We start from the raw sequence: 144,179 nt of genomic DNA, 5'->3' as shown, positions 1-144,179 counted from the left end.
ACTTTTAGGAAGTGCCAAAAGGATCAGTGGTGGGATTCAATTTTTTTTGCTAGCGGTTCTATGGGCATGGCTTGGTGAGTGTGGCGTGGCTTGGTGGGCGTGGCAGGTGAAGAATACTGCAAAATCTCCATCCCTCCCCACTCCTGGGGGAAAGTTACTGCAAAATCCCCATTCCCTCCCCACCCCACTAACCTGCTTTCCAGCTCCGTTCCCCTGTGCAGGACAACAAAAGAAAACCCAGCCAATCAGCTGGGACTCAGGAGACAGAGAATAGATGTGAGCGGGGCCAGTCAGAGGTGGTATTTGCCGGTTCTCCAAACTATTCAAAATTTTTGCTACTGGTTCTCCAGAACTGGTCAGAACCTTTGCTTAATACCACTTCTGAAAAGGATCAAACCGTAATTAAAGTTGAACTGGTAATGTGGGGAAAAGCTTGTTCTTCAAAGGAAGTGCTATTTTTAGCATTTTCCCAATTCTGTGAACACCTAGTTGGGGAAGGCTACATTGTTAAATTTCTATCCCATTTAGGCGATACTAATCATTTTGGTCAAGAACTCAAAATAATAACACAAACACTTATTTCTCTTCATTCTTTAAAAACATGAAAATCATATCTTCATTTGTTTATATTTGTTTTAAAAGCAAGATAAAGTCCACTATGAATCTGTCTATGCCTAACCATACTTTTTTTTACCAATTTCGTACTATGTGCATATGTAAGAAAGTACTATTGAAAAACAACATACATAGTTATACTCTGTCCATTCCTTACTTATTTAACTGTAGGACTTTACATCTATTCACATTAATTCCATTAGGAAGGTAAACAATTTTTGGAAAATTATAGCCAATCAGGCAATTGGCTCATTTTAAAAATATTCTATATATTTTAATTGTAGTTATTGGTTTTATTCTTTAAATGCACTGTATTAACACTATAAAGAGAGAATAGATCTTCAAAGGCTGATGTAATGTAATGTACAGCATTACTTGGGGCATTTCCTAATGCTAGGGAGATTTTATTTGTTTAATAAGTACTAATAAATATGCAAATTGGCATCAGTGCAGCACCTCAATACTGTCATAATTAATGAGTTGCAAATTAATGTGACAATGAAAGGAAATTCTATTTAGCAACAGAACTACAATGTTTTATACAAAATGCAGGGATGCTGGTGGTTCCAACCCTAAGAAATACTTGGATATTGTGTACTTCCTTCCTTCCTCATCACCAGGGATTGAGTTCAACTAGAAGGCACCTTTAACTTACTATTCCCATTCAGCAGTCTATGAAGATAATTCTATCTAATATTTCCTTAATTGCTGGCCTGTGTAACAGGAAAAAAATACTCTTGGCCAATTTTATTTTGTTGTAGCTACCAATCTTCACAATAGCCTAAAGCAGGAGTGGGATTCTACTGGTTCGGACCAGTTCTATAGAAATGGTGAAATTTTAAATGAAAAAGGTGAACTCAAATCTAAACAAGAACTAGAGGAGCAAGAAATTAAGATGAATTGGTATACATATATGCAAATACATTCTAGGTATGACAAAGATTGTAAAACAGAGGGATTTTATAATGAACTTACAGAACTGGATGAAATTTTAACAGGTACTGATGAGAAAATCATTTAAAAAATTTATGGTTACTTACTTGGAATTAAATTGGAGGAAGAACAAGTTAAAGAAACAATGATTGCCTGGGGGAGGAATTTTGGACATGGGATAGATTTAGATAAATGGCAAAAACTATGGTCTCGAAATTATAAATTAACAATGTCAGTAGCGTATAAAGAGAATTTGTATATGATGTTTTACAGGTGGCATTTACCCCCAGCATGAAGAGCGAGGATGTTCAAGAATAAATCAGAGATATTGGAAGTGTCATCAGATACATGGATCCAGGGGTGGGTTTCTACCAGTTCGCACCTATTCACTAGAACTGGTTGTTAACATTCTGAGCAGTTTGGAGAACCAGTTGTTAGAATAAATTATTGGCCTAATCCTGTAAGGAAGGCAGGAAGGAAACATTCTGGTGTTGCTTACAGAAACTGCCTCTCCGTTAAACCTTATTACATTCTTGGCAGGACTAGACTTCCTGTCTCAGGAACTTCTCTGGAGTTTTTTTTCCCTCCTTTGCTGGTACTTTGCTTGTGTGGAGTGACCACTCAAAGTTACAATGGCACTGAAAAAAGTGACTTATGACCATTTTTCACACTTACAACTGTTGCAGTATCCCCACAGTCGTGAGAGGCCAGGCGAAGAGATGCGTGCCTCGATGTGAGTGATATTGAGTTGGCCAATAACATGACCACCAAGCCACACCCACCAACTAAGCCACAGAACTGGTTGTTAAAAAAATTTGAATCCCACCCCTCCCTGGATCATATTATCATATGTTGTGGACATGTGTGGAAGCTAAGAGATACTGGACTAAGATTCATACATGGCTTGAAAAAATCATAAAACAGACTTGAAACCAGACATATTTTTATTGGGTATCTTAACCTGAAGGATAAAGTAGAGAATTGATATATTTGATTATAAATGTGTTAACGGCAGCTAGAATTGTATTTGCGAGAAATTGGAAGAGCGAAAAAAATCCAATAGAGGAAGAGGTGATTAAGAAAATGATGGAATGTGCAGAAATGAGTAAATTGACATTAGCAATCAGAGAGCAAGAAGATAAAGAATATTATAAAATTTGGGATTTATTTTATCAATGGCTAAATAAGAAAATAGAGAAGTAAACTATGTTATGGAAAGGAATAATATAATATGTAAGATAATATGATGTAATTATGTTATATAATTGAATATAAGGAAATGAATTGTATGATCCCAGGTTTGTTAAAATAGAGATTTGCCCGATAAGAAATATATACATTTTTAATTGGGTCTAACAATGATATAATAATAACACAATATAACATAATATAATATGTATAGTTGACTTATGTAATATGAATGTATGTTTGGAAGGGAAGACCGTTGATATTGTGACATTGCACGAAAGAAATGTACCAACCAACACACTGTATTTTGGAAGATGGTTTTATGTTGATGTTTTATGTTTGTGTTTGTTAGTGTTTGTCTTTTTTAAAAAATTAAAAACTTTAGGGAAAACAAAAGAACCGGTTGTTACAATTCTGCCCAGTTTGGAGAATTGGCAAATCATGCCACTGGCTGGCCCCACCCCTCTCTGCCCACCCATACCCTCCACTCCCCACCAAGTCAGTCCTTACCATGCATGTGGGAAATTGCACGCATCGCTGACTGCATTCTCCCCGTCCACCCCGGCCCACCCAGTCACTCCTTATGGTATTTCTTTTTTTTCCTACCAACGAGCAGCTGTTCTGATGAACAGCTATGCCAGATCCCCCTCATTGTCTTACTGCTGCACAGTCCCACCCCCCACGCTCCATTTTTTTGCCTTCCTGAGCCTCAGGGAAGCTTCCTGGGAGTAAAAACACCCCCCAGGAGGCTTCCCTGAGGCCCGGGAGGCCAAAAAATGGAGCAGGGGGGGGTGCTTCAAAAAAGAAGAAGCCACACCCACTCAGTCACATGGCCATGCTTACCTAGCCACACCCACAGAAACAGGAAACATATTTGCATCCCACCCCTGGCCTGAAGTAACACTGATTTCATCTAGATTAATCTTGATCCTGATGTACTCTCCTACTTCAAACCTAAAGTGAATTGTTGTTTGCAAGGCCTATATAAAATTAATCCTCTTGTTAAAATATGCCTTGGTATTGAGTTAGATGAGCATTTTGCAGGCTGATTTCTATAATCTTTGGATTGATTTAGAGCTACAATATATGGATTAGAAATAAAACATACTGCTGAAAAACAAGAAAGAGATAAAGAAAATCTACTGCTGCCTAATGATGATTCCATGTTTTTGCATCTTATGCTTGGTATACTAATATAGACAATGGTGGCAGCATTTAAAAGCCAAAGTTACAATACTTAAATATTTTTAATTTAGAAGAGGGAGGAAATAAGGGCAAATGGAGTAGACATTTATAGGATTATAAGCACAACATAAGTTGAGGCTCCAGTACCACTAGCAAGAATAGCTTTTAAACATAAATTTCACTGACAGTGGCAAATAATCCAAACAACTTCAATGCTGCCTCCACCTAGTAATACTAGTTGCTGAAGAATGAAACTTGGGAATAATTTTGCCTTCATGACCTGACCGTATGATTTCCTTTTGGTTAATATGAATTGCTTCTGGAACAAGAAAATTGGGTTAGACAGGCATATAAGGTAATCCAGCAATATCTCTATGTTCTAAAACAGGGGTGAGGAACGATGGCCCCTTCATGATTTGTGGACTTTAACTCCCAGAATTCCAGAGCCAGCCATGCCATGAGTTAAAGCTCACAAGCCATGAAGGGGCCATAGTTCCCCATCTCTATTCAAAATCTCCCAGCCTTCAAGCTCCCAGGGTGCCAGGACCTTGCAGCCCAGTCCAGCCCTGCTTCCCCAGCCTCAAGGCTGCTGTTGCTGTGCTCACTCTCCTTGGTTGACAATTGTCAAGTCTGGCACTCTATTAATATTATCAAATTTATTTGCTGCCCATCTCGTGGTTCAAGGCAATTCTATAGATGTAGGATCTGAGCAATGGTGATTATAACAAAGAGACCCCCTTTATTTCACTGGATACCCAGAGTTCTGAGAAAAGGGTGTTGAGACAAGCCTGGTTGTTGCATTAAGAAAAATGAGTCACATTCTGGGCTAGAAATCAGGACAAAGGGAGGACCTGAAAGGAAACCCTTTCTAGGTTAGGTGCCCCTTGAATACAGTGCAGCCCCTCCCTTGAGAGGGGGGGCTGCATGGAGGTCCCCACACCAGTCCTGATCCAATGCTGGACTCTTGCCCATCCCTGGCCTTAGGAGCTGGGCACACAGCCAAGGGACATGAGTCAGCAGAAAGCAAAGGGCATGGCAGTGGTGGGATTCAAATTTTTCCACTACTGGTTCTGTGGGTGTGGCTGTCAACTTTGGAAGCCATATTGAAATTTTTTTTTTTTTTATAAATTTTTATTATTTTTTTAACATAAAAAACACAACAACAAAACATAAAAGTATCAGCTCCCCCATATTTTTGTACACACCGTAAGTCGGTTGGTCCATCGGTTTTGTGCATTCACCTCATAGTCACAATTACAGTTACTTTATATAATACTCTTATCAATACAAATTTATAAATCCTAGTATCTCTATTAAAGAAAAAAAAAAAATTTGACTAAACTTTTATTCGGTCATGCCTTTATGAGATAACTATATTTTAAATATTTTATTCTAAAACAAATCTTATAATCATACCAATTCTATCCCAAATATGAAAAAGAAAGAAACAAAGAAAACTATTATATAAATATAGTATCAAAAACCAATAAAAGGAAAGGGAAAATAAAGTCATTATTATTCCTTATTATCTAACTTTTATATTTTAATATTTCATCATTCAACCATTGATAGAAAAGATCCCAAACTAAATAAAATTGTTTATCTTCTTGCTCTCTAATTTCAAAAGTCAATCTACTCATCTCAGCACATTCCAAAATTTTCTTTACAACTTCTTCTTGCAATGGAATTTTCTCATTTTTCCAATTTTTTGCAAATACAATCCTAGCAGCAGTCAATACATTTACAATCAAATATTTCAACTCTTTACTATAAGTATCTGGTAGTATTCCCAATAGAAAAACTCCGGTTTCAAGTCTATATGCTTCTTTGTCATTTTTCCAGCCACATGTGGATTTTAGTCCAATATTTTCTAGCATCCTCACAAGTCCACCACATGTGATAGTATGAACCAGGTTTCTGATGACATTTCCAGCATTTTTCGGATTTGTTCTTAAACATTCTTGCTATCCTTGTCGGGGGAAAATGCCACCTGTAAAACATCTTATACAAGTTTTCTTTATAGGCTGTAGACATTGTCATTTTATAATTTTGCGACCATAATTTCTGCCATTTCTCTAAATCAATCCCATATCCAAAATTCCTCCCCACGCAATCATAGTTTCTTTAACTTGTTCTTCCTCAAGCTTAATTTGCAATAAATAACCATACAATTTTTTAATCACCTTTTCATCAGTACCCATCAAAATCTTATCCAAGTCAGTTTGCTTATCATAAAATCCCTCTGCTTTGGAATCCTCATAGTACTTTGAATGTATTTGCAAATATGAAAACCAATTCATCCGTATACCTTGTTCTTCCAATTTTTGCATCGATTTAAGTTCACCCTTTTCATCTAATAATTCCCCATAGTTAACTGTTTGTTCCTTTTTATAAATTATAGGATAAGAAAACGCTTCTATCGTCGATAACCAAACTGGAATTTTCAAATAACACTGTTTTTTTATCTTCTCCCAATTCAACCACAGAGACTCCCGTATATAATGCCTTCTAAAATACCCCTGTGTTTTAGTTCCCTTGTACCATAAAAAAGCATGCCAGCCCAACAACAAATCATGACCTTCTAATGTCAACAATCTGGTTTTCCTTAATGTTATCCATTCTTTAACCCACGTCAAGTTTGCAGCTTGGTAGTACAACTCCCAATTAGGCAGTCCAAACCCTCCTCTAAATCTAGCATCCTGTAAAAGCTTTAACTTTATTCTTGCTTTCTTACCTTGCCATATATACTTCAAAACAATTTTATTTAAATCCTCAAAATATTCTTTTCCAAGCCTAATTGGTATTGTTTGAAACAAAAATAAGACTCTGGGTAAAATGTTCATCTTAATTGTTGAAATCCTTCCTATTAATGACAATTGTAAGTTCTCCCATTTTTTCAAGTCTTGAGCTATCTGTTGTTTAAGTTTAATATAATTATTCTCCTTCAATGTACTACATCTTGATGTCAAATATATCCCCAGATACTTAACCTTGTTTGTAACTTGAATTTTTAACAGTTCTGCCAACTCTTCCCTTTGTTTCAGCAACATATTCTTTGACAAAATCTTTGTTTTATCTCTATTTATTTTCAAACCAGCCACCTCCCCATAGACCTCTATCTTTTCCAACAGTTTCGAGGCTGTTTCTATAGGGTCTTCCAAGATAAAGACTAGGTCATCTGCAAAGGCTTGTAGTTTAAATTCTTCCTTTTTAATTTTCATTCCTTTTATAGTTTTATCTTCTCTGATATTTCTATTCAACACTTCCAAAGTCAATACAAATATCAAGGGAGAAAGAGGACAACCTTGTCTTGTGCCTTTTCTTATATTAATAGGATCTGTAAATTCTCCTCCATCATTACCTTAGCTGTTTGTTCATTATAAATTGCTTCTATTGCCTGAATAAATCTTCTAGCAAAGCCCATCTGTTCCATTAAAAGTAACATAAATCTCCAATTCACGTTATCAAATGCCTTTTGAGCATCTAAAAATATCAAAGCCATTTGCTTTTCAGGATGTGCCTCATAGTATTCCAGGGTGTCCAGAATTACTCTCATATTGTCTCTGATTTGTCGCTTTGGCAAAAACCCATTTTGGTCTGGGTGGATAAAGTTATTCAAGTACTTTTTAAGTCTTTCTGCTAATATTGAAGCAAAAATTTTATAATCTGCATTTAGTAAAGAAATCGGTCTATAATTCTTGATTTGCAGTAGGTCCGCCTCCTCTTTTGGAATAAGTGTAATGTAAGCCTCTGACCATGTTTTAGGTATCATCTTTTTTAACATAACTTCATTCATAACTTCTAACAGTGGAATACACAGTGATTCTTGAAAGATTTTATAAAATTCTACAGGAAACCCGTCTGGACCTGGTGCCTTTCCATTATTTTGTTTCTTAAGTGCTTGACTTAACTCCATCATTGTTATATTACTTTCTAGCATTTCTTCAATCTCTTTAGGTATCTTAGGTAGATTTGCATTCTGTAGGTATTGTTTAACTTTCTCCTCATCAATGTCTTCTTTCTTATACAAATGCTTATAAAAATCATAAATAATCTCTTTTTTTTCTTTGCTGCCATAACAAATTTTACCTTGGTCGTCTATTAACTGCGGTATTTTCCTCGACTCTTTCTCCTTTCTCAATTTGTATGCTAGCCATCTACCTGGCTTATTTGCATCCTCAAAATAATTCTGTTTAGCATTCCTAATTTTCTGTGCCAGTTCTTCTTTCTCTATTAAATCCATTTTATGTTTAGTTATATCCAGTTTCATTTTAACATCTTTTCTGTGTGGCATTTTCTGTAATTCTTTTTCAAGTCCCTTATATTCATCATCCAAGGCTTTAAGAGTTCGCCTTTTCCTGTTGTTCTTTTTTCTTGTATAGTCTATTATCAAGCCTCTAACATAGGCCTTCATTGTGTCCCAAACATTCTGTATTGAGGTGTCTTCTTTTCTGTTCTCTTTAAAGAAGAAGGCCAATTCTTTCTCCATCCATTGTATAAATTCCTTATCCTTTAAAATAGAATTATTTAATGTCCATCTCGATCTTTTCCTTTGTCCCTTCCATTCAATTGTCAATGGGTTATGGTCAGCCCAAGTACTTGTTTCAATATTTACTTCTTGAATACTAGACATTAAATCTGTTGAGATCCAAATCATATCCAGTCTGGACCATGATAGATGCCTATTTGAATAGAACGTAAATTGCTTAGATTTATCATTTCTTTCTCTCCATATGTCTTTTAAAGTTAATTCATCTATCATTTTAAAAAGGATTTAGGAAGAGTTTTCCTGTTATGCTTTACTGTTGTTGCAATATAGTCAAGTCTATTATCCACAATTCCATTAAAGTCTCCCATCATAATTACATTAGCATAGTCAAGTTCGGCAGTCTTAGTATGTAATTTTCTATAGAATTCTTCCTGTTTATCATTCGTGCATAAATTGCAATCAAAAGTATCTTTCTATTATTGTCCATTATTTCTACCATTAATATTCTCCCATCATCATCTGTATAAATCATTTTTGCTGGAATGGCCTCTTTAATATATAAAACCACCCCTCTTTTCTTGGATTGTGTCAAAGAGGTAAACAATTTCCTAATTTTGGTTGTAATAACAATTGTTCATGTTGCTTTTTAATATGAACTTCTTGTAAACAAATTATGTCGAACCTTAATTTCATTAATTTATGGAAAATCTTCCTTCTCTTAGCAGCTGAGTTCAGTCCATTTATATTCATTGTAATCAATTTTTTTTCTTCCATAATTATGTTTTATATTTAGATTTAACCACTCTCGTGGGTCTTGCCTCACGTTGATCTTTAATATCCACTTGTCCACCTACTGCACCTTCTTCTTTTCCAACCTCCATTTGTTCCTCTTGAGATTCAATTGATGGGACCTCCTTTCCTGCTCCTCCTTCTCTGCCTCCAAAAACCTCTGCGCAAAACAGTTCTGCTTTCTCAATTGAATCAATTCTATGTCTCTGTTCCTGCCACGTAAACATCAATCCTTCTGGAATCAACCACCTGTAAGACACCTCTTTTTCCAATAACCTTTAGTCAGGAATCGGTATTCTCTTCTCATCTCTCTCACTCTTCTAGGTATTTGTTTTAAAACCAAAATTTCTTTACTTTTGTATTTCAGTGGCTTCTCTCTTGCTACTTGCAATATTTGTGTCTTCAAAGATTTTTTAATAAATCTAATATGAACTTCTCTGGGTAGGTTATTTCTCATCGCATATCTTGTAAAAACTCGATATATCTCATCAATTCCATCCATCATCTTCTCTTCTGTTATCTCGAGCGCCTCCGCCAAGATTCCTACCATTATCGCAACCAAATCTTGTCCTTTTTCTTCTTCTATATTTTGGAATCTAAGATAAAATTCTGATCTATCCAACTCCCACTTCAACATCTCACTTTTTTCTTGTTCAATCGCTGTTAATCTATTGTCGATATTTCCAATTTTCTCCTCTCTTTGTTTGCCTCCTCTTCAACATTTTGGAGTCTCTCTTCATATTTTTCCATCATCTGTTCCATCCTACCTGTTCTTTGTTCAATAGTATCCATTTTTACCTTAAGATCTTGAATTCCTTGCATAATCATCTGGAAGGATACTCTTTCTTGTTCTTTTTCTTTCTCTTTATCTTGCTTTAACAATGTCTGAATTGAACGCTGTCCAGATGGTGGGGAGGCAGAAGCAGACATAGAGGCACCAAGATATAAATTTCTTACTCATTTTAAGTGGTTCCAACTCTTCAAGTTTTTTCAAATTTTAATCCACAAAAAAGAGAAAAAAATATGAAATTTTAATCCAAGGTAAAAAGGCCAACAATAAAAAAGCCAAAAGTGAGAGAAAAAAAGAAAAAAAAAAAAAATTCTTCAAATTCTTCCTGACCTTAGTCCAATAAAAAAAGAAAAAAAAAAAACCATAAAAAAAAGTAACAGTAAAAATAAAAACCCAATAATAATAATAAACAAGACAAAGCCAAAAAGGAAGAAGGGAAGAAGAAAAAGAGAAAAAACAAAAAACAAAACAAAAACCAAGAAAAATAAGTTTCTTCAGATTCCACACCTTAGTCCAGCCAGAAAAAAAAAAAAAAGAAAAAAGAAAAAACCTCAATTAAAAAAAAGGAAAAAGAAATAGTCCGCTAATGTACATTAAAAAAAAAAAAAAGGAAAAAAGAGAAAACAGGATCCAAATAGGCAAAAGAAAAAATAAAATCAGTTAAATCAAAATAAAATATAAGTAGAAAAAAGAAATTCAGAGGCTTCCCTTTGCAAATAAATCAAGCTTAAAAGTCAGGACCTTGATGTTAGTGAAGGGGTTGGCAGAACTCAAAAAAACCAACAACACTGCACTCTATTTAATTATCCAAGGCTCTAATTATAACTCCCTTCTCTTTCCCACAAGCTTCAAAGCTGAGCCATGTATATCCAGAAAGACACCTGTAATAATATTCCACAAAGTGCTTTCCTCTATCTTATCAGGGGATGTCCTTGAGAAGAAGAGTCTATTTTTCTTTTTTTAAATATTTCCGAGCCTCTAGGTGGCAGTGTTACAAAGTATCATAGTTCTCACTTTCCCCTCCTCTCTTAAGGGAAAGCCGGCTTGCAATACACAAAACAAAAACCGAAAAATCAAACAAAATCAAGAGAAGCCTCTAGCCCAGAAAAAAAAATAAAAAGTCCAGAAGAAGAATAAAACATATGAATATATAGAAAAAGAAAACAGTCCAGTTATCCAATAAGTAACAATAGAGTCCGAAGCAAAGAAAAGAAAAAAATGGATTCTCTCTTTGACGCTTTCCCTAAAAAACGCCGCTAAATCAATTTTGTCAAAAACAAAACAAAAATCACACAGGTTTCTTCAGATAATTAGAGTAAACTTTCCAAATTCAAAAATTAAATAAAAAAAGAAGTTCTCACCCAACCGACAAACTCTTTCTCAAACTCTTTCCGTCTGAGTCGCCCGGCCTCAGCAGCATGGGGCTGCCTCTCCGCCGCTGGCAAGAAGAGCTTCACCCGGGCTCTCCAGGGATTTTGCGGTATCCCCGGAATCCTCAGGATATGCTCTTCACGATGGCTGTCCCTACGGGACAGCGTAGGTCCGTTGGACCGGCCAGTGGCGGAGATATCGGCTGCAATCGAGGAGCTCGATTGCAGACCGTATCGCCACGGCGCAAGCTCCTCCCATCTCCGGAAGCCATATTGAAATTTGATGCTCCCACACTGCCACAAGTCTGAGAAAGTGGGAGGGGGGATTCAATTGAGTATCTGTAAGTAGACAAAATAAAATTATTTTGTTAGTTCAAGGTCACTGAGTATGGCGCAGAATGAAATAAGAATCTTACTTTAGGATGGATCATGACTGGGCCATGTGATGTGATGACAGCCAAGTGGGGAATGGATTTGTAGTTTTGAATATTGCAAGGAAGCCCAAAACTTTCAGATTCAGGATTCCACAGATGGAATCTTACTTATTACTATCTAAATAAAGCAATCTTTGAGAGATGTCTGTCTCGAAGTTATTGGCTGGAAAGGAGGGTTGCTGCAACACTGATATTATCCTCAATCTCTAAATGAACTCTAGCACCCCCAAAAAGGGAGCTGTTAGGGGTGCTGAGCGCTAGCACTGATTCCAAAAATGGAGCAATGCGAAGACTCAGTGAAGATGAAAGAAAGTGAAGACGCTACAGAAGCTATGGGGCCGGAGATCAGAGAACTAATTAAGGCCCCCTGACCCCCTTCTGAAGAATTTTTGCAAGCAATAGAAGCTGCACAGGAGAGACGAAGCCTAAGGAGGTGGATTCAGGCAACCGGCCTCAGGAGATGGATTCATGGAGAAGCTGCCAGATAGAGCTGAATCCAGGGATGAGACTGGAGGAGAAGCTGCCTGAACGCCTTTCTTTCTCCAGCCCTCTGAGGATGGCCCACGAAACAGAGTGGAGGAGTGGGGGGATGTTGAGATCAGACACCTCCCAAGACTGCAACCTGTTGCCTCTATCCCAAAGCCAGTCGTTGGTAGGAATCCCAGAACAATTCCAGCAATATAAGGTGGAAAGTTATGTCTCACAGCCACAACCTCTCCAGATGAGCTGGGCCCTAACACAGCCCATATTTACTTTCCCTAGTCTGAGAATTGACAGGGGAATCAGTGTTGCATTGGTTGGGGGTGGCCTGTGAATCTGCCCAGCTCAGCAGGCCAAAGAAGCAAGGGAGAAACAGTAGATACAGCTGACATTGGATATGTTATAAACTCCAAGTCCTCCCCCCCACAACCAGAAAGGAGATTACCCCCTGCAGAGAGTATTCCTCCAGGGTGGGGATTTTATCCTGATCAGGGGTGGGTCCAATCCCAGTGGTTACCAGCAACCATTGCACTACCGGGTTTGGGAGCACCCTGGGCCCAAAGAGAAGCAGCGATCCCTTCTTAGCAAAGGGAGCTGCGCAGGCAGCAGACTGCAGCCACCCGCCCACCTCTCTTCCCATCACGGAGAAGAATGCAACAGATGGCCTCTGCTCAGCAGGTGCCAATTCAGCCACCTCTTGGAGCAACCCTGCAGGGGCCCTTCTTCCAGAGTGTCCAAACCTGCCAGCAGATCCCAACACAGCCACCCCTTGAAGTATCCCAAAGGGTCCCTACATGCCCCGGCTGGCTCAATACATTCCAGCTCAGCCCACAGTTGCTATGGCGGTCTCACCCACCCCCTCAGACCAGACCAAATGGTTTTTAAAGCAACATTTGACGAACTACACAAACATTTTGCTTACTTTCTTATTCAGATCTGGTCCCACATAGATCAATTTGAAAACCAATATGCAACAGATCGCAACCTGGTTTCTGCAATCACAGATGGGATGAATGAGGAGAATGCTTCTGATTGGGTAGCTCAGTTGCACTATGAGGAAGCACCAGAACTGCAGGATGTCAATGCCTTTATCAAACTCTTTAGGTTTAGGTTCGAGAATCCTGATAGATTCGGGGAAAGTGAAGACAAAATAATGGAAATGAAACAAGGCAAGCGACACTTAAAAGACTTTGTATGGGACTTTAGAAGGGTCGCAAGTAACCTCATGAACTGGCCTGAAAGAATACTTCTACACTATTTCAAGAACGCTATTGACCCAGAAGTTTAAAAAGCATGCCACATTAGAGGAATATCAGAGACTCTACAGGATTGGTATGCAAAGTCCCTCAGGCTGGACAGGGAAATCAACCCACAAAGAAAACCCCCTTCTGAGGGCCCTCCTAGGAGAACTGTGGCAAGACAGCCTCTGACCAGACCTGCTGAAGCTGCTCCTACCAAACCCACAAGGATTCTAAAGTGCTATCGATGTGGCCAAGCTGGCCATAGAACAGCCAACTGTCTGGTTCCTGCTTCTGTTCCACAAGTTCCACAACCGAAGCCTAGTATAGCTACCAGAGGTCGAAGAAATCCACGGAAGCCTCCAGACACTAGCCAGTTTGGTAGACACACTGTAGAGGGCCCCCTCCAAACAGAAGGGAGCAAGAAATTTCCAACCCAAGAAATTCTTCCCAGAGAAGCCGATGAAGAAGATGACCCCATGGTGAGTGCTGCCATTCTCCCTTTTACAATTAAAGTGAAGTTGGTGGTGCCTGACATGGGGGAGGCAGGGGAGATAGAAGCCATAATAGATACTGGGAGTTCCAGATGCCTTATTGGCCTCACCATCGTTGAACAATTAGGAATAAAGACTAAAGCCCTGAAACACCCAATCAGGTTTGAACAAGTAGATTTTAATTGGAGGAGTCCTGGCTACCTAAATGACAGAGTTAATCAAACTAGAGATGGGCAGACACCGTGAACTCATACATTTTGTAATAGCTCCAAAAATGTCAGGATCGGACTTCCAGTGATGTCGCGGCATGGCGAGGTAGGAGAATTCCGCTCCGCTCTCCTACATCAGAGTTTTTGTTTGTGGGAGACTGTTTGAGGTGGTGTTAGATCCTGGTGGGATCACCCAAGTGAGGAAGAACTCTTGGAACCTAACCAGGGAATTGCAATCCTGGAGGTAAAGACGGGAGCCTGAAGCTCAGGGCAAAAGAAGTGAGCCTGCTGGCCCGAAGATGCAATGGAACCAATTCAAGAAGGAAGCGGAGAGAAGAGATCGAATTTGAGTCCGGGAAAGATATTGGAGGCAAAAATTGGTGTTGGATTATAACTACTGGATAGTTTGGAAAAGTAATTGGTGTGTGTCTGAAACTCTGATGCGAAAGGGGGGAAAGCCGAAAGTGGCAGCAGGATTGAGTAGTTTACCCCCAGTTCTGGATAAAGTGAAACTCATTCCCAAATATGAAAGTGAAAAGGAGAAGAGCAATTATTGTTGGTGAAAACAATCTTTATTTCTAGCCATATGAACAAATTGTGGAGAGTACTTTATAGATGGACAAGAACTTTGAAACTTTGAAATCGAGTGGAGGAGTGACAGTACAACTTGCAGTGGTGGCCATTGAGACTGGCAATTCTGGGAGAGTGGAGGAAGGCAGCTGAAGTGACTGTTAGAACTGAGAACTATATGAACAATTGTTGATACAGCCAAAATTAGGGAAAATATTTACTTCCTTGACACAATGTAAGAAAAGAGGAGTGGTTTTATATATTAAAGAGACCATCCCAGCAAAATTGATTTATACCGATGATGATGGAAGAATACTAATGGTGGAAATAACGGACAATAATACAAAAACACTCCTGATTGAAATCTATGCTCTGAATGACAAACAAGAAGAATTCTACAAAAAATTACATATGAAAATAATTGAACTGGACTATGCTAATATAGTTATGATAGGAGATTTTAATGGAATTGTAGATAATAAATTGGGCTATACAGCACAGAAAACAATAAAGCAAAACAGAAAGACTCTCCCTAAATCTTTTTTTTAAATGGTAGATGAAATAAACTTAAAAGATACATGGAGAGAAAGAAATGCTAAAACTAAACAATACAGCTTCTATTCAAATAGACACTTATCATGGTCCAGGATAGATATGATATGGATGTCAACAGAATTAATAACTAACATTCAAGAAATAAATATTGAAACAAGTACTTGGGCAGATCACAATCCAATGACAATTAAATGGAAAGGACAAAAAAGAAGATCTAGATGGACATTGAATAATACTATTTTAAAGGAAAAAGACTTCACACAGTTGATGGAGAAAGAATTGCCTTTTTTCTTTAGAGAAAACAAAAAAGAAGATACATCAATTCAGAATGTATGGGATACAATGAAGGCATATGTTAGAGGCTTGATAATAGACTATACAAGGAAAAGGAATACTATGAAAAGATTAGCCTCTAAGGCCTTAGAGGATGAGTATAAAAGACTTGAAAAAGAGCTACAGAAAATGCCACAGAAAAAGGACATCAAGCTAAAAATGGATATAGTTAAACATAAAATGGATCAAATAGAAAAAGAAGAATTAGCACAGAAAATTAGAGGTGATAAACAGAACTACTTTGAAGATGCAAACAAACCAAGTAGATGGTTAGCATATAAATTGAGAAAGGAGAAAGAATCAAGGAAAATATTGCAATTAATAGATGACCAAAGCCAAGTTTTCTATGATAGTAAAGAGAAGAAGGAAATCATTCGAGACTTCTATGGGAAATTATATATGCAAGAGAATATTGATGAGGAAAGAGTTAAACAGTACTTACAGAATGCTAATTTACCTCAGATACCTAAAGAGATTGAAACAATGTTAGAAAGCAATATAACGATGATGGAGTTAACTGAAGCACTCAAGAAGCAAAATAATGGAAAGGCACCAGGTCCAGATGGACTTCTGGCAGAATTTTATAAAACATTACAAGAATCGTTGAATCTTCCATTGCTAGAAGTTATGAATGAAGTTATGTTAAAGAAGAAGATACCTAAATCATGATCAGAAGCCTATATTACACTTATTCCAAAAGAGGAGGCCGACCCATTACAAATTAAGAACTATAGACCCGTTTCTCTACTAAATGCAGATTATAAAATCTTTGCTTCAATATTGGCAGAAAGACGTAAAAAATATCTAAATAATTTTATTCATCCTGATCAAAATGGATTTCTGCCAAAGAGACAAATTAAAGATGATAGGAGAATAAGCTTGGACACCTTGGAATACTACAAGGCACATTCTGAAAAACAAATGGCTCTGATATTTCTAGATGCACAGAAGGCATTTTGTTAAGTCTGGGCGGTGGGTCCCAAGGAGAGACGAGACTCGAAATAGTGACAACAGCTCTTTATTAGGAAACCAGATACTGAGACAAGACTCCCAGCCAAGGCAGCTCCTTTTATAGAGCTGGCTGCGGCTAGGCAGCCTATGACATGCATTTGAGCTTGCCGCGCTTGGTTTTACTCAATCGCGGCAGCCAAATAAGAACCAATCAGAATGCTTAGTTTTGTCCAATCACGGCCCGGCTTTTCCGGACCAGTAGGAATGCAGGCCTACAAGCCTGCTAGTATGGAACACCCCTCCCCTTTTGTTCCATCCAAGGGGTGGGGTAATGTAATCATGCAAGTAGGCGGGTCTTCTACCTGCCTACTAGACTTGCGCAGTTCACAGTGTCTCTGTTCACCATCGGGTTCGGACAGGCTCTGCGTCGCTCTCAAGCTGCAAGATGGAACTGCCTGGAAGGGTGAGCCGGTTCTCTGGCGGCGACTCCCGCCTGGTGATTCTGGGTCGGTTGAGTCATTTGCTCTGCTGCTCCCGCCTGGGCTCTCTGGGCTGGTGGAGCTTGTCCGGCCGCTGCTTCCAGGTGAAGTGCCCATCTGCCACGACTCCCTTCTGGCTGGTAAGTATTGTTGGTTTTTGTTTAATGTCTGTGGGGGGTGTTCTACTTGTACAGATGTTCGTTCATTTTCTGAACTTGAGGTTTCCCCCCCCCCCCATCTGATTTCTTGGTTAGAGTCTATGAGGGGGGAAGCAGCCAGCCTGGATCTTAGCTGGTCAATATGACGTTTCCACGCCCTCCCATCGGTGGTCTCAAGCCGGTAGGAGCGGGGGCCTGTGACTTGGGTGACTTTTGCAGGGATACACAGTGGGTCCCCTGTAAAGTTTTTGGCAAATGCAGTGTCTCCTACCTTGAAGGCGCAGTGCTTGCTGCTGGAACCAAGGGGTTTTTCTGGAGTGTAAGCAGGGTGCAGGTGGTCTAGAGGTGACCTGAGTCTTCTGCCCATTAATAGCTCTGCTGGGCTCTTGTTGGTGGTGGTATTTGGTGTGATATGTTGTAGAAGAAGCATCCTGGTGATCTTCTCATGGATGTTGCCATGTTCCATTTTGTGCAGAGTTTTTTTTGTAAATTGAACCATGCGTTCAGCTCTACCATTCGCTGCCGGGTGAGCTGGCGATGTCAATGCGTGTCGGATACCGCGGTCTGCCAAGTATTGTTCAAAAGCTAAGGTGGTAAATTGTGGCCCATTGTCAGAAACGATAACATCTGGCAGACCATGCGTTGCAAAAAGTCTATTTAATTTCTTGATGACAGCTTCTGTGGTGGTTGTCTTCATTGTACTCACCTCGAGCCAATTTGAATAGGCGTCAACAGTGATTAAGAAGGTGTGCCCCTTGGTTGGCCCTGCGAAGTCAATATGGATGCACGACCAAGGGCCTCTGGGTGTTTCCCATTCTAATGGTGGGGCCTTAGGGGAAGCCGAGCAAGTCTCTTGGCATCTGTTACAAGCGGCGACACAGGTTTCAATTTGCTTGTCCATGCCTGGCCACCAAGCGTAGCTCCTGGCCAGGGCTTTCATGCGCACAATACCAGGGTGCTCGTCATGCAGCAAAACGTTTTTCTGTAGTGTCTCTGGTATTACTACCCAGTCTCCCCACAACACGCAACCTTTTTGCAAAAAGAGTTCAGTTTGCCGGTTTTTAAACAGTTTAAAAAGTTCGTTTGGCTCGGTTTCTGGCCATCCCCTCTCTACCCAGCTGAGAACTCACGCCAAGCGTCTGTCCTTCCTAGTTTCGTGGGTGATGTCTTGCGCGGTTACTGGTGGCATGGGGATCGTTTCAATTTGCAAGACTGGTAATGTGGGTGCTGGGTCTTGCAAGTCTGGGAAGGGGGAGCGGCTTAAGGCATCGGTGTGCGAGATTTTCTTGCCAGGGCAATGTATCAATTTGTAACTATAAGTGGCAAGAAATTCAGACCATCTTGTCATTCTAGGTGACAAAATGTGTGGAGTGGGTTTGTCACCCGTCAATATGCCAAGTAGGGGCTTATGGTCTGTAATAATGGAAAATGTCCTACCATAAATGTATTCGTGGAATCTCTTTACTGCTGAAACGATGGCGAAGGCTTCCTCTCAGGCTTGGACAATGTTCTGGAAAAGAATGCAACGGGAGCTTCCGTTCCATTTGGTAAAACATGGCTCAGGATGGCGCCAACCCCGAAAGGCAATGTGTCGCAAGTAACAGTCAGAGGTAGCGTTTCATTGTATTGCATGAGGACTGCGTCTGAAGTCAAAAGGTTTTTTATCTGGTGAAAAGCGTGCTCTTCTCGCCATCCCCATATCCAGGAAGCCTTTTTATCAAGGAGTCTATGCAGAGGTTCTCCGACAGTTGCTTTCTGGGGTAGAAAAATGTTATAGAAATTAATGAGTCCGAGGAAGGCTTGGAGGTCTGTTTTGTTCTTTGGTCTGGGGGCATTTTTGATGGCTTTCAATTTTTTATCTGTGGGGTGAATTCCTTGTTTGTCAAGGAGGTAGCCAAGAAATTCAACCCTTTCAGTGCATAATTGGCACTTTTCCTTTTTCACTTTGAGGCCAGCATCTTTGAATTTCTGTAGGACCACCTTCAGTCGTTTTTCCAATTGTTTTTTGGTAGGGGCTGCTACCAGGACGTCGTCGAAATAGGGCACGACTCCTTTAATTCCCTGCAACAATCTCTCCGTTAGACTTTGAAAAATGCCCGGTGCAACGCTGACCCCAAACTGGAGCCGGTTACATTTGAACGCCCCTCTATGTGTCACTAATGTTTGGGCTTCGGCGGTTTCAGCATCGACTGGCAGTTGTTGATAAGCTTGGGCCAGGTCGAGCTTTGCAAAGAACTTGCCACCCCCTAGTGAGTGCAGGAGATGTTGGACTACTGGCACCGGGTAGGCGCTCTGCTGCAATGCATGGTTGAGGGTGGCCTTGTAGTCACCACAAATTCTCAGGGAGCCATCGGGTTTGATGGGGGTGACAATTGGGGTCTCCCAATGGGCATAGTCAATGGGTTCTAACACGCCTTGTGCTATTAGTTTGTCTAATTGTTCGTCTATTTTAGGCTTGAGTGCAAAAGGCACTCGGCACGGCTTGAGACGGATGGGAGCAATGTCAGGGCTGAGATTAAAGGAGATAGGGGACCCCTTGTACTTGCCTAGATGTTCACTGAAGACTTCTTGGAAGTCCTGGATGAGCGTTGTTTCCCAGTTTCCATCTTCTGTGTGGTTGATGCCTGCCATCTCGATCCCCAATGGTGCGAACCACTGCAACCCGAGTAGGCTGGGTCTGTCTTTATCGATGATTGTGAGTGGTAGGATGGTGGTGTGGTTTCTGAACGAGACTTGAAAATGTCCAGTGCCAACGACCGGAATGCGATTACCTTGATAGTCTCTTAATATTAGCTTCTGGTCGCTAAGCTCTTGGTGGCGGATGCTGGGAATTAGTCTTTTGATGGTCCTCCAGGAGACCATAGAGAGGGAGGAATCAGAGTCTACCTCCATGGTGCAAGGCTGATTTTCAATGTTGACCTCTACACGTATCTTTCGTGCATCTATTGATGAAGCGTGGCCGATGGTGACTGTTTGGTGCATTTCTTCTCTTCTGGGTGCCTCGATGAACTTCCTGGGTCGGCTGTACCAGTTCCATTGGCTGTCATTATGGCGGTCCCGGTTTATGGTGGGGGTGCCATCTCTCTTCTTGGGCTGTTTCCCCGTCGTCGGGGGCTGAAATTTCGTTTGTTACGGCATACTTTGGCAATATGCCCTCATTTTTTGCAAAAACGGCAAACAGCATCCAGGAACTTGCATTCGGAACGGGGTTGATTTCCTCCGCAGCCAGCACATTGGTAACTCGACTGACGACTGCGCCAGTCTCGTCGCTCGCGTTCCAACTGAAGTCTGTGAATTTCTTCCTCTTCGCTGTCAGAGGGGGATTCGATGTCACTGTGGTGGGTGGATGCTGCGTGTTTGTCTGCTGTGGTTGCCGTCTCGCTGGTGGGTTGGCGGCCATTTCCGTTTGAACGCCGCATTCGTGCCGCTGACTTACGGGTGGCCTCGGCTGCGGTGGCTTCGGCTATGGCGTCGGCAAGGGAGATGTCTCCTTTAGCCATCAGTCTGCTCTGGAGAGTTGGGTCTTTCAGGCCGAGGATGACTCGGTCACGCATGGCCTCATCTAGATTGGCAAATCCACACAAGCCTCCTAGGTCCCTCAGGTTGGCTACGAACTCTCAAACGCTCTCGCCCTCGCGCTGATCCCTCTGGTAAAAGTCATGCTGATGGATGAGAATCAGCACCGTCGGGGCATAGTGGTTCCGGAGGATGGGACCTAGGGTATCCCAATCCATGGTCTTGACATCTGTTGGCTTCACGAGCGCCTTGGCCATTTTAAAAACGGCAGGTCCACAGTGTGTTAGAAAAACCGCTCGCTTCTTGCTGCCGGTGGCATCCTTCAGGTTGTTTGATTCCAAGAACATTTGGAAACGATCAATGTAGGACTCCCAGTCCTCGCTGGCTGGATTGAATGGTGCGGGTGGCCCGGCGCTGCTGGCCATCTTGCAGGTCGTCTATGCCCTCTCTGCCATGTGCTAGTCAGCTCTGTTGTCTCAGTATCCCATCCTCGTCGCCAGTGTTAAGTTGGGCAGTGGGTCCCAAGGAGAGACGAGACTCGAAATAGTGACAACAGCTCTTTATTAGGAAACCAGATACTGAGACAAGACTCCCAGCCGAGGCAGCTCCTTTTATAGAGCTGGCTGCGGCTAGGCAGCCTACGACATGCATTTGAGCTTGCCGCGCTTGGTTTTACCCAAGCGCGGCAGCCGAATAAGAACCAATCAGAACGCTTAGTTTTGTCCAATCACGGCCCAGCTTTTCTGGACCAATAGGAGTGCAGGCCTACAAGCCTGCTAGTATGGAACATATTTGATAATGTGAATTGGCGATTCATGTTATTATTGTTGGAACAGATGGGTTTTGCTAGAAAATTTATTCAAGCAATAGAAGCTATATACTATAAGCAAATGGCAAAGGTAATGATAGAGGGAGAACTGACAGACTCTATCAATATAAGAAAAGGAACAAGACAAGGGTGCCCACTATCACCTTTGTTGTTTGTGTTAACTTTGGAAGTGCTGAACAGAAATATCAGAGATGAAAAGAATATAAAAGGTATGAAAATCAAAAAGGAAGAATTTAAGCTGCAAGCATTAGTAGATGATCTGGTTTTTGTCTTAGAAGACCCTCTAGAAACAGCACCAAAATTGATAGAAAAGATAGAGACATATGGAAAAGTGGCTGGTTTGAAAATAAAAAAAGATAAGACAAAAAGGAACAAACAGATATGGTGAAATATTGAATGAAAAGGGTGAACTCAAATCTATACAAAAACTAGAGGAACAAGGTATAAAGATGAATTGGTTTTCAAATGAGCAAATACATTCTAAAATGGAAGGTTTCTATGATAAACAGACTGATTTAGATAAGATTTTGACAGGTACTGATGAAAAAGTGATTAAAAAATTGTATGGATATTTATTAGAAATTAAATTAGAAGAAGAACAAGTTAAAGAAACTATGATTGCTTGGGGGAAGAATTTTGGATACGGGATCGATTTAGAGAAATGGCAAAAATTGTGGTCTCAAAACTATAAAATGACAATGTCAACAGCATATAAAGAAAATTTGTATAAGAAGTTTTACAGGTGGCATTTCCCCCTGACAAGAATAGCAAGAATGCTCAAGAATAAATCCAAAAAATGTTGGAAATGTCGTCAGACACCCGGCTCATATTACCATATATGGTGGACTTGTGCGGATGCTAAAAAATACTGGACTAAAATCCACATGTGGTTGGAAAAAATGACAAAAAAACATATAGACTTGAAACCAGAGATATTTTTATTGGGAATTTTACCTGAAATATATAGTAAAGACTTGAAATACCTGATTGTAAATGTATTTACAGCGGCTAGGATTGTATTTGTTAAAAACTGGAAAAATGAGAAAATACCATCACAGGAGGAAATCATTAAGAAAATATTGGAATGTGCTGAAATGAGTAGATTGACATTTGAAATTAGAGAACAAGAGGATAAACAATTTTATAAAATTTGGGATCTATTCTATCAATGGTTAGACAATAAAATACAGTAATGAAATATGTAGACTTTTAGAAAATAATAAATATATAAAGATGTACTTCTTTCTTATTATATCTACAAAATGATTTTAGGATAGATTTTGGATGATAATATGAACTGTTATAAAACAAACTAAGTAAATTATTATTATCTTGTAAAACATGAATGAATAAAAGTCTAGTCAAATGATTAATAATGATACTAAGGTACTTAATTTTTGATTGAAAATACGAGATTATATGCAATGTAATTGTAATTGAAGACTATAAAATGGAAGCACAAAACAATTTGTAAACCAACCGGCACACTGTATGTACACATATGGAAAATGGCTTGATGTTTTTATGTTTTGTTTATTTATGTTTGTTTTTAAAAACCAATAAAATTTTTAATTAAAAAAAAAAGAACTGAGAACTGAGACCTTAATTTATTATTGGATATAACCGAAATACCAAGTCAACGACAGGAAAGTAGGAGACTGTAAATCCTCTTCTTGCCCAGTCCTTTTTCCTTTCTTTCTTTTTCCTTTTTTCTCTTTCTTTTCCCTCTTAGAATTGATTGGAGTGGTATAGCTTTGCTTTATATTTATTTATGGTATATATTTAAGTAATAAGAAAATAAGATTGATTGGTTATTTTGAAATAGGATTTAACCTAAGTAAGTGATATTTAATTCCTTTGGATTATATTCTATATCTCCTTTTTCTTCTCCCCTTTACATATATTTCACTGAATATAGATTAATGAACTTAATATACTGATTAATATAATGATAAGTTAATTGATTGTTTCCTCCCTCTCTTTCTCATATCCCTCTTATATTGGATATTGTTATTTACTGGAATATAAAAAGTATTAATTTGAATTTTGAACTTTTATTTATCTAGGGAAATATTAGCTGAAATACAGTAATCAATTTAAAGAAGTGATTGGAGCTATAATATTGTTATATATCTAAGCACAGCTGAGTGATTTTTGTATTTGTTAAACAACTTAAGAACTGATGAGTTATTGAATTTATTAAGATTAGGCATTGTATTAATATAAGGTGTGGGGAACATTTAGAGTAATAATAATTAAGGTGGTCTTGGAAGTCTGAATACAGAATTATTAATTGATTATAATTGCCTTAACCTAATGGTGTTAGGAAATTAGATTAAGCAGACAAACAGTAGCATAATATATTAGACAACCGAGGAAATTAAATTGTGAAATACAGATAGGGTTGATGGTAGTTGGCAATACGATCTGGGAAAATATATTTAGGATAGTGGAGGAACAACAAAGAATTATCAAAGATATGACTAGTACAACTAACACCATTACAAAAACAGGAAGAAAATTGGTACCAATAGGACCACCATCTACTCCCACAGTAACATTGACTCAAAAAAACAATTGAAGGGATGTTGGCGCCAGAAAAGTCTACGGCCCAAACTAACATGCAATCGGTTCAAACTAAATTACTAACAATTCAAAGTACAATGCTGGCAATGCAGGAGTCAATGCCTAAAAATCATATGGAAAGTAAAGAAGAAAGAGAAACAATGAAAGAAGAATTAAAAAATGAGTTAGGAGAAATGAGGAGCGAAGTTAAGAATTTGGATGGAAAGATAGGCCAGATACAGGAATTGATTAAAATAAATGAAGAGAAGATTAAAGAGATTGAAAAATTAGCTGATCAAACAGAAAAGAAGTTGGAAGGCATGGAACAAAAAATTATGGAACAGAATAAAGAGACAAATGAGACCCTGACTCATCTCACTATGGATAAGTCCTCCTGTTATCTCAGATTCCAGAACGTGGAGGAAGAGAGGGGAGAGAACTTACCGTTGGTGAAGGCGGAGATATTGGCAGAGCTTTTGAATAGAGATAAGAATGAATTAGCGTTAGTTAAACATGAAATGAATATTTTAGACCAAGAGGAATTAATTAAAAAATTGCTATATACAAAACAAAGTTATTTTGAACATGCAAATAAATCCGGTAGGTGGCTGGCATATAAATTAAGAAAAGAAAATCAGAAAACAACGATATATCAATTAGAGGATAAAAATGGAATAATAGAGATGGATCTGGAGAAAAAAAAGGAAATTGTAAGAAAATACTTCAAGGATCTATATAAGCAAGAGGAAGTTGATTTAAATAAAATAGAAGAATATTTGAAAGAAGGAATCCTGTATCCATTAACGGATGATAAAAAAGAGCTGCTTAATAAAGAAATAACCTTAGATGAACTAAAGGCAGCGATTCAAAAACAAAAAAGAAACAAAATGCCAGGTCCAGATGGGTTACCAAATGAATTATATAAAGAGATAGGCGTCATATTAGAGAATATGCTGTTAGAGGTCTGTAATGAGGTATTACTGGAAGCTAAAATTCCAGAATCATGGAAGGAAGCTTACATAGCATTGATTCCGAAAGAGGATGCAGATGCCAACCAAATAAATAATTATAGACCGATATCCCTTTTAAATTCAGATTATAAAATTTTTATGGTGGTGATGGCAGAAATATTAAAGAAAATACTTAGTAACAAAATCCATTCAGATCTAATGGTTTTCTTCCCACGAGGCAGATTAGATATAATACAAGAATAATAATAGACATATTAGAATATTATGAAAAAATCCAGGAAGCCAAGTGGCTTTGGTCTTCCTGGATGCACAAAAGGCTTTCGACAACTTAAATTGGGACTTTATGAAGAAGCAGATTAACTTGATGGATTTTGGAGGTAATTTTGTAAAAATGTTAAATGCAATTTATGCCACACAAAAGGCTAATGTATTATTAAATGGAGAGATTACTAAACCATTAAAGATAAGGAAGGATGTCAGATAGGGATGCCCTCTTTCACTTCTGCTTTTCATAACAATTTTAGAAACTTTGTTGGATAAAATTAGATCAAATAAAGAAATTAAAGGAACTAAAATTAAAAGTCAAGAGTATAAATTACAGGCTTTCGCAGATGATATGGTTTTTGTTATAGAAGACCCAATAGACTCAGGACCAGCTTTACTAAATGAAATAAATTTGCTAAATTAGCAGGATTAAAAATTAATAAGGAAAAAACTAAAATGCTAGTTAAAAATTTCACAAATAGTAAACAAAAAAAATTGGAAGGAAAGATGGGACTACAAATTGTAAATAAGATCAAATATGTAGGCATATGGTTAAGAGCTAGAACATTAAAGCTGCAGGAGGACAACAACACCAAATTACTGAAACAGATTGAAAAGGATTTGGAAAATTGGAACAAGATGCAAATTTCATTATTAGGCAGAATAGCAACAACCAAAATGAATGTTTTACCTAAAATACTATATTTGTTTCAAACAATTCCGATACTATTGGATATATTTTTTTTCAATGAATTAGATGAAATTGTGATGAAATTTATTTGGGCAAGAAAAAAAAAGAGAATAAAAAAAATTATTTACAAGATAACAAAAGCAGGGGTGGATTTGGACTCCCTGTCTGGGAGATCTATTATAAAGCGGTGGCATTAGTGTGGATAAAAGATTGGATCAATCTGAGGAACAATAGAATTTTAAAATTGGAAGGTCACAACTTACAGTTAGGTTGGCACGCATTTTTGTGGAGCCCGAATAGCAAAAACAATCTATATTTTACTAGACATGTACCCCAAAAGTCTTTAATTAAAATTTGGGCTGATATTAGAAGAAATCATTATACTAAAATTCCGAGGTGGTTTTCAACGATGGAGGCAATGTTCCACTTAAACACGATGGATATCAGTAAAAAACTTAAGTACCATCAAATATTAGATAAAGAGGGAAGAATTAAAATGATACAGGAACTAGAAGCACAAGGGATAGTCATTGATAATTGGTCATATTTTCAAGTAAAATTGAGATATAATAAAGACCTAAAGGAATATGGAATTGAGGTAACAGATACGCATTTAGACAAAATACTTTCAAGTCCTGAGAAAAGGTCGATTTCTAAACTATATAATTATTTATTAGAACATGAAATGGCTGAGAGAATCGTGAAAGGACCTATGTTAGCTTGGGGAAAAAAAATTGGTTATAGTATAGATCTGGATGACTAGGAAGAAGTTTGGCAAAAAAACCTCGTATTAACTAAATCAATAGCACATAAGGAGAATCTGTATAAAATGATGTATAGATGGCATCTCTAGATTGGCCAAAATATTTCCGACAGCAAACCCATGCTGTTGGAAATGCAAAGGGAAATTTGGTACCTATTTTCATTTATGGTGGACTTGTCCTGAGACAAAGAAATATTGGTTAAAAATAAAAGAGTGGATAGAAGAAATCATAGAGCATGGGCTGGAGTGGAAACCAGAACTGTTCCTGTTGGGAATGATCAAAGGGATTATACCTCTAAAGTTAAGATATTTGACCATCCACTTATTAACAGCGGCACAGATTTCATTAGCACAATATTGGAAGAAACCAAATGTACCACCGATACATGTTGCTATTCAAAAAACGTATGAGTATACCCAATTGAAGAGGCTCATGCTCAAAATTAATGGTAAAGAGGATACAGATTACTACAGCATATGAGATAAATGATACAATTGGGTAGATTACAAGGGAAAAACATGTAACTGAACCCAAGAAACAAATTATATTCAGCTATCTATATGAAATGTATAAGAATAACAAAGGTTTTAAATCCTCTTTTCTCTTACATTATTATCATTATATATTTACGATATATTTTTATTATTTAAATAATATGAATGTATTAATTAAATAATAGTTATAAACCAACAAGAAGTTTAGTAGAGTATTGTGAGTTATTTAGTTATTGTGATAGTAAATGAAAATGCGATAAGTATCAGTTAGTACTATTAGGACATCAAATTCGATATCAAATGTAAAGAGGAATGTGTTATTGACATACTATTGTTTTTGTATTTTTAAATTTGTATGTTTTTAATTCTTGTAAATAAAGTTTACTTAAAAAAAACAAAAATGTCAGGATCTGTCATATTGGGACTTGCTTTGCTTAATGGGCCCCTACCATCAAGTGGGAAGATGGATACTGAAAAATCATAATTGGGGTTGGCTTGCTGTCCCCTTTCCTCCCACAAAGAAACTGCCACCCAACAGGGATCCACACCCTGAAGCAGCAACCACTGCTTCAGACTCTCGTCCAGGCACGCCCCAAGTCCCTAAATAATACAAGGACTTGGCTGAGGTTTTTAGTGAAGAGGAATGCAATGTTTTAAAACCCCACCCCCATTGAGCCACTGATTGTGCCATGGAGTTAGAACCCCTGGTAAAACTGCCAAAACCAAAGATGTATTCCATGATATCAGGTGAAATGACTGTGTTGAGAAAATACATCAATAACAATTTGGACAGAGGTTTCATTTAACCTGCCAAATCTAGGTTGGCAGCCCCAGTACTGTTTAAAGAAAAAAAAGATGGCAGCTTATGCTTATGTGTCAACACTGTGTGCATAAAAAACATCTACCCCCTCCCCCCCTCATGAAGGACTTATTAAATCACCTATCAAAAGGCAAGGTCTTTACCAAGCTAGATCTGAGAGAAGCCTACTACCGAGTTCACATAAAGGAGGGAGACGAATGGAAAACCGCCTTCAACTGCCCTCTGGCCTCCAATTCTGAGCCATGCCTTTCAGACTCCAGCCCCCTGCAGTATTTATGCAACTCATCAATGAAGTGTTGCATCCACACCTTGTCTATTTGGTTGACATTCTTATATTCAGCAAAACCATAGAAGAACATGTCAAATTGGTCAGACAAGTACTGAAAAAACTTTAGCCACCAAGTTATATGTAAAGCTGTAAAAATGCGAATTCCATGGAGTCATTGGATTATCTGGGCTACTGAGTGTCTAACCAGGGGATTGAGATGGACCCTGGAAAAGTCAAAGCAGTGCTAGATTGGCAAAACCCCCCCAAAACATGTAAAGAACTTTAAAGCTTCTTGGGTTTTGCAAATTTCTATAGACAATTTATTCCTTCATTTGCCAAGGTCACCCTCCCTTTAACAGAGTTACTGAAAACTGGACCTTCCCCGACCAAACCAAAACCCAATCAACCCCTTGCTTGGACAATGGACTGTCAGAAATCTTTTGAATCATTAAAATGCCTATTTGCCGCTGAGCCTATCCTCCAGCATCCGAATCGGGCCAAATCTTTTATAGTCCAAGCTGATGCTAGTGATGTGGCTGTTGTGGCAATTCTTCTCCAGAAAAACTCTCAAGACCAGCTAATGCCTTGCGCTTATGTGTCCAAAAAGTTGACAGACACAGAGCGTAGGTGGGTGGTTTGCTGTGCTTCACTATCTTGGATGCATTTCCTGGAAGGAGTGAAGGAGCCTTTTGAAGTATAGACTGATCATAAGAACCTCGAGGCTCTAAAAACACCTTGGAAGCTAACGCCTAAACAAGTCCACTGGGCTCATAAATACTTCAAGAGATTCTACTTTAACATGAAATATATCCCGGGGGGGAAATATATTGGTGGATGTCTGTCGAGAAAACCCCAATTTGACAGCTGCTGGGAAGAGGTATGGCAAACTATAATATCAGAAGCCCAACCTGCAGGCCAAGTAACCTCCCAAGACCAAGCCAACCACGGTCCCAGATGTCTAGAAGACAAAATGACAACTTAGTTGAAATCAGCCCTTTTAACTAATCCATGGTTTGTTGAACATCAAACTGATTTGACAATGAACAAAAGGATTGGCTTGGAAAGCAACCAAAATTTATGTACCCAATACTCTTAAGACTGATGGTACTGAAACGTAGCCATGACTCACGGTTGTGGGGGCACTTTGGGTTCTTAAAAACCCTGCATTTAGTCAGGAGACAGTTCTGGTAGCCAAAAATGAAAACTGATGTCAAGGACTATGTGAAAAGCTGCTCAATTTGTGCCATGATGAAACACAGAACTGGAAAAACCCCTGGCTTCCTTCAACAAGTAGTTGAACCAATGAAGCCTGGGAAGAAATTGCAATGGAGTTTATCATAGAGTTATCCTAGAGTATCATGGAGAGTGGAGGAAATACCGTGATTTGGATTGTTATCGACTTGTTCTCTAAGCAAACCCACTTTACAGTATGAAACGGACTACCTTCAACTAAGAAACTTGCGAAACTGTTTATGAAGCATATCATAAACAGTTATGATTTATTATAATCATACCATTACAAGGTACTCCTTGTAATGTCAGACTGAGGTGTACAGTTTACTGCTAATTTTTTGAAATCCATTGGGTCAACCCAAGGGCCTTCCATCCTGCATGCAATGGGGCAGCAGAAAGAGAGAACACCATGGTGGAACAATGCATTTGATGCTTTGTAAAATATCAACAGATCTGGATGGAACTGTTGCCATTTGCAGAAGTTGCTTACAATAATGAAGTACACAGCAGCACAGGCTTGACTCCGTTCCAAATCAACACTGGCATGGATTTTGTCCCTATGCCGGAGTTACCTAGGGAACCCCCAACATCCATGTCTTTAACAGAGTGGATGGACTCATTAAAGAAAGGCTGTGTCATGCTCTGGTTGGAGTCTGACTCCGAGGGAGAGGAGGAACAGCCGATAGGGAGTGGAAGTGTGGCTCCGGAAGTTTTGGAGGAAGCTAGGGAAGGGCAGAGGCTGGCTGGGCAGTCAGAAGAAGACCCATGCCCATCCCCTCTTCATCCTAGGGCATGCAGGGAGGAGAGGATAAGGGACAGACATGAATGGTATGGTCTACAGGGGAGGAAAGGGCCTTGATCCTCTTCACGGGCTGCAGCTGTGAGAACTGTTTAAAAGGACAGACGTGCATGTTATGTCCCCCCTTGGAAACTCAAACGGACCAATGGAAGGCAGCCATTACACAAACAAAACAAACTGGAGGGGGTAACCAGAGACTGCTAGAATTCCTTTTACAAACTCAAACAGACGGAAGGCTCTCAAACAGAAACGTCTTCATCCCAAGTAATCATTAATCATTTTGTTCCTGGCGAGAGGCGCAAGCTCAGCTGTGTCCTTTTATACTCATCAAGGCAACGTGCCAATTAGCTGGCTCGCCCATCAGATTACGTTTCCTGGTTCTGACGTCAATCCACGATCAAACAGTCATTAGATTCAAAGTTCCGAGCCAGGCCGATCCTTCCAATCACAACACTATCCCCCACCTCAGGGCCCTTCCCCCGAGTCTTACGTTCAGGATGTTGTTTTGAAGGGAATTCTGCATGATATCTTCGAACAAGGTCTGGGGCATGTACCTTGGCCACATCCTGCCAATAACGAATCTCCGTTTCATTTTCTAATCTTCCCACAAAGTACTGGAATTGTCCCTTTTTCCATCGTGAATCATAAATTCCAACCACTGTAGTATCTGTAACAGGTTCAGTGCGGGGCCTAGATGTGAAACGTACCAGACCTAGGGCCTCCTTAAAGTCAGGTCTACCCTGTTTTCCCAACGAACCAAGAATGGTTTCAGGTACGGGTCTGCGGGTCCCTCTCCGTTTGCAGGAATTTACAAAATGTCCCAGACCCCCGCAATAAAGGCACAAGCCTTCCTGGAACCGTCTCGAACGTTCCCACGCTGTTAAGCGAGGGCGGAGTGCACCTAACTCCATCGGCTCCTCAACATTAACCGTGGGTTGGAAAACTCTCGGTGGCGTGGGTTGTGCACGAGAGAATGAAGATGGTTCCATACCGAGCCGTTTGCGTCCACGTTGCTGTAAACGAGCTTCAATTCGTAAGCACTGAACTATCAATGCATCCAAAGTTAAAGCCCTCTCTGCATGGACCAGCTCATCTTTGATGGCATCAGACAAGCCTTCCTGGAATGCAGCCATATGAGCCGGTTCGTTCCAGTTGGAGTCCAAACACAGCACCCGAAATTCTGCAACGTATTCCTGAAGGGAACGTTTCCCCTGACTAATGTCCCATAAACGTCTGGTCACAGTTTGACTTTTAATTGGGTTTTCAAACATAACCCTTATTTGTTGCAGAAAACCCTGAAAGTTATCCAATAATGGGCTATCTTGAATTAACAAGGGAGTAGCCCATTTAGCAGCCTGCCCAGATAAAAGGCTGAGAATGAATCCCATCCTGGCCCGATCATTTGGAAAGTCTTCAGGCCTCAAGGACATAAATAATTGACACTGCCCCAGAAATGCAGGAAACATGTCCGTTTGCCCAGAAAATTTCTCCGGCATGGATACTGGGCTTTTCCTCACAGGAGGGGCAGGGGGAACAGCAGCAGGGCTTGGTAAGCTGGAAACATAATTCAGCAATTGTGTTACCTGATTCTGAAGCGTCACATTGCTTTGCAGGAGCTGATTTATTTGCTGTTGCTGCTGCTCGACCAGGTTCTGCAGTTTTTTTGTATCCATCTTGATTTAAAGATGGTTTGTTTTTCAGGCTTGAAAGCAAAAAATGTAATGTCTTACTTATATTCTTAGCTGAGCAAACAAGGTTTCAAAATTCAAAATATTCAGTGTAAACAAAACCGAATTCAAAAGAAATAAATTAGCACAGTTGTCCAGTCTTTTGGCAGACTTCCCGGACTCTGTCAGGCTGAACGGAAATTAATCAGTTTTTTGGCAGTCTTCCCGGACTCTGTCAGGCAAAACAGAAATTATCTGGTCTCACAAAGACGCTGCAAACGTATTCCTCTCCACTGGTCACACGCAGCAGATGATTTATAAGTCCATCTTACCTGAAAGATGGTTTGTTTGGGGCCAGGAACAATAATGTTATGTCCCCCCTTGGAAACTCAAATGGACCAACGGAAGGCAGCCATTACACAAACAAAACAAACTGGAGGGGGTAACCAGAGACTGCTAGAATTCCTTTTACAAACTCAAACAGACGGAAGGCTCTCAAACAGAAACGTCTTCATCCCAAGTAATCATTAATCATTTTGTTCCTGGCGAGAGGCGCAAGCTCAGCTGTGTCCTTTTATACTCATCAAGGCAACGTGCCAATTAGCTGGCTCGCCCATCAGATTACGTTTCCTGGTTCTGATGTCAATCCACGATCAAACAGTCATTAGATTCAAAGTTCCGAGCCAGGCCGATCCTTCCAATCATAACACGTGCATATGGGCCAGTGCTGGAAACAAAGTGTAAAAATATCTCTAGTCTGTCCATTCCTATCTGAGTTTGGCATCCTTCCCAGTGATCTTGCTTGGTTCCCTTAATTGCTTCAGTGTGGTTTGTGATGTTTTTGCTATTTATACTTCATAGGCATTTTTAGTTTAAATGGCATTTCCTCCTTTTCGTAACTGTTTGTGGGGGAGTTTTTTGTCTCCAGTCAAGGATATTTGGAGCTTTGAAGCTAAGTTGAAGGAATAAAAGGAGCTTCACCTGTTTTTGTGACTTTATTTTGTATCCCACCCTGGGTCATCACAGGTTGGGAGGATACAAAAAAAGCTTTAACTGAAGCTGCTGAGGAATATAAAAAACAAGCAGACAAACATAAATTTCTCCAACCATCATTTAAAGTAGGAGACAAAGTGTTTTTGTCAACTAAATATTTCAAGTTGGAACTTCCCAGTAGGAAGTTAGGCCCTAAATTTTTGGGTCCATTACCTATATCTAAGATAATCAATCCAGTGATAGTCCAATTAAGTCTCCCTCGGCTGTTGGGGAAAGTACACCCAGTATTCCATAGTAGTTTGTTGAAGCCTGCTGTAGGGTCAAATTTAAGGCCAATACCAGTAGCTTCCCCCCAAACCTCTGATTGTACAGGGTGAGACACATTATGAAATAAAGAAAATCCTCAATTCTAGATTACACCGACGAAGATTACAATATTTGATGCTATGGACGCTACTTGGGTAAAAAGTTGGGATATACATGCAAATAGATTGGTTAACCAATTCCATGACAAATTCCCTGACAAACTGAAGGGTCCCCTTGGAGGAGGGAGAGGGAGTTAAGGGCATTGCATTAACCTCTGGTTGTGTTTTATTATCTCTTTCAGTATGTGATTTTTTTCAAGGGGGACGCCTGTCTGCTTTGAAAGCCATATTGTGATTCAATGCTACCACGCTGCCATAAACCTGAAAAAGTGGGAGTGTGGGTTTAATTGAGTCACTGTAAGTAGACAAAATAAAATTCTTTTGCTAGTTCAAGGTCATTGAGTATGGTGCAGAATGAAATAAGTATTTTATTTTAGGACGGATCGTGATTGGGCCATGTGATGTTTTTGTATTGTTATCCTCTATTTCAACCATTCTCTTCCGTCTTCATCAGTATAAATCAATTTTGCTGCAATAGTTTCTTTAATGTACAGGACCACTCCTCTTTTCTTACAGTTAGTCAAGGAGGTAAAAATTTTCCCGTTTTGGTCGTACCAATAATCATTGATGTTGTTTTTTAATATGTACTTCTTGTAGGCAAATTATATCAAATTTTAACTTCTCTAATTTTTGAAAGATTTTTCTTCTTTTAATAGTTGAGTTCAATCCATTTATATTCATAGAAATCAATTTTTTTTCCTCCATGGTTAGGTTTTGTATTTAGGTCTAACAGTTCTCGTAGATCTTACTTCACGTTGTTCTTTGGTCTCCATTTGTCCACCTACCGCACCTTCTTCTTTTCCCATTCCCATTTGGTCTTCTTGGGGTTCGGTCGGGATAGTCTCTTTTTCTGTCTCTATTTCTCTTCTTCCAAAAAATTCATTGTAGAATGTTTCTGCTTTCTCAATTGAGTCAATTCTGTGTCTTTGTTCTTGCCATATGAACATTAATCCTTCTGGAATCAACCATCTATAATTCACCTCTTTTTCCAATAACTTTTTGGTCAGGAATCGATATTCTCTTCTCATCTCTCTTGCTCTTCTGGGCACTTGTTTTAGAACCACAATCTCTTTGTCTTTGTATTTCAACACCTTATCTCTTGCCACTTGTACTATGTGTTTTAATAGTCTTTTTAGTAAATCTGACATGGACCTCTCTTGGTAGCTTGTTCCTCATCGCATATCTTGTGAAGATACGGTATATCTCATCTACTCCGTCCATCATCTTTTCCTCTGTTATCCCCAAAGCTCCAGCCAAAATTTCTATCATTACAGCCACCAAATCTTGTCCTTTTTCTTCCTCTATATTTTGAAATCTGAGATAAAATTCTGACCTATCCATCTCCCACTTCAACATCCCAGTTATATCTTGTTCAACCATTGTTAATTTGCTAACAATATTTCCAATTGTCTCATCTCTTTGTTTGTCTGTCTCTTCAATTTTTTGGAGTCTCTCCTCATGTTTCACCATCATTTGTTGAAAATTTTCAATTTTTTCATCAGTCTTTGCAATACTTGTTTTGAGTTCTTGTATTCCTTGTATAATCGTCGCTAGGTCCATTTGTACTTTATCTTGCTTCGCCATTATTGATAGTCGTCCTCCAGTTGATGGAGAGCAGGAGCAGAAGTTGAACTGCCAGGAGGTAAATTTTTCTTACTCATTTGAGTAACTCAGAATCTTTAAGCTCCTTTAATCCAATTAATAAGGTAGCCAATTATAATCCAATTGGGAAGAAGAAAAACATAAAAAAGAAAAGCCAATAAAAAATAAAGAGTCCAGAATTAAAAAGAGAAGGAGAGAAAGAAGATCAAAAAGAAAAAGGAGGAAATTCTTCAGGTTCTTCTAAACCTTCATCCTATTGTGGGATAGTCAATTATAATTCAAAAATAAAAATTAAGAATAATAAAAAAAAGGAAAAGAGAGTAAAACCCAATAATATTGTGATTGGGCCATGTGATGTGATGACAGCCAAGTGGGGAATGGATTTGTAGTTTTGAATATTGCAAGGAAGCCCAAAACTTTCAGATTCAGGATTCCACAGATGGAATCTTACTTATTACTATCTAAATAAAGCAATCTTTGAGAGATGTCTGTCTCGATGTTATTGGCTGGAAAGGAGGGTTGCTGGAACAGACAGTGGCTTGATGGGCATGGCCTGGTGGGGGGTCATGTGATTGAGTGGGCATGGCCAACTTGACATCATTCATGGCCACAGCCAGTCACATGACATCTTCCACCAAGCCACGCCCACATAACTCAGTAGGAAAAACATTGAACTTGCAGCTATTGCAGCCTTTCTTTCTACCTATTTTTTACCCAGGCAGAAAATCTGTCAAAGCCTTCCTCCTGCATGCCACCTGCTCTCCCTTCACCAGTCACACCAGTCAGCCTGTTTCCACTCCTTCAGCTGCCCTGGCCCTAGCCCTGCTTCCTCCCCCATGCCTGCCTCTTCCTTCAGGCTTACCTTCCTCCCACAGTGGCTGGTGGCAGAGGGGAAGGCAAGCTCTCTTTTTCAGTTCAACTGTGAGAAGACTTTGTAGCTGTGGCAGCTGGCCAGAGACCACCAAAAACTACCAGAGGTCTTGAATGTACTGAAAAAGCCACCACCACAACCCTGTTCTATGCGCCGGCTATGCAGGCACACCCCATTGCCTGCTGCACTGCTCTGCTTGGACTTGCCTGGGCAAGTCCCTCCAGTGCAGCAGCAGCAGGCAATGGGGTGCACCTAAGTGGCCAGCGCATAGAACAGGGCAGTGGCAGTGGCAGATTGGAGAAGCAGAGCAGAGCCAGAGGTCAGAAATTTTCCTGCAAGAAGCCTGCAACCACTTCATCTTTTTTTGCTTACCTTGGTGAACTGAGCTGAATGGGTGCCGGCAAGTTGACTGGCAAGGTGATTAGCTGGGCTAAGGCAACATATATAGGACAAGGGTGGGTGGGGCGAGCGTCAAGAAGGCAGGCAGGATGAGCAGGCATAGAATGGGTGGGGCAAGTGAGCGGTGACCAGGCAACTGAGTGGGTGTGTGTGGCAAGCCAGAAGTCACCAGTTCAGCGACCCAGGCCAAATTGCCGGCTGAATACCATCTCTGGTGCATGGGTTAGAGGGAGACCAACTCCCTCTTCATGCAAGAAGACCCGGCTTAGTAATCCAAACATCCTGTGATAGGATGGGAGACCTGGAGAAGGGGGCAAGGGGATGGCAAGAGGGCAGCAGGGCTGTTGGTGGCCAAGTGCTAAGGCAGGACATCTCCCTCCCTTCCTCCTTCCTTTTCCTCCCTTCTTCTCATTTCCATCTCCTTCCTTCCTCCCTCCCTCCCTTTCTTTCTTTCCCTCCTCCCTTCCTTCCTCCCTCTCCCCCTTTCCTTCCCTGCCTTCCTTGTTCTCATTTTCTTTCTCCTTTCCTTCCTTTCTTTCCTTCCTCCCTCCGTCCTTCTTTTGCTGCCTCCCTACCCCCTCCTTCTCATTCCCATCTTCCTTCCTTCCTCCCTCCCTCCCTTCATATCAAAAAGGGACAAAGGGAGGGCAAGAATGTGGCAGTGCTACCAAGACCATGGCTTTCTCACGTGGGGGTGTGGCAGGAGACAGGATGGGAACCAATCCAGTGAAAGGGAAGCAGTTGTGGGCTGTGGGGCCAGTGGGTGAGGCCAGGCTGGTGAGCAAGCCCTGGAGGTGGCAGAGGCACTGGTGGCAGTTACGGCGCTGCTGCTGGGATGCTACATGCTGCTCTACAATTTCATGGCAGCCATCCAATGCCAGAACATGGTCAGTCTGTGGGGCAACACAGTGCTCATCACAGGTCAGTTGTGCACCAGATCCCGCATGCTTGCTGCTTCCTATGCACACATCCAGGGGGAGTGGCTGGCCAAGCTGGGCTGGGGCCAAGGCAGTGGGGGCTGGCTCCTTGCAATCTCCAGGGCAGCTCCATGGCTGGATCTAACCATATTCTGGGCTGTATCTAGCCCTCGGGCCTCAAGTTTGACATGTCTGCTATAGCATTGTTTAGCATGTTAATTCAAAGACACCCCTTGAGTTTAGTGCAACTTACTCTGTAGACCATGAGTGTATAATTTCTGTTTTACATAGGGTTTTTTAGATTAAACTGCTGCAAGTTATAATGTGGACAAAGTCTAAATGTTTCAATTCCCATTTTAAACATTGAAAAAAAATCAAAACTAAAGTGCTATGGTTATATTTACTTTTGATGTGATTTTATGGTAAATAACAATCTCTGGAATACATATGCCTCTTAAATCATCAGAAAAAGTGACTTGCAATTCATGTTTGAAAAGAGTCAGCATTCTTTTTAATAAAGTTATCCCATTCAGCCTATTCTCTGTATCTTACCTTAGCTTTCAACATCTTCATAAAGTTGTAACCTGGGCACTGCAATGTAACTTGAATAAAAATTATACGAGTTATCCAACAAAGAGGATTTGAAACTGATGTGTAAATGCATTTAAACCATAATTTAGCATCTTCGTGTGTTTTTTTTTCTAGATTATTTTTCAAGCAATTCATCTATAAAGTTATTTTCGAAAAAGATGGAAATTATGTGTTAAATCATGCTTTACCCATTATAATGCTTTTATAGAGGGGGACCCTATATATGTATCCTTCTCATCTCCAGTAAGCAGCAGAAGATGATGAATAATACACAGTACAGCCAGTGAAGAAATGAACAGCTACTGAAGAAGGGTTACAAGACTTCATTCCGCAGCTTAGAATCACCACAGAGAATTCTCCACAGGGCAACTGAACACTCACCAACCAAATTGTCCAGATTTATCTTCTTTCTGCTGAATAATTGTTGACACAAGCAGTTTTCTCTAACAAACTCTATCACCAACCAATCATGTTGAATATTAAATGGGAGATAGGAAAATATTTCCCAATGTTTAAAAAATTGCTTATTGTCTATTAACTCTGGCAAACAAATCTAGCATCTAACATGATACAGTGCTTGTAACACTACTACTTGTGTCCAACACATCATGAAAAATTAATTAATATTGGACTTAACATAAGGCCAAGCCATGAAGATAAAAATTATAAAATGTGTTTGGTACAAAAATCATTTTTTTTAAAAAAACTGCCATGTCAATGTAAGTATGCAAAGGCATTTGTGTTACAACTTCATGATACATATTTTGTCACTTCCAATCCCTCCTCCCATCTCACCTGCAGACATCTACAGCCAAATCTTGTCCTATGGTATAAAGGAGTACCCACAATTTGGGGGAGTGGAAGAGGAGAGGAGGTAGCTTTGAATTAAGAGGGATTGTATATGACTGGAAACTGAATTTTCTTTTCTTTCTGGGTATGAAGTACACACAATTCTACTCATGGGAAAAAAGAGATACCGTTTGGGTTCTCAGTTCAATCCAACGTCATACCATTTCAGCACTGCTTTTTCCACAGTTTTATTGCCTTTAGCATCTTTTTTTGTAAAATATAAATACAAAGGCAGAATTTACGTAAAAGTTCAAACACAAATCTCAAACATAAACACACAATTCAGAAAAAAGATTTAGCTTCTGTACAGTTTTAAACAACTTCAACATAGGTTAGTTTTCAGTATTTTACAGAAAAATAGTTCAAAGTTTTCTTTAAATAAAGAGCATCAATTGTTTAAACACACACATATAAAATGTGTGTGTGTATATACATATACATATACTGCCTCCCATGTGTATATATGTATGTGTGTGTGTATACATACACACATACACACACACACACATATACAAACAATCCAGTTTGCCATTTGAAAACTACATTTTTAAATTAAGATATAAAAGTTCACACAATTAATAGATGTGCAGGTGTTTGGTTTTAATTTATATTACAGTCTATTGAATTGTATTCAATAGTGTGTACCTGGCCAAAGCAGGAATTTTTGTAAACAAAAACAAAAATATAAAGAAGTGCCTCCCCCAATAAACTTTCCCAAGCTGATCATATCTGATCCCAAGCTGATCCCAAGATTGATCACATCACCTATAATAGGCATCTTTATGTAACCAGTGCTTTGTTTGAAGCAAAGCCATTTAATTTTTTTAAAAAAGTTCCATGTAAAAACAAATCTATACCAAAGTTCGTCTGCACTTAAAGGAATGTGCACACACCTTTTAACAATTTTATAATTTGTAGAAACAGAGTGGTCTCTTAAAAAATTTTTTTTCAAAAGTCCACCCATCTGATATATTTGTGTGTGTGTGTGTGTGTGTGCGTGTGTGTGTGTGTGTGTGTGTGTGTATTAGAGGAAAGCTCTTTTATTTAACAGTATCCTTTTCTTTATAGAAATAACTGCAGTAACACATATACATAAAGAAATATCTTACAGAGAACTGTACATTAAGAAGCTGGGAGTTTCACCAATGAATATCAATTTCTTCATCTGGATGCAACCATTCAAGTGAGGCTCCAAGCAAAGAATGTAATTCGTTAGTAAATTCTACCAAGTCCAACAGTTCCTTGCCTTCTGGGTTGAAAACTTCAAGATCCTTTTGGCAAGCAAACAGCTGACTCAAAGATACCTGTTTGAAAAATTCTGCTTCTGTAACACTGACAACTTCCAAATTTGGGAAACTACAGCGAAATATCCTGGGTGACATTTTCAGCCTCTTGGCTACATCAGAAAGCAAAAACCAGTTCTGCGGTCTAGAGACAAAAGTAAAATATTGACAAGATGCTGAGAGGTTTCAATCAACATGATTCTGCTAGTAATAATTTTATATACATTTATATTTAAGATAAAGAGATTTAAAAAATAGGTTAGTCTCTGTACTCCTCTGTCTTCTTCCTGCTCCCCCCTCCAGTAAACTCATGGATGAAATCCAGCTTTATACAAGCAAACATCTGTTCACAATGGGACTGTATTTTTTTTCTCTGCTCTCTTTACTATCCACATGTCCTGCTTTCCACATGTCCTGCTCTCGCACCAATCTTGGTCTGGTTTCATAAGCTGTACCAAGCCACAAGTTTTTCCTTGTGAATATGTCTGCAATATCAGCATACATTCACATGCATAGATTTACAATGAATATGAACAATTCTTGTTTTAAAGAAGCCAATCTATGGGGAGTTTTAAAATTCAAAATACATAGAATATGAAATTTCCAATTAACAGAACAAATAATGAAAAGTTCTCTGCATTCAGTGAGACAAAAAGATGATCCTGAATATGTCAATAATAACTCAGGTATTTGTATAACAACACACACTGGGGAAACAATTTATCTTCCCCTCTAGTATAAACAATAATAGTGCTTACCCTTGAGAAAGAGACACTTGGATATTATAATATGGCAAGAGAGGCACATCTGAGAATTGAAATTCAAAGATATCACTAAATCCATCTTCATCTTCGTCATTTGGGCCAGGTGGGTTAGACAGAATGTCAAATCCTGATTCACCTTTTGGCTCTATTTAGACAAAGAAAAATATTGAAGATCCTTTGTCAAACAGTGGCTTTAATTTGCTCTCATTTCTGAGAATACTGCCCCCTCCCCATTCATATACATGCACACATTTGAAATAATAGAACTCTTCCCCCCCCCCCCTAAAAAAACCATTACATCTTCTTACCACACACCGAGCTGCCATAGAAGTCCCAGGACAAGCCAGGGTCATCAACATCACGACCATGGAGATCAGTTAAATACTCTAGAGATATAAAACAATATAACATTGAAAAAAAAAACAAAGTTGGGAAGTTTTGCAATCTATAGCATGACAAAATATAATCCAGATAAATCATATGTTTATCTGAAAGCATACAAAATTAATATAAAGTATCAATCAGAATACTGCAGAGCTCTAACTGAATCTTATTTCTTTTCAAATATAATTATTATTATTCATTTACCTCCAAATCCTATTTTCAGTATTCAGTTTGTGCACTTCAAATTGATTCTGGAGATATGAGCTATAAAATTTAGGCTACACTTGCTACAGATACATTTGTTTCATACAATCAGGCCAAGATCTTCATCACTAGACCATTTTTTGATGCCTTGAACTTTGAAAGTACAATTGACAATGCAAATCTGAACTATTCCTCCCAAAAACTAAGTAGAATGGGATTTGTTTGGTATTTGGGTGAATGGGAGTATACCAGGATATACATCTGTAATACCAGTTGTAAGATAAGCACTCATGAGTTGTTTGACAGTGAGACAGGCAGCATATTAGGTAGGTAGGTAGGTAGGTATGTAGATGGATGGATGGATGGATGGATGGATGGGGGGAGGGAGGGAGGGAGGGACAGACAGACAGACAGACAGACAGACAAAATGTCAAACCCCTCACCAGGAGCTAAAGTGCACAGTAGCACACCATTTTGATCCATGGTACCTCAGATGAGCTAACTTACAGAATGTGTCCAAAATCCAGGACCCAGGACTCATGTGGAAACATTTTATGACATAAAAATTATCATAAAATAGTTTCTGCCATAATATGTCATAAAACATTTTGTTTTAACTATGAGAACTCCCCAAGCTCAAGTATGTACACTCTTAATGCTATTTTTGCTGTTTTTAGTATTTGTTTGTTTTGTTAATTGTAATTGTTAATTGCATTAATACTCAAATAAGACTATTTTGTTCTGGAGAAAATAGCTTTAGTATTTCCAATTACAAAAGAAATAAATGGAAATGTATGAACAAAGAGGAAAGCAGTATACTAATTGAAGAAATGTCCCTGACTGTACATTTCATACTGGTTATTCATATGTCTCTCCCCACATTCCAAAAGTTGGATGACATCATAATATTGTCCACTGTTGATGACCACAGATGACGAAATCTATGAGCTACTTGCAAGACTAAGATACTAACATTTTAACTCACAATACTAATATTGTGAAAAAATACACAGTATTTAAATACTATATTAAATACTCTATATTTCTGCTGTAATTTAAGCAACAAAATATCTGAATCCCACAATCCTTACTTTTACTATTATCTGAAAAGTAATTTGTTTTGTAGAATATCAAATTGCAAATGAACAAGCATTGGCACAATCAAAAGTATACAGACCTGTTAGAAAAGTCTCCATTAGTTCACTGTGTGTCATTTTCACAATTGTTCTACCTGAGTATGTAGCAAGCGTAGGGTCAGCACCATAAGAAAGAAGCAATCGGACAATTTCTAGGTGATCATTTTCCACTGCATCATGGATAGGCCTTAGGAAGGGAAGCAAAAATTTTTTGTTTTAAATCCATACAATGTAATTGTAGAGGAAGAAGAAACTGAAACTAATATACATATACGCTATGTATATGTATATTATTAAACAGCAAGCTCCTTGGATAAAGTTACGTTTAAATAGACATCACTTTGAACAACAATCAAATCCCATAGTATTGGCATATTAGTATCAAAGGTTTTATATATGTGTAAAAAATATGTTGAACATTCACATCATAGTTTTGCTTTGTAAAATTTAACTACTCAAAAACCCAAACAAATAGTTGCCTGAATATTTTCCAATTTTATACAAACTTAGTTTTATTCAAAATGTACAATAACTATTAGCAACCTGTGGCTTATGAATTAAGAAAAAAGTAACCATGCAGGCGAAATTAACAATTATTGGTTGAAACACTTAAAATAAATGTAAAATTCTGCTGAAAGTTTTGCTGAATAATTTCTTAAAATATATCTGAATGACTAAAGACATGGGTATGTTTAGGACTGTGGCTAAAAAAACCAGATCTTCACTCAATGGAATTATAAGGGGACAATGAAGCTAGAAGCAAATCTTTTTTGTTAAAATTATTTTAATTTGCATTATCTGAATCAGAATTCTGATATTAAAGTCAAAAGGCATAATAATTCCAAATCCTAATACTGTTGGAAATCTCTACAAAATAGAATGTACATACAAGGCTTAAGTAAGACCTGATATTAACTACAGTCAAAAATGAAATGGCATCTGTTTCAATTTTATGTATGAAAGCCACTTTCAGACTAGCAACTAAATCTTTCTTCAGCACCGATGCCTACAGGTTGTCCTCACTTAAAGACAGTATTTAGGATCAGAATTTCCATTGTTAAACAGATTGTAAAGCATGATGTCACAAGACCACATCACTTAAAGATGGCAATCCTGGCAATCCCTGTTGCCATTAAGGAAAAATTGCAAATTATTAAGCAAAGACCTTATGGCTGTGGAAGGATTGCTGCAGTGCCACACACATACAAGTGCTGTAGGCTGAATAGATGTTGTGATGCTGAACAAGTGTAAACAGGCTAAGGAAGGGTTGATGAAGTACAAGCCTGCACTAGGTAGTCCAATGTTGGGGGGCTTGGAAGAAAAAGAAGTGGAGTAACTTGCAATCTTCCCTGCCTGTGGGATTGACCTTTGTTGGTGGGAAGCCAGCAGGTAAGGTGTCAAATGGTGACTCAGTTACCAAGCACCCAGGTCACAATCATATGCAATAGTCAGAACTTCAAGGACTAGATGTAAGTACTACTTGTTCAGCACCTGTTAGGAAGCACCCAGCTTGGCAGGAAGGAGGAATCAAGTGTGGAGGTAGCCTGTAGTCACTGTGCATTTGCAAGAGGGCTTGGGCCAATTGTTCCTAGGGGTAGGCTGTCAGACCAGAGACATTCCTGTCTTATAGGCAGAACATAATAAAGTAGCTAGCTTGAATTCTGCACATGGGGTCTGTTTGCTCACATCTGAGAGCACCATCACAATTTCAAATGGTTGCTGAACAAATTGTTGTTATGGTCATTGATCAAGAACTACCTGTATTGCACTTTTAAATAGAAGCTAACTTTTATAAGATCTGCTCTCTGGGACCCATCTTTCCCCTTTCTTTTTTAATACCATCTTATTTCCTATTAACTAATTATAGATCCGATCTAATACAAATACATACTGGAGTTGGTCTGTCCATTGGGCAAATTTAACACTTATTCTAAAGCAGATCTGTCAAACTCCCAGCCCGTGGGCCAGATGTATCACGTGCTGGCCACATCCACACCCAGTTTAGCGAAGGGGAAAAAAATCCCAATAGTCACATGATGCTGACGTGACAACATGAGTTTGACCCCCCTGTTCTAGAGGGACCAATGTAGTTTGTCCATGCCATGTGACTGATTGACTCACTGGGGTTTCACAGGGAGCTTGGGGTAGTTCCTGAAGTTATGTACATTGTTTAGCTGAGAACATGGAATGAGCAAGTATTGGTGGCCTTGCATTGGGGCATTCCTATACAAATCCTGGAGAGTCCTTTAGTTTTCAGAGATACAGCAGGAAATAAAATGGCATGATTAAGGTACAGTCTTGCCAAGTAATCTGCTTTGAGTTCTATCTGGTCATTTCCAAAGAAGTTCCACTTTAAATTTATACCTTTCCTGGATGATTAGTATCTCCAGGGAAATAACACATGGCTGTGTTCAAGTGATGAAAAATGTCTCTCAGCAAGGAAGTACTTCCACCTTCACTGAAGGAGGAAGTAGCCATCCCCTCAAGAGCCCATCACTGCACCCAGCTGTATTGGACAACTGTACTTCTGATGTGCAGGGTGCCAGAAGGTTCGACTCTTTTCCTGCTCGTATTAAACAACTAAATGAAACTGATGGGTGAAGTTATCCATTGGCAAGAAATCCCAAAGCTTTTTTCAGGAGGAAACTGGACTTTGTTTTTTCTTTGAAGATTTTTCTTCAAAAAAAATAATCACCCCACCCTTTGAATGATGTGGGAGTTTGCATGGATTTTCCAGAGGAACTGCGGACTGCAGGAGCCATTTACGCTTCGGTTTGGGGTGCGGACAGCTTGCGCCTTTCTTCAACAGAGAAGGACACAAGACTGAAAACATCCTGCAGCCAAGAAGGCTCCACACCCATCTGCACTACTCAGGTGACCGTAAGGACATAGATAAACCTCCAGGTGGCCTCAAAGATTCTCTAAAAAAGTACAAATGACCAGCTGTGTGCAATGAATATAAATCCTTCCATTTCCAACCATCCAGTCAGAGCTGAAGAAGCTTCTTGGAGGAGAAGCAAAACATCTTCAAAGAAAAAACAAGAAAGTCCAGTTGCCTCCTGAAAAAAGCACCTTTGGGACAACCACGACCTGGATAACTGAGAATCTCCATAGACTATTGGCAAGGAATGTAATTTCATCATGATAATCAGTTGTATAGCACTACTGTGGGCCATCTAAGAGATGCTATTAGAACACTTTCCCACTTCCTGGAAGCTGTGTATCTGGATGGGGAAAAACTGGCTTCAACCCTGACAAGACTGAATGTGTCAGCCTTCAAGATTTTCTTCCTTTGCTTTGCATCTTTCGGCTCTCATAAGTAACGGGGAGGTTAAGGGAAGTGAGCTGGAGGTATTACAAAACAGAACTGTATAAGTTGGGGGGGGGGAGGTTCTTGCTTAGGCTTCTATCCTATGCTATGCGCAGCCACAACTCTTTATCAAAATATGTCAAGGTCAATGGACAGAGGCCTCATCACCACCTGGAGATGCCCACATGATGCTATACACAACTTTTAATTGGATGAGCCAATTGTACTATTGGGGGTGGGAATGTTGCCATCACTTTATATATGTGATTTTCACAGATTCAGAATTCTTTTGTTGCTACCACTTGACTTCCAGTAAAAGATATCTTTTCTCTAATTATTTCTTTCTTGGATTTTGAAGGGAGCACCATCTGACAGAATGGCTGTGGATTTCAGTGTCACCCATATGTGATTATTTTCCATCATAAACTCCTCATGGAATTATATTCCTTCAGGAAGAGTTGGTGGGCAATTGAAGGAGTGGGGTCCTTCTGGACTCACAGCTCTTGCTCAATGAGCCAGTGGCAGCTATATTTAGGAGGACTGTTTTACAAATACATCTTGTGTGCCAGTTGTGCCCATTCCTGATTGGAAAACATTGTTCAGAGTTACTCCTGTATTTCTTGGTTGGACTATTGCAATGTGCATAGGAACTACACTTGAAAAGCATTTATAAGCTTCAGTTAGTCCAAAATGCAGCACTATATACACTACTGGCCTTACGACAGTATGCCACATAACACCACAGCTACTTCAGCTTTACTGGCTTCCAATTAGCTTCTGAGTGTATTTTAAGGTGTTGGTTCCCACTTTAAAGATCTACATGGTGTGGAGCCAGGCTACATGTGGATTGTATGTTTTATTGTAGTTTATATTGTATGTTCACTGCCTAGAATTCATTAAAAGGATAGCAGCCTTAAAATTTGATAAAAGTATAAATGGCCTTAGGAAAATACATCTTTTGAAATTGAGACCTTTTGAATTAAATTAACATGCTATCTAAACACAAAATCATAGGATTTTTCACCCACATGTACATTTCATACTGGAATTTTGTTTAATATGTTCATAAAATTGGACACTAACAGATATATGCTATCATCAACCATACAACTTTTAATAAAGGCCCACTAGTGACCCTTTCTACTTCCTATTTTTAAAAATGGTCTGGAAGAGTAAAAATATCATTTATTGATAGAGAAGAGAAATATAGGGGAAATATTTGCATAAGTGACTTATGAAACATGGCTGCTCACTGTATTAGTCCCCTACATATTTTCTGTACCAATGCTTCCCAACCTTGGCAATTTGAAGAATGGTTGGGGAATTCTGGGAGTTGAAATCCACATGTCTTCAAATTGCCAAGATTGAGAAACACTGTTGTATACCGTAAACAAAAGTAATAATGCAGGAAATTAGGCAGCCAACTATAATAGTTTCAGAAACATTTATCTCCATACAAGAGCAATTTTTGCATATTCTTTTCAAATACATTCTACTGTATATAAACATACACTATACACACACTATACATGCATAATTAATCCACAAAGTGAGAGATATGTATACTGAAAAAATGTTGCTAATTATTCAAATTGGTAACCAATAAAATAGGGCTAAGGCAGAAAGAGTATCAGCATTCCAGCAAGAGAGCCAAGGATGGTAAACTTTGATATAATTTATTGTTGAAAGAATTGTAGAATGGAATATGATATGGGGAGGGACCCTTGAGATAAGGTGGCCCCCATAGGCTAGGAGAGGGAAGGGAGGAGTTGGGAATGAGTTGAGTTGCGGGGGAGACACATCACAACATTAGGGTGGTGAATGCATAAAGAAAGATGGAATTCTGAAAATGGGCTACTCATAAGAAAGTGTTGGATTATTTGAAATTGATCTGCCTTCCAGTTCTCAGTATTTATCTCTAATATTAGGTCACGAGGACCTCAGTGGTACAGGTTGTGTCTGGTTGTTGCCATTAAATGCCAGACCAGTATATAAGAAGGTCCTTTCACCCATGATTTGATTATGGATAAATCAGTTAATCTGGCACACATTACCAAGCGTGTATGCCAAAAAGTGATGTTTCTTTCTCCAAAAGATGCCCAATTGTGATGTTTGACACCAGTCATGGCTCCAAAGCAGAGGTAGTGGTGGCACTTGTTAGTCAGGAAGCCTTAACCTCTCTGCCAATAACTGGATATAAATCCCTATAGCTGAAGTCTAAGATGCAGGCAGCAAATCCCTTCTAGAGCTGCTCAGTTCAGTTATGGACCTGGCAATGGAGTACCCCATGCTCCAATTCTGGGAGACTTCAGCCAGGGGTGGGATTCAAGTTTGTTAACAACCGGTTCTGTGGGCGTGGCCTAATTTGTGGGTGTGGCTTGGTGGTGATGTCACTGGCTGGGCATGGCTTGTATGTAAATATTATAAATATTGATGTAAATATTGATTTTTTTATAAAAAAAGAGCAACTTTTACCCAAAATCAGGCAAAGCAGGCAGGCAGATTAAGTTGCTTGCAGAACCACAGATTCACCCAGAGATCTATCTTTCTGAAATCTGCTACCTGAGTCTGCACCGAAAAATAGAAACTTCAGTCCTAAGGAAGGTTCAAGTTTGCTTTTAGATTAGCTAGAAAGAAAGAAATCCAACGATTTCCTGCTTTCTAGCTAATCTAAATCTCCCGGCACAACTGATATCGGAACAGCTGATGGTCGGTGGGGAAAAAAGGAAAAATAACTTACCAAAAATTAGGCAAAGGCACAACACAGACAAGTTGGATGGCATGCATGCTAGGTAAGGAGTGAGTGGGCAGGGAGGGGCAGGGCCAGCCAGTAGCACAATTTGCCGGTTCTCTGAACTGCGCAGAATCGTAACAACCAGTTCTATAGAACCGGTCCAACCAGGTAGAATCCCATCTCTGACTTCAGCCCATACTCTTGTGCACAAAAGTCGCACAGAAGTTCATAGGCAATATAGCAACAATAGACCTGATTCACGTTATTGAGGACCTAATTCATGCAGGTGGTCAAATATATCTGTTTTTTGTCTTGAAGCAGTTCCAAAAATAATCTGAAGGTGGAGGACATTCAGGTTATTCCTTTGTCGTGGTCAGCTTAGTCTCTGATTGCTTTTTGGCTTGCTGGTGCTGCCCTCCAACTCATCTCCCACACACCGGGAGGTTGAAACCATTGCATCACTCTGTCTCTGATGCCTCTCAGAGGAAGGTTGGGGGGGGGGGTTGTCTGAGAATCTACTGGACAGTTTGACTGAGGTCCTTGTTTCTACTGGAATAAGTATTTTAAGGGACCTTTGGATTGGATAGTCCCTACAAGGCCTCTCTCTGTCCTTCAATCTCAGAAGGCTCAGTGAAATTAAATGGCAGAATAGAATAGAATTCTTTATTTGGCCAAGTGTGACTGGACACACAAGGAATTTATCTTGGCACAGATGCTCTCACTATACATAAAAGAAAAGATACATTCGTCAAGTGTCAAGAATCATAAGGAACAACACTTAATTATAGTTATAGGGTACAATAAGCAATCAAATCATACTAGGAAACAGTCAATATAAATTATAAGGACAAGCGACAAAGTTGCAGCCATACAATCATAAGTGGGAGGGGATGGGTGATAAGGAGTGAGGAGAAGATTAATAGTAATAGTAGTGAAGACTTTGTAAATAGTTGAACAGTGTTGAGGGAATTATTTGTTTAGCAGAGTGATGGCTTTCGGGGAAAAACTCTTCTTGTGTCTAGTTGTTCTGTAGTGCAGTGCTCTATAGCGTCGTTTTGAGGGAAGCAGTTGAAACAGTTTATGTCCGGTATGTGAGGGGTCTATAAATATTTTCACAGCCCTCTTTTTGACTCATTCAGTATACAGGTCTTTGATCGAAGGCAGGTTGATAGTAATTGTTTTTCTGCAGTCCTAATTATCCTCTGAAGTTTGTGTCTATCCTGTTGGGTTGTAGAACCAAACCAGACAGTTATAGAGGTGCAGATGATAGACTCAATAATTCCTCTGTAAAACTGTATCAGCAGCTCCTTGGGCAGTTTGAGCTTTCTGAGTTGGCGCAGAAATAACATTCTTTGTTGTGCTTTTTCGATGACGCTTTTGATGTAAGGTGTCCATATTAGATCATGTGATATAATAAAACCTAGACATTTGAAGGTCTCTACTGTTGATACTGTGTTGTCTAGTACTGTAAGAGGTGGTAGTATGGGAGGGTTTCTTCTAAAGTCTACCACCATCTCTATGGTTTTGAGTGTGTTCAGATCCACGTTGTTCTGGTTACACCACAAGGCAAGTTGTACAACCTTCTGTCTATATGTGGATTCATCATTGTCTCGAATGAAACCAATCACTGTTGTGTCATCAGCAAACTTCAGTATTTTAACAGATGGATCATTTGAGATGCAGTCATTGGTATATAGGGAGAAGTGGAGAACCACACAGCCTTGGCAGGGCACTGTGCTAATTGTACAGATATCAGAAGTGATTCTGCCTAGCTTCACCTGCTGCTTCCTGTCTGTTAGGAATGGTCCACTTACAAATGTGTTCAGGTACCGCTAGTTGGTTTAATGTAGTTAGAAGAATATCTGGAATGATGGTATTGAATGCTGAACTGAAGTCTACAAAGAGGACCCTTGAATAGGTATTTGGAGATTCAAGGTGTTGTAGGATGTAATGCAGAGCCATATTAACAGCATCATCTGTCATCTATTTGCTCGGTATGCAAACTGCATGGGATCTAAAAGTGGATCTGTAATGGTTTTCAGGTGGGACAGCCTTTCAAAGATTTTCGTAACTACAGATGTTAGAGCAACTGGTCTGTAGTCATTGAGTTTCTTGATGGAGGGCTTCTTTGGCACTGGGATGATAGTAGAGCATTTGAAGCAAGAAGGAACATAGCATATCTCTAGTGATCTACTGAAGATTCAGGTGAAGATGGGGGCCAATTGGTCAGCACAGACTTTTAAGCAAGGAGTTATCTTGTCTGGTCCTGGTGCTTTTCCTGGCTTTTGTCTGTGAAATAGATCTTGCACTTCTTTTCCTATGGGTTGGGGTCAGTTGTAGGAGGCTTGCCTGTTGTTGGTGTGTTTGAGATGGGGGTTGTGGAAATAGGTGGCTGTAGTTTCCTTTCAAACCTGCAGTAAAACACATTCGGGTCATCTGCTAGTTGTTGATTTCCTTCTGCCTGGGAAGAAGGTTTGCTGTAGCCAGTGATGTTTTTAAGACTTTTCCACATGTTTGCTGGTTCATTTGTTGAGAACTGATTCCTTAACTTTTCAGAGTAGCTTCTTTTTGCTGCTCTGATCTCTCTTGTTAATATGTTTCTGGCCTGATTGTATAGCATTCTGTCACATTTTCTGTAGGCTTCCTCTTTGGAACGACGAAGCTGCTTAAGTTTAGCTGTGAACCAAGGTTTATTGTTGCTATATATTTGCAGGTTCCTTGTTGGTACATATAAGTCTTCACAGAAACTGACATATGATGTTACAGTATCTATGAGCTCATCTAGGTCTGCAGAGGTACCTTCAAAAACACTCTAATCAGTACAATCAAGGCAAGCCTGGAGCTTCAGCTTTGCCTCATCAGACCAAGTCCTCACTGATTTAATTGTTGATTTCATGGTTTTAAGTGTTTGTCTGTAGGCAGGTACAAGATGAATCATGCAGTGATCAGAGTGTCCCACAGCTGCTTGTGGTTAAGACCTATAAGCATCTTTTCCTATTGTGTAGCAGTGGTCTAAAGTATTTTTGCCTCTGGTGGGACATGTTGGAAATATTTTGGGAGCTCTTTCCTTAAGTTTGCTTGATTGAAATCTCCTAAAATGGTAGGAATGGAATCTGGGTATTGGCTTCAGCCTCCATAAGCAAGAGTTCAGCAAGAGTTCGTAATGCCTTGTTTACGCAAGCTTGTGGAGAAACATACACAGCTATTAGGAGAAATGAGGATAACTCACACGGAGAATAAAATGGCTTGCAGTTGATAAAAAACTCTAAATTTTCATTACAGAATTTATATATTATAGTTATATCTGAGACCAGGTGTTGTTGGATCTGTAAACATAATCCTCCACCCTTTGTTTTACCTGATGTGTCAGCCTTCAAGATCTTCTACTACTACTTTGCATCTTTTGGCTGCCAGAAGTAATGGGGGGAGGAGGGGGAAAGTATGGGAAGCGAGCTGGAGGTGTTACATTCTAGTGTTGTATAAAATGAGGAGGGGGGAGTATACATTCTTGCTTAGGTTTCTATTTCTCGCTTAGCTTTCTTTTCTCTGTGCAGCTGCAAACCTTTATCAAAATATGCCAAGGTCAACGGACAGAGGCCTCATCACCTGAAGATGTCCACGTGATCATATTCACAACTTTTAATTGGAAGAATCATTTGAACTATTGGGGGTGGGAACATTTCCATCACTTTGTATATGTGATTTGCACGCCTATTTCCTCAGATTCAGAATTCTATTGTAGCTACCACTTCATTTCCAGTAAAAGATATCTTTTCTCTAACTAAAAGAGTCTAAGTATTTCTTTCTTGAATTTTGAATAGAGTTCAACCTGACATGATGTCTCTTCAATTCTGTCTGATCTAAATATCTGAAATCCAGGGATATAAATGGTGTTATCCCCATGAATTTGTGGATTAAGCCAAGTTTCAGTAAAACAAAGAACTGCTGAATTGTAGAAATCAGAATTCCATCTATTTAAGAGATGTATTTCACCCATCTTGTTAGCAAGTGAGCGTAAATTAGTCAGAAAGATAGATGGGAGAGGAGTTCCCCCCCATTCCTTAGTCTGTTTAAAATTCCCGCTCATTTACCTCGTCTCCTTTTTCAGCGCTGCTACTTTGCTTTGTTTGTTGTAATCCATAGCACTGGGGAATTAGTTAGAATCTCCTCCGCATTTGCAAAGACAGGCGGGGTGAGGAATCAGAAAGCTGCTCCTTAAGGAAACATTGCCTAATTCTTAGCAGATGGTTTCGTATGAAATCCATAGTGAATTGCAGATAATAAGAAACCGTTAGAGAGCATTTCACCAAGGCAGCCATCATCGGCGCCATCTTGGATTAGAAGGAAAAATACATGAATTTGATCCAATATAATTAAGAGTCCATTTCAGGGATTGCATTGTGGCAATAAGAGCAGAAAATGTAAATAGTTTTCAATTCTTACCATTCTTATCTACAGATTGCCAACCAATAGCCCATTTTAAAGTGACCTGTTTCCTGCTGGATAAGGATGGGCCACAGCAATACATAAAAGGCCATTGTGAATATCCTAGGCATCTGACAAGATAAATACACTCATATCTTTTTAAACTGGACACTTGACTGGACAGGTCCAATCAAATAACTGAGGCAGTTTGCTCAGTTATATGGGAAGACTTTCACCCTGTAACTCTGGAAAAAATGCCCAGGGTCCTTGGAATCTTGCACTGATTATCATTAGACTGCTGGGTGGATGATAAGAGTCTGTTTGTTGTTTACAATCCTTAAGAGGTAGTTATTTAATGGACCATCTTTCTCCATTGTTTCTAACTGTCCCTAAGATCAGATACAATCAACAAACCAGGGTAGATAAAAATCAATGATTAAAAAAATTGAATGGATTTTTTTATTTAACAGATTTTTTTATCAAATTTATTTTAATAAAATGCTTTTTGAGTAAAAATCTATTTAAAGATAGTTTAATCTTTAAGATACATTAATAATTTAGTTTATCATCATGAAATGGAGCTTAGTTATGTAGCTTGAGGCTGTATATTCTGCAATATTTACATTTTTGGTAAACTCATTCAATGAATCCAAATTCTGCAAACTGAGATAACATTGCGTTGATGCATTCACACAATTCCCCAGTAACCATGAGACAAATCATAAAACAAAGTTCAGGAATATTCCTTTATCCCATTGTTTTGCAAATCTATGTACACTACAAACTGTATGGTTGTTTGAAGAGAAATGCATCTGTATTACCAGGCTCTTAAGTGTGAGGAGGAAGGGCAAGTGGTAAAAATGAAAGTGAAACCTTCTAAGCAGCTTATAAATATAATATTAAATAGCACCTATCATTTCAGATCCATCGGGTCAGTGCCTGTTAGTGGACAATCACTCACCTGCTGCCCGCCATACCACTCATCATGTTGTGTCACTGCCGTATCACCAGATGTCCCATTAAAGTGAGTAGGACTGTTTGTAAGGTCCTGCCTCTCCTTCTCACTCAAGAAAGTAAAAACTCTTGGAGGCAGAGATGGCATCGTGGCGATACAATGCGTGATCTTGATCCTCCAAGATCGCCGTTGATATCTCCGCTGCTGGATGGTCCCGACGGACTTAAACCATCCCATAGAGATGGTGATCGGTAAGGGCACGTACTGCTGATGCCAGGGACATCTCAAAGTCCCTGGTTGATCCAGGAAAAGCCTTTTTTGTGGGTGGAGAGGTAGCCATTCAAGCTGCTGAAGCTGGGTCAGCTCCGGAACAGAAGAGATTGAAAGAAAGTGTGTCAGTTTGGTGAGATGAACTTTTACTTATTGTTTCTTGAAGAGAACACCCTGAAAGACTTAAAATGGAATTAAAAGTGAAGAGAAAAGAGTTTAAGTGGCGAGATTAAGCTAGTTAAAGTGAAAGTTTTTTCCCCTTTTTATTGAAGCTTTGAATCTGGCAAAGTTTCTTAATTTTAAACTGGACTGGTCCTTTTTAAAAATTCCCTATTCTTTAACAATTCTCTTGAAAGTTTGTTTTGATTAAGACTCTTCTTTCTGATTTGAGATTTACTTCTTTTTAAAAGAAAAGATTTTACTTTATGTTCCTGGCTTTGGATATATGAGGGGGAAGTGAAAGTGAAGGAAAATAAGTAGCACTGCCATCTAGAGGCTTGGATGTATTGTTTTCCTTTTTCTTTTACTTGTTTATATATTTATGTATTCTGAGCTTTGCACTTGAAAAGATTGTGGGATTGAGGGATGATATTGTTTACACAGGTGCTCATCTGTGAAATTATAGATAGCTGGAGTCTGGAGTTGAAGCTGAAAGAAAGAAGATCGAAGTGACTTTGAAAACACTGGAACTGGAAACATTGAGCTGATTTATTAAAGAGCCTTGGATATTTAGTGGCAGAGGCTTGCTTTACATTAGAATTGTTTGTTACTTTTTACCTTCTTTTCTACTTCCCCTCTAGTTGGGTCGTTTTTATTTGGATTTCAACCTTTCAACCCAGGAACTAGAATGTAAATTTTTTATTTTTGCTCCCTTTTTTCTTTTTATTAAGATAAGACTATTATTTTTTTTTTTCCTTTCCCCTACCCTCTTTTTCTCCAAAAGAAAAATCTTTTTTCCCCTTTTTCCATATCTTCTCTTGTTTTTTTTCCCCGCATACTATTGCAACTAATTGGATTAAGGCATACAAGTGCCTGAAGGTTTTCTTCCTTGTTTTTTTTTTTGGGGGAGTGGCAATTGCCTGCCTTTGCTTTTTATCTTTTTCCTTTTTTTCCTCTCTCTTTCTTTACAGATAAGTACTACAAGATGAGCAGATAGACAACAGCCCCAGCTTCCTCAATACCAACCTCTTCACCATCTGGAGGACAACAATCTATACAGACAATGTTACAACAGGAGAAAGAGAAGGAAGTGACATTACAGATGATTATGCAAGGAATCCAGAAGATTGAAAATAGAACAGAGAATATTGAGCAAAGAACTGAAAAGACAGATGAGAAAGTAGAAAATATTCAACAGATGATGAAATATGAAGACAGATTCAAAAAATTGAAGAAGGTATACAAAGAGATAAGAAAATTGGAGATAATGATACACAATTGAGCGATGTTGAGAAGGGCAGGAGTGAACCATTAGGATGGGAAATTGATAGATCAGAATTTTATCTGAGATTTCAAAATGTAGAAGAAGGAAAAGGTGAAAACCTTGCTGAAATAATGACAGAAATACTGGCAGAAGTGTTAGAGATAACCAAAGTGAAGATGATGGATGGGATGAATGAAGTGTTCCGTGTCTATACAAGATATGCAATGAGAAACAGACTACCAAGAGAAGTTCACATCAGATTTACTAAGAAGATTATCAAAACACAGATACTGCAGGGGGCAAGAGAGAAAACATTAAAGTATAAAGACAAAGAAATTGTGGTGCTGAAACAGGTACCAAGAAGAGTAAGAGAGGTGAGAAGAGAATATTTATTTTTGACTAACGAGTTACTTAAAAGAGGAATAAACATTGTTGATGCCAGAAGGCCTCTTGTTCACTTGGCAGGAACAAAGAATTGACACAGTCGAAAAAGCTGAGCTATTCTACTTAGAATATCTTAGAAGAAAGGAGGAAGAAGCAAGAAAGGAAGAGTCACTAATTGAATTTCAAGAGGAGTGTATAGCAGTAATTGAAAAAGAAAAAGAAGAAGGGGCAGTAGGTGGTATACCCAGAGAGCAACAAGAATTAAGATCTACTAGAGCAATAAAACCTCCTTATAAAGCTTAACATGGATGAAAGAAAACTGATGATTAACATAAATGGACTTAATTCGGCTACTAAAAGAAGGAAAGTATTTCATAAATTAAAGAAATTAAAATGTGATATAATTTGTTTACAAGAAGTACATATTAAAAAACAACATGAATATATATTGAAACAAAAAAAACTTAGGGAAATTATTCAGGTCATTGACACAATTTTAAAAAAAGAGGCGTGCTCTTATATATTAGAGATACAATTTTGGCAGAACTAATTTATACAGATGATGATGGAAGGATTTTGATGGTAGAAATAATGGACAATAATGTACAAATACTTTTAATTGCAATTTATGCTCCAAATGATAACCAGGAAGAATTCTACAGGAAATTACATATGAAAATAATTGAATTGGACTATGTTAATATTTGTATGATGGGAGACCTTAATGGAATAATTAATTATCGGTTGGACTATAAAACACAGAAATCAACAAAGAAAGCTACAAAGATATTATCAAAATCTTTCTTTTGAATGATAGAAGAATTAAATTTAAAAGATGCATGGAGAGAGAGAAATGTGGAAAGTAAGCAATATACTTTTTATTCAAACAGGCATGCATCATGGTCTAGAATAGACATGATATGGATGTCAGCAGAATTACTTGCCAACATACAAGAAATTGAAATAGAAACAAGCACCTGGGCAGACCATAATCCAGTGACAGTTACTTGGAAAGAACATAAGAGGAGATCTAGATGGACTTTAAATAATATGATACTAAAGGAAAAAGACTTTAAACAGAAAATAGAGAAATAACTGGTTTTCTTTTTTAAAAAGAAAATAGAAAAGAGGATACATCTTTACAGAATCTCTGGAACACGATGAAGGCCTACACAAGAGGCTTGATAATAGACTATACAAGGAAAAGAAATACAAAGCAGAAAAAGACTTTTAAAACATTGGAGGATGACTATAAAAGACTGGAAAAAGAATTACAGAAGTCCCCATGAAAAAAGACGTTAAAAATAAAATGGATATAATTAAACATAAAATGGGACTAATGAAAAAAGAGGAACTAGCACAAAAAATTAAAAATACTAAACAGAATTACTTTGAAGATGCAAACAAACCAGGCAGATGGCTAGCCTATAAATTGAGAAAGGAAAGAGAATCAAGAAGGATTAGTCAATTAATAAATGAAGAAATGAGGAGAAGAAAAAAAATATACAAGGTTACTATGGAAAACTGTATTTTCAAGAGAATATTCAAGAAGAAAAAGTTAAGCAATACTTACAGAAAGCGAACTTACCTCAGATACCCAAAGACATTGAAACAATGCTAAAAGGGAACATAACGATGATGGAACTAACAGAAGCTTTAAAAAAACAGAATGTTGGAAAAGCACCAGGCCCAGATGAATTGCCAGCAGAATTTTACAAGACCTTTCAGGAAATATTGAATCTTCATCTATTAGAAGTTATGAATGAAGATATGTTAAAGAAAAGAATACTCAAAACATGATCAGAAGCATATATTACACTTATACCGAAGGAGGATATAGACCTGCAGCAAGTTAAAAATTATAGACCTATATCCCTATTAAACTCAGATTATAAAATCTTTGCTTCAATTTTGGCAGAAAGACTGAAAAGATACTTAAATAACTTTATCCGTGTTGGCCAAAATGGATTCCTGCCAAAGAGACAAATCAAAGACAACGTGAGAATAATTCTGGACATTTTGGAATACTATGAGGCACATCTGGAAAAGCAAATGGCCTTGATGTTTTTAGATGCACAAAAAGCCTTTGAAAATGTGAGTTGGCCATTCAACTTACTGCAATTGATACAAATGGGCTTTGGTAAAAAATTTATCCAAACCATTGAAACGATATACTATGAACAAACTGCAAAGTAAATGGAGAATTAACAGAATCTATAGATATGAGAAAAGGACAAGACAAGGTTGCCCACTGTCGCCTCTGCTGTTTGTGTTAACATTGGAAGTGTTGAATCGGAATATTAGAGAAGAAAAAGAAATAAAAGGAATGAAAATCAAAAAGGAAGAGTATAAATTGCAAGCTTTTGCAGATAACCTAGTATTTATATTAGAGGATCCATTGGAAACAGCACCTAAATTAATAGAAAAGATAGAAGAATATGGAAAAGTAGCAGGTTTGAAAATAAAGATAAAACAAAGATATCAACAAAGAACACGTTAGCAAGACGAAAGAAAAAGTTGGAAGAAGTTTTAGAAATACAGTCACAAATAAGGTTAAGTATTTAGGGATATACATTACACCAAGATGTAGCACACTGAAGGAGGACAGTTATCTTAAACAGCAGATTGCGACTGATTTGACAAAATGGGAAAATTTACAATTATCATTGATTGGGGAATATCTACAATTAAGATGAATGTATTGCCTAGAATTTTATATCTATTCCAGACAATTCCAATCTGACTCGGAAAGAGTTTTTTGAAGATTTAAAGAGAATTGTGCTGAAATATATTTGGCGGGGTAAGAAAGCAAGAATAAAACTTAAACTGTTACAAATGCAAGAATAAGAGGAGGGTTTGACTTGCCCAATTGGGAGTTATATTACCAGGTGACAAATTTGATGTGAGTAAAGGAATGGATAACGTTAACGAACAGTAGACTATTGACTTTAAAAGGGCATGGCTTGCTGCTAGGATGGAAACTAAAACGCAGGGGTATTTTAGAAGACATTAAATTCGAGAGGCACTGTTTTTGAACTGGGAGAAGACAAAAAGAAAATATTACTTTAAAATTCCATTATGGATATCTACCATTGAAGCTTTTTCCTATCCAGTAACATATAAAAAGGAATAAACAGTTAGATATGGTGAGATATTGAAGGAAAAGGGTGAACTTAAATCTATGCAAGTGTTGGAAGAACAAGGCATAAAAATGAATTGGTTTTCATATTTGCAAATACAATCTAGATTTGATAAAGATTTTAAAACAGAAGGTATTTATGATAAGTTGACTGATTTAGATAAAATTTTGATGGGTACTGATGAAAAGGTAATTAAAAAACTTTAGTATTTAAATTGGAAGAAGAACAAGTTAAAGAAACGATGATTGCTTGGGGGAAAAATTTTGGATATGGGATTGATTTAGAGAAATAGCAAAAATTGTGGTCTCAAAAATATAAAATGACAATGTCAAGTGCATATAAAGAAAAATTGTATAAGATGTTTTACAGGTAGCATCTGCTCACGACGAGAATCGCGAGAATGTTTAAGAACAAATCGGATAAATGTTGGAAATGTCATCAGATACCTGGTTCATATTACTATATGTGGTGGACATGCTCAGACGCAAAAAAATATTGGACTAAAATCCACACATGGTTGGAAAAAATGATAAAACAACATATAAATTTTAAACCAGAGATCTTTTTATTCGGAATTATACTGGAAATATACAACGAAGAGCTGAAATATTTGATTGTAAATGTACTAACAGCGGCTAGAATTGTATTTGCTAAGAATTGGAAAAACAATAAAATACCTATGGAGGAGGAAGTTATTAAGAAAATTATGGACTGTGCTGAAATGAATAAATTGATATTTGAAATTAGAGAACAAGAAGATAAACAATTTTATATGATATGGGATTTGTTTTATCAATGATTGGACAAAAAGACATAGTAATGTAATAGATTAGATAATTTTGTAATAGAAGTTTAATAGATTGTTATAAAATATAATATAGACATGTATAACCATTGGATGAAAGTATAATATAAATTTTAAAACAAAATTTGGAATAAATGGTATAAAATGATAGAATAAATAGTTTAGTCATGGATGATTAATAACTGATAAATATATAAGCATATGTTTGTGAAAATTGATATAAACTGTAATGACTACAAAAGGATAGCACAAAAGATTTGTAACCAATTGACACACTGTATGTATATAAAATGGAAGATGATTTTATGTTTTTATGTTTTGGTTGTATATGTTTGTCTTAAAAATAAAAACTTTAAAAAAAAGAAAGTTAAAAACTCTTCAGACTTAATATTTCAAAAGGAACCTTTTATTGAGCAGAAGTGATAGCAAAACAACAGCAAAGCAGACTCTAAATCCCCTCAGGAAATATAGTATTATATAATAAGGCATTAGAAACCCCTCCCTCCAAACCAACATGGATTCAGCTAATCTACAGGTGTGGAGATGTTATTGTAACAGCTGTCCTGAGAACCAGATAAGAAGGAATTCCAAGGTCATCTTCTGCCGGCTTTCAGAGTGAAACAACCCACATGACCCTTCCCCCTTGTACATTCCCCAATAGGTGATAAAATCTCAGGGTGCTTAGGCGCCAGGATAAAGGTTATAAAATAGCAGTTGTCAGAGGTAGTAAGGATTACATTTGGGGTTTCCCCCCTTTCCCCAGTTGAATGGCAGTATCACTCTAGGGATCTGACATGCTGCCTCCCTTAGAAAAAGGAGAGATCCACCTGTAGAAAGATAGAAAAAGACCATTACAGCATGTTAGTAAGGTTTGGTGGGGTATTGGGAGTGAAATTTTTTCAGTAGTGTAGGGGCTCTAATGTGCTTTTTAGCTACCCATTCGTTTTGGGATGAAGGTAAATGTTTCCAGGCCACTAGGTATTGAGCTTTCCCACAATGGATCCTAGAGTCAAGAATTTCTTTGATTTCAAAGTGTTGTTCACCTTCGAAAATGATGGTGACAGGTGGTGTAGGAGCCTGTGGTCTGAGATAAGAGGTGACTTCTGGTTTGAATAGACTAATGGGAAAAACAGGAAGTGATGAAACAGGGCTAGATTTTGGTCTACAAAGCTCGTAGAAGCCGGAAGAAGCCCTCCTCAAGCCTTTGGGAGGCCAAAAAAGGCCTCAAACCAGCCAAAAATCAGCTGTGAGGCGCGCACATGCGCAGTGAGGTAAATTTGCTTGCAGCTCAAATGGCTCTGCATGCCACCTGTGGCACGCGTGCCATAGGTTCACCATCACGGCTCCAGAGGTTCTTGTCAATGAATTCCCTCAGTACTGTCAGCTCCCTAGGGAACATGCTATACATCTTCAGCTTAGGGAGTTTGGCGCCAGGTAGAATTTCAGTCACACAGTCAGTAGAGCAGTGGGGGAGGAGCTCATCAGAGGCTTCTTCTCAGCCAGGTCTCTGTAGTGTTTAGGTATACTCTGGGTCGACATGGCCAACCAGGCATTGCTGGTTCTCAGTGCTCCACCTCCCCAGTCTCTTTCTTTGGATTTTCTGCAAAAGTGACATGTAACTGAAATCTCACTGTGCCTTGCTTTCAATTTATTCTGAGTTTCCACTTTTTCAGCCATGCAAGTCCCAGGACTAATGGCCATTCCATGCCAGGTGCCACTATGAACATAAGTGTCTCTTCGTGGCTCCCCATGCCTATTTGTAAGGGCTCCATGGCAAAGGTAGCTGGTCCCCCCCTCCCTGCTACTGATCCATCTAATTGACAAAAAATGGGGTTTTTCAGTTTTCTTAAATTAATCCCCAATTTCCCCACCAGGGTCCAGCTGATTAAGCAGTGGGTGCACCCTGAGTCAGTAATACAGAGATTTTTATTTCCCTACCTCTGCTGGGTATGAACAGTCTCAGGGGAAGGAGAAGCGGTTCAATTAGGTTGCTTACCAGCGGTTCATCTTCTGGGTCGCTCCCAAACAAACTTGGTCCCTCCTGCTGGGGTGCCAGAGTTTCACCCCCAAAGGAGGGATTCTGAAACTCAATGGCTTCTCTGATCTGTAGGGCAGTTTCCTTCCCATGCTAGCTTGGCTTCATGGGCTTCCCCCCGACAGGCATTCCGGCTTTTGGGCAGGTGTTTTCAAACGGCATTCTGCAGCTTGGTGCCCCTCTTTTCCACACTTGAAACAGGCTGATGGTTTTGGTGTGAACGCAGCTTGTAGATTGAATGACTCCCACTTCTCTTGGAGTGGGGATCTTTTCCACACTCGTCCCGCTTGGTACTGGTTCCTTGCCATATCAATCTTGGCTTCTTCTGCTGTGAGATACCATTTGTGTAGACAGTTCGGTGCACCCCAGGCCACACAGGCATTGTACAGGTCATCACTCAGCTAATCCTTGAAACAGCTTACCAAGATGTCCTCTGGCCAGTCTATGTGTCACTCAAGGTCCCGGAATTCTTCAGTGTACACTGCCACTGGCTGCTGTCCCTGCTTCAAGACTTTGATACAGCCACAGGCTTTACGATCAGCAAGGGGTTCTACAAATTGGCATTGCAGAGCCATCATAAAACAGTTGGAAGTTCCTCTGCTCTGAACCATTGGCATTGTGCAGTTACTTGGCAGCAGCTCCTTCTAGGGCTTAGAGTAACGACTTGAACTCAGGCCCCTTGGGTTTGGAAATCACACTCACACTCCTGCATATACATGACACGTGTGCCATGAAGAATCCCAGTTGTTGTGGGTCTCCATCAAATTTCACCCTGGAGTGGGGGGTCTTTCCTTCCAGATGCAGGACTCAGGGCTTCCCCAGAACAATCGCCAATGCTCGCGCTGCTCAAGGGGAGTTCGCTGGTCCCACCACTGTAGCAGTGGCATCGGCTTAGTCTGCTGTTCCTGGGAGTGTGTGTGACAGCCCTTGTCTCATCAGCAGCTGCTGCCATTTTGGCACCTCTTTACTGATATCTGGCTTCCCTCGGATGTTGAGATTTTCCAGGGTCTCCAACACCAACCGGGTTATGTGTCTCTTCAATCTATCCTCCCTCAGTGGTTCATTGGTCACTTCCTTCAGGTCAGAGAGGGTTTCCAGTTCCAGTTTTTAACCCGGCTTTCAGCTGCCATGGGTGAGGGTGACACCTCTGGTTCTCCCATCCCAGCTGTCCTTCTTCCCAATCCCAATCAACCAATGGGGCTTTTTGTGATCTTTCAGGGTTGCCTAAGCCTGTCCAACAGGGTACAGAGAGCAGGCATCCAGCTGGGTGGTGGTAAGTGTTCCTTCTCAGCATTTGGCTTCTCCCTGCTTGCTGCTTTGTTCAGACATGATTTGAAGGGTCCCCATGGTACAGCAAAATTCACTTCTCTGGGTTGACCATTTTTGCAAAGTCTGCTTTATGTAAGGTCCTGCCTCTCCTTCTCACTCAAAAAAGCTCTTGAAACTTAGTATTTCAAAAGGAACCTTTTATTGAGCAGAAGTGATAGCAGAACAACAGCAAAGCAGACTAAATCCTCCCAGGCAATACCGTTAGAAATAAGGCATTAGAAACCACTTCCTCCAGTCCAATGTGGATCCAGCCAGTCCACAGGTGTGGAGATGTTATTATAATGGCCGTCCTGAAAACCAGATAAGCAGGCATTCCCAGGGTCATCTTTTGCCAGCTTTCAGAGTGAAATCACCCACATGGCCCTTCACCCTTGTACATTCCCCCAAAGGTGATAAAATCTCAGGGCGCTTAGGCACCAGTTTAAAAGTTATAAAATAGCAGTTGTCAGTGGTAATAAGAAAGGATTACATTTGGGGTTCCCCCCCTTCCCCCCAGTTGAATGGCAGTATCACTCTAGAGATCTGTCACTGTTGGTGAATCAACAGTGGGTCAGAGGAGGAGCCGATGCAGGACAGAGATAACAGTTGCTCTTTTAAAATTATGGTGTAAATCGAGTTGATTTAAATCAAGCCTTTTAACTGGTGATTAAAATGATTTAAATCAACTCGATTTAAATCAAATCCACCTTGCAACAAACTCTGGATCCCATTAAATAATGTTATCTAATGGGACCCAGGTGTGCCATCTCTGTTGCAGCGCCTGCCCTCTGGAACACTAGACTCCAGAGATTTAAATGGCTCAGCCTGCTTTCTTTTAAAAATGCTTTGAATATGACTTTTCCCCCAAACTGTGGGTTACCAATGGGACATAGATTCTCTACATGTGGGATTTTATTGATTGCTTTGTGTGTTTCGTTCTACTGGAATAACAAACATTTCCCTCTCTTCTTCCTGTTGTTTTATACCTTTTGGTATTAATTCTATAAGCTGTCTGGTTCCTTAGAATTGAATCATCTTGGAAACCTTACTTGTAAATAAATAAACAAATCTAATATTGTTATCAATGTTGAAAGGAATAGAAGAAAAACAAGGCATTTAGCCATTCCAGTTATGCCTCCTCCAATAAAAGACTCATAGAACAAATCTGTATAACTCCAGTTGTATATGCCCAAATCCCCATCTTTAAACAAAAACAGATTTTCCTGGTTTAGTTCTGAATACATCAGTACTACAAGGTACATATACCAGCTCTACCTAAACATAGAACAAATGCTGATGAAAGACCCTGCTGTGTTCATTTTCCTCCTTCCAAGGGAAGACTTTGTGAGATCTATCCTTAAGATTATGGAACCTGAGAGTCAGTTTTAATCTCTTCTTTTCTCCCTGCCTGCAGAAATCACATCACTCTTGAAAGTGATTGTCTCTTCTAGGCAGTACCTTCACTCATCCTAAAGCCTACAAAACTGCGTTTTCTCTCAGCTGCTGCAGGCATTCAGTTTATTCTATAGCACTCATTGCCCAATCTCTTTTGCAAACACTATAGTAACTCAGAGATCAAGAAGAGACATAGTGCATACTCAGATGTTTTCCAACTTACTGTTATCTTCATAAACTGTGCAAATGTCATTTAAACCAGGTATCCAGTATTGTGCCCTTGGCTTAGAGTTATATTTTTCAATGAATGAGCTATTTAACAAATAAGATAGTTTAAATGAGTCAAGTGATTTTTTTTCTTGCAATATATTTGGTGAAACCCAGTCATAGAAATCCATGCCAGCTAATAATTTCTCTCACAAACATTAGCTGTTTAGGATATTGTCATGAAACAGAATACAGCAGAATAAAACTCTAAAAGTATATTAACATTTCAGTATACTCCTGTCTTAAATAGAAATGTTGAACAAGTGAAGTAACAAACAATAATATTCAACCAAAAACAATAGAATACAGAGAAGTCACATAACAAAAAGAGGGAAGAAAAAATTAATGAGGCAGAAAAGTATAATTCTAGCTTCCCATTTACCCATCTCCCCATTCTCGAAGATTACCAGAAACACACGGTAACTAAGATCCTATAAGCACAAGAAAACAGAAAAAAAGTATTTCTACTAGCAATTTAATTAAAAATTAAGCAGAGGTGGGATTCTACCAGTTCGGGCCGGTTCGGGCGAACTGGTAGTTCCGAAGATCAGCTGGGAGCGAACCAGTTCACTTCGAACATCAAGTATTTCCTTTTTTTCACCCACCAATTAGCTGTTTTCTGAACATCAGCTGTGCCACATGATTTAGATTAGCTAGCAGGAAATCTTGGTGTTGTACTGCTTCGCCCAGGAAGCTTCCATGAGGCCCAGGAGGCAAAAAAACTGTGTACTGCGTGGTCCCCTGTGCCCCATTTTTGCTCCCAGGAGGCTTCCGAGGCCCAGTAGGCAAAAATAAAAAACCATGTCCACCCAGTCACATGACCACCTGGCTACGCCCACAGAACCAATAGTTAAAAATTTTGCATCCCACCCCTGATGCTAAGTGGAAATAATACTGAAGAAATGTCACAAAATACAATATAGGCCCAATGCTGGAGTTGCAAATCAACTTTTATGCCCCTAATTCTGTTTTGATTATAGATGACAATCCATAAGATTATTTGAAATACTCAATAATTCCTTCCTTGTCTTACCATCTAGAATTGCCTTTCTCAATTTATAGAAACAGAAGCATATCATTAAGGTAAGGGTTGTCTAGTGCACACTACTAATTAGTTTTTAGTATCATATCTGGGTTACAAATGACAAGTCTGAACAATTGATTGAGGTTTTTAATAGTAAGAGCAGTCAACAATGCAAGAAAGACTCCCTTTCCCTGAAGATTGTCAGATACATGATTGATAGGCATTTGTTGAAGATGCACAAACTCTGGATTCCCTTCCTCAATCAAGAAATGGGTAAGAGATTGACAAATTCTCTACCAGAAATATAATTATGTACTTTTAATCAAAGATACAGCAGGGGCAGGGGAAATTCCTGTAGTAACTAACAAGAAAGAAATCCAATCATTCTACTTTTCCCTCTGCTACTTGTTCAGAAGGAGCTGAATGTTTTCATCTTATGAAAGTTTACTCTGTAAAATAAAACAGTATCAGGGGTGGGATTCTACCAGTTCACACCTATTCTCTAGAACCGGTTGTTAAGATCCTAAGCAGTTTGGAGAACTGGTTGTTAAAAGAAATTACTGGCCTAATTCTGCAAGGAAGGTATGAAGGAAACATTCTGGTCTTATTTTCAGGAAAACACGGTAGTATAGATCAAACATAGAATCTATAGGTGTTGCCACAGTAGAAGATACAGATTAAGATCCTGGAAATAGGCTGCAAATTAGCCTGAATTAGCTGAAATAGAATTATCATGATCTATGGAAGGCAATATGTCTGAACTCTGTTTTGGCAAAGTTAATATTAAATGCACTTAATAGGACAAAAATAATTTTGGCAATAATAATTCCTGGTTTAGCTACTGTTTCTAAAACATTTTAGCATTGCCACCTGATCTCTCAATGTAATCTTAAGTCTTTGATAAATTTATGATAATTTTTAATGGATTCAATGAAATTGGCGTTAATTTGGGAGTGGGGAAGCATGGCATACATACAATAATGGTGCTAAGCATGTTTTAAATGTTTTAACTGAATATACGCATAGGAAAGTGCACACATGCAAATATTTGTATCTCATATGATTACTTAATTTTCATGAGAGGTTTGTTAATAGGTTTGATAGGAAAACATGTTCCTATTGTGTGCATCCACATTTACATCCTGTCCAGCACCATATAACCAAAAAGAAATCAAGGAGATACTTGAGGACATGGACACAGTCAGAATAGCACCCCAGGCTTGTGATCTCCAGCAAGTAATGTCACTGTAGCAATATATATAGTCATACAATCTGGTGGCAAGTTCTACCCATATTTTTCATCAATTTATCTAATCTTCTTCAAAAGCCATCCAAGTAAGAAGTCTGTGCTTTCCTTGCGTGCAGCCAAAAACAGAAGCAGAATCCTGTTTGGGGGGGGGGAGGGGAGAAGAGGAGAAGAGAAGCCCTGTCTCGCTCCATGCATCTTGCTTCTCCCCTGCCCCACTCCTCCCCTCCCCATCTGCCACACACAAATTGCATCCATAAAGGGGGTGGGTGGTTAAGCAAGGGGCAGGAAGCCCTGTCATGCCTGGCGAGGCGGGGGGAGAAGAAATCTCTTGCTGTCTTACCTGGCTTCTAGCTCTATCGCATTTCTCATCTCAGGGAAACAAATTGTATCATAAAAAAAAAAAACTTTCTCGCAAGTTCAATCAATTAACTCCTCAAACTCGTGGGTTTTTTTTTTTTACAGTACAAAGGTTGTTTCCATGCACACAATGGCGAAAAACTCAATGGACCTGGAAGTCAGGTAAGATGGCAAGAACGACTTCTCCCCCCATCGCCGGGCATGGCAGGGCTTCTTGCCCCTTGCTTAGCCACCCGCCCCCTTTATGGATGCAATTTGGGGATGGCAGGTGGGGCAGGGTGGAGCGGGGGAGAAGTGAGGCACATGGAGGACCAACTGCACATGCGTTTTAATATTTTTTGGGGGGATGGGCTTATTTTCAGGGGGGGGGGGCTTATTATAGCGCATGCATTCAAAAACCCGATTGGGCTTATTATCCAGAAAGGTTTTCATTTCAGTGAAACACAGTATGTCTAAGCATTATTTTATTTTATTATTTTGTTTCTTTATTACATTTCTATGCAGCCCATCTCACTGATACAGTAATTCTGGCAGCTTACAATATAAATAAAAAAATTAAAAGTGCTTTTAAAAAAATTAAAATTGGAAAAAATTGAATAGAGAAATTAAATATTAAAAACGAAATTGATGAGAGACCCAAGAGTTAGAATCTTCTCTTACCCCATCAGCCACCCCCAGCATAGTAGATACCTGTCAAGGGTCCCAGGTCAAGCAGTAGAGCCATATTTTAAGGCTCTTCCAGAGGCCAGGAGTGTGGGGCATATACCTTACCTACAACAGGAGAATATTCCAGAGGCTAAGGGCCACAGCAAAAAAGGCCCTTTTCCTGGATCCCATCACCTGAAATTCTTTGGCCAACAGAATCCAAAAACAGACACATCTGAACAAGTGAGGTGAATTTCCATTAGGGTGAGATGGTTCCCCAGATACCCTGGACCCATGCCATAAAGGAATTTAAAGGTAATAGCCAACATCTTGAATTGGACCCAGAAACAAACTGGCAGCCAGTGTAGCTCACATGACAGTGATGTCATATGTGCCACCTGAGGGGCCTCCATAACTGTCTGCACTGATATATTTTGTCTCTGTTTTAACTTCTAATTCCACTTCAAGGGTAGCTTTGAATATGGAAAGAATCTGTACATCTGTATGGATATGTGGTGTATAATACTATGGATTTGACTAGTCTAGATTGGGGGGAAATATAGCACAACAAACAATGAAAAATAGCAGAATCATACAGAAAGGGTACAATCTGTTTTTAATTCACTGGCTGCTCTCTGTACATTAAGAAGGGCAGATAAAGATAAACTACAACAGAATCTGCCACTTATTACAGGATTAACTTCAGTGTCTGACCATACAAATAATCCCCATAGATTTAACAGTAACATCCTTAGTAAAAGAAATTCATGATAGAAATTTTTCACATTAATTCAAGGAATTAAAAAAAGGTGAAATGAATGAAGAAAATTTATTTTTTTGAGCATGATTTTACCACATGCTACAAAAAAAATCTATGGCTTGAATAAAGTGATCTTATTAAAATAAAGGTCTGACTGCTTGATTTAAAAAAATATCTTACAATGAGGAGGTACGTTATCATTTTCTTTCTTTGCTTAGCTAATGGAAGGAAGAAATATTCAAAATGTCTTTACAGAATCAATGAGGTGACAACTTCTCCTCAGAAGTTATTTTAAATGGTTGTTTTTTTCCTGAAATCTTTGTAAGTTCTATTCAAATGTCAATACTTGCAAGGCTTTTGGCTTTTAGACATGCTAATTTAGAGCTGAGTTACCAGATAAGGGGATAAGTGATAAAACATTCAAACAGAAGAACTCAAAGAACATACCCATCATTATTACAGAACTTTTAAAAAATAAACACAACTAAACTGCTTTAGAAAAGGTGAACTTTGGATAACAAAATATGAAGTTTAGTGAATAGTAATGGAAGAGGAATGATCTAAAAACTTTAAAAAATCTATTATGAGAAAACATCTTTACTACCTGTTTCCTTATGATTAGTAAAAACTGAATTTTACTGTTGTCTAAACTTTGTATTTTTATTAGTATTTAAGGGAGTAATAAGGACCAGTTTGATGCAGTGGTTAAGACCTCAAGCTAAAAACCTGGAGATAGTGAATTCTAGTCCCACCTTAGCTGTCTGAGCTTGTGCCAGTCATTCTCTCTCTCAACCATAAGAAGAATGCAATAGCAAACCACTTCTGGATCTAGCCATGAAAAACTCAGGAGCTTGTCCAGGCAGTTACTAGGAGTCAACACAGACTTGAAGGAACAACAAAATAATAATAATAATAATAATAATAATAATAATAATAATAATAATAATAATAATAATAATAATAAATGATTTTTTGCTTTTGATGATATGAACTCGCATCCAAAATGTACCAAGTAGTGACACCATGTTGTTACATCAACTTTTGAATAGCATACAAGGACCAAAGCAACTACTGTATACAGTATAAACCAGGGGTCTTCAAACTTGACAGCAGGAAGACTTGTGGACTTCAACTCCCAGAATTCTTCCTCCAGTCATGTTAGCTCAGGAATTCTGGGAGTTGAAGTCCACAAGTCTTAAACTTGCCAAGTTTGAAGACCCTTGGTATAAACCTTTTGGGAGAAATATGCCATTTCTTTAAACAAGAGTATAACTTAGGTGTAACAGTAATCCCACTATGTATTAATGCCATACTGAAGCACAGAAGATTTAGATTTAGCTTAACTAGAATTGCTAACCTAGTTCCATCCTGAGCACTGCAGTTGACGTCTGCTCCATATTCTAGGAGATGTTGCACAATGCTGAGCCAACCTCTGGCACAGGCTTCATGTAGGGCACAATAACCAGCATTGTCACGATGATTTGCATCACAGACTTTGTTTTCTAAACAATATAGAACCACTTCCTGAAAAAGAAGAAAAAAACAGAGCAAATTGTTTGTTGTTGGGAAAATATACATATCATTTACTTTTAACATTCTGGGAATACTTCTCCGATTGGGCTATTAGCGAGTTACAAAGGAAAGAAGGAAGCTACTATACAGTTCTCATCTCAGATAAAGTTAAATGGTTGAAAAAGAAAGCCAGCTATTAGCCCAGAAGGAAGACTGAAATATCTCAAACAAAACTGGAAGTCAAGATATTTAACAATTTCAAAAGAGTTACCTTACAAATAAATGTAGAAGGATAGTGGGGTAAATTAATTTACAAGAAACAATTGTTTTTCACTTTTACAGAAGAAACAATGTGAATGCATATAAATAGTTTTTTTATATATAGTGGAATTTTCTCTAGGGCAAAAATCTCTTCAGACTTTTAAGAGTATATTTAGTTTTACTTCTGTTTATGCAAACCTCTTTCCATTGCATTATATGTTAATTAATGACATATACATTTTTCTGTATTTCAGTTTTGTGCCACATATCAAAAGTAATAAGCCAGGGAATCATCATTTGGGGAGAGGGGTTCCCCCTCGCTTCTAACTCTATTCCCAGGACTAAAGATATACCAAGATGCATCGCCATTACTATGTGCCTGCTAGAATCAAATGGAAATAACATGCAAACCACTCTTATCTATTGGGATTTCCCTTAATATTTTATTACTTACTTGAGAGACTTCATGAAGATAAGGATCACTTGTCAATTAATATTAATGAAAGGAAAATCTTTATACGACTGCATTTTAAAAGAAAGAATTTGCATAACAATCAATTAGCTGCAAAGTTTCATTTGGTTACAATTTTTGTTAAATATGGAAATTTCTGATCTTTGAGCATTACCTAGCTCAAAGATCAGAACACCTGTAGTACATCCTCCTCAATTTGGTTATAATGGTTTAAAAATCTCTAGTGAAAGTCTCTGGTGGGATGCCATCAGATTTATTAAGTTCACTGCTAACTTCATCATTTCCTCTAATTTTTGAGAATATTATTGTGACATAAGGTTTCATATATGAGAATAGATAATCGTGTACTGATATAAAATAGAATTGGAACATCTCTCCCTAAATCTGCTCAAGCAACCGTACACAAACTGGTTCCCTCCTATTGCTTTGCCTGCAATCTCCATCATTCCCAATTACTGATCACATTATGGAGGAATATAGGACAAAAAAAATGGTAGAACTTAAGATGCAAAAAGTTGCTGCACATTTTTCAGGGAAACGTTTACAATTTTTCTGAGATAATCTAGATGACAGTCCTACAATTTGATATCTTATGCATAAAGCATACATTATGATAAGATGTAGACCTAGTTGGCATTAATCAGTGAACAATATGATATTTGCCTATATCAATACATAAATAAATGTAATAAGAAGTATGTGTAAAAGAGAAATTTGTCGGATTTTTCCCTCTTATTTAAACTCATTCTGCACAATAGTTCCAGAAATACAGCACCCATTCTGCATACAGCTTCTCACCACTGAACCAGTTAAGTTCTCAGTGGACTTTATCCAACATCACTCACCACAAAACATAGCAATATAGAGTTTTATGATTAATTAATTAAATATACTATTTAATTATGATTTAATTCATAGAGATTTCAGCCTTGTCTGCTGAATTTAAAAAATGTGGTATTTTTAATCATCACTAGTTTGAATATGAAAATAAGGAGCCCTGAACAAAATGTCAAAAGCTTGCATAGAAATGACTATTATTAGACCTTTCTGACCTATTTATAATATTTTCATCAAAATTTTCATAATCAAAAGCTATAAAATACTTATCAGAGTACATGCCTGTGTCAAAATCAGTAAGAAACATAAATAATTATTTCCTAATATATGTTTTTATGTTAATAAACACTCATTCTGACAGTGGCCCTAGAGAAGTCATTCTAGAATGAGCTTAATGGAGCACAACATATGTAGTATTTAGCATTTAATAAGTCAGGTTTATGTTTTTTAAAATATGCATTCTTTCTTCATTTCAAAACATATGTAATACAAACAGAAATGTATTTAAAATAGTGATTCAAAGATAAGAAAGTGAAATAAGATCAACAGACACACAAGTAGAGAAACGGTTCCACTTAATAGTCTCCACTCTTAAGTAGACTGTTTCCATGTCCATATTCCTAAATATGGCTGTGCACAGTATTCTGTGTACATCCTCAGTTCAAGCCAGCAAAGAAAATCACGAAAAGAACAAACATGACTAAAGTCTCTTTACAATATAACAGTCAGACTTGTCACAGTGATTTACATCACAGACCTTGTCTTCCACACAATATAGAATCACTTCCTGGAGAAAGATGGAAACAGTGGGGAGAAAAAAAAACATGTTTGTTACTATGGAGACACCTTTAAAATCAGAGGTTTTTCACTTAAAGAAAATAGGTGGGGGGAATTTTTCACTCTGGAAATTCTCCTTTAAAATGAGGCAGAGTTAGGAAAGAAAAGTTCTAAAAGGGAGGTTCCTAAAATAGTATACAGAAAGGTAAGACACTTATAGGAAAATGCAAAGCCTTTGCAGCCAGAGTTTCCTGGTTGTCCACAAACTCTACAGACCAAACAATACAACATAAAATAGCATCACATGCATAAATAAGGAGATATTAAATTCTTATTGTTGCATCTTATTGGTGCATCAAGGAAACAGAAGTTCAGAATTAGTTTATCAAATAATAGCTGGCATTTCAGTGTTCTATTAGACCAGGAAGATCTGTAACAATTGGTCCCCTTCAATTGTGTCCTCTTCCCTCTGCAGCAATCACATGCTAAGTCTTCAATCAAATATCTACACCTCTGAGTGCAGGGGGAGTATAATTCTTTAAATAAACACCAATACACTTTTTTTTGCACTTTTTGATCTTTGCCACTCTTGGCAAAAAAACAAGGATTCAAAAACAAGTACCAAGGTAGGCTTGAGAAAATGGGTCTTGCAATACCGCTTCATTAACACCACATTGATAAACAATGGATACAAAAATAAACAAAGACCAAGTCCTCCATCTGCTTTCTCATGATACCTCATACATTCTTGCAAGCAAAAGCGCTGACACTTTTGAGAGTCCATGAGTTGCCATTAGTACCTTACCACACAGAAAGCTGGATCTAGGTTTGCTACATTACCTAGCCTCTCAATGTAGGCTTTCATAACAAACCTTTCTTCACTCTCTTTCAGCAAAATAAAGTCTTTTTTTAAAAAAAAATTAAAATCCTAGATATGAAGTAAGATTCACCTATTAAGAAACATTTTGGGTTTCTTGCTTCTGATTAAGATGTATATAACCTCTTTTCTGTTCTTTGCCTTTTTTTGGCTGCATCAGAGATTCAATTAAAGTATTAAATAAATAAGCTATATCAGGACTTTTGTCCAACTTGACATCTAACATATATCGTTTTCACACAACATGACCAATGCCTTAAAATGTAGAGACAAACACATTTCAGATATTGTATTTTCACATCGTGAGTGGAATCTGTAGTCCATATAGTCCTAAGACTAACTTGTTCTAAGGACTCTATATTTGTCTGAAATGACTCCCAAAATTTATTTATATACAGTTACCAATAATGCAATGTTAAATGCAACCTTAAAATGCAGCACGCTTAGACTCTCACACTGTGAAAATAAGGCAAATCACTCATCCTTTATAAATGCAGCAAAGATATATGGATCCATTAACTCTATCCCACCCTTTATCTTACTTTATACAAAATTCCAATCTTGCAAAGCATACCATACTTGGAATTCTTATTGGCAATAACAGGCACCTAATTCAAATCGCAGCTTATTAAATTACATGTGGTTTTACTCCTAAACCCACCCACAAAATGCATTAATTGCATGCTTGAATGAAAAACCAAAAAGAGAGGGTCTCGAGTTATTTCATCATATTGAGAGGGAATACAGATTCTGAAACATATGAGCAATTAGGGAATGTGACACCAGTCTTCTACATTCTAATTCAAAATAGCGATCTTCAAAAACAATACTTGCCTCATATCCCAGTCGTGCTGCCCTTTGCAGAAGAGTTTCTCCAGCATTCTTATTGACAATAAGTCTTCGAGCTTCTGGGGGCATGGGGCGACTTGGGGCAATCTCCTGAGGTATACTTGCAATCTGCAGCTGTGAGGGCTGAAAAAAGGCAATAATGAGGAGTCTGCTGCAGCTTCAGACAATCATAAAGTTTGCACCAAAGTGATTTGAGTAGTGAAGAATCTCAATCTGAAGGAGCCTCTAGTTGATTTCAAATTCTCATTAACTTTAACCTGTCAAAATTTTCACTGAATTCCATCTCATCCCATCTACCCTCAATAATCCATTGAAAATATTTCCTTTTTAAAAAAAATGTATGGTAGTATCATCTTCTCAATTACAGTACAACATCTTAAAAGTTCAATTATCAATGTACAAGATTTCCATGAAATCATGTAATTTGTCCCAGGAGAAAAAAGCTGAATGAACCTCAAGTTAACACAAAAAGAGATGCTTAAGAATTTAATCTGGGTGATTTTATAATCTGATAGTAATGGCAACTGAGTCATGATAAAAAGATACCTTCTCCTCAATGCTTTCAATATCTGTTATGTCATCTCCAGTGAAGGATGACCTTGTTCTCCTCTCCTGTAGTGCCAAATGTTTTGTTTTACACTGACGTTTCCCTGGCGGCTTCTCACACTCGCTGTGTTTCTGCAACAGGGATGCAGCCTGAAAATCCTCTTCTTCATTCATGCACAGCCCATCTGTCTTCCAGTTTTCTTTAATTTTCTGCTGCTTGGCAGCCAACCTTGAAGTATAGCTTGGCTGAGTTTGCCTTTTGCTGTTTATATTGGTGGATGAGAGATTCTTCATTTGCGAGGACACTGGGAACATAGGGATACCTACATGGAAGGATAAATACACTTCCATATCTAACATTCAGTGCAAGTCCTTGCATTGTTTAAAAGCACTAATCTTTATATATGTATTACACTACTATTTTTAAACAAATACACATTTTAACTGTAACTGTTAAAACAAATATTATATAGAATGAATTGTTGTAACTGCTAAGCAATGTTTTCCAATCTGTCTTAGCAAATGAAAATAAGCAATCCAACAATTTAGACACCACATCACAGAAATAGTGGCAAATTAATACGATGCCAGTCTACCTTCTCAATTTACTGCTTTGGATACAAACGGGAGAAGATGCTTCCTTACCTGTAACTTCATGATGTTAAAATGGGAATATATTGCTCTTTTAGGTATAGAACTGCTGGATCATTTCACCTTGGAAGTTTGTTTTTAATAGAGCAATAGCAAGCATCAAAGGACACTTGCTTTGTTATGAATATGTAAATGGATGCAAATGATTTTCAAAAGCAGAAATGGCACTAAAATATCCAATTCTCATTTTTGCCTTTGAAAATTATCCCTTTGCATACGTAGATGACTGGAGCCAATTTCTTGCAGCATTTTGAAATGGTTTCATGGATCCAGATGGGTAGCCTGTATCTATGTAACATTACTGTAAATAAATAGCTACCTTTTCTGCCTTAAACAATAGAAAGCACCTAACCTTTTCAGAGAATGTCAGGGTTTTTTGTAAGCATGCTATGTACTTAATCCAATTGGAATCAATATACAGTGTCACACTTATAACTTCTTAAGAAAAAAAACCTCACAGTTCTTTCTATGTTTTGCAATATTCTGCTATCTATGCCTGAAAAGATGGTTGCCTGATACATGAGAAAAATATGACAAGCAAATACGTCCCACAGCCATATTTTCAATATAAAATAATTCATTATAGCTATTCATCTCTGAACTAAATGAATGACTAAAAGTTGCTTTTAGAAGTATTCATATGCATATTTCAAAGGCCTCCAACATTTTTAAGACACTGGGCAAATATAGAATTTTGAAAGTGGCACAGTGCCATCACACAATGACTGCCATGGCTCAGACAAGTTCTGCAAAGAAACATAATATGGAGAAGAGCTGGGTCTTAGACCCAAAGGTAAACCCCATTCTGATGAACCCAGGTTTTGTTCTACCAGAAACTCTCTTTACAAAAATGAAAAACAAATACCGTATATACTCGAGTATAAGCCGAGTTTTTCAGCACATTTTTTGTGCTGAAAAAAAACCACCTCGGCTTATACTCGAGTATATACGGTAAACCTAAAAACCAAGCAATATTCCCAGGAACCCTACTACAACTTAATGGCCTGAGCCTCTAAAACACATTGCTTATGACCTACAATTTTCTTCAAATACAACCAATTGTTCTTTTTCACACCTGGAACATACTCTGTGCACTTCAATAATTCATTTTTCTCAAAACATCTTTACACACAACCTCACTTCCTCCCTCCCTCCCCCACAAATCTTCTACAGCCCATTCCATTCTAACCATAGTTTTGCCTTCTCCTATAATCCATCCAATCTTTTTTACTTTTTCTATCTGTTCTTCCACTATCCTCTACCTATCATTTCTATTTGAAGCAATGATGGAGTCCATGTTTTCATTTTTTTTCCCCCGCAAAACCATAATAAAATGTGTATCATATGTCTGTGGGACACAGCAAATAGCTGCATTTATGTAAATCCTCTTCTTTTCAGATAGATCATGACTTTGGTCACTAAACAGTCATAAATTGAGGACTACCTGTATTGGGAAAATTATTTGTTTTCCATGTGTTCATTTTCCATATGTTTAATTTGAATGGAGAAACACTGATATATCTACAGGAAGACTCCCAGTAACTTAAAATAGCAGAGCTGAACATCCTCAGTACCCTACAAATAGGCCTATGATTGTAGTGACTTTCACAAGATATAGCCTAATGTTAAAATTTAGGAAGATAAAGCAAATTAGACTTCTCAACATATACACTGTTCTGAAAAGCAAAAATCTAACTTCACTCGAGCGGGGAAAAGCATTATGTCCAATGCTCTGATTCTCTGAAACAGGCAGGAAGGGTATAACACAATCTGCTTATCTCCTAGCAAGAACAGGATTCTTTTACTTCTTAGCTAGATGAAAAACACGTTTTTCACAAGTAGCATTCATAGAAATAGACTCATGTTTTGAAAGTATAATAGAAGAACCTTGTTGGGTTCATCCTCTTTATAGCCTCTGTACAGTGATCAGCCTCTGTACAGGTTGCATTTAGGGATGATAGCTGCAAAAAATATGCAAAATAGGCAGGAATGTGTTAAGTGCTCAGCAAGGCCAGGATTAGTCATTTCAGATTATTAAATTATATCACAAATGTAACTAGGGATTACACTATAGTTTTCTCTGTTGCCCATCTCAAATACCTAGCAATAATGTGATAAGGAAATATTGCTTTCCTCTACATTAAGGTACTTAATCAGGAGTGAGCTGCTGGGGGTTCGCAGGGGTTCGGGGGAGTCCCTAGCTAAGATTCAGTTCGGAGAACCCCCCAAATCCCACTCCTGAATGGCCCCACCCACTCCGCCCTGCCCAGGAGTCCCCATGTGGCCTGTTTTGGATGCAGGTAAGTGCAGGGTGCATGCGGAGGCTCAGGGAGAGCGAAAAACGGGCCACCCAGAAGTTCAAGAAGGCCAGAAATGGGCCCGTTTCTGGCTTCCAGAGAGCCTCCGGAGCCCGGGGAGGGCAACCCCCCCACCTTGGTGCAGGAGGCCAACTAGGCCACACCCACCATGGCCACGCCCACCCAGCAACTGGGCAGAGAACCCTTTGCTAAAAATTTTGAAGCCCACCCCTGTACTTAATCCAAATTATTTTTATGACATGGGTCTAGCTCTACTGAGCCTAACTTCAGGCTACCTTAGGCTACCAACTTTAGAGTAATAGTTGGTAGTTTAAGGTAATCTGAAGGGAAGCTCAGAAAGTACCCACTTTCAAATGGACTCAGGGCCACTAGGTAAGCTCATGAAGCTTAAGAAAAATTTTTGACTGCAGCAGTATAGATTCCTGAATGATAATGCTGAGAGGATCTTGGTATAGTGAGCCCGGTATAAAATTTCTTTGGACCCTTATGATAGTAAGCTTCCCAAGGAAAGTAATCTATTTCAACCCAAGGATACAATACCAGTGAACAAGCATTTCAGTGGTATATTATTGTTGCTACTTACAGTATTTAAATTATCACCTCTTTTTGTAAACTGCTTTGGAGTACCTTATATTTCTGGAAAATGAACTTCACAAATAAACTAACTGATAAATAGGAAAGAAAAGAAAGATGTGGTAAGGAACATTACCACTACAAATTAGGCACAAAGAACAAGAGATTCGGGACATCATTTTCACTTCTTGTAACATAAATCAGATAAAAGCTGGTGTCTTTCTATCTCCCAGCTCCCTGAACATGAAGGTTTAGCTCAGAAGTTCAACACCTAGTGGAGCAGCCTATTCCCATGAGTAATCCAAAATTCAGAACATTTTATACTTGGCTTAATTTTAGCCCATTTGATATTTTATAAAATCAACCAATAGAAGAAAATATATGTTGAATTGTGGAGTCCTTGGTTGTTTTTCTTGTGGACATTTCATTACCCAACCAGGCAAGATCATCATCGTCATCAGAGCACTAAGAACTCCACAATAAAATCAAGCATTTTCAAATGAGCATTGTCATCATTGTAATCATCATATAAAAAATTGTTCAGGATTGTTTCTAAAACACAAACATAAACATCTAGGATATTGGTTTTAAAATAATTGATACTATATCACACCTTACAAATTTGGCAAAACAAATACAACTTAATTTTTTACATAGTAACAACTGATATTATAATACACCATGAAATATATTACATTAAATATATTATATTATAATATAATCATATTCTATCCCCCCAAAATCACTACTTATAACTTGTTAGCCCTGGTGGCAGCATGCGTCACTAAATAATGCTAGATTTCCCTAATAATCTCTGCATACCTGGTTCATTGTCACTTGTTTTGAGGGACTCTTCAGACCAACTTCTATTGCTTTTGACCTCTGACCTTTTCTTGGTGTCCCTTTCTTCTGTGCAGTCTTTGACCTTTGCAGTGGCCTCTGGCTGAACAGCCTCAGCTAAATCTTTCCTGCTTTGCCGGCCCAACTTGCCGGGTGGGGATCTCTCTGGTGATACCTGCTGCTCCCATAGTTCCCTAAGATGCTGCAGGTGACGCTGCTTTTTGGGATGGAGCCCTGTTAATTCAATGCACACCTTCAGGTTGGTCACCTCATTACAATTGGGCTCTTTTAAGTGGTTAGAGGAATTGTTTGTCATTTCCCTCTCAGGCCAGTCATCTAATGGAAAAATAACTAAAAATTAATCAAAAGGCCCTGAACTTGAAACAAAAGCTATAGTTCACTTGTGGGGGCAGATTCTTTCAGCTTCACCATTACACTTGCATTTTAAACATTTAGCTCAGGAAAGGGTTGCATGCATATGGCCCTTTACATTGTCCAATGATTACATTGTCCAATGACTAGTTTTTAACCTTTCAAATTACCAAAATACATTCAGGGAGAATTTTGGATTGGCAGGATCATAAAGGGGCATATTTCACAAACCATGCCTTAAAACAGACCAACCAGGGTTGATTACCTTTAGAGGCCTTCTTCTTTTTTGCTTTTGAGACAAATTCTTCCTCTAGTTCTTCTACAAAGTTTTCTTTAGGGGTTTCATCATTCTGCATGTTCTCACCAGAATGTTTACGCTTTCTGTCCAGATATGGGCATGGAACCTGGCTTGTATCTTCAAAAGATTGGTCATTTGTCTTTTCGTACACAGTATATCTCTCCAAACAAATATCTGCAGGAGAACTTTTGTCCTCAGGAATTTCAGAACTCTGATCATAGATATTTTCTGTGTCAATGAAATAGCCTTTAAATAAAGCCACATTATTAATTTGGTTAGTGTATTGTTCAAGAATGTATTTGATCTCTTCGAAGAAAATCTAGTGATTATCTCCCTCCCTCCCTCTCCCTCCCTTCTCTCTCTCCCTCTCTCCCTCTTCGAAAACACACATCTTTTTCAGGCTGAATATTAAGAGACCTGTACAAAATAGGAAAACCAAGTTTATAAAAAAATTACTAACATTTCACAAAACTATTATTTCACAAAGAAAAGAAGTGGCTACAACAACATTGTCTACCTCTAATACAAATGCAGACCAAAAAAATTATAAAATAGACCCACAATCTGAAGTTCCAGGCAGCATGCAAAGATTTTGAATAAAGTCCCGCAAACCTTAAATATGGATCTTAACCCTTGCTACCAAATTGAAATCTGTAATGCAATACTATAGGAGAAGGAAATTATTAAATACACAACTGGCAAGATAATGGCAAGTTATTCATTATGTTTTATATGAAATAAATTAATCTGCAAATGAAATCAACTGTAGTTTTTCTCTAATCCCAGCCAGTGTTTTTTGCAGTGCTTCTCCATCCCATCCTTCAAATATACACCACAGTCCTTGGGTTGGAAAAAGCTCAGCATCCTTTTTCTGAAGGGTAATGTAGATCAGGAATGGAGATGGTCTGTGGACAGAAAGTGACCTAGCAGTCTCTCCTGTTATGCACTAACTCTTCCTATTACACCCATACTATGCAGCTCTTTTCCCACTGAGAGGGTTAGGCAATTATATACCTTGTTTTCTTTTCTCTAATATCTAGCCATTAGTTTACCAATGAAGAGAGCAAGGCAAGGAGACTGGAGAAGGGTATTTTGACTTTAGCTCTGTACTTTCTCAGCCTACAATTCTCTGAATTATGGTAATATTCATACAAGTGTATTCATTGAGTAAGTAAAGTATTTTAAAAGTGCAATACAACTCCATGTGTAGTTCAGCGCCTATATGTCATTGCTATCTTTATTTCAGAATTTTGCCAGTCCTTCTCTTTCAGCCCAACCAACATCATAGTGTTGTTATAGGAAAAACAGGAGGCAAGAGTATTAGAAATGTTTGCCACCTTGATTTATGTGTAAATAAAAGCAAGATAAAAGATAAAATAATAGTAATAAATTTTATTATTTTATCCAACTATGGCAGACATACAAGGCCATGAAAACTGGTTTGATATTTTGTATCCTTAATGTTGCGCTAAACCTTAAAGGCAATGCTATATACAATATAGCAAAATTCACTTTGACATATCAGATATTTCATATTGCAGAAATGGATCTAAACAAACCAAATTCTGTATGAGAAAAATACAAGGATGAACCTTGAAACTTTTATTCCCCCACCCCACCCCACCCTTGCCGATCTTCATCTAGGGAAGAAAAATTAGGCACTTCTCTTAGATTCATATGTCTTTTTTATATTTTTGTGATTCCAGGTATTGTGTGATTTTTTTAAAAAAATATTCTCTCCTATTTTATCCTCCTGTCTTGTTTGTCCCATCTCCCACACATACACATATTCTTTCTTTAATTTATCTCATCCATCTTATTATTGACTTAACTTCTTCTTTTTGTAACATGCCTTATTTTCCCCAGCATCCCACTAAAATAGTTGTTTGCAAAGCAGACTTGTCAAGTATAATCCTAAACACTGCCTCAAGGTTGACTCAGCCTTCCATCCTTCCATCTAGATTGTTGGGGGTAATATGTTTGCTGACTCTGTAAATCACTTAGGGAGGGCTGTAAATATTGTGAATTGGTTTATAAGTGTAAGGGCTATTGCTATTTACTCTAAAGCAGGCCTGTCCAACCCATGGCCCATAGGCCGCATGCAGCCCTGAGCACCCAGTAACGTGGCCCCATAAGATAATAGAAAATATAAAAAATAAAGGGAAAGTATTATTTATATACATTAACTATATCATATATTTCATCTGAAGCCTATGACAATTCCTCTTTGAGTGAAGAGTGAAGCATTGAGTGATGCAGCCCAAGCAAGCCAAAAGGTTGAATAATCATGCACTAAAGCGTATGGCCTGTGGCAAATGTTTTAAGACTATAGTCTTGCAGAAGTTTAGAAACTTCAGGAGAGAGGCTATTTTAGAAAAGAAAGTTTTAAACTGAGTAGTTTTACAGCAGCAACTCATACTTGTTATGGGGGATACTGGGAACAAGAAGTACATCACCTAAAGCTTTTAAACAAAAACTGGCATAAGGTCTAAGAAATAAATATATATTTTAAGATAAAGCTGTTTTTTTTGTTTTTTGTTATTTCCAAGTCAAAATAAAGGCAGTAAGAAATAACCCCAAGATGTCTGCAAATCTTTTCAACTTCTTTTTCTATGAAACAAATGGTATAGTTAGCACTTTAACTCCTTCTTAACTCTTATTTAATCTCTGTATGGATGTATCATTTATTAAGGTTTTACCATTTAGCAGATTGATGTTCCATTCCTATTAATACATGGTAACCTTTGAATACAACCCCAAAACATGGAATCTGACAAGATCTATAGGTGCATTTTTTACTCAGCCCAAGATGCTCAATGTTCACTTTTATTCCAAGACATTATATACATATCCCTCAATAATTTAGTATTTTTTTATCCTATAGCATTCAAAATAAGATTTGGTATTAAGGAGTAAGTAGAAATGGGTATGTGATTGATCATTTCTACTTTCTGGGTAATTTTAAGGTTTCAAGTCATAGGATCAGTCTGAACATATATTTGATAACTACATTTTGTAGAAACAAAGCTGTTAAGTTCCAGAAGAAAATATACAAAACAGTAAAATTAACTGGATAACCCAATTCCACCACATTTCTTCATGCATGCACTGCTTCTTAGAATTATTTCCAAATACTCCTTTACCAAATACACATTTCAGTCAACTGATATGCACTATTTGTATCAAACTTATGCCATGATTGCCTTTTATTCAAAGACAAATAATATCATTATTTGAACTTTGCTACCTTTGATAGGGGCTAGTTCTTCACTCAAATCCTGTCACTTGCTGTGGCCTGCCCAAATACATCAGAGGAGAAAGAGTAGCTGCTTTTCTTTTAACTGTGTTTTCTACACTCACAGAAAACTTGGCTGAAACCAAAGGCAGCCACAACAAAAGACACAGACAGAAAAGACACTAGAAACAAGCTCTGGATAGCAGCTGGAACAGTAAAAATTTCAAAGACGAAATTAACTGACATTACCCAGACAGAGGTCTCCTTATATTATATTAACAGTGCTTCAATTTTTAATTGGTAGGTGAATCATAAGCAACATATCAAAAAAGTTAAGGAAATAAACCAGTAAACTGCAATTGAATTTCCTATCAATTCAGATATTCAAATGTATCAATAAAAGTTATACATGCATACATACATACATATATAAATACACAAAGTTCCCCAACTATTCAAATTAGAACTTTTCAGCAAATAAATAGCTCTCCTCCATAAATCTGCTAAGACTAATGTATGCTTACGTCTGCTTTTGTCATTTGGCCCAACAATGACATCTTCCGAAGAGACAGAGTTAGGCTTTTTCTCATTTTCTTTCAAGTTTTCCCACTCTGCTTGGTTCAATCGGCAGACCTCTGAGTCTTTGGTTGCTATATGGCCTTCTCTCTCTTTCATCTCCAACTCTGAGAAGCGCATCATTGCACGCTAGAAAGAGAAACGATATGAAAAAAGACTCACAATAAGAGCTACTTTATTTACCTTACCTTAAATGAAAATACATTCAAATAAAAGTACATTCAAAATGAAATATGTAAGGTATAAAAATTGAGGTACATACAATTATTTGAGCTATGTATAATTACAGAATTTAAAAATCTCAGTATGCAAATGATACTGTATTTATACATATAGAGAGATGCTATGGAGGTGTTTGTGTATAATATAGGCAAGTAAACATACATTTTGAGAAATATAACAAGCAAAAAAGAAAAACAGAACAATGAGTAAAGACGATCGTGGCCCACAATTTCCCTTTGTGTATTTTTGAAATGAAATTTTAACTCAAACTTTTAAGAGTCTTATAATAAAAATTTGAAGAACTGACCTCACAGTAAGCAGCAGGTAGACATAAAATACTGTCCTCTTGTAATCCTTCCATCTATGTAATTAAAATGGGCACTCAATGGATCATTTGGATAATTTCATCCATTTTTATAAGCATCAACTAATTCTTTTCTTAACAATGCAAACAATTTGGCTTAACTCATCTTGTCATAAATTGTAAACTTAACCTACAGTATTTGCCATCATTCAACATTAAATTCATTACAGCTTCTATTCTTCTATGCTATGTTTTTGCTTAGTAAAGAAGTTGCATTAATTTACTAAAATGCAGCTCCTTTATCAAATGCCACATTTAGAATGTTAATTAGAACCTTTGCCATTATTGTACAGTGCTGGCCAAACAAGCTAGCAAGCTATAAAAAAACTATCCATACAAATAAGAAACACACATTTTTTCAGCTCTTCACTATTATATACTTCTTGAGATTAAATTATTTATTTACATTTGATTTGTATCTATTAATGCTTAACTTCCTCTCATCTCATAGCAGTACCCTCATATATGCAAATTTATCATGAATTTTGTCAACAGACTTAAATTTGTAATATATACATACATTCTCCCAACCCGCAAAACATCAACTTTCATTCTCAACTGCAATTTTATAAAGCAAATATTGTTTTTGGGAGGTTATCCCAGACACTCACCTGCAAGGCCCGTTGTTCTCGACTCAGTTGACTAGAATCTGCATACAGTTCAGTTGTAACACACTTGAATCGGTCACCTACGTAACCAGCAGAGTTTGCTATTCTCTTTACCAGCTTAGATGGCTTAGGTTTCAGGAGTTTGCCATCATTAAATTCCATACCCTCAGTCCCATCTTTGGCATATGTCTGATTGATTTCAACATTTGACTGTGCATTTCCCATACAAAGCTGTTTGGCATCATCTGGCATTTTACCAAAAGACATAGCCAAGCCATCATTCCCATGAGCAGTCTCCAGAAACACAGAAGAAGGGGGAATAGTCAATCTCTCTCTATTATGGCTTGATGAAAGTTCATCTTTCCTTAAGTTGAAGATTGATGGGTGTGGATTCGGAACTTGCTTAGAGTTGTACACTTCATGGAAATTATTTCTCCCACCTTCTTCTCTCATTATAATAAAATCTCTATGCTGAAAGGCTTGTTCCACCTTGTGCTTCATAGGGTCATTTGTTTGATTACCATTTTCAATAGGAAAACTCAGATTTGTCAGACCAGCTTCAATTTTTGCATCTTGCTCATCTCTCAATTCTGCAAACGTAAGTTTATCACTTTTGGTACTATTTTTATTTTGACTTGAACTTTGGTGTGATTTCACATTTCTCTCTGCGGGTACTTCAAAATGTAACTTTGTGCTGGTTTCTAGCATCTCTGGCAATCTGTTTCTCAAAGCAGGGTCTTCATAACGGAGCCTCTCATGTGATCTGGATCTCCTTTCTGATTTATCATCTTTTACTTCAAGAGCTGCATGGGATAACAACATTGGATGCACCATTCCAATACCCAATGCATCTTGATATGTCATAAAGTCACCACTGCTAGTTGGTAAGCTGTATGGAATAGTAGGTTTAGGAGCCAAATGCCCAGGGAAAAGACTGCCACTGGGTAAAAGAACCGGGTGAGGATACACAGGTCCTTTTCCATGTAGAGACAAAGGACCTAATGCTAAACCATCTGGAATTGGATATGGGAGATAGCTTCTTGCATAGGGCAATGGTGGAGATCGGAATGCATCATTTGGAGAGAGAAAAATGGAACCTGGAGCAAGAGTGTTTTCATTTGCTTTGAACATAAGTTCTTGATTACTGCATTTAGCTGCCTTATTACTATGCTTTGATGGTGGTGGTGATGACAATGACGATAATAATGGTATTGAAGGTTGTCCTATATGCTGTATGACAGATGCAGTGGTTTCTACAGAAATATTAGTTTTGGGACAATCTACATTAGCATTTGGAGCTGGAGAAGCAGATGCTGGGCGACCTTCAGTTGATAAAGATCCTGAAATATTATTAATTACTGTTTCTGTGCCTCCCATCCTAGGGCAAGATGAACTTCGTTGTTGAGGTGTTACCCAATCAGGGGTTTTGTTTTTCAACAGCATGTTTTTGCCACTGTTATCTTCATTAAGAGCTGGACCAGGAACCACCCAGGAGGAAGGCACAGTGCTAATTATCTCAGGTCTATAGACAGGACAACCATTTCCAGGAGAAATAGTTTCTTTTGGAAGATCACCTCCAGGTAAAACCAATCCTCCCCCAGCAGCCCTGCTATGAACTAACACAGTTGGTACCATTTTCTTAACCTGATCAGACTTAGTTATTTCTGCATCAACAACTTTTGATGACAAATCCAAGGGTTTGTCAATGATATCTTTGGTAATAGTTTGCTGCTTTTCTAATAGTGGAGGGGATCTGCTATCTTTCCGGTCATGGCCTGTTTTCCTTACATGCACTGCAGGTTGCTGAGAAATTTCATTTGGATCATGTGTTTTGGGAGCTTTCCCATTTGAGACTCTGGAAGAAAATTCACTGCTTATATTCATGTACGGCTTGGGGAGTGCAATTGAAGGAGAGGTTGAAATTCTGGAAAAGTGTTTTTGGAACTCTGAGTAAGTATCTCCAACCTGTGTTGGGAGATGCATTCTAGGTGATGGCCTGGGTGAATGTGACAGCAAAACAGAAGGATCAGTTGGCATATTATTAGCAGTTGGTTTACCAGATGTAACTCTGGGTGGTTTACTATTCTGAATATGTGGATAGGTATGAGAGTCTATGGGATTTGCTTGACTCACTCCCATCTTCCAAGATAAGCCTTTATCTGGACAATGTCCCAAAGAGGGAATTGCAGGTGATGCTGATGTAGCCGAGATCCTCATTGGTGAAGCTAATGACGATGGAATGTGGGGAGCAACATAGTGAGAAGGTGGCAAGTATAAAAAACGTTCACCATTTGTACATACAGGTGAATAAGTCACATGCTGCGGCAAGCTAAAATTGGACTGCTGAGGTAGCAAAGCCTTATACATATTCAATGAATACTTGTTTGGTGAGTCAAGAAAAGGATAAATAGCACCCTCCATATAAGGATTTACCCAGGGTAGCCTTAGGTAACTAGCACCATTGATGCTGAGAGGACTTTGTTTGTCACTTGAGCTTCTGTCCAAGCCTAAGGTCTCCCCAGTTGGAACAGAACTCTTTTGTATTCCAGGTGGTGTTTTGTAAAGAGCACTAAAGCCATTTGGGTTCTTTCCAGCTCCATTTTCAATTGATTCAGTGGGATTAGATTTGAACTGTATCTCTGAGTTCCTTTCAGGACCAAATCCAAGGCCAGCAATAGTACTTGTAGCATCACGGGGCTTGTCTGAGCCAAGTCCACATAAACTGGAATAGACAATACTACTGGGGACTCTAAGTCCTTCCCGCATAAGTCCAGAACGATCCATAGTCAGAGCTGCAAGACTGTCAATGCGATGCACAGCTGTTGTATCCACCTTTGAGGAATTAGAAAATGATGTTACTTTGGCATCTAATGAAAATGATAATCAATACTACAGTTGGTATTTTTAATTGATGGAAACAATAGGTTTTATATAATTAAAAACAATAAATGGAAATGAATTTAAGCGTTTAAAAATTGCAAAATGTTTCACATAGGAATTAAAGAAGTATGTTTTTTTGTCAACCAAGTTTTATTTTTTCAAAAAATTAAGAATAACTTGACAGGCATCCAGATCAGTGGTGGGATTCAAAAAAATTTACTACCAGTTCTATGGGAGTGGCTTGGTGGGCGTGGCAGGGGAAGGATACTGTAAAATCTCCATTCCCACCCCACTCCAGGGGAAGGAGGCAGAAAATAGATGGGGTGGGGCCAGTCAGAGGTGGTATTCTAAACTACTCAAAATTTCTGCTACCGGTTCTCCAAAATATTCAAAATTTCCGCTACCAGTTTTCCATTGTTCAGAACCTGCTGAATACCACCTCTGATCCAGATCCTTTTCTACTTAGCAAGCATACTACCTTTCAACAATAATCTCTCAAAAATGTTCCTACTTAAATGACACATTCATAAAAAGAAATATATTTCAATAGTCATATCTTTATCATATATAGTCCTTTTTAAGGGGGATTATTATAGAATAAGTGTCAATGTACTGATATACATATCTAAAGTAAGAGATGAGAGAAAATATCCAAATAATACTTTTAAAAATTCTCCTTACCAATTAGCATAAATTCCAACTTTATACAAACACTTGACTAAAAGTCCCATGAACTTAATAGGATTTACTCTAAGTAAATAACTATAAAGTAGCATATAATTATAACTTCAAAGCTTGCAGATTCCAAATAGGATGTAACCTGTTGTCTGTGGAGATTTTCAGTCATCCAGGTCATAGTTTTATCAAAGGTGCTTTTTCAAAAGGCTGGACTCTTTTTTTTTCCTTGAGGAAGAGGAAGCTAGCTAGGCACTCTCAAAGCACTTAGACTATAGTAAGAGTTAATATAGACACTTGTACAATTGTCAATCACATAATTCTTAAGTGTGGGATGGGTAACTGTAATATTATTTGGAACTACTGTACATCATAGAATAAGAGGCCTTAGGACTCATTCTAAACAAAATATAGCATGGGAAAGTTTTACCATAAAGCCTTCTTCGTGCCACAAAAAAAGAGAGACTTAATGTCTAAATACCACATTTGAATATGCTTCATCACTTCCAACTGTAATTAATTATCTGTAAATGAAACAATATGTAATAGGTTAACAACAACAATTGTATCTTTAATCTGTATTATCTGTTTCTTACCACACTGTGGTTCAGGTGATTTTCTTCCCTTAACTCCAGCCTGCTTTTCAAGACATCGCCATCATTTACAGGGATTTTTCTGTTTTAAAGGAATGTTTAAAAACAGGTTTAGAAATAAAATTATGAAATCTTATATCTTGATATGACTACTTTTTCCTATTAAACTTATATTAAAATGCATTTGTGCATATTATGGATACACAGCATTCCAAATTATAGGCAAAAGAGTGCAGTGGAGCATTAAAGGAGCATGAGAATAACATCTATAGGCATTCATTCAGTTTCAAAAGTCTATAAAATGAAGTATAGTGTTTCTTTATAGACATACAATAACCTTCCTAGTTAACATCTCAGGTTGGTCTATCTTTTTTGAAAAATGAAGGAAGTAAAAAATTATCACACCCTCCTAATATTATACAAAAAATGAGCTGTTCAGTGACAAAGAAGAAGCCACACATCTGTGCCTTAGCAGTGCTGCAGCCCAGGGACTTGTTATCATAGAAAATGCCAATAAAAACGCTCCTTGGTGCCAACTTTCAAATCCCAGGGACACAATTGCTGACATATAGCAGAAGGAAAGTTTCATCATTACCCAGAAGAGCCAATTCTAATCTATAATATTTAAAGTGACATTATCAATATATAAGATAAAGGAAAACTCATTTTTATCGTTTTTATCAAATATTGTAGCAAAACAGAGCTGGCCAAATACTTTAATACAATTTTATATGTGTCCTTTTACTAGTGCCTTGATAATGTAATGCCAAAAGTCCTCATCTGCTTTCTTTTTCTTTCTTTCTTTCTTTTTCTTTCTTTCTTTCCATATCACTTTAAAAAGAAAAAAGCTATATATCTTCAGCAAGATTAGCAGTCTATAGCCTTTAGCATAACCCCTAGGAGAGACATCAGGTAATAATTGTTGTCATGTCACTCCAGAGTACTAGCAAAGTGGGTTTCAGAAAGAGAAAAAAGTGGGGCGTCAAGAAGAGAATAGCTGTCATCAGCTACTATGTGCACTTCCAATCAGAAAACCATTGAGGAAATACGCTCCTCAACAGAACAATGCTGTAACATTAAATACAAATATTGTATTTACAATCGTTTTATCAAGTTTCCCATAAAACTTATTCTGAAACTTTTATTTGTAAAATGGGCAGATGAATGGAATGTTCTCTGCTGTGGTAACAGAAAATAATAGTAATAATAATAGTGTAATTTAAGATTTCTGATACATATTTACCTGTCTTCATTAATTCCACACATGCGGACTCTCTCGCTGCTCATCCAGCTATGAACATTGCCATACAGGGGAGTTGCAGAAAGCATGACGTCGTCACTTAGAAGAGACTCTTTCTTCACAAGTGTTTACAGTCTATTTAAAAACAAGAACATATGGAATGTAGAAAATTGGCCTAGAAGAGAATGCAAATATAACAGCAGAATCACCAGACTTTTTTGAGAATTAACTCTGAATGCAGGATTGATAAATACCAATAGTTCACACACACACACATACACACACACACTGCACTGAAGAAAATTATAGATATTTTCTCTTCATATACTTTCTGAGAATTAAGATTTATTCCATACTGTTGATAAATCTAACACTTTTAAAAGTTTCATTCAAATTTAGAAAACTGAAACCATTCTATTTTTATGAGTAAAATATACCTGACTTGTACTCAGGAAAGAAACAACCATTTAATAGTCCAACAAAGTATACCTATTTCATTCTTCTACAATATTACTTTGAAATTATAATGGAACTAGGATTTAGAATGAATATGTCATCAAAGGGAATCCAACTAACTAATTAGTTGTATCATTTATTGCATGTATTCCTAGCTCAGCTAACTAAAGATGTTAGAAATTGTAGTCCAACATAGCTGAGAGATCGATCTACTACACTGCCAAGCAGTAAAACCATAAAACATTAAATGAATAGTTCTAGCAGAAATCTATTATCTATCTATCTATCTAATATGCTGCTTCAATCACCAGAATATGTTGGCATTTAAAACAGAATACAAATAATAAAAAGAAACTAGAACCAAGAAAACAATACTTCAACACATTGGAGAAAGGTTGAACCAAAGTCAACCACAACTATAACATCAATACACAGTTAGGAAGCAGATCATTACCCTATTCTAAGGCCTTCTGAAAGAGCCAGGTTTTCAGAATTTTATCAATTCACAGTAGGGTTAGGGCTATGGAGATTTCGAGGGAACAATGTTCCACAAGATAAGAATACTTACAGAGAAGGCATGCCTCCTATAATGCTGGGGCCTGAAACATGCCACTTTACCAAATCTTTGTGGTTGGGGAAAAACAACAGGAGAAAGATGGTACTATAGGTAAGCAGGTCTAAAACACAACCTTCAATTGTACTAGGAAGACCAGGACATCAGTTCACAAAGCAAAGATCCTGAATGGACAAAACAGAAGTTCCCATAACTACTCATACAACTGTCAGTTGTCACTTTCAGTAATTTTCAAGGGTAAAGTGTAAAATGCACTTCAATGGTCCAAATTTGAAGTGACTATGAAAAGGACTTCCTGATCCAGGAAACAATGTAATTAGTGCATAAATTGGATTTTTGAAAAAGTGTTCATGGCTGCAACTGCCACCTAGTTCACTGAACATAGATTGAGGGAAAATGAGAATTCCCCAAGTATGTACAAATTTTACCTGGGGAACAGTGGTGGGATTCAATTTTTTTTACTACCAGTTCTCTGGGTGTGGCAGAGGAAGGACACTCCAGTCAGAGATTGCGGGTTCTCCAAACTACTCAAAATTTCTGCTACCGGTTCTCCAGAAGTGGTCAGAACCTACTGAATACCACCTCTGCTGGGGAAATGTAATCCTATGAAGAATTAAATTTCTGTAACTGGAAAGTTCTTGAAACCAAACCCATTCAATCCCATTCCAGTCTTTATAGACTCCAGACACTTTATAGATCTCCACAACATTAACTGCCTGGCCATGGATCAAAGTATAAAGTTGCATGTCATCCACATACCAATGATGGTTGATCACTTACTGATGGATGAATGTCATCTAACACTGTTACATAGCTGTTGAGTAGAAGCAGGAAAAGTATTAAGCCCTCTGGACAGCCCTTATACAGTAAAGGTTTCAAACTAGGTGTTTCCTCACCTACTAACACCGATTAGAACCAGAGCAAAGGAAGAGAACCATCATGACCTCATTTCCATTTCGTGGAGATTGTCCATAACAATACTATGATTAAAGGTTTTAAATATCATTGACAGATCAGACTAGGGAAGTTGTACTATTTCTATTTCAAACTTGACAGAGACATTCCACAAGGTCAATCAATGCCCTGTCCGTATTATGCTCAGCTGTATTATTAAAAAAAGCCTTATTGAAGAAGGTCCAGATTATCTTTGATAGGTCTTGATAACCAGAAGAAACAAGTGACCAATACATAGCAGTGCTAAGATTCTGATGGACTCTGTCCACTTCCTTGAGACTCGCAGGTTTAAACTCCTCTCCAGATAATAGAGCAGGGCTCCTGTTCAGTCAGTTCCCCAGAACATGTCCAACCAGAGTCCACTGAATGAATCCAAGTGTCAGATGCCTAGCATATTCCTCACAACATAATGTTTATCATGGCTCTCCAGCCACAAACAAATTAACAGATTCTTAAAAGAGGGCACTGGATGGCATTCTGCAAATATGATAAGAGTGGGAAAATAATTACATTTTGCTGCCCTTATCACTACCATGTTGGTCATAATATAAGCTCATGCAAATATTTAGACTCGTTCTTATTTCTTATTTCTTCAGCTCTGTGTGTCTGACCCTTCATGTACTGACACTCCTCCAAAAACCCAAGGGGTCCAACAGAATCACAACAAAAGTCATTCAGATGCAATCCTATCTAAAGCCATTCCAGAAAGCAACCAAGACATCTGCTCACCCAAAGATTCAGAAAACTCCATGGGCACTATCTGGAAATCAGGTGGTATAAGGGAAAGAGTGATTTAATAGGTCCAATCTTTATACAGTGGGAAGCAGTACTAAAAATGTCCAAAGGAATCAGAAAGCAGTTTTAATATGAAAAAATATAGGTGTTAATGTTCTTAATCTTCAGATCATATTATACTATTTCTTGGTAAGCTAGAAAAAAGTGGGATAGATAGCACCACCACCAGATGGATTCTCAACTGGCTGACAAACTGTACTCAATGAGTAGTCCTTAGTGGGTCTAAGTCTACATGGTGAGAAGTAAGCAGTGGGGAGCCATAAGGTTCTGTCTTAGGCCCAGTACTCTTCAATATCTTCATTAATGACTTAGATGAGGGAATAGAAGGGAATTTACCAAATTTGCAGATGATACTAAGCTAGGGAACTTACCAAATTTGCAGATGATACTAAACTGGCAGGAATAGCTAACACCCAAGAAGATAGGCTCAAGATCCAGATGGATCTTGACAGACTAGAACACTGGGTCCTATCTAACAAAATGAAATTCAATGTAGAGAAAAGTAAAGTCCTACACTTAGGCAAGAAAACCCAAAAGTACACATATAGATTGGGTGAAATCAGGCTCAATAGCAGTAACTATGAGAGGGATCTTGGAGTCTTAGTGGACAACCAGCTAAATATGAGCCAGAAGTGTGCAGCAGCAGCCAAACAAGCTAATGCAATCCTAAGTTGCATTAATCAAGGGATACAATCAAGATCAAGTGAGGTACTAATACCACTCTATAAATCCTTAGTCAGACCACACCTGCATCCAGTTTTGGTCACCACACTATAAAAAAAGATGTTGAGGTTCTAGAAAAAGTGCACAGAAGAGCAACAAGAATGATTAGGGGACTGGAGACTAAAACATAAGAATGGTTACAGGAATTGGGCATGGCTAGTCTAGTGAACAGAAGGACCAGGGGAGACATGATAGCAGTGTTCCAATATTTGAGGGGCTGCCATAGAGAGGAAGGGGTCAAGCTATTTTCTAAAGCAACTGTAGGCCAAACAAGAAATAATGGATGGAAATTGAATAAGGAGAGATTTAACCTGGAAATACGGAGAAACTTTCTGACAGTGAGAATAATCAATCAATGGAACAGCTTGTCCTCGGAAGTTGTGGGAGTGTCATCACTTGAGACTTTCAAGAGATTGGACTGCCATTTGTCTGAAATGGTGTAGGGTCTCCTGCTTAGGCAGGAGGGTTGGACTAGATGACCTACAAGGTCCCTTCCAACTCTGATTATCTGTGAACAGGGACTATATCTAATATTTGATCACCCATGTATGTTGCTTACCTTGTCTTAAATGGGTTAGGCCTGGATAGCTCTTTACAAGATATAAGATTTACTAATCTTATTAATATAATTCTTTTTCATATATTTTAAGCCTCAGTCACATAAAGGGTCACATAAGAAATCATAAAGAAACTAGTGCAACAAATCACTCTTATCAGAATTCATGAAAGTCCAGGATCCCTCCCCCCCCTGAAATCAACACAGTCCTTATTGTTGTCTCTTATGCACTTTGTAGCAAATTTCTGGGAATCTTGAAATCCAAACAGAAATCAAGAGTCCTGTACTTCAAAACCCAATACATTTCATAGCACACAGCATTGAAAGGAGCCATTCGGAGTTTTCAAAATTCTGCTCAATGCAAGAATCCAAACTAAAGCATCCCTGCAGATGGCTGTCCAGAATCTGGTTGAATATACCAGAAGCAGTGTTCAGCATCTCCAATGACAGTTGGCTCCACTAAACACTTTTACGGCCGCAAAGCTTTTCCCAATATTCCGCCTAAATATACTTTTCCATAATATCTTTGTGCCACACCCTGCAGTCCAACAAAATTATGTATGACATCTCTTCAGTCATATTTTCTAAAATCTAAAACAGCACATCCCAACCTTTTGTGCATCAGAGACCACTTCCATGGAGAGTGTTTTTTCTGTGGACTGGACAGGGTGTGGTTTTGCAGTCTGCATCCCACGAATTGAGGGCTTTGCTTGTTTGTGTAGCCCAGTTTCTGGCATGCCACAGCTGGTATCAATCCATGGACCAGGGATTGGAGACCCCTGACCCCTTAATTGCCCTCATCTGTCTTTGTAAGATTTATCTTCTAGTCCCTTCAGCACAGGGGTGGGATTTTACCACTTTGAACCAGTAGAACCGGTTGTTATGATTCTCAGTAGTTCAGAGAACTGGTAAATCGGGCCCCTGGCTGGCCCCGCCCCTCTCCATCTGCTTCTACACTCCCTGTCCAGTCAGTCCTTATCGCACATGCACGACAATCGCTGATTGCATTCTTCCCTCGCCCGGCCTTATCATAAGCCATCGCTGCCTGCAGTCTGTCTTCGCCCACCCGCCTCCCTGCCAACCATCGCTGTCTCCTTCCACCATCTAACCTGTGATCTCCCTAGGTAAGTGAAGCTCTGCAAGCCCCAGTCGTCTCCTGATTGCAGTTCCAGGATGGCCCTAGGCCACCACCACCGCCATGCCACCCTCAACGCTCACAGCCTGGCAAGCTTCGCCCCCCCCCCCCCCCAGTCCCCAGCCTCCAGCTTGCCTGGCTTGCTGGTGGCAGAGAGGAAGGCGAGCCAGGGCTGACCCATCACAGCTTGGGTCCTCAGCAGCCTGCATCTCACCCCCGCCTGGATTCTCTGCAGCTGCTGGGCCTTGCCTGCTAGGGGCGGGGGTGGGGCAACCAGGGAGCATGATGCTATGACACCCTCATCACCCCTTTGCCTGCCACCCCTTCCCTCTGTCACTTGCCAACCTGCACGCTTTGGCTGAGTGCGGGCAGCCGCTGTGAGAATGGTGCAAGTCAAGCCTTGTCAGAGCGGATCTTCCTTCCCCGTCAGCCTTCCCTTCCAGCCCATGGAGCTTGCACCATCCTCACAGCGGCGGCCCGCACTCAGCTAAAACACTCAGCCCAGCGAGGGAGGAGCAGCTGACAGAGGGGAGATGTGGGTGAGGTAGCCTCGTGCTTTCTGGTCGCCTCCTGTACCCCCAGCACCTGTGGAGAATCCAAGCAGGGAACGAGATGCAGGCTGGAGGGGATCCGAGTGGTAACGGCTCTGCCCTGGCTGGCTCACCTTTCCCTCTGCCACCAGCCATAGGAGGAAGGTAAGTTTTGCAGGTGGTCAGGAAAGCCAAACCACTGCCTAGCCCAGAGCTGCCGGCAGGGTGGACGAGGCTGTGGTGCACACCTACCTTGAAGTTCCCAGTCCTTTCCTTTCCCCAAAAGAGGGAAGGAAGTCCCACCCATGGCCCCTTTGTTGGACCCAGAACCTTGCCTGCCGGCTTTTCTGGGCAAAGCGGCACCGGGTATGAACGGATAATCGCACCCGGTCCCTGGGACTCTGGGAGACTGCCCAGGAAGAACCGTTGGAAGTGTGTATGTGTGTGTGTGTTTTTCAAGTGGGTCTCCTAGCTTTAGGAGAGGGAAGGAAGGGAAGGGAGAGCGAGAGGGGGAGGGAAAGAGAGAGAGAGAAAGAGAGAGAAAGAGAAAGGGAGGGAAACAGAGAGAGAGAGAAAGAGAGAAGGAAGCTACAAGAAAAGAGGGGGATGGAAGAGACAGAAAGAAAAAGAGAGGGAGGAGAAAGTGAATGAGATATATGGATGGATAGATACATGGAAGGAGGGAGGGAGGGAGAGAGAAAAAAAGGAGAGGAAGAAAGGACACAAACCCTGGCTTCAGAAGACTCTTTGAAACACCACAGCAATCTAGGGCTGGCCTGGAAGGGAACTTGGAGGTCATCTAGTCCAACTGCCTGCTCCAGCAGGAAATCCTTACAAAATCATAGAATAGCAGGGTTAGAAGTGTGTGTGCGCGCGCACGTGTGCATGCACGGCTGTCAAAACTCCAAAAACAGGTCAAGTAGCTCTGGGGAGGTCCGTCATAAATTAGAACACTTGCTAAGCAACTGGCCATTAAGCGAAGACCAGTCACATGGCCACGTGGCCCCTCCCACCCAGTCATGTGATCACCAAGCCCCTCCCACCCAGTCATGCGACCAAGCCACACCAGCCAGTCACATGACCACCAAGCCACGCCCACAAATTAAGCCACACCCACAGAACTGATGGTTAAAAATTTTGAATCCTACCCTGCTTCAGCATCTTTCTCTTCTCAGAACAAGTTTCTGATTCTTTGTGTGACACCTAGAACCGGGCCCAGTGCCATGTCCAGAATGTAACATGGTGTCCAACTAATGTAATGCAAAACTACTTCCTGTGATTTGGATGCTACACTTTTATTGATGTAGTGTAAATCTGCATTTGCCTTCTTAGTAAATATGTCACACTGCTAACTCATATTTACTTTGCAATCAGGTACAATTCCAATATCTCAGCTTCCCATATATAATTCAAGACAGATGGCAACACCAAGCTGACCTTGGCTGAACTCAAAAATTAAACAGAATTGGATCAGGTTATTACCTGGATGGCAGATCACCAGAAATTTCCAGGAATATAAACTAGGCGAACATTTAAAGAGAATATTCCTGGAATAGGTTAACATGAAAAATTAGTTCCGTACTATTACCAACAAGCCAATACAATTTGTCTCTAACAAAGATGAGCCAAGGGAGAGAGTGCCATTTATTATTAAGCTTGATGTCCTCCTTTCTAACCTTTATTTTTATCTAATTGAAATATTTCACATATATCTTGATTTAATTTCTTTTTGTTCCTTTTAGCCCATTTCTTTAACCCATTAAGATTTTTTTTCTGTCTCCAGCAGCATTAGCTATACAGTTCAGTGTCATCTACAAATCTGAAATCTTCAACCATCTCATTAAGAAAAAAATGTTGAAGAAAACCAGTCAGAACTGCACTTTATGACACCTAAGTTAATACTTACTTTTAACTTGTTAAGGAAACACTTTTTGAGTATCATTTTTAAATTAATTGTTGATCCACCTAACAGACTTGCCATCCAGCTCATAATTTAACATGTTGCCAATCAGAATGTTATGGCCTTCTCTGTGAAATCACTAGATGTCTGTGGAGATTCTCAGTCATCCAGGTCACGGTTGTCCCAAAGATGCTTTTTTAAGAGGCAACTGGACTTTCTAAAGAAACTTCTTGGATGAGAAGCGAAATGTCTTCAAAGAAAAACTAGAAAGTCCAGTTGTTTCTTGAAAAAACACCTTTGGGTTCTCTGTGAAATGTTTTGTTGAAGTCAAGATATGTTCAATTTGTCAGATAATCTACAAAGGAAATTAGCCACTCAAAAACGAAATAAATCATTAAACTGAGTCTAAAGAGATGCCCAGGTATGGAAGCAGAATGAGATGAATCTTTGAACATTTATTTCTCAGACAGAAATCCTATTCAACACTAATAACAAACAGCATGTCTGTTTCTATTTTAAAGAAAGTTTCTAAGATCCCAATCTTGAAGAAAAAGCTGAAGGAGCTATGGGATAGGAAAGTTGGACTGTCATAAAGAGGAGGTTCTAATTTTTAAATGGTACCATTTTAATTTTCCTGGAGTAAGAATTTGCATATCAGTCCAGAAAGGTGTTAAAAATAGTTAGTAAACTCCTCACTCTTGATTTGATTAAGTAACCAAACCCTAGTGGCTTTCACCATTGGAGTTGTTTTTGAGCTGCTGTTGCTTTGAGTGCTTTCAGTAATTCATTGACACCTGTTCACTCCAGGGAAAGAAATCATTAGTGGGCTCACTGGAAAAGCATTAGTAGTCCAAAAGGATCAGTGCTGTGTACAACAGAGAAGTCAGCTGAAAAGCAACCAGATTTTTGTGTCCAGAACAGAACAACTTTGCTTGTCTTTATTCCTTCTAGAACAAGCTATCTCCACCAGCATTAAATTCTACTTTGCTGCATGAGTGAAGTGTCAGGACAAGCTGCATTTTATTAACCCGATTATCCCAACGCATGATTTATTCCAGTGCCAGATTTTAATTGTTCTTTGGAGGCTCAGTCGATTATTTTGATTGAAGTTCAGCCTACATCCTGCTGTTAGATGCTGGGTTAACAGGATACTCCTTCAGGTTTTCCTCTCATCAGAAAAGAAAGAAAAATGCAGGGAAACACCAATGAGTTAGTGATGCCTTATATTACACACTACGTGTACAATCCTATATATGCATGAGAGAGTCCATGGCATTGAGTCCATATGGGATTAATTGGAAGTAAAGTGTTTTAGATATAACAATAGCACTTAAACTTCAGTGCTTTACAGCCTTCTGTGTTCTCATTTTACCAATCTCGGAAGGATGGAAGAGGCTGAGCCAAACCTTGAGCCAGCAAGGATCGCACCCCTGGCAGTCAGCAGAATTAGCCTGCAATATTGCACTTCTAACAACTGTGCCACACAAAAACAAATACTGAAAATATATGTTCCTTGTGTCCAGTTATTAGTTTAGATGTAACAGAGTCACAAAATCCAATGCACAGAACAAATTGATTTTAATGAAATGACATGCTCCCCTAATATCTTCCAGAGTAACTAGCTCCCAAATCGCTAGAGCAGGAAACCAAATCATATCCTTCCTTTCCTCATTTCCCTCCCCAATCCCTTCCACTATTACCATAGTGGCTAGAAGAAATTATTGTGCTATCATTCAAAAGGAGTTATTCCTCTGGAAAGATGGGCTTGCTGAACAGATTTACCGTTTTCCAGATGTACAGCTCTTAATGTTTTCAAACAGAGCAGCCACTGCCTGGAGAGAGTGATTTAAAGTTTTACATAGTTAGTAGTGGCCCAGTGTGCTGCCTCATCTATAAGGAATGGAGTGGACACAAAATCCAAATAGAGAAGGTTGTGTGTTAGGAGGGAAGAGCACCACTCATTCTCCCTCCCCTTTCTGAAAATAAAACATGGCAGGAAGCCTACTTATTGAGCTTTTGATATTTTTGCTAATAATGCATTACTGCTATCAGCTACCATGCCTGCCTGGTTAAGATGTTCATATTTTGGAACAACAAAAACAAAAGTCACTCTAAGAATGAAATCCCCAAATATGCTGTTTTGGAAGTTCCAATGAATGGGAACACTCACTTCTAAGAACCCTTAATTTTAGAAATGCATGAAAACTCTAAGTAAACCGTACAATAATAATCAGTGTAGGTATGATAGTTTACCTTCCATAACACTGCAATAATCTTAAGAAAAGAAAGGAATATTAAGAAAGCACAGAGAAAAAGAAAAGTATTTTGCTATCTACTGCAAGACAAACATCTCTCTGCTATTCTATTCTGCAAAACTGCCTCAAGCGGAGGAGTTGGCAGAGAGAGGCCCTGCACAGACAGCTCTTTGAGCAGCACAGCTGCATGCCAGTGAGTGAAATGAAGCCACTGAATTAGGAGTGAACATTTTTCAGGATCAGAAATTGTTTGGGGTGTGTGGGGTGGCTGAGCCAGTTCTTGGGGATTGTGCAAAATGAAGCCAAGCACTATGATCAGTGTGTGTTCGTTTTAGGTGGGTGGGATGACAAGTTTGCTAGTTCTTGCTCGTTTTCAGGGTCATGCTTTGCAGTTGGATACATACATACGTTATTTATAATCACCACCGCCCTGATGAACTTTTTTTGAACTGTTTAAAAGTGGAGGTCTGTTGAACAAACAGCGGCGCCACTGCCAGCCATAATTTCATTGCAACAAGCAACAGACTTTAACTCTTCAGATTCCCATCCTTAAGCCTTTCCTTGTAGGGGGGGGGCAGTAAGAGGAGGGAGTAAATGCTGCTTGTGTCCCTGATGTGTGATTTTTAGATAAAGAGCTTTTTCTAAATAAAGCAGTCCATTACTCACTACAACAGGAACATTTATAATTGGTGACTAAAGCCATAGTGAAATCACTTTCTTGCTGACATTCAATCTCTAATTTAAACCTAAATAACTATTCTCACCATTTATCAGAAACTTGTCCAATCACATTAGGTTAAATTGATTCTTAAACACTGGTAGATAAAAGCAGGCTTTTTTAGAACTGAATTGATCTTAGGTAGTAGGGAGCCTCAAGAGTGATGTCAGGAGATGGACCTATGCTAATAAAAATTGAAAATGTAAGTAGAAATGTTTAGGCTACAGATCAGCCCTGATTACTTTGCATAACTAAGTTTTCAGGGAAGTTAGTTGGGTAGCATTTTCATTTACTGTTTCAAAATAAATTTATTTCAAAGTTATGTTTAAAAGTAGTGCATGTGGTTAAATATTAGAAACTCTTGGTTTATTTGGCTCGACCTTAAATTTAGGTAGTTTCTATTGGTTTTAAGACCCACTTGTCAGCCAGACCTTCTAACTAAGAATTATGGAAGTCAAACACATTTGAAGAATTCAATCAGAAATGGATTAAATTTGTCCCAATTACAATATACGTTCATGTGTGTTTCTGGGTGAACACACTCTCAGTCAGGTTAGATTCCCGGCAACTGCAAGGCCAAGCCCCTAAAGTTTTCTAGAGCTAGATTGTAGTGGTAATTAAGGCATCAGGCTAGAAACCAGGATTCTGGTTTAATCCTGCCCTAGTCAGAAGTCACCGGTTTACTCTCTGCCAGTCACTCTCTCTCAACCCCAGGAAGCAGGCAAGGGCAAAACACTTCTGAAAAATCTTGCCCTAGAAAATAGCAGGAACTAGTCCAAGCATCTCCAGCAATTCAAACCTAACTCAATATTATTCCACAACAGTTCTCTTTGATGGCACAGTAATATATAGTATATCAGTGAATTTGAAAAAGAAATGGGGGGCAAAGACTTGGGAGGAGATTACAGAAAACTTTTAAACGTGCTCACCACCTTCCCATATTTAATGGTGTGGAAAGCATCCGGCTACTTAGCTGCAACTCGCGCATGCTGGGCTGCGCTACTTGAGCTGCCCGGTACTGCTGAAGGAATAGCACTAACAGGTTCAGGTTCATTCGGCGCTAGAAGCTCAAAGCTGCCGCCGCCGCCGCCGCCGCCGCGAAAAGAAAGGAACCGCGCCGCACCTCCTTAAGAACTGTCCGCGCTGGCTTGCCCGATCCCTTGCTGAGCGACGAGGTGACCCAAGAGGCAAAAGTCAGGCTCTAACCGCCGCGTAAGCTACAGAAATTCCTTCCCAGAGGTATCTCCCTGACGGAGCTAGAACGCCAATTTGCAGGAGGGGGTTTCGCTGCGAAGGGAGTGGCGTGCAATAAATGCATAAAGAAATGCAAGCGGCAACCTGCTTCTCGATTCTCGCCCAGCCTAATCTCCCTTCCCCCTCCAGTCAACCGCGCTCAGGTTACAGGGCAGACACGAAAAGAAAAAAGAAAAAAAAAAGAATCTCGGCGCTTGGCCTCTCTGGCTGAACACCCAGTTCTCCGGGCACCATTGGCCGCCGCAAGTCCGCGCCGCTGTGAGGCAGACAAACGAGTACACGCAGAGCCTGACTTGGCCGTTTGATCTTCCCCTCCCCGCTCTTTCTTCAAAAGGGGAACGTTTGCATCTCCCTCGCAACGACAACAGACTTTTGGCAGCTTCTGACGCCAGCGGCTGCGGGCGCAGAAGCAAAGTTTTTCAGGCACGCTCCTGCCTTCACAAACTAGAAAAACCTGATGCCTACGGCCAAAAGAAGCCGCGGCGGAGCTTTGCTCTCGCCTCCTAGGAAGGAGGGGAGGGGTCAGGGGAAGCCATTCAGCGTGCCAAGCGTCTCTCGTCTCCCTCCCCGATCGCCTACGCTTTCCCGCGATCCTCCTGGCTAGGATGCCTTTATTACTAGCGAGTGCATTGCAAAGGTGAAACCAAAATCCACAAGGAAGCCCCATCGGGGCTCGGACAGCCGTAGTGAGTCAGGAAGGAGAGAGAATGCACCGAGTTCCCTTTTGGCGCCTTTACTCTTTCCACCTCCAGCTCCTCTTGGCGGCCCGCCAGTTTCCACTGCATAAACCACAGCTGCCATCAGCTGAACTGCAGGCGGCTCTAGCGAGCTACAGCTATGGTTAGTGTCGGCGAGTAATAGCGGGAGCCGAGCGAAGCACGTAAGACCTTCCCCCCAAAAAGAAAGCTTTGACCGGCACACGCCTCATAGCAGCTTTCAGTTTTCTCCGAAGCAAGCCAGAGAAGAATCGCCCGTAAAATGGTGCGTGCTCTCTCAGAAGGCGAAGAGTCAAGTGAGCTATAGAAGTGCCCAGTCTCCGTGATGCTTTTGAACTCTTAGCCGAAACCATTACATGCACCGGTCATAAACTTTTAGGAGTGACTAGATAAGCACATCCAAATTAAAATTCTAATGGCCTTTTCTCAAACTATAGTAATCTATACGAGATAAATTAGACTGGGAAATTGTGAAGTCGCGATACACACTTGGCTTAGTTCACACGTTGCGTTACCTTATTACACGAGTACATATATTTCATTTTTCCTCCAGAGGCGCAAAGTGGGTAGATGCTACACTTTCCTCTGTTTTTTTGTGGCTGGCCCCAAAACTTCCAGTGAACTTGCGATTCAATCAGGGCCTAGTCCGATTCCATAACTAGTGTGCCACACCGGCTTATACTAAATGAAGCCCATCAGTTAACCTATGTGTAGGTGAAAACGCTCTATATCTTATAGCAAACCGATTCGGATCGAATATGCATACTTATAAGGAGTTTTCTTATAAGCTGTGCAGTTAGTGCGACCAAGTTCTTCCGTAGTGTGTTAATCCCTAGTGTATACAGAAGCTACTCGAATGTCGTAGGCATATTCGTTCTTTTGCTAGCAATTACTGAATGCTTAATAAATGCGGTTGCATACATTTGAATACAGAGTTGTTCGCGGAGGCAAAAGAAGAACGTAATAAACACAGAGCCGTTTGCGAGGCGGCGAGATGGGAAACGAAGTGACTGCTGCACGGATGGGGCGGGAGCAAAAACTGACCTTTAGCCGAGATGTCTGACCATAAAACTGAGCACAGGGCGCCTGCAAGTTCTGACGAAGTAAAAATACGTATCGGAGCTCTGCAGAAAGCTGCTTAGTTTGGCAAAATAGCACGCCCGGTCAAATGTCGGGAGGCGGGAGGAGTATTACACTTCCTCTTCTCTGCGATCTCTTTCGGTTCCCTCGAGGCTCCCAAGATTGTCACGTACAAAGAAGAGATCCGGACTTTCCAGTAACCACAATGCTGTTCGTCGGGGCGACTGTGCATTGACGGGACAGACGCCGGTATTAAGCAAGCGATTCAAGTCCTGACACACATGAGAGTAGAGGAAGGAGGAAGCGTCGCTCTTGCAGCTTTAGGCACGGGAAAAGCTGAGTTTTAGGAGCTGGAGCGTAACTCCTTGCAAATCGAAGAGCGCTGTTTTAGTGTGGCAAGAGGAAGCAGCGGTGTTTGAAAAATATGGCATCTGCGGCCAGGGGGCTTTCCTGCTGTGTCAGTAGACTCGGGAAGTCCCTGCTTTGAAAGAAATCGAGGGTCTAGCCTTCGTTTTGTTTCCCCGAGAGTGGGGGCACAATCGGCAGCTCAACAATTCTACTTTCTCATTAGCGCCACCCAATCCTTTCTGTGGTTGCCTCTATTACACACTGAGCTTTAGACCGCATCCGCAGCACCAGCGTCTCGCCTCGTTTTTTCCAGTTTCATATTTCCCTAATCGTGAAGAAAGCGGTATGCTTTCTGCCTTTTGACGCCATTTGCCAGCAAAACTTGTGAATAAGTGATGCGGAGAGAAATGGAGGGAGGGGAGGCCGTCAATAAGGGAAAGGTAAAATGGCTGTGAGCCTTCAAATAACCTTTCTGCCCGTCTTTCTCACCTCATTTCTGCCAGAGGCTTCAAGAATGGAGAAACAGCGCCCTCCCCAAATGTCAGCCTGCGCAGTATATTTCCTCCACAGGACTAATGCATGTGTGAAGGGAGACTGGCAGGGCAGGCAGGGCAGGCAGTTACCATTTCAAGGGGACTGCCCTCTTGGGAAGGGTGCTCAGTCAGAAGCTCAGAAAGTGAATCGCCTTTAACACGATCACAAAAAATGGCCCTTTGAAACTGCTGCTTGAAGAGGGATTACGGCACGGCGATCTCGTATCTCTTGCTCTACCTCCTCCTCCCTATATGCGGAGGATAAGAGTACAGAAGCAATCCTTTCTATCCTAAAATTTTAGTTTTAAGGTAGAATTCCCAGAGCTCGAACAAAACAATTTCCCCCCCATTACCACTGAAACATTCTGTGGGAAAAATCAGTTCCCAACAACCGTTCCTGGACCGGAGCAAAGCAAGAGAGCATACGATGCTCGCTCTTTCTGGGCAACCTTAGAGCAATGGAGTGCAACCCAGCGATGGAAGACGCTCACTTCCGTCTGGATAAGAACAAATCCTTGGCCTTTCCCTTAGCTCCCACCTGATTTAAACACCCCGTTAGATATTTTTGTCTTGGTCTCCCTGACCAGGCACGCCATTTTAGACAAATGCAGGATCAGGGGCGAAGGTGCTGCTGCTTTCAGAAACAAGCAGGCAGCGACAGTCTTAGTAGTGGCGAAAGAGGAGGAACAGTATCAACAGCGGAGATTGCGCTAGCGCAGGGAGCGATGCATCCACCGAGCCAATCTGCTTGGCGTGAATAGACCCATCAGGTAATTAAGCAAACATTTCTCTTTTTGGGTCGGCCAAACCAGAGCTTGGGGAAAACGCGGAAGAGGCCGCGCTGGCTTCCGCTGTCGACTGCAGCCACAACCCCATTAACCTTTTGAAGGCCTCTTAGGCCCAGACGGAAGCCAAGCGTTCATTTTTCCAGAGTCGGCCTGAGGCGGATTTCCCCCGCCCCCGCCACAATGCTCCTTTGCTCTCGCTATTCCTGGAAGGCCAGAAAAATCCATGGTGGATGTTGGACTCCGTAACAGCCCACTAGGACCCAAGAACTAGGTATTCGGGTAGAGGGATTCGATGTGCACATTTATAGTTTGGTAAGAATGTTCCGGGTTTTTTTAAACTTAATTCACAGGCATAATAAGGAAGTTCGGTTTAAGAAGAACCCACATGCTATATAAATAGACCCACGGCTTAGGAGCACTGAAAGCAGGCTGGAGTGATCTACACCCTGGCTTCTGTAAGCACCTAGTGTTCACCAAGGTCGAACACGCTGGTTCCTTTTCCCATTTAGCAGCGCACCCTCAAGATTCAAGAGTTCATTGTCGTTCTTCTGGATCCACGGCTGCCTCAATTCGCTTGCACCGCATTACGGAGTGTTGGGCCGATAACCGAACTGTACGTTCCTGGAGGGCTGGAGCGCCTCCCGTGTTCACCGGAGAAGCCAGTAGATATTGAATCACGGGCGAGTTGATTTTGCTTAATTGTGGTTGACAGTACCTGTGGTTTCCTCATTTACGAAGCAACAGCATTGAAGGGCCTGATTGATTGGGAGCACAGCGCCTCCCACTCCCTTTTCCCCGGCAGACACACACTCAGCCGCCACCTCCGAGAGAACTCTGCGTGAAGGCGAATCCCTCGGGAGGGGAAAAGAAGCCGCTTCTCATTATTCAGCAAATGGCCGGCGCGCCGCCAGCAGCGAGAGATTCAGCTTGGTTGGTTCGCTGTCGAACGCTCTGCTGAGCTTAACTAGCCTTAAATCCTCTTGCTTCCCCCTCAGGCCCGTCTGCCTGCCTTTGCCTGCGTCGTCGGCCCCATCGCCTCCACCTTCCCTCCCGCCACCAGATTGGTCCGGGAGTTTAAGCACTCGCAAATAGAGACGGTTTTAACTGAGGCGGGAGGGGGAGGCAACACGGAATGATTGTCGCTTCTTGAAAAGCACTTAAGCTGAAGGCCCCTTGCTCCTGATGGGGAAGCCCGGTTTTACGCCAATTCTCCGTATCGAAATTACCTGCATCATTGGGGGGAGGGGGAGAGAAAGGTTGCAGATGAATCTTTGGCTGCCCTCTCCCATTGGAACGCTCCATTATTTGTTTGAAAATAATCCCTAATATTTGTGTATTTAAATCCAGGAGCGCATCAGCCTTAAATATCAGAAACGGAACCACATGGTAACCTGCAAGCCACTGAATAGGGAATCTTTTCCTGGTTTAATATGAAATCTGTAGCTTCTACCTTAAAAGAGCAAATCAAAGAGAATTTTCCTATTACTCCTTTAATTTTCTCTCACATCCACGCTTGTCTTCTCAAGAAGTGGTCACTCCATTAAACTCTGCCAGAACTCTTAAAGTATCTAAGTAGATATAAACCTGATTGGGGTGACAGTGGCTACTCATAGCCTTAAACAGGGGGAGGGTCTCTTCTGTGACTTAGGATGGAACTCCAGCCTCTTGTCTTACAATGGGCTTCCATTTTAGTAGTTAGTGTGCTGAGCCTTGCTAAAGCAGCCTCAATAGGCGACCTGAACAGTCTGCCTTTTTTATAAACTAGAAGTGACAGCCCCTGGACAACAGGACCGGGCCTGGAGCAGAGCTCAGACTTTGCAAGTAAAACTTTATGGTGCAGCATAAGATTTCTTCTCTCTCTGTGTTAAAATCAGCCCTCGGCATCCCCAAGAGTCTCAGCAAAGCCATTTTTGCCATGTTGAAGTCAGCCTCACAGGGGGGAGGGGAATGAGATTGGGCAGAGTAGCAACATTGCAGATGGGCGGCTATGAAGTTTTTGTTGCTGTTTAGAGCCTTAATTACTGGCTCTTGATCCCTGGGACTAGGACTCAATACTGCCAAGGTTAAAACGCCCAGAACAGCTTTGAGCACATGTGAGCAAGTTGGCAGAGGCGCAAATGAGGTTTGCCTCCAAGCACGATAACAAGTGACTAATACATTGCATATCATTGAAAGAAAATTATTTTCCTCTAATTTGCATTAGCTCTTTTTCCTTAAGACCAAACTAAAAAACCAACGGCAATCCACTATCAGAGGCAGCAGCGTAATCCTGGGGAAATAATTAAAATGCTGGGTGACTTTTAAGAGAATTGTGGAAACACAGACAAGATTTGCCAATATTTTGGTGAGCCAGTTATGCTTATCTTGCACCTTTGCTCCAAGACAAAGGTAGTGTCACAATATTCCTAAAAAAAATGGCAGACCTCATTTTAAAATCCAATTTATTGCTCTGAACTGCTGGAGGGATCTTCTACCAAAAACGCTTTTTGCAAGGAAGCCAGAGGCTAACACATAAGCTATGACAGTTATAAATTCTATGTACAAATGTGAGTCCCACTTAAACAATTAACAACTCTTGCCCAATAAAAGATTCAAATTGCAAGCCAAATGAAATTTGTTTGAAAAGACTGATTCTACAAGCCAAAATAAAATGCTATTATTCATATGATTTATCTTTTTGGTCCCACGTGTGCTTTTCAGAAGTAAGCTTCCTTGATTTCAGTGAAGTTTATTTCCTGCAGAGGCACTATTAGGTGTGCAGCCCCAAAGCCTATTCCGTTAATTTCAAGCTCTTTAAGAGCAATTAACTCAGTTAAAAACAGGTTTCCTGTTAATTCAAATCTCCATCATTTTTGCATTTCCCACATCTGTAATTCAAATGCAGAGCCACCTAGGGAAGCCAGAATAGAGGTTCAGTGAAATATGAGTTTCCTTTTAATCACATTCAGTTACTTTTGACATTGTGGCCCCTTACAAGTCATTGCCATATATACAAAGGTAGCATCTTTTATTTAAATATTGTTATAAAGTCTCTCATTTATATAAGAGAGATTTCAATGTCATGAACATCACAAAAAATTCTTCCCTCTCCCCATACTATGGTTTCAGACATAAGAGAAATAAGGCAAGTAAATGCACGTGCACAAGGCTTCCAAAGTAAGGTCCCAAGTAATACATATGGCAAGAGTTCTTGGATTTTAATGCTGGAAGAAATAGTACTTCCTCTTCAAGCACCAAGGCAAGAAGTACCGCATACTGTCTAAAGTAGGGCTGTCAAAATTCCGGCCCATGGGCCGGATGTGTCATGGCCACACCCACGCCTGGTTTAGCAAAGGGGGGGAAAGTCCGGATATGTCATGACATGCCTTGATGATGTGAGTTTCACACCTCTGATCTAAAGATATGCATTCACTTGTAGTGTGATATCTCTTCCAGTTGAGATAATTGTATAACCTATGAATTTGTTATAGGACCATGGTTTTGAAAGCTATAGATCTAAAACTTCTACAATATGCCAAGACACCTACTTCTAATAGAATTTAGCCTTACTGGCTGCAGACATACTACTATGACATCATAAACAAATTCAGCTTTATTCAGTATTTCACCTCCAGTGAAACAGAACCCACTACCATGAGAGAGTTTTTACTTACTGCCAAATACCTCTCACCGTTAATAGTTCCTCCAACATTTAATCAAAATTTGCTTCCCTAAAAGATCCTTATTTATACAATTTTATCCTCTAGAACATCAGAAGAACAACTAATATTTGTGTAACAAATGTTTAAAGACTACTGTACATCAAGCCTCTCCTTATTCAGGTTAACAAACAGCTTTTTCAACCACTTTTTAACTTGAATACCATAACCACCCCTATCCATCCTGCTCTCAACCTGATTCAGTTTTACTGTCTCCATAAAAATATTATGCCTGCAACTAAATATTTTTTTTCACTACATATAAGCAAGGAATAGATCTGCATTGAGAGAGGTTCCCAAATGGGACCTAATTAATTCCAATTACAAAAAGGAATGAAACTATTCCAATTTGCTCAGCTGCCATTGGACCAAAGCTAAGAGTTTTTTGTTCATGTGCAATCAAAGGGTCATTCTAGACAACAAACTTCAGTCTTACTGAGTCAAAGCAAAGTGTAGCTTGGAATAAAGCAAAATGGAATACTTTTACATTTTTCTTAAGCATATACTTATGTGAAATATAGTATTGATTCTGAAAAGAATATATGTAATGATACAGAATGTTAATCAAAGTTTAATATAGGCAGGATAGATTTGAAGAATTGCATTTCTACAATAGTTATATATTATGGAGGAGTAAGTTAGTGGGCTCAAAAAAGACATACAATTATATTGTTGGGCATCAAATTGTATTTCAGTCAAAATCTTTTTCAGATTTATACTTCACATCATTGTCATCCTTACAAAACCATTTCTCAGATAAGGTTTTACTTCATATTTTATCAAGACAGAAAGAAGTGAGGTTTACTGGCATGGCCAGATTTTAAGGCCCTATTCTAAAATAAAAAAGTCTTCTTTGGGTCAATCTGGACTCCTGGTGGCTTTGTGACAAATGTGTGTGGTATTCCTGGCAAAAGCATAGAAGCGGCATACAATTGCCTTCTTCTAGTATGATTTGGGACCCCTCAGTCTTACTCCAACAGTGGAACTGCCTGCTAATCTCCCATCCAGGTAGTAGTCAGGCCCAATCCTCTTAGCTTCCAAGTCCAGAGAAAGAAAGCCAGGTGTAATTGTAATGCACTGTCATTTAGCTACTTTGTGCAGGCCCTTTAAAATATTATAGAAAAGCCTAAAATGTTGATCAAATCACCTGGTAAACCTTAGATCAGACAGAAAAGGCACAAATAATGAAAACTGATAAGATGAAGGAATGCATGTGGTAAATGGTTTGCTAGTTTTCACATGATTCCAAGGCTATTAGTTCCAAAGCTGGCACCAGAGTAAAATGCAAGCTGTGAGTTAATTTTCTTTTTCTGCTTCAGTCTTGCTCTAAAAACAATAGTTAGGTTCTCAATTCATCCAGGCAGGACCAAGTCTATGCTTTAATTTGGAGTATAGTGCAAACCGATCCTCTGCATATTTACTTTACTGAATTTAGCAAAACATTCTCCCTTGTAAATGTAGCTAAGTTTGAATCTGGTTTATAACAAATTACCAACAGCATTTTTCTCTTACTAAAATGATTGAAAATAATTATCAAATAAACATGTTGTAAAAAGTTTGGAGGAAACTAGCAAATCTTACTGGGAATAAGAGTTTTATCAAAATCTCTACTATTTTTACTTCAACAATTTTTCGTAAAAAAAATTACAAATAGGTTACATTGGAGGAAATCATGTGAACTTTACAAAATGAAGTCTTACCCTTTATATATTTATATTAATAAAAATGAATAATTGTACACCAAAGTGTTTTTAGTAGCACATTATGAATGCTATTGTGAAACTGGTTCTATTGTAGCATAAAATAGTGAGAATAGCAACCTATTTTATTTCAGAACTTCATAATTTAATATTTAAAAACCATGCAAGATAATTAGATAAATACTGCAAAAATGTTCTATCCTTATTGTGCACTCATGTATTTCTGTTTGGAATTCTTATCTTGTACATACACACAAACATTATGCATTGATTTCTTGGTTCCTTCATTTTTGTAAGGCTTAATACAGTAATTTTCTTCCATGAAAGTTAGGCAATTTTGATTGTCTGAGGAAGTTTCATCCCACTATGAACAAAAGTGATGCTTAAATGTGGACTTCCCAATCACCCTCCACAATCAGACTAAATACTTAAGAATTTATTCAATAGAATCATTGCCTTAGACCCAGGCCTCTTGGTTGAGTTTTACTCTTGGTGTTCTACTTTCAAGTAAAGGCCATTTATGTTTAACTTAAGGATATGTTTGAAGTTGGAGCTGGTTTATAACAGGCTCTTGGCCTGGAATAAAAAAAACCCTTAATCCTGCAAGAATATAGAAATTTACTTTTAGCTGGTTTTCATACATCAATTTCTCCCTTAATACACCCATTTAAGCAGAGTCAGATGAGATTTTTTTAATGTTCTTTGTTGTTATTTATACAAGATACTTCATTTGATGTGGCAATTAATTCCCTGATATGTGAATTAGTAAGAGCTAGTTGCTCTGGCATCTGCTGCTAAATAAAGAAACTGGCGATCCAGGATTTCCAGGACTGAATCCTGCTTATAGGGACTAGAACAGAAGAGAAAAGTTTTTTTTTCTCCAGCCAATTTGCAGAGAAAATACCCATCTACCTACCTCTTGAATGAAGGTAGGCAGACATTTACACTTTTTCTGATCAAATGTATTTAATGGAGTTGTGAAAAACAGTATGCAAAGTATTTTGCATAAAAGCTTGTGGATCTCTGGATGACCGTGGACATCAACTTCCATGTTTCCCATTGGCCCATTCACACTGAAGTTCAGCAATTTGGGGAATAGATCCCTAATCCATAACTTTCATCATAGACTTTGTATATGGGAACAAGCCCTTAAGATACGTTTGCCTCCTCAGCCATGGTGTATTTTAAGATGGGTAATATTCCCCTGGCATTTTTAATCTCTGGCATCCACTAAGGGCCAGAGACTCTTATTTTCTCAAGTTTTCCTTTTAATATTTTCAGATTGTTTTGTTGTCTTACATATTATATGTAAGTATCATGTAATCTCATGTATGACTTAGGTTTTATATTATTGAAAAGTCACTAGACAGTTTTAGAAATCTTAAAAATTGAAACTGAGTTACATAAAAAGCAAATTTTATTAATTGGATATAATTTTATTATGAATTATTTGTAAAGTGAAAAAATAAGATCTTACAGATTCTAGTTCAAGCATTTATACAGGTTATACAGGATAAAGAATAATCCCAAAGGGGGCTAGTTAAGTTGTGTTTTGATTCCAGTCAGGAACTAGCCCACATTCTTAACTCTCCAATGGGCAAGAACAACTTTCAACTGGGGTTACTGTGGGTGATAATAATCTCTCAAGCAACAAAATCCCATTAGTTTGCCCAAGAACTCTTTATGTCTTATGTTTAATTGTAAGATCAAACAATTCCAGCACTACAGTCAAAAAGAACTCCGAGAATATAGGACTCACAAAACCTCTCAGTGGAATCAGTTTACACATTAAATTAATATTCCCCAGTGATGATATAAGCTAGGATGTATATGCATGTGTGAATCAATCTTCAGTTAAACTAAAACATGTTAATATGTAGATTTTTGTAAAATTAAGCAACATGTAGGTGCCCAATAACTTGCAGACAAAAATTTAAAATAATACAATGTAAGAAGACATTTCCCAATAATTTAAATAGTCTGTCCTAAAACACAGGTAACTGGGGAGTAAGGTTCACAGAATTCCTGTGCATTTTCTTCTCAACCTATTCTGCAAGTTTCTCAGGCAAAGAAGGGAGATGGTTTTTTTCTCCCTTCCCCCATCCCCGGATAAAAAGAAGAAAAAAACATCCCACCAAGACTTCCAAGGAACCTTTCAAATCTGTTGAGCCTGCCCTAAAGAAGCAGGAAGAGGACGCCGCCTTTGTCGGGTATGCTCTCTGCAAGAACCGGAACGAAGCTGTCGTCCCCTGCCGCCACCCCCCATTTAGCTTCCTCTCTCCCTCCTCCCTCTCGCCATAGTGAGAGCTTTGTGTAAAAGCCGAAGAGGCGCTGGCTGCTCGCGCTCCCAACAGCTGTCACATTATTTGCACTAGTTGTAAACAGCCTTCGCGCCCCCCCTTCTTTCGCCCGCCTCCCCATAGCACATAGTTAAATCCAGACTAACAATCCCCAGTTAGAGATCAAGCCAACAACAGCAGCATTGTGTCTGCCTCGGTCGCTTTAGCATCTCCTTTGCAGCTGGTTTACTCAAAACAAGGAGCCCCCTTTTCGTTTCTCGCCCGAAAACCTAAGGAGCTGTTTGTGTCAGCTGATCCATCATTCCATGAACCTTCCCTGTCAATCTAGGAGCGCTTTTTTTAAATAAAAAAATTAAAAGCTTTCCTTCCACGCAGAAGGCGACCGTCCGCCCACTCGCTCCGCCCGCGCTAGGACCTTTCCTCCCGGAAAAGCCCGGGCAGGTCTGCCATCCAGCCCGTCCCCGTCACGCCCAGCTGTGTTAGCCTCGTCTCTCCTGGGTTCAGTCTCAGCCAGACACACTGACAAGGTCGTACTCCGACCTCGGGGCCCCAAGAAGCCATAGGCTTTTTGTGCCGGATGAGACGTTTCACCGCTAGTGGCGGTTGCGAGCGGCAACCTGGGCGGAGGAGAGAATGAAGCAAGGAAGGAGAGCTGCGCTGCACAACCACTTCCCGCTTGGCCGCTGCTACTGGTCCTCAAGGCCCCCTCCGTTTACCCAGGCGATAAGACAGAGCTGAGACTCCCGAAGGGTTCAAGAAAGCTGCCAGGACGAGAAGGGCTTTTACCGCTGGCGGGCCCGGGTCCTAGCTGCGCATGAAGGAGGGATGAGGAAATCTTCGCCAAGGCCTCCCACTGTGGAGATCATGCGCCAATTCGGCGATCTTCCAGCTCAGTCGTTTGCCGGACTCCGCATAAAGCCGGTGGGCCAGAGCTGAGAAAAGAGGCCGCCCTCTGTGGACAAATTCATTTTCGAAAGAACTTTCCGTTCTCTTTAGACGGAGGGAACTGTTGATGTCACAGGACGTTTTCCCACTTAAAGGTGGTGAGCTGGAGTTAGCGAGTTGCAAAAATCCTGCTTTTGCTTCGTAAACCACGGGTTATGGCCTAGCACGGAAGAGTGAGCATAGCCTGAATACGGAGCAAAGGGGAAGAGTCGTTCACTCAGAATTCTGCCTGAAACAAGGTAGCTCCACCTTGCTAAACAAAGGGGCTGGGTTAATGAGCCTTAGTGGCCTTGGTTGTGCTGGCTGGGAATTCTACAGGCTGTGCTCCATTCTTGTTGCTAAGTTTGCCTAAGTATACTTCCTCTAAATTCTTAAGTGTGAAATCTCATGTAGTGTATACTTGAAAGAGTTCACTGGAGCCTTTTCTCCACTAAATCTAAGCTAGTCCCAGGCTCATGATTATTACTGCTAGCTTTATACTAATCTACCAACTGATATACCTAGTTCAACAATAGTAACCTAACCATAAGACCTAGGTCTCCTACTGGGCCACATTTTAAGTACCAGTATGAACTAGCTTAGCATGATGCAGTACAAAAGAAAAAAAAACCAATATAGTCTTTGCATCAACAGAGGATAGTAGGTCAGAGAAGTGATAGCACTATTCTATACTGCACTTCTGGAGCCAAGCTTGGAATACTGTGCCCAGTTCTGGTCACCACAATACAAAAAAGATCCTGGAAAGTACAGAGAAGAGCTATGATGAATGGTTAAGGTAACTAAGTGCATCTACATTCTAGGCTAATGAAGAGGAAGATTAGAGGTGACACAATAGCTCTCTTCCAGTATTTGAGGGGCAATCATAGAGAAGAAAGGGTTGATTTATTCTCCAAACAAAGCACCTGAAGGCAGAACAAGAAGCACGAGATGTAAACTTGTTAAAGAGAAATTCTATCTGAAATTAAGGAGAAATTTCCCGAAGGTGACAGCAATTAATGAATGGAACAGATGGCTTCCCAGAGTTGTGGGTGCTCCATTGTTGCAGATTTGCAAGCAAAGATTGGTCAGTCCCTTGTCTCGGCTCCTTCCTTGGGTAGTGGGTTGGACTAGAAGACTTCTAAGGTCCCTTCTAGCTCTATGATTGGGACTATAGCAACAGACGACATAAGATTTCTTATATCCATGGAGGATGGCCATAGTGGCCTGGATCAAACCAGGAGCATTCCATCTCACAAGGATGTTCTAAGCAGGATGGATTTTAACTGTAAAATTTATTCCCACTCCTTTTTTTGGTACACGGAAAAATAAAATTCATTTGCCAGACACGGAAAGTACAGAAGGGAGCACTACATAGATGCTGTTGGACACAAGTATCAGTTCAGCTAAGTCTGCCTTTTGTATGCAAAACTGCTCCATGCAGCATTTGCAGATTCAGTGCTGACATTTTCCTTGAGAAAATGGTCTTTTTCATTAGGCCATTTTAAAAATCTGTCTTTAAGTTGACTGTAATACATCTGGACTAGAAGAGAAGCCAGGTGCTAGAGCTAAGAAGCCAAGTCTCAAAGAGTACCTTTCAAGAGGCACCAACAGCTACAAAACTTAATTTCTGGCCCTAAATCCACATTGTGTAACTTCAGTATGCAAATTTAGTTATTTATAAGAAAAGGGTTAATTGTTGTGCATTTGCATTGGCAGCTCCAGAAGAACATACCAAAACTGTAAGTAGCCCTTCTAGGATTTTGTTTATATTCATGTGTTCTTTAAAAAGCCTATCAGCAATATGATAAGGGAAGCCACACATGGAAGCAAAAAAAAATGACTAAATTTTATACATGAATAAAGTTGTACTGAGCTACATGTACATAAAATGATTTCTAAGTTAAATACTACTGTGTAATATAGGATTATAATCAAAAAGTACCTTAGAAATAATTCATCAATCTTCCTCAACCTTGGTGACCCTTCCAACTAAAGTGTACTCTAACTGCCATAATCCCTGTTGCTGGTTATGAGAATGGATGCCCTACATATCTAGAGTACATCAGGTTGAATAAGACTACTCTAGTTGTTTCCATGTAACTGGTATAGCAGAAAAGACAGAATGCTACTATATTTATCTAGAAGTTAGATTTATTTTTGAGTAACTATACACAGGCTATTGATGTGCCCATAATGTCACACTTATCAATACCTATACAAACTTAGGGGACCTTCTTCAAAGCAATCAAAAATTCTGCTATATATCCTAGTGTCAGCAATGTCTCACTTCCCAAGGGGTCAAACTGGTGTGTTCAAGATAACTTACTTCCAGGCAAATACACACAAAAATCATGTGGCTAGCCATTTGAAATGGCATTGGATGACTTGAGGCAAGCATCTCTAATCCAATTAACAGGAAAAATAAAATAGTTTCTAATTCCCACCTGTAGGCTTTCTAACTAACAGGCTGCATTTATCTCAAATTTCTAGCCAAATTCTCCAGTAAGAGAGTCCAAGTATTCAAGCAATTGAGCCTCCTGTGGCATAAAGTCATAACCATTGTCTCAACCAAGCTGGCAAATACCTCTACTATGGAGGTTTTATGTGAGTAATAAAAAAAAACCCAACTTTTGCTAAGTCAGCAAAGACCACAACACATTCTTTTAAGATGGAATAGCAATTAATGCCTTGCAAACCTCTTTGAGCACAAAGAATTTAGAGAAAGAGAAAGGAGGGGATGGAAGGAGGGACAGGCAGGCAGGCAGGCAGACAGAGTATTCGTGTATTTCTGGGTTGTTGCCCACCACCACCACCAAGAACTAAGTGTAGCTTCAATCAAATGCTCACTTTTTCCCTTTGGAGCTCAGTAGGAAACCTGAGCTCACAAGTTTATACCTGCCCCCATGAGTCTCCCACTCTCCAAGTTATCAACAATCTGTATATAAAAAGGTATATTGCCTGATTAAAAAAGAACCAAATCTGATTGGGAATATATTCTTGCTAAAATATTTTTTTAAAAAAAACAACCTTGAAATAGCTGCACTAGGCAGAATTTCTTGAGGTTCTTGCTTCTCTGAATGACTAAACCAGTATTTCAAATCAGACCCAGCTCCTTCATAATTTTGGTCATTTGAAAAGAAGCTGTCTCTTAAAGCAATCCCCAGCTATGCTTCCTTATAAGAAGCCTCTTTAAGCACAGTACTTATCAATATTACAATCAGATACTCCTAGGTTGGGGTAGTCAACATTGTATAACATCTGGAATCAGAAAGGCATAGGATCTATGAGAAATACATACAATTTGCTCCACTCAGATCAATCCCCCATCATTAGATTAACTGAATGAATTGGTCATCTGCTTTTGCCCACAATACAAGTGGCATTGACCCAAACATGATTCAATCTATATATATAAAAGCAAAATACCACTCACGCATCATCACAAAATCTCCAGAACCGTAAAGCTACGAGCTTGAAATTTGGCACGTATGTTCCTCTTGGCTTCTGGGTGCTCACTAAGAAAGGATTTTTCAAAATAACCATCAGAGCATTAATATTTGTATATTATTATTAACACGCTCTGATGCTAAGGAGTTCTACTCCCCCTCCCCACCTGAAAAGAAATCTGTTCTAAATGCAAAACACAAGCAGAGGAGTGTCAGTTTTAGTTTCACAGCACCTAGCAGCTTTAGTACAGAACACTTGAGCTAAGCCACACCCAGGCTCCTTGTTGTCTCCTTGCTCACACAGCCTTCAACTCTCTCTCACACTGACAGGATGCTAGCCAGGTAAATACTGATGGATTCTGGTAGGCAAGAGGAAGATTTTTTCCCCCTTATTTTCGAGCTACTCCTATATAGCACTCAAAGCAAAGCCAGCAAGATTGACCAAGCAATGTTTTGTTCCTTTAAGAGCACGTCCACTGTGTATCCAGAAATTATTAGGAAGGAACTGGCAGGAAGGGATGCAGGTTCTTGGGTAAGACCAAGTGGAACCTGCAGCCACTCAATGCACTGTGCCAGAGGAAAACGAGATCAAGATCACAGGAACCACATCTCGCGACTGAAAGAGGAGATGGAGACAGTCACTTCCTGCTCTGACGATTTCTGAACTTGAAGGATGCCGAGCCAGACCTTATAACTCCTCTCAGTCTTTTGTTTTGCTGTTTTAATGTGTTTCCAAATCTTAACAATCCCTAGTTCAACATAATTTCAGCCCTAAGCTCACTGAAAGCACTAAGGAACCTCAGACTTGAAATACAAAGCTTTGCCAGTTATTTAAGCACATTTAAGCTCCTACATTTGGTTTTTCATTGCAACTATAGATTCTGCAATTCGAGTGAGCTTAATCACCCAATTGTGACTTTAAAATTAGCCATTTACTCTTAATGTTTCCAAATCTTACTTTAAAAAATATATTTCACTGTAAACTTCTATATTTTTGAAATACTCTGTTCCCCTGGTTCTCTACCAAACACATTTTATTACTTTTCTTTTGACTATTTTCCCTTCCAACTTTCTAAACATTAGATAGTAGAGTTTAAAAGTAAGTCCTGAGTTTTTTGAGGCATATATATTTTCAACTATGGACACAGACAATTTAAATTACAAAAAATCAAACTAGAATAAATTATACTTATTTTTAAATACAAGGTTACCAGCTCATCTTTACATTTGGACAAGGCACTTGTGCTTAACTAAGTTTAAGCTGATTTTCTGGCAACACTGAGCTAATGCATGTCAGCCAAGCTGATAAACAGCACATTACACTATAGTGTAATGTACTTTGTGATCCAGTGTTATCGTGCAAATACAGCCACTATTCCTGCCAAAGATTAGAAAGAATTCCAAACATCTAAGGAATTATTAAATAGCAGTATCAGGGAAAGAAAGATGAAAATGTATTTTTAAAAAATAATTTGTCCTAATCAGGAATATATAACAATTGAACTCCAAATCAAAATGCAAGAACAGTTACTCAGAAGCAAATGTCTAAAAACATAAAAGTAATCCAGCATATATTGGTGCACTGGGAATGGTGGGGTGGGGGAGTGCAATTCAATGTATTTTGACTGGGAAGTCTTCCTGAGGTTAATGAGTTGTCTTCAGTTCACTGACATACAACTTTATATAGCAAAAATGCAAAAGAAGATATTATGAGAAATATTATGGAGTATATATCTATGATCTAATCTATACATTGTACTCAATTGTGATTTGCTTACCTCTGATATGTTTAATCAAGAATATGCCATTGTATTGGCTTATCATTTGCAATATCATAAAAAATGATAAGCCAAAGTAGAACTCCATTGTAGCTTAGCATATTATATGAACCTAGCCTAAAGAAGTTCACCATGGAAGATATTTAACAAATATCCATCTCTGATTTTGGATGCAAGAGGGAGAGGTAAATTTCTGGGATGTTATCAAACCAAGCATTATTTCGGTTTTATTTTTTGTTGGTTTTTAATGTTATTACTTGTGTCATTTTATAGCTATTCAATTTCATGTTTATACTTACATTAAAATGGACCATCTTTGATGATGAAGTGTTACCAAAAAAGTTTACATTAAAATGAAATGCTTGAGCTACTTTAGCAAGTTCATCCCATTCCACAAGCTCTTATGAGGATCTAGGTGTATTTCTTACCAGAAGTTGGAAAGAGATTTCTAATCTCTAAAATTGTAAGCGATCATGCAATCCAAAGAATATAACTTTATTATTAGCTTCATAAAGGACATTGTTACAATAATTACAAAGATACACTTCTGCCGGCATGCAAGAAGTCACCCAGAAGAGCCCCAATGCTGATGCATGCATGCCTCCTGCCCTACAGCTGTTGGTTTTTAATGTTATTACTTGTGTCATTTTATAGCTATTCAATTTCATGTTCATACTTACATTAAAATGGACCATCTTTGATGATGAAGTGTTACCAAAAAAGCTGATTGTTGGGTATCTGGCATGCATGCGGAGGGGGTGCACAGGGGGATTGCATGCACATGGGCAGAGACGCATGGGGGGATTGCACATGCATGTGCAGAGATGCGTGGCTCATGGGGCATCGCACTCAGATATGCGCAGCACATGCAGGGTGTTGTGCATGCATGCACAGGGGGCATGGGGGGTGCACATTGCCTTCTAGGTGTTGGTTTGCGAGTGCATGCGAGTGCAATTTTCTGCACAGGAGCCCCAAAAGGTTAGCCACCACTGGTATAGTGCAATATTAATGCAATATCAGGGGTTTTCAATTCAATTGTATAGAATGCGAAGGATGTGTGTTTGCGTTTTATTTTTATAATTATAATGTACACTGAAGATGGCATTTAATTTCATTGTATGAGGTGCAATGACAATAAAGTAAACTAAACTTTTAAAAATGTATTAAATTAGAAGTCTCTTCCAATGTTTTGGTAAGAAGCTTATACCAACTTAGGACAGTCAGACAAGGCTTGCTGCAGAAAATGTGCTGCTGGTAACAGTCTAGCATGATTTTTGCAATGAGAAGTCCTATCTTGTCAAGCATTTCTTTGTATGTTTATTAAATGGATAGAAATAATCAGGTATAAAGATTATATGCTATTTGACAGACTTACGCACCAATGACTCTCTAAATAAACTTAACAATCATCAGATGAAAAGATAAGTATTTTGTAGGATTAATAGTTGATGAAATCTTAGCCAGGAGGTAAACATTATTCTCAGATGAAAATAGTATTAGATGGGGCTATTTAAAATATTCATAATTTATATGAAGCCCAGTATAAATGATACTGTAACCATCTACCTTATCTATCATGCTATGTTAAATTCTAATAATCAGTGAAGAAAACCTGAAGAACCTGTGTGCACAAATAGGCAACAAAATGGCAAATAGAATTCATTGTAAATCAATAAACTTTACAAATAAAACAGAATAAAAATTCTAATTGCATATAATGAAGTCAATCTGACAATCAACCAGGAAAGAGGATCATAGCAAACAATTCAATGATGAAACCAAGTCAGCATGTGGAAAATCACTTTGATTTCGTATATACAATTTGTGATTTCACTTTATTTTGAAAATGATATATAAGTATGATCACATCATGTCAGCATATGGGTACTATCTAAACTGGCTAGCACATTGTATAACAATACCATTCTATGGAGCTTCACTCCTGCTGTTACCAGTTGATCCACTTTCCTACCATTCATAAGTACAGCATCATTCTCAAGAGAATCCTCCATTAATAGTTTTATTTTTCAGAAGTTTCAATTGCATAGGATTTTAATTGTGTGAAAACCATTATTCTGAAATGTGTAAAGCTTTTTTGCCATATTTCATAAGACATGTAGTTAATGTGTAGAAGCAACTTGTTTAAATTGCTTTTTAAAAGATTCTACTAAACACCAGATGCTTGAGAAGCCGGAAGCCCTAAAAATCTCTTTCTAGATTTTTTTCAGGGCAACAATCTGTTGATTTCCAGGAAAAAGGAGATTTTATGAAATTTGAGTCCTGAGTCTGCACATCAGAGATTAAGCTATAATCTTGATACAAGTACTATATGTAATATCTCACTTTTGTACTGATGTAGAATATTCAAATTCTAATTGTCTCCATATTTTTTGTTTGTGCAATGTGAAGGAAAAAACACTACAGATAGTCTTCGCTAACGACAGTTCATTTAGCGACAGTTAGAAGGCGCTGAAAAAAGTGACACAATCATTTTTCACACTTACAACCATTGCAGCATTCCCATGGTTACGTAATCAAAATTCAGATGCTAGGCAACTGACTCATATTTATGACTGCTGCAATGGCCTGAGCCCATGTGATCACCTTTTATGACATTCTGGCAAGCAAAGTCAATGAGGAATCCAGATTCACTTAACAACCATGTTAACTTAACAATTGCAGTAATTCACTTAACAACTGTGGCAATAAAGGTCATAAAATGGGAGAAAGTGCACTTAACTGTCTCATTTAGCAAGAAATTTTTGGGGGTCAATCATGTTCGTAAATCAAGGACTATCTGTATTTCCATAAATCTAGGTCAAATACTTTCAATAACTTCAGGGTTACCTATTTAGATTACTGTAAGTAATCATGTTTTTTAAAACACACATTTCTTAGAATGAAGCTGTTCTTCCTAACAGTCTCCTAGAATTTTTATTGAACTTACTTCTAAGGAAGCAAACATTAGGTCGCAGGTTCAGCTTATTTCCAAAAAAGCATATTTCTCTCTAGACTCTCATTACAGGAGGTGCTCAACTTACAGATGTAAATGAATATGTCTATTACAGTTCTAAATAATGGTGGTTATTAAGGGAGGCACCCATGTGATTGCTTTGCTTAATGATCACAATCTATGCTTTCCCCATTATGGTGGTTAAAAGACATTGCAGGTCGCTAAGCAGAGCACGGAGTGCCTCTGGGTGAGGAAGGCCTTGGAAATCTTGGGCAGGCCAATGTGAGCTGGGGAAGTGCTGCAGACTGACCTGGGCCTCCACTTCTCACCCCACTGGTCTTTGCAGGCCTTGGATCTGCTTACCACCTCACTGGATCTTACACCCTCATCTCCACCTCCTGTCATAGCTCAGTCACTTGTCTTTTTCATAGAACTTCTTTGGTAAGCAGCCAATCTGCCACATGGCCTTCTACACAGAGGTCAAATGGCTCTGTCCCAGAAGTGGACCCCAGTTTGAGAGCAAAATTGTGGCCATTTTGAAAGAAATCCTGGCCAACTTCCAGGATGGTGCCACATAACCTCCATATTGTATAGGAAGGCTGAGGTACGGATCAGCCAGCTCTCCTTCCCAGGTACAATCAGGAAGGGCATGAGACAGAAAATCTAAGGAAAAGGTAAGTGACCAAGCCATTATGGGTGATAGAGAGGAGGGTATGGAACGCAACAGGGTGGAAAGCAGGCGCAAGGTGGAGCAGGATCGGGGTGGGGGGGAGAGATAGTGGAAACTGCTGTGTCCCTGTAGTCAGTCCTAAGGGTGGGCAGATTGCCAAATGTTTAGATTTTTTGTGATTATGGGGTGCTGTATCAGGAATAACTTTGGACAAGGGTCGTAAGTCATTTTCCTCAGCATTTTAATTACCAATGATCATTGATGAACAATGATGAACTACCTGTATACAATTTATTTAACGACATGGTGTAGTCTAATGCAGCAGTCCCCAACCTTTCCAGCTTGATGGCCTGGAGAGAAGGGAGTGGGGATGGTTTTGTGTGAGTGGCAGGCACATGCAAGCATGCACAGCTCCGTTTGCACAAACAGTGGGTGCACCGTGCATGCTGCTCACACAGTTGGAGCTGTGTGCGTGAGTACGAGTGCCTGCCGTTGATGCAAGTGGAACTGTACGTGCACACATGCTAACCCACCCGTTGTGTTGGGCACATTGTCTAATGAAAAACACAACTTTTTTTTAACTTTCAAGAACGTCTAAAAACTAAATCTAAAACTGTTCAATTGCAATTGTATTTCTCTTTGAGAAATTGATTTTATTCCTAATCACTGGAGTTGTGCCCTAGTTAAACATCTGTTTCTTTTGAAATAAATGTAGATAGGTACTGCCTTACTGAAATGCTACAGTCTGATGGTCTCTTGGTGCAGTTAAACCCACAGTGTAACTACAAGTTAGTGTTAGTACTGAAAACTGAAGACCAGCAGATTGAGTCAACAAGTCTTTTATTCATTTGTACCTCAACATTAAATCTAGTTTAATTTAGCTTGCACTATTTAATTTTAGCAGATTTCCCTCTTTTTTGGCATGCAAATCAATATGGCAATTGCCATCTAAAAGCTTACCAAGCTCAACGTCAATGTAAATTGATCATTGTCCAACTTCTACAAAATATCAGGAGCTTGTGGATTATGCTAAGAACTGTCTTGCATATCACAAAATTATATTTCATGCTGTTGAAGAATCATCTTCTATGCAACCTTTTCCCAGCACATTGAGTCACGTGGATATAATGGACAAAATTTTGTTATGTATTTCGATATATTGTAAGCATAAAAACCAAGAAATAAGATATTATCCTTGTATTATCCTTGCATTCAATACTTTATATATTTAAGGTAAAAAATCTTCTATATAAGTTTCTCTGTGATTATAATTTTATAATTTTTTAAAAAGGAAGGAAAGTTTACAAAAAATGCTTTGGGTACCAAGCTATACATGCGGGGGAGGGAACTTCTTCGAGAGAATGTAATTTTCAGAGGGGGAGGGAATGCCCTACAAGCTGGTGGCCTGTTTGCTTTCTGCTGGTAGGTCTGCTCATCCTTTAAGACAGGCACTGTACATGCCAGAGGAACCCTTGTGAAACATTCATTAACTTCTGCCTAAAAGGAGCCCTTCCATAGCTTGCTAAAGATTCAGGACTAAGCGAATGAGATTCAAGAAGAAATTCTCACTTATTGGCCTTGCCTGCTGGAAGGATAGGAGAATTAAATTAAGTCAGAACTGCTTGAGGATATAGGAAAACCCCACCCACCCCCATCTGCAAATGAGGCCTCTGCTCAATATTCTAAGATAGAGAAGATCCTTGCATTCAGTCTCCACAGCCATCCATTGATACAGCAAAAGGATGTTAATCAGGCTCTCCTGAAGGAATATGCTTGATCTATTTAAGTGGTTAGACTGCTGAAGGGGGTGGATTGGGAAGAAAAATGTACATTCTTTTTTTCTTTCCCTATGCACATTCACTGAAGGTGAACGTGCGAATGTGTGCATTGCTATTGTGTAGCCTGTCTGGAAAGGAAAGACGGAACATGAAGTGGCTTAGACTGGAGATACATAGCTGTGGTATAAATCAAATTAGCAGTCAAATTAGAATATCAGTTCCTGAAGGATTGTGGTATATAAATCTAATCCAGAAAATCCCCACAACCTAGCTTCCAAAATGAAGAAATTAATGACCAACTAGGCAAAATCTCATATTACTTAGGAACAGTGTAGGTGGTCTTGGGCAAACTGCTTAACACAATTCTCACAGAATTTTAAAAATGTTCTTGAAATCAACTCTTAACAAAGGGCAATGAGGGTCCTTTTTGAGGGCATAACCCTACAAGGTACACAGAAACAGGATTTACACATTGGACTAAATTGGGATATTTGCTCAGACTGAAGAAGCTATTTAGATAACCAGCTAAATGTTTTGAACTAACAAGAGGTCCAGTTGCCATGACTCAACTTTCAGACAAGTCTACCTGGATGACTGAGAATCTTCATTAACATATTGGACTAAATCATGCCATGCATTCACAAATAAACACAGTTCACTGGCATCCCATAATTTTAAGATATAACACCCAGGGGTGGGATTCAAAATTTTTAACAACCGGTTCTGTAGGCGTGGCTTAGGTGGTGGGCATGGCTTGGTGGTCATGTGACTGGGTGAGCATGGCTTGGTGGTCATGTTATTGGCTGGGTGTGGCCAACTCAATATCACTCACATCGAGGCACGCATCTCCTCACCTGGCCTCTCATGACTGTGGGGATCCTGCAACAGTCGTAAGTGTGAAAAATAGTCATAAGTCACTTTTTTCAGTGCCATTGTAACTTTGAATGGTCACTCCACACAAGCAAAGTACCAGCAAAGGAGGGGGAAAAACTCCAGAGAAGTTCCTGAGACAGGAAGTCTAGTCCTGCCAAGAATGTATCAAGGGTTAACGGAGAGGCAGTTTCTGTAAGCAACACCAGAATGTTTCCTTCCTGCCTTCCTTACAGGATTAGGCCAGTAATTTCTTCTAACAACCGGTTCTCCAAACTGCTTAGAAGGTTAACAACCAGTTCTAGTGAATAGGTGCAAACTGGTAAAATCCCACCCCTGATAACACCCGGTCAGATACTAAAAGCATCTTATCTTTATTTGATTTGATTTGATTTGTCAATTGCTTACAAGATAATAGGTATAAGTATAAACATAGTTATGAATACATGGATACCTATAAGAAAAATAAAAGAAACAATAGGACAGGGACGGTAGGCACATTGGTGCATAAGTGAATCTCCAGGAACAATCCACAAGTCATCTGGAAGCAAGATTCATTAAACTCAGTGATATTATGACCATGTACACACAGTATGTTAAACTATAAAGTTGTAGCTTGGTGTGTTATAGCAACCCAGTCACTGGATTTGTAAACCATGGTTTATGATTCAGCATTGCAACCAACCCAGCCGGTTGTAATCTATATATATAAAAGTGAAATGCCATTCACGCATCTTATCAAAATCTCCAGAACCGCAAAGCCTACAAACTTGAAATTTGGCACGTATGTTCCCCTTGGCTTCTAGGTGCTCACTAACAAAGGATTTTTTCAAAATAACCATCAGAGCATTAATATTCATATATTATTATTAACTCACTCTGATGGTAAGGAGTTCTACTCCCCCTCCCCACTTGAAAAGAAATCTGTTTCAATTGCAAAACACAAGTAGAGGAGAGGAGTTTCAGTTTCAATTTTAGTTTCACAGCAGCAACCAGCTTTAGTACAGAACAGTTGAGCTAAGCCACACCACTCTTTGCTGTCTCCTTGCTTACACAGCAAATACTGTTTCAGTTTCCAGACTGCCTTCAACTCTCTTACACACTGACAGGACGCTAGCCAGATGAATACCGATGGATGCTGGTAGGCAGAGGCAGATTTTTCTCCCTTATTTTCCTCCCTAAATCTAAGCCCAATCACATAGTTTCATAGTGAAGCATGGGTATAGAGCTAGTTTATTAAATAAACCAAGGTTATGCATGACTTAGCAGCAGTATGATCTCAATCCATAGGCTCAAATTACAAAGCCCAGAGCACCCCTCCCCCCCCCAAAAAAAATCAGCTGAAATGAGTGTGTCCTATAAATCTTGCCACTGTTGCAACGTAAAGTAGGAACTCCATCAAAGAAAAATAAGTTTATGGTCTTTGTGTGGTCATTCTTTCCTTCCTTTTATTCCAGTTAATAAGCCTGAGTACAAGGTGAAAGCTTAGAAACTCTGTCCAGAACAGAATCAACGAACAGCCTAATGTTTGGTTAGATGACATAATGCACTACTTGTCGGTGGGGGGAGTTCCTGTATTCTTTACTTCATACACACACCCTTCTACTTCAGCACTGAGGTGTGTGCTTTAGGACTGATAAGTAATCTTACAAGACAAATTCATTTATTTGCCACCTTCATACCCCACCCTTCCTCTAAGCTCAGGCAAGAGCATAACACTGGTCTAATTTGTCCTCATTGCAGACAACTTTGCTGAAGTAGGTTAGAACACCCTTTTCCAAACTACTTGTGCTGGACTGAGAGATTAATTCAACCAGAAATTCTGAAAGGATCAATTATCTTGTTTCACATATATGGTGTATTTGTAGAAGAATTTGTTATTCTGTTTGATTTTAATGACTGACACAAAAACAGCTATTGGTAGGTACTATCTCTCAAATAATACTATTAAAATGGCTTTTGTCCACATCTTCTGATACAGATAATCCGTTCAACAATTGTGAATTCTAATTCTTCCATAGATGTGAAAGCCAGGTAGGTGATTTTGGGCCAGTCACTCTCTGTCAAGATGATGTTGTGAGGAAAATAGGAAGAGGAAGAAGTATTATGTTTGCCACTTTGAGTTATTTATAAAAATAATTATAAAAGTGCAAAAGATTTTAAAAAAAATCTTTTAAAATCACTCCAACATCATAGGCTCAGTGTTTCTTTTCAACCCTTCTGCTTTGGAAGAGGGAAGAGGGCCTAGGAAGCCTGCAGTAATGTCAACAGCTGGTTTTACATCAGAAGCAGAAAGGAGTGGGGGCAGGGAAGAGCTATTTTAGGCACAATAAAGTCACTGAACGTTCATAGTTCGCAACAGTCTGCTTAAGCCGCCACATTCTCTAGAGAAAAAACCATGTCAAGCGCCAAACAAATGCAAAGAACCAGGATTGAAGGAAAGGAACTAATCGAGCCTCCCAAAGAAGCAGGAGCTAACAGAACACAACTTTCAGACGCTCCCAACTCCTAAAGTCGATGGTACTTATTATGGCGGTCGCTGCCGTTTAAGATCGAGGCACTCGTAACTTTAGATAACTGCCACCCAAATGCTAGTATTTTATTCCCGCGCTTCAGAGCTAGAAGTCTTCCTTGGCGTCTTTGCATCGACACCTATTAATTTCCATAAGGGCGCTTAACCTAGGCTTCAGTGCGACTTTGGGGGATGAAGACACAAAGTGTGACGTTTCAATAATTTGAAATCGGACTCTTTCTCGTGCACCCGCCACTCTCGCCTTTCTCCTAGGTGTATGTACTTAGGTAGCAGACACCCAGAGAATTTTGAAAAGATTCCCGAGATCCCTCCTTCCACTACCCTGCAGCAAACACGTTCAAGAACTGCTTGCAGCAGGGGAGCAACCGAGACTCATCTGTTTGGTTGATTACAGCCCTAAAACAGAGGACTTGTAATTTCAGTTCTCGCTTCAGACCTCGGGCTTGATTTCCAGGGGCTCACTTATCTGGGGGAGGGGGAAGAGGCTCTGTAAGCTTTATTTGTCCTCGTCCCTATTAGCTATGCAGCCAATCTATCATTTCCGGTGGTGCTTCCATCTAATTACCGATGTATTTAGATGTGACGTGCAAAGAACTGCCTGCTTGGCTCTGCGTGGACTCATCGGGAATCTTTCCAGAGAGGGCTGAGCGCCGGGAGTCTGAGCTCCAGACAAAGAGAGAGAAAAAAAAGCTGATCCGCGCTGCAGGGCAAATCAAAAGCAAATCAGCTTTCCCCGGGGCTGAGAAAGGGTCTACGACCCGAGGCTGGGCGGGCGGGGGAGGTTCATCGGAAAGGCTGAGCGTTTGTATTCCTCCGAGAGTTGCTTGACGTTATGGTAGTGTCCTCGTTCCCCCTTCCCCAATCTCAGAAAATAAAGCATAAACCGAGACGTGCTCGCAAAGTCAGAACCACTATTTACCCTGTGAGTCTGCAGGCAAGTCTAAAGGGCCTCAAGGCAGCGGAGGCCGAGTTTATGCTGGGTTGGTCCGTTTGTATGAAACATAAAGAAGTCAGCCAACCCAGCCCAGCAGTGTGAAACAAAGTCAGTCCTGACCTACGCGTTTCCCTACTTTCCAAACCCCACCCACCACCGCCGTTGAAGAAGGAAACTGGATTCTGCTCCGAAGGTTGTTTGCCGAGAGATCTTTGCCCAGAGAGCTCCTCTCTCTGCCTGAGCTTTGTCCTTTTATGTCAGGCGCGCGTGCGCTCTCTCTCTCTCTCTCTCTCTCTCTCTCTCTCTCTCCCCTCCTCCTGGGGAAAAACGATCTGTCGTTCTCCAGCTTGATCCTTCTTCTACGTCTGACTAGTCTAGTGTTCCTCGGTATTTGTCTGGCTCTGCACTACCAGGACATGGGGTTAAGCGGGCTCAGCGGAGTTCCCAAACATGAGGAAACTTTTGGAAACGGAAAGCTCTGGCACTCGCCTTGAAAAGGAGGTTACAAAATTATATTCACGAGGCATTTAGATCACAAGGGTGAGCAAGAAGGGTTCACTATGACCTGCCCTAAAGAAAGCAACCACCGACTAACCTGGTCTATTCCTTTAACGCACACAATCTGAGTTAAGGCCCTGACCCGTGAAGGGTTAACACCACCCATTCTCAAGCACCGAATAACGTGCTGACCTTTTCCTCTGCGTTTCCCCCACACTCCCTTTTCAGGCTCCGTTTTTTTTCGCTCGGAAGGAGTCTGAACGACTGTCTAGACCGATCTATCATAGGCGGCCGAAACAATCCCGGGGAAAATCATCTCTCCAACCCCCACCCCCCAGTCGATTGTTTCTACCTCACCTTCGAGAAAGGAGGACGGTAAAGAAATTGTCTGTCCTACCAGTCCCAAAGACCATTCAGAATGCTTAGAAAATGTCCACCTTCGTGCCGGACAAATGGGATTTTGCCTGCTTTTTTAAACAGTCGCCAGAAACGCACCACTCCTTTCTGTTCTTATTCTGTAACCGAACGGGGAGAAGGTTGGGCTCATTCAAATATAAAGCAAATGATTGGAGTGAGGAAAGAATAGATTAGAATCTAGGCCTCCCAGGCATCCCCAAATTTAAACCGTGACTCAAAGGCATTCATTTTCACAGATTCATGGGCTCAACCATTCTTATTTCGAAACAAGGTAGTTTCCATGGTGTGAACTAGATGGCAAGCTCTGCCATGGGTGGGCAACCTACACTCTTTGTCAAGGATAGTTTGGAGAAACGCACAACTACTAATTCTGAAAACTCTGAGTTTAAGCCCAGCTCGAGAGAGAGTGGGGGAGGAAAAAGACTTACCACTTTCTTTACAGCCCTCTTAAGATCAAGTAAGGGTTTTGTTCCCTTGTTCGCACGAAAACAAACCGACCACCATCCAGGGAAACACATACATGACTTGTAAAAGTGGGTTGAAGGAGAGTCCTCAGAATAAGCGCAATTCTCTTTAGTCTAGAGCAGTTCCACTGCTTTGCTATAAGGGAAATGGTTTGAAAATTACTATCCCTATCTTGAGGATATCGCATCGCGAGACAAGCCTGTTGGTGCGACTACAGTATTTCCAAAACAAAGTTGCTACCGACAGCAAGCGAACAAATGACAAATAGTGGTTAGAAATGGGGCTTAACAGCATGAAAATAGGCGCATGAAGGAAAGGGTGCCAAGGATGAATACCTAATGCCCTCGGACATCTGGTTTGACCTGTAGGCTCTGTCCCCAATGCCCTAGAGAAGGATATAAGGGCGTTTGGTGTCTTCTCGTGTAAGGGGGGAGGGGGAGAGGTGAAATCCCGCTTCTTATCTTGGTCGGCAAATAGACTTCGAGGGGCCCCGCTCAGGGAGCCCTTCCCTTGTGCCTCCTTCACAAGGAGCTTCGAGCAGGCAAAAGTTCAGAAAACCTTGACAGGTTTGGACTCGGCCCAGGTCGTCCTTCCGTCAGCGTCCTTTTCAGAGAAAGGAAACACAAAGCCCCAGGCTTCCTCGGAACAGACGGAAACCCCAAAGGAGGATCGTTAGAAGAATAATGCGGAAACAGACTCCTGGGCGATCGCCATTAAAATAAAACGCTTATTTCGCCAAAAGCCTACTGCGGTGGTAGGGCATTCCTCTCGACCCAGCCCTTTTTCCGGAGCCGCCGACGTACCCTGCCCTTGTGAGTTTGAGATGCAGCCAGCATGGAAGGCGAGCGAAAGATCTCCCCAGAAGCTGGGCGAGACGCAAAGGAGCTACGTGCCTCAGACACGGTGCTCTGGCATCCCTGGAGTCGACGGGGAAGCGGGGAGGGGGATTGCAAACAATCTTGCTGGCCCCTTTCTCTGGCCTGGGGACTACCAGACAACTTTTTAACCTACCCGTGGCTATATGGAAGTTTCGACGGACCCGCGAGATTCCCAACTGTTATATTGGGCCCCACGCTCTTCACACATTCTTTGAACCGGAATACTATCACTGGAATATCTCCTGCCCACCCCGCCAAATCAAGTCTCCAATGGCCTCAAAAACACCGGTGAAAAAAACAGTCACTGCCCCCAAAGGCTTTCTCAAAGAGTCCCTAGGAAAATAAGCACACCCACTGAGATACAGAAGTCTTTTTCGTCAGGTACGCGCAGCTCTTCAGTTCCCGGCACGTATCTGTTTTACTCCGCTGCTCAGCGATCCATAAGAACTAACCAAGAGTCTTTCCAACAATACCTCCCGGGGCCCTGAGCTTTCTTGATCGAGCTCTGAGCGTGTTTTCCCCTCCACCCACTCCCCTTTTTCCCCCGGGAGCCAGAGGTGGGGCTTTTACAGGCCTTTCCAAATCGGAAAGATAAAAGAGACCGAGACGCTGTAAACTCTCCCTCCCTGTTCTTTCCTGCTGGAGCAGACAGACCGCAAGCGGTAGGTTCTCTTTTCTCGACTCCTCTTGGCCCCCCACCCCCACCGCACTGCTTCACAGCCCAACTGCTTCCAAAGTTCTAGCCAGCCCGCACTACATAACCGTCCCCGGAGTACCCCACCCGCAATTCTCAGCCGGGGAATATCTGGCTGTGACCGCTGGATTTGTTAATCTCTCTGTCCTCTCTGTTCCGCCTTCCTCCTGGGATTCCGGGTCCTTTCAAATTGAAATAAATTCTGGCAACAATCCCAGCCCTAGAAAGGCAAGCTTCAAGCAAGGCACGCGCTGTCCCCCCCGCTTTCTCGTGCGCACCTTAACACGCATCCCAGCCACACCTGGTGCAGAAGGAAAAAGAACGCCTAGCCTCGATCTGTAGCACAAGCCGAGAAGTCTAAGCGAGGAGGCAGATTCTTCGGACGAGTCAGGCTTGGGATCCCTCGGGTGCGTGGCCCGCCGCGGCGTTTCCGCGAAGCGCGAGGAGCATTGAATGGGAAGATCACTGACCTTAGTCTCCGCTCCAGAGACGCTGCCGGGTACACCGAGTCCAGCGCTGCCGTCGCCTGTCCCTTTTCGAGCGAGCCGCGTCCGTTTTCTAGATGAGCGAGAAAAGTTTGACGACCTCGGAGGCGAGAGGCCGGAGTTGCCCCTGAGACTGACAAACTGGCCCCGGCTCAACTAGCCAGAGGCAGGTGGGGTCGGGTGGGCGGAGAGAGAGGCCGAATGCCAGCGTTTCCCTCGGCTTAGTTCAACAGCCCGCCGGGCTCTCGCCGGTTACTCTCCGGCTCCGCTTTAGTAACGCCATGTTGCTGCTGTGGCTTCTCGGGACTGATCTTGACGGCGCCTACAGGCTCCTTTCCCCCGCCCTTCGGAGAGCCCGTGTCCTGGCGGCGGCTGTGAGTGTGTGTGGCTGGGCTGGCTCTGGGGATTTAATCTCTGGCTCTGGGAAAGCCGTTCTTCCTCACCTTGCCGCTGGGAGACCGGGCTCCGTCTGCTGCACGCTGCCTCCGCTCCCTGCACGGCCTCCTGCTCCTCCTCCCCGCCCCCTTCTCTCCTCCCCCCGCGGGCTTAGCACTCCGGGAGCCGCCGCCAGCAGAAGCAGAAGCAATGCCGCCGCCACCGCCGTGCTCTCCCAGCGATTCTTTCCCCTCACTTCCGAGTGCCTTGGTTTTTTTCTTGTTCCAAGGCTTTATCTTCTTAATTGATTCCTCCTCCACTTCTCTCCCCCCCGCCCTCCGTTTCCTGGCTTTTCGTTCTTTCTCTCTCGGCTGATCTGGTCTCAGCAAGCCCCCCTTTCCACACGCCCTGCTTGCCTCTTCGCCTGAGGGCGTCCTGAGGAGACTCCGCTCTCCTTTTGACCAAGAGAGGTTGAAAAGGAAAGTCTCCCGCCCCCTTCAGACTCCCTGCTCGGCTCGCTACCCAGAAGGCCAGTGGAGAGCTGCAATTACCATAAAGCTTCTCTCCCTCCGCTTAGCCAAGCTGTCAAAGCCCCAGCAGCAGGCGCAGCCAGACACCAGCGCCAGACCGCCACGCTCGCCGCCTGGGCTGCCTTGCCTTTTCGCCCCAGCAGGGCGGTCGCTTCTTGCCTTAGGATGCGTCCCCCGCTTTCTCACATCACCTTTCTGTGCCTCTCGCAGCTGCCCCTTGGCCTTCATGACGGCGAGGAAAAAGTGTCCATGCCGCAGAAGTCCTCCTTGTTCTCCTTGATAAGGGAGCAGATGCCTCCTGCCGTTTCTTTTTCCCCTCCAGGTGAGACCATTCTCTGGCCGCCACGTTTTTTCCTTCTGCTCTTATATCACCGAGAGCCCCAGAAGGACAGTTTCTTTGTCTCCCCCTCCCCTCCCACGCGCTCTATTGTCACACACAGTGTACCCCTTTCCCATATGCCCCCCCTTGCACTTTCCATCTTCTCTGACCAGCGCGCTCCCCTCCCCCCGCCACGGAAATGCCTCTCGAGGCCTCCTTTTTAAAGAGTACTTCCTTCCAACCTATACTTAAGTCTCCCTCAAACGAACCGTTTCCCATTATCTCGCTTCTCCAGAAGCATACAAACCGTCGTTCTCCTCGAGCGTCTCCCTCCTCCCGTGTTTTGTTAATCGGCTCTGCACCCACGGCTCTTCGTTTGGCTCATCTTCCCTATTCGCTATTTTTGTCCCATCGTGGGATGCTCTGCCTTTCCGCCCCCGCCCGTTGCCCCGAGCCTTTCTGTTGTAATGAGAAACATTCGTTTTTCAGCAGCTACTTTCCGGAATAACAAACGGCTTCCCTTCGTTTGATTTCTGAAAGGCAATGCTCGGTAGTCAGAGACAGTAGTCTCTGAAATTTCCAAACACGTTTCTATGTGACGTGGGGAGCGCTTCGCACGCTAGCTTTCCTTCAGTACAATTTGGATTGTTGGTCCTTTGGCGTATCGGCTGCGAGAGTGGTATTTTTTGACTTTAGTAGGTCAGCTGGTGAATGTCGGTTTGAGACGCCCATCTTGACTGATACTCGCTTATTCGGTTCTTCCGCTCGCGACTCGTGGTTCTTCACTGCATTCAGCGGTGGCTGGAATTCACAAGACGCAATCTACAGGAAATAACACTGTACCTCAAGAAGTGGGGGGTGCGCGCGCATTCCATGGTCATTTATCACAGGAGTAGGGTAGCACCGTTCCTCATTACAGAGATTTATCTATCGTGTCAACCAACCAGTGCTTGGCCGATACGTTAGCCGTGAAGACAGGCTTCATTTCATTACAGGCTTTATATCGGGACAACTATGGCTGGATGATGAGATACATCTCTAGTGAAGAAAGGCACAAGTAGGGATTGCTAAGTATGTCAGCAGCCTATACGCATATGTTTTGGAACAAGCCCCACTGAGCATGATGAGGTCTGGCTTTGGAAGAAACCTGAGCAGTATTGTGCAGTCGTCTCCGATTTTTACTTTCGATCCTTGCTCGAAAAACTTCCAACTGTGTAAAAGAACTCTAGATCTAAACATGCTTTTCGGGAAATCTGTTATATTCCGTTGAAACCTACTTCTAATTGGACAGGTCTTGTTAATGATCATGAAAACGAGCAAGTTCGGAAAGGAACCATAAACCAGCCTGGTGAAAATGAATGAATTTTTTATTATCACCCACTAGAGTGGTAATTATACCCTCAACCCCTTTCACCCGTCTTTAAAAGCCGTTTACATCAAGACAAAAAAAAGTAGAGAAAAGAAGACCCAATACACAGAACTCCAGAAAAACTATGATCTGCCTGTTTGTCATCAAGAAGTTCAGGAATCTGTGGGGGAAAAGAAAGCACGTTTAAACCTGAATCCTGGCTACATTTTCCTAGTCTAATATGTGACTTAATGTGCCAGAATAGTTCTCTTTTCTAATCATGCAAATCTCTTATATAGGAGCTCCTTTAAACAACTTTCTGATCTGAAAGCATTTTATATAGTTCTTGATTTTGGCTTGCACCTTTATACAGTAGAAAAGAAGAAAGATGTGGGCCTACCTCTTTCTTTCCTTCTCAAACTAGGAATGAAAAATACCTAGTTTGTAACCTGAAACCTTGGGAGTACAAGCAAGCTCTTCAACTTTCTAAACAGCTGGTAGAAACAACAAAAAGACATCGATTTCCTAAGCAGTCGAATAAATGCTCTTAAGGGGGAAGGCAACAAGTTCTAAATGAAATGTCTCCCCTGCATTGGAAATGCTTTGGAAAGATTTTCCTCAGAAGTGACTGAAAGAACTTAAATCCGTTTTGGGCTGATTCAGTCTTGTTTTCTGTTCATGAGTTTATATGTCTGAAAACGTTGCACTCATCCTCCTCCCCCTTTGATAAGGAGCCCAAGGACTCACCCTATTATACTGCAATTCTGTTTATGGAACATACATTTTAGAAGTAATGTAGACATTAAAATTTATTGGCTGAACCTACATGAGATATAGACGCACCTGAAAATTGAAGAGTTGAACTAAGAACTAAATTTTTTACTTCATCTTCCTTTTCGGAGTTAACTGGGAAAGTTAATTATTTCCTAATTTAAACCTTTCAAGTGCTGGGTTTTTTCCCCCAAACTTTCTGAAGCATATTTTATCACTCATTATCTAGTATGAGGCTGTAATAGCCTTAAACGAACTTGAGTTGCCAGAGGACTATGATCCGACCCTCTTAAAGATAAACTCCCCAGCAGTCCTGGGGAGGCGTGGCACGCTTCTGGCTGAACCCAGACTGCCTGATTCCAATTACGCCCTTGCTTAACCCGGTTCTCCTCTGGGGCTGCCTATAGAGACTGCATTCTTCCATCATTCCCTCATGGCACAGAGGCCCTTGCAGCCACGTTCCTAGTGGAAACCTCAACTGGTTGGTTTTCTGCCCCTCCTTTGCGTGCGCTTTCTCCCTCCCCTCATTCTTTCTTCAGGATTTCCTGAGACTGCAAATCCTCGCCAGGGCCTTGGTGGTGTTTCGCTCCCTCTCTCCTTCCCCATGGTGTTTGACTGAGCGGAATCCCTGCCGAGGGATATGCAGACGAAGAAACTGAAATCGCGTCCAGACCCCTCTCGCCTGTCCTCGGGGAGCTGACTTAGAGGTCAGGCTGTTGTGCTGCACTTGGGAAAGAAAAACTGGAGAGCGAGCTGGAGACAGCGGCACTCCAGATGGTGTTTATCGAAAGCCAATGAGAACTTCACCCCCAGTCCTGGGTAGATGCTTTGCCTACCTCATGAATGACTCCTGAAGACGCTGCTGCTGTTAATGGCTGGCCAGAAAGGGAGTGGGATCTCGGTGCTACTGGCTGCTTCTGCCTGGCTTCCCCTTGCTGCTCTGGCCAAGCAACGGATTCACTGCGCTCCTATTTCCTAACTCCACGTGGTTTTTCGCTCCCCTTTTTCCGGGCAACAATGCCCTCTGCCCAGAAAAGCAGGAGGTTGGTTTTTACCAAGGCACCTTTATCAAAAAGGTCTTGAGTGCTGTAGGCCCGAGGTCTGATCAACCTCCGCCCTCGATTCAGTCCTTTTCTCCTTCCTAAGTGTGTCGCTCAGATTAAATTCATTAGCGCTTTGCTCACCAACGAATGCATGTGGGGGGGACCCTACAGATAACGCAATTCTGAGCTCTGAATGGCGCTCCTTGAATGTGCCTTAAATCAAGCAGCTGCTATAGCTTCCTTGGGAGCCTGGTTTAATGCGAATGTAAAAAATCTGAATAGCAAAACAAGACCACCTTGACTTGGCATACAGCAGATATGATCAGTCTTGCATTGAAATTGCTGTTTGTTTAACACACACACACACACACACACACACACACAAACTAAACCCTGGCTGCAATAGATATAATTTCTTAGGTAATAATCTAGAATTTCATTTATTTTTCCCAACCACTGTTTCCTGCTTTCTTATGACATGCCTTTCTGCACAAAAGTAACCAAATTTTGTGTTAGCAGTATTTTGTACTACAACTATAACACGGGGACATCTACCCAGTACAGAACCATGTTTTAGCAGTTATTGTGTTTTATTTTAGAAAGTCAAATGCTTGGGCTGTAATTCTAAATGAAGTGACTTGGAAGCTTCCTGGATAATGAATGTTGTTACTTCTGAGTAGACCCAATCAATACTGCAGAAGGGATTAAAAACTCACTTGTTGCAATTCTACTGGATAATCAGTTGGCATCTACACTGGTATATACACAAAGAACTGATACAGTCACTAAACAGGGGGGAAAACTTGTTATAGGCATGTAACACACACATAAACACAAACACACTCTGCCAACAAGTGAGAGAGGACTCACAAGGCCTTTCTATCTTTGAAACCTTAGCACAGGAAAAACAAAAATAATTGAGCCAGCCTGTCCAAAAAAAAGTTCTGGTTTGATTAATATGTTTTCGTGTATATAGAATTTATAGAATTTACCAGTGAAATGTTGCTCAACCCTTTATTTCCTGACTTGGGGTGTAGAGGAGGGGGTTAGGCTTAGAGAAAGCAATCTTTTTCTTTGCTCCTTCTCCTTGTTCCAGTGAAGGACATGGAAATCACTGAGTATTGTAGGTGTAAAAGAACCAGTGTGGTGTAGTGGTTAAGGCACCAGACTAGAACTGAGACTGAATTCTAGTCCCATCTTAGAGACAAAACCAGCCAAGTGACCTTGGCCTAGTCACTTTCTCAACCTTAGAAAGAAGACAATGGAATCACTTCCAAAATATTCCCAAGGAAACTGTGGGAACATGTTACTTCTTTGCACCACATAAAGGTGCCTCCCAGTCTTCTGCTCCATGGTTTACTATTTGGAAAGTATCTCCATCCCAGAAAGAAACAACATCGAGATCAGTGGAAAAGGTGTTAGTGAACAATAGTGGTCTACTCTACCTAGATGGGAGTACGGTACTATAGCCCTCCCTCAAATTATTCTTCCTATCTCTAGTCCAGTTGTATAAACAGCAAATAAAATATAGCACTCTCCTGACAATGCCACTTCAGACCATATTTGACAGAATGCCTCTTCCCATTTCAAAATAAACAATTAAATGCTGAAGAGATTGCAAAAAGCAGCCCTCATTACATAGTTATTGCCAGGATACATGGGACTCCACCTGTAGGATAAAGTGATGTTATTCTGACATAGGTATATTAATAGTAAACCTATTAAATAAAATAGAAAAAGCAAATGGATCATCTGCTACTGGTGATGTATTGTTCTTTAAGTTAATTTAACAAATTATATCAACACAATTATAAAAGCTTATAATACATAAATGAATAACTGAATTTTTTAAAAATAATTTTTGAACATCTGCAGTTCAAAAATGAGAAAAAATAGTGTATACTTGAAAAATCAATACTACTTATTTTAAAACTCAGGTAAGGAAACTGACTCACCAAGTTCTGGATATATATGGCTGGGAGATATAATCAATTACATCTGAAATGATGGGGAAAACCCAGGTTTCTTATTACTCCTTCAGAGAAACATACTTGAATAGGAGCCTAGTTGCATATTCAAGACAAGGTTTGGGGCAGAAGTCAGCAATTTTGGAGACTATTTTGGATCAATTAAAATCATCTGCCTAAACTATGTGCAGCATACAAATGTTTTCAGAATGCCAATTTGAGAAGCAATAATGAAATTAGTTTGGTTAACTGAAAAGACCATCTTTCAGAAGGAAATATTTGTTATGTTAAGCACCTATATCAATCCCTGTCACAACTGTTGCAATTGAACCCTGGCTGCTAATGGCTGTTTATAGCCCAGCCATTTTGACTGTTTACATGTTAGGCCAGGAAATCCTGGGAGAGTTTCCAAAAATGCCCTTTACCACAGAACAGAAGGTTGAACTGCCTGTCATTCCTGGGGTACAGCAGGAAAAGAGAAGCCAGTGATATGTTTGATGGTGTGAAAGGGGATTCTAGTCTCTTGCTGCGCTGACAACCAATCACAGAGCATCGGTAACAAGCTCTGCAACTTTCTTCAGTTCTCTTAGCTCTCAGAAGAGATGACTGTTTGTAAGGGAGAACTGTTGAGGCAAGCCAGCAAGAGAGGACAGGTTTAATTTCCTCTGACCAACCCAAATAATAGATGTCCCACCTCTACTAGAAACAAGTTGGTGAGAAAAGCATCCAACACAATTAGCACAATTTTTAACCATGCTTATTATACAAATGTGTATCTGATATAACCCATTTACACTATCCCCGTAGTCAGGAAGGTATACTTCCCAAATTCTTTCACACTGTGCTTCAACTTTGAAACATAACATTGCCTCAAGAATGGTCTTTCTGAATAAATGTGTCCAGTTATTTTCATCATTTTTTCCTTCTGGTCCTTCTCCCATCCAATTAATCCAATTTAACAAAGCTAGAGTCAGGATTCAAACAGTTTTCTGATTCTTTACGTAAAAGCTACATGTCTGAATAAAGACAGGAATAGTTTGCAGAGAAGTAAGTTGGGCTTATTCTGACTTGAAATTTTAGATGGGAATTCGGTTATTTTTTGCATTAGTGATTTATAGCATCTAGTCATACAGCCATTGCTTGGCCAAAATAACAACGTGGAGTCTTGAAATAATTTTAACAGTCATATGGACAGACTTTATATCATTTCACTTCATATTATGATATACGTGCATTGTGTCTCCTGTATTTATTATGGATCACTGACTAAATTAAAATTATCATTCATCTATCTAGTTCCTTCCCCATATATTGAAGCTACTGGAGCACTATAGCCCAAAGACATTCAAATGGCACTTGATTGGGGAAAGGAGAGTAGTAACCTGGTTACTCAGGCATTCTCATCAAGGCATTTTAATCCAAGCAAGCTTGAGTGACTTTTGGCTATAAATCCCATTTAATCCTGCAAAAATGCAGATAACCTGAGGGGCAGAAATGATAGATTTCTCTTCTTGCATCTTGAGTATAATGGTGTCACTAGACTGACACTAGATTGCAAATAAGGGACACAGGTTTTCTTTTGGTCATTTGAAAAATTGCCTTCCCCCTATTCAGCATCCAAGGTGGTACAGTCCAAGTACAGCCTGGTCACTGAATTTTGAACAGAGAGCCCTGGTTATCAGCCATTGGGCTGCTTCTCTGCTGAACTCTGCTGAACTGAGAAAGGAGAAAAGCCCATAATCTTCCAGCCAACACAACTTTGACTTTAGTGATTGGATACAAGTGGTGAGTCATTTTCTGCCTCTTTCTATTCTAAATGAAGCAACAAGCCTCTCTTCCCTGGGGTTGGGGCTTTGAAGCCATTATAGTGGCCTTTCCAGAGCCACCACGGCTCTGGAAAGGCCACTATAGGCCCTACTGAAAACCAGAACCCCACTTGGAGGTAGAGCACACAGTGCTGGAAAATTCTTGTGGCCCAGGAGTTAGTATGAGGCAGCTACTTTTTCATTCAAGCTGAAAAGCATTCATAGCAGAGCAGAGGAAATGACAATGCAAATTCTTAGAGCTGGGATGGAGAAATGGTGTGAACTGGGGAAAGACTTGAGTCTTAAAGCATGTGTTTTTCACCAAAAAGGGGAAAAGACAACATTTATTTGATGAGAAGCATCCAGCAAGGTATTCCCTGGTTTCTTGAAGGTACATAGATTATAAGCAAGAGTTTCTGGCAAAGCACAAAATCTGAAAACTGTCAAACACCAGGAATCCCTCCCCTATAATGCCAATGCTTCAAAAGACAGAATGGGAAAAAAACCGAAATGGTCCAGCATTCAAACAGAAAACCTTGTTTATAGGCCTGAAAAATGAAAGTGTCCAGAGGGCTGCCTGGTTGCATGTTTTTCTAAGTAAAACCAAAGTGGGTTTGGTTCTGAAATTTTAATTCTGTCAGTTTGGAAATAGGCTGCCTCAATACGCAAATAGCTAAAGTGGGAATCTCATTGAACTCCAATGGATACTTCTAGGAAGGTGCATACACAGCTAAACTCAGTTTTTTATCAGAACTAATTGGAACTATAAATTTAACAGACAGATTAGTTTGCAAACATTGTTTTTCAAGAAAGCATTGGTCTCAAAAATGCAGGGGAGACCTTTTAAATCTGCTAACATTTTGTCTGGGCTTGTGTCACCCAAGCCAAATGGTACCCATTTCCTCTCTGCCCAGTCTATTACAAGCTTCAATTGTTCACCTTAGTAATGAAATTGCAGGGATTTGTTAATCCACACTCCGGATCTCTGCAATACAAAGAGTCATATTAGCTTCTCTCCTAGTGCAGTAGCTGTAAGAAAGTGGGGAAGGGTAGCTGTCTTACTGCCTTATTTATTTATATATTCAGTTTATATAGCCACCCCTCTCACATATGTGATGGCTTCACTGAAACTAGGCAAGTAATTCTGTTGTCAGGGCCACTTGCAAGGGAAAAATGTTCAAAAGAAATGCAAACTAAGGCACTAGGAATCCTCTTTGTTTGCCTTCATCTTTACTGGGGCAGCTGGGGTTTGATAGGCTACCCATCAAAGAACAGCAACTACTCACTTAGACTTGTTTGCTTACATTTTATGCAGAAGAGAGAAGAGAAAACCTCAGCTTGTGACAAAGCAAGAGGAATAACTGCAGCAAAGCTCAGAGGTCCACCTCAGGTGCTTTTCAACAACTTGCTAGATGAGGGTAAATTATTTTGAAGGAAAACCCCCTTGGGTTCTAATTCTACACTCAGGTGGTTGCAACTATGAGCAGGGACTAAGACATACACATAAATGTAAAATCCTTCCTTGCTCCAAAAGATAGAAGTAATTATAGGGTATGTTTCCCCAACCTAGTGCCCTGTAAACAGCAACTCCCATTATTCATAACTTCACCAACCAATGCTCTAGTCTACTCGCTGTGAATGATAGGTACCACAGTTCAATTTTCCTAGAAGATATCTGACTGAGGTAAGCTGCAGTAGGAAAGCAAGGTAACCTAACTTTTATAAATTCTGCCAGTTTTAAATGCCAGAAGATAAATTGGTTTCATGCAGGTTTATTTTAAAACTGCAAAATTGCAATACAGATAAATCACTTGCCTATGTGTAACCATCATGGATTAAATAGATGTTTCCCTGTTGCTTGATCGCCTCTTGGAAAAAATGCTTCTCAATGAAGCCAATTATATAACTTCAATTCTTCAGTTTTCAGAGCTAACACAGTGGTTCCAGACAGACTGCAACTCTCTGAGGAAATTTATAAAGTTACTAAGAACTATACCCCACCATCCTATGCAGGAAAAATCAACTCACAATCTGTATTTGCAGGTGTACTCATAGATAAGTTAAAAACAGTTCAGCTTGCTGAGTTTGCAGAATGCTCTTAAACATCAAGTGAAGTGCATGCTAGCTAAATGTGTTTTTGTGGTTCAGTGTGTCATGTAAGCATCGCCACCAAAGGTTGTGTCAGATGTGGCATTTCTTGTTTCAAAATGTTCCAGAGTGTCTAAATTTTATACAATCTATTTACTTTGACATTCTATAAGTTACAAGTATGAGAGGCAAGTAAAAACACAACATCTCTAGGCAAATATATTTATAGCAGTAGAAGCATTTGTGGATCACAGCCCATTGCAAAAATGCCCTTACTTGGAACCATGCGTCCTTCATGAAATAGAGTTAAACACTTAAATCTTGCATGCTACACAATAACTGGAATTCTGAACCCAGCACATTTGCAAGTAAGAAAACAGAGGTACTCCCTTCCAAAAACTTTTAGATGAAACTAGATTCATCTAATGTATAGAAAACCAAATAACAGAGAGGTCAGAAATGGAACACCTTTCTCAAGCCAGACATAGAGGCATGTTGACACTGAAGAAAATCTTGATATATTAAATGACACCTACCAGTATGTCTAAGAAAGTGTATCTTAAATTCATACTTAAGCATCTGGAAAGAGTGGTTTCTGTACACTTGCCTAGGCTGGCCACTGCCACATTGGACAGAGCCACAATGGCATTGGTATCATTGGTGGTATTTTATCACTAAATCCATTGAATGTACTACTGAGTCAGATCTATTGGACAGACTGTAGCTTGCCTAGAGATGCATCTTAAAAGCATTTGTCAGTATAAGTTTATTTTTTTTTTAATCTCATGTTGGAGGTGCTGACACAGCAGTTTACAACAACAGAGAAGCAAAAAGTTGTCAAACTTCTGCCTGAAGTTTAAAAAAGGCTCACAGGAGAAGACTTCAGACACACTGGCATTCATCCCCAAAAGGCACCTCAGATACATTTACAATTTTCATTTACGATTTCAAGGACACAAGTTGGAAGATAGTCTCC

General features: G+C 39.8%; 1 protein-coding gene across 9 annotated transcripts; it reads right to left on the bottom strand.

Annotated features, from left to right (window-relative positions):
* Positions 1–38,951: 38,951 nt before the first annotated feature.
* BCOR (BCL6 corepressor) lies at positions 38,952–133,474 on the bottom strand. Of its 9 annotated transcripts, none has more exons than XM_087937738.1 (15): positions 132,943–133,462; positions 90,625–90,756; positions 89,385–89,463; positions 85,237–88,065; positions 84,569–84,622; positions 83,988–84,168; positions 80,196–80,474; positions 79,541–79,894; positions 75,177–75,499; positions 74,612–74,753; positions 70,403–70,565; positions 42,601–42,746; positions 41,144–41,221; positions 40,830–40,980; positions 38,952–40,216 (listed from the first exon to the last, which is right to left on the bottom strand). In XM_087937738.1, exons 2-15 carry the CDS (start codon positions 90,708–90,710, stop codon positions 39,928–39,930), a joined length of 5,154 nt encoding a protein of 1,717 aa, XP_087793864.1. In that variant the 5' UTR covers positions 90,711–90,756; positions 132,943–133,462; the 3' UTR covers positions 38,952–39,927. The 9 variants fall into 9 exon arrangements, with proteins under 9 accessions (XP_087793864.1, XP_087793868.1, XP_087793865.1 ...); XM_087937742.1 differs by having other exon boundaries at positions 79,541–79,792; positions 132,943–133,454; XM_087937739.1 differs by lacking the exon at positions 132,943–133,462 and adding an exon at positions 104,232–104,465.
* Between the last annotated feature and the right edge of the window lie 10,705 nt (positions 133,475–144,179).

The sequence above is a fragment of the Pseudonaja textilis genome, chromosome 7 (genome assembly GCF_049901715.1).
Source record: "Pseudonaja textilis isolate UNSWEBS1 chromosome 7, rPseTex1.2, whole genome shotgun sequence".
Taxonomy (NCBI): domain Eukaryota; kingdom Metazoa; phylum Chordata; class Lepidosauria; order Squamata; family Elapidae; genus Pseudonaja; species Pseudonaja textilis.
The sequence above is the reverse complement of the archived record's forward strand: the minus strand, read 5'-3'. Positions and strand labels throughout refer to the sequence as shown.

Coding starts and splice junctions, on each gene's coding strand:
- BCOR (XM_087937738.1), bottom strand. CDS start 90,710: ATGCTTTCTGCAACTCCCCTGTATGGCAATGTTCATAGCTGGATGAGC. Junction 89,464..90,624: donor TGTGGAATTAATGAAGACAG/GTAAATATGTAT, acceptor CCTTTAAAACAG/AAAAATCCCTGTAAATGATG. Junction 74,754..75,176: donor TTGAAAGCATTGAGGAGAAG/GTATCTTTTTAT, acceptor GCCTTTTTTCAG/CCCTCACAGCTGCAGATTGC.